The 142,790-nt window shown below is 51.9% G+C and overlaps 1 protein-coding gene across 1 annotated transcript; it reads right to left on the bottom strand.

The window, feature by feature from the left end:
* Window positions 1-48,932: 48,932 nt before the first annotated feature.
* LOC138528251 (collagen alpha-2(IV) chain-like) lies at window positions 48,933-95,615 on the bottom strand. Its single transcript, XM_069639703.1, has 2 exons — window positions 95,013-95,615; window positions 48,933-49,562 (listed from the first exon to the last, which is right to left on the bottom strand). The coding sequence occupies exons 1-2, from the start codon at window positions 95,613-95,615 to the stop codon at window positions 48,933-48,935; spliced, it is 1,233 nt and encodes a 410-aa protein (XP_069495804.1).
* Between the last annotated feature and the right edge of the window lie 47,175 nt (window positions 95,616-142,790).

The raw sequence follows: 142,790 nt of genomic DNA on the forward strand, positions 1-142,790 counted from the left end.
TGGTAGTCAGCGATAGGGCATTGCTAGCCATCCCAAGATGGATATCCGGACTAGCAACCATGATACATACATGATAGTCAGGTGAAGGGCATTGCTAGCCATCTCAAACTGGATATAAAGAACAGCAGCCATGATAAATATGTGATAGCCAGGTGAGGGACATTGCTAGCCATCTCAAGCTGGATATCAAGAACTGTAACCATGATAAATATGTGGTAGTCAGGTGTAGGGCATTGATAGCCATCTCAAGCTGGATATAGTGACTAGCAACCATGAAAAATACATGATAGTCAGTAAATGGCATTGCTAGCCATCTCAAGCTGGATATGCAGACTAGCAACCATGATAAATACATGATAGTCAGGTGAAGGGCATTGACAAGCATACTATGCCACCATAACAACATCAACCCCAAACAAACTAATACACTCAGTATGGCAACCAATTTACCAGACTATCGTTCCATACCCCTGACCCGCTTTCTGCCGCCCTCCTTACATTTGACCATCTCATATGACCTCCTGTCTCCCAGAGACCACAAGCACAAGCCTGGCCAACTCAAGACACAGACCCTCATGAGTACCCACATTAGAGACCACCCCTATTAGCCATTATCAGCCATATCCACAGCCAAACATGATCCCACGCTGCACCTAGCTACGGCCACACCACCATCTCAAACCACAACACCCTCAACTATATGGAGAAACACACACCTCAACTCAAGAGCACCCCATCCTATCCCCAAAAGATTCCTCTCTCCACATCACATAGATACCAAGCCCAATACAATGCCTTCCACCTGGGAAGCTTTATCCATCACATCCAATCAGCCAGACCCTTGTAGTCACACTCCCATCATCAATAGCACCCATGCAGTGGCCACCTCCACATCTCCCCACCCCCACCGGGGCTTTCAACCACAACTTGCATGCCAACACCTGTTGTTTCCAATGGCCCAGAAGCCCCAACGCTCAAAGGCACTCTCATAAAAGCAAGATCTCTCCAAGCTCGCACGTGAGACATCGCTGACCTCATCACGACTAATAATTTGCACTTGTTAGTCATCATTGAAACTTGGCTTCACACTGCAGCTGGACCCTCACTGGCCATCCCCGATAACTACACTATCTTCAGAGCAGATAGACAGGGCGCCAAAGGTGGAGGAGTGGATTTCATTGCCAAAAACCATCTCTTAATTAGAGAAATTCCCAACCAATAATTTCATTCAGGAGACATACTCTCCATCAAATTGTCACTAACCCACTCCAGCACTGTGACCATCCACCTAATCTACAGACCACCTGGAGCAGCCCTAACATTTGAAGAAGGTGTTGTTCAACTCCTATTAGCGAACACCAAGCCATCCCCACAAATAATTCTGCTGGGTGATCTAAACTTGGGCCTCTGTCATCCTAATGATGACAACGCCTCCACCATCGTCAACACCATTGGCTTCACTCACGCATTTCGGGCCCTACTCATATTAAAGGTCTAACACTCGACTGCTGGCTGACTACAACTGCCAGACCAAGATCCTCTCCAACGCCCCATGCCGATGGTCTGATCACCACATCAGATCTTTCAACATTCCCAAAAACAAGTCCCAAGACACACCACCACTGCAAGCCCCAGCAGCCCCATCGAGAAACTCTCGCAACATAATGCTAGAAAAACTATTACCACTTCTGACTGAAATAACAGACTCCCAAAAATACATCTGCAACATCACATCCGCTATGATAGAAGTTTTTAACCAAACCCTCTTAGTGGCCATTGATTAGGTAGCACACCTAGGTCTGTGAAAAGCTAAACCCCAAGTGCACTTCAATGCCTGGTACACACCCGAAGTGCAACTGAAAAAAATCACCCACTGACCTTAACAAATATATTTTCACTAGCTCTTCTAAAAATTATAAAAAGCTATCCTCCTAACCAAAAGCTCCACCTACAATGATAGAATCACCAAAGCCAAATCAGACACCATGGAATTATTTACAATACTACGCAAGCTTGAGTCTCCAGTACCTCCACAAGACGTATGCCATAAAGACACGGCCTGGTGCATAGACGTACAAAAAGCTTTTCTCTGCAAAATTGCCACACTCCAGTCCAAAACTGAAATAAAAAAGTTAAACCTCATGCACAACCAACCAGCTCAGATCCATATCCAAAACCAAACTCATAACATCCGAAGTTACGAATATCATCACAAGCCTTAAACCCTCTAAATGTAAAGGCGACATATGCCCAGCTTCTCTTATCAAAGAATGCACATCCAAACAAGCCCTTTTCATCACATCACTAATAAACACCTCCTTTGATATCAACCCTGTCCCCTCTAAACTCAAAGACGCATGGGTCCTTCCACTACTAAAGAAACCCATACTTGACCCCAACATCCCTACTATTTACCGCCCCATAGCAACGGTCCCTTTCCTCCTCAAACTACTGGATCAAGCAGCATACCTACAAATCCAAAAACATCTAGAATCCAACAACCTCCTATGTTTCCGCCAATCAGGCTTCCGGCCAGGACATGGTACCAAAACAGCCTTGCTTCACTTAAAAATTCAAATGGAAGAATTCAAAGATAACGGCAAGCTAGCACTCCTCCTACTCGGCTTATCAGCGGCCTTCGAATTAGTAGATGACAACATACTCTGCAATCACCTAGCCTCAGCTGCCCTCTTCTCCACCGATGCCATACACTGCACTCAATCCTTCCTCACCAACAGAAATATGAAAGTCTTCTCTCCCTCGTCATCAGCACCCCCAGCCCCAGTCTCATGCAGTGTGCAGCTAGGATCATGCATCTCGCCCACGCTATACGATATATTCACTAAACCAGTAGTTGACCTCCTCAACATTTTGGGAGTCACCTACACCAACTATGTGGATGACACCCAAATCCTCATACCCCTGACAGGCTCCTGCGACCATGACTCAAAATCTCTGAAACAAATTTACCAAACAATCCAGGCGTGGATGGTCCAACATGGCCTCTGCCAAAATGACGAAAAGACAGAGCTCCTCCATCAGATCTCAACATCAATTAAAAAACGTGATGATTCCTGCAACTCCTATACGAGAGACGGGATGAACACCAAAGTTTCAAAGAAAGTAAAAAACATTAGCCATCTATCTTGCGAGGCACTCAACTCTTGCTCTAACGAGACAAGTCAATGCCACAGCAACTGCAGCGGCCTACATTTCCAAGCTCATCAACGCTTGCAGATCCTTCCTGTTCCCAGTCATCTGCACCACCCTAGCTAGAGCTCTCATCCTATCTAGATTGGATTACTGCAATGCCCTCTACACAGGGACTGAGAAACACAACATAACACTAATACAGTGAACATCCCCAAAAAGAATCATATCAGTGAGACAAGATGCTCTGCCCACTGACTGCCAGTACAAGACTGCATCCTCTTCAAAACTCTCTCCCTGACACATAAATACATCTCACAATATGCCCCCAAATACCTCTCAAATAAATCTGCACTGAAAAAACCCAACCGACCTACGCGCAGCGCATACTCATTACAACTTACTGTTCCCAAATACAAACTTCAGAAAGCTTCCCAGTGCTAGCTACTAAACACTCGAATGCTCTTCCAACAGCTGTAAAATCTGAATCCTCCTTGTGGAACTTCCGTAAAAAGCTGAAAACCTGACTAGTCAGTTTAGAGCAAGAAATCTAATCTAGCCACTGTCCACACACAGCCCCCCCTACCTACACTCACCCACTGCACCACATAACGAAATGAACCAAGAAAACTAAACATTATGCCCGTATAAGTTGAGCTTGTTACCCCAGCCCACGTTCACGCTCTGTATAACCCACAAAAGCTGAACTTGCATGCTACCCCATCCGTTATTCACTCTGCGCATAGCTTTCCACATCCATGTTTAGCACAAAGGTTAATGCAACCAACTGCTCTGATAACATGTATGCAAAACAATATTATAATGTCTGCACTACCTATAAATGTATGGATATGTATTTTACCTTTACCAATGCAGCCAACCTCTATTGACAACATTTATGTAACAGAACGGCAATATCATGTATGTATTCACTTTCTAAAAACGTCAGCACCCAGTGTAAATCCAGTTATATGCTGGCCTGTTATGAGTGATCATAAATATCATTTCAGATCTACATTCCCAGATATAAGAACATCAGCGCCCGGTGTAAATCTAGATTATATGATGGCCTGTTATGAGTGATCATAAATATCATCTCAGATCCACATTCCCAGATATAAGAACATCAGCACAGGGTGTAAATCCAGATTATATACTGGCCTGTTATGAGTGATCATAAATATCATCTCAGATCCACGTTCCCAGATATAAGAACATCAGAGCCTGGTGTTATTCCAGATTATATGCTGGCCTGTTATGAGTGATCATAAATATCATCTCAGATCCACATTCCCAGATATAAGAACATCAGCGCCCGGTGTAAATGCAGATTATATGCTGGCCTTTTATGAGTGATCATAAATATTATCTCAGATCCACATTCCCAGATATAAGAACATCGGCACCCGGTGTAAATACAGATTATATGCTGGCCTGTTATGAGTGATCATAAATATCATCTCAGATCCACATTCCCAGATATAAGAACATCAGCGCCCGGTGTAAATCTAGATTATATGATGGCCTGTTATGATTGATCATAAATATCATCTCAGATCCACATTCCCAGATATAAGAACATCAGCGCCCGGTGTAAATCCAGATTATATCATGGCCTGTTATGAGTGATCATGAATATCATCTCAGATCCACATTCCTAGATATAAGAACATCAGCGCCCAGTGTAATTCCAGATTATATGCTGGCCTGTTATGAGTGATCATAAATATCATCTCAGATCCACATTCCCAGATATAAGAACATCAGCGCCCGGTGTAAATCTAGATTATATGATGGCCTGTTATGAGTGATCATAAATATCATCTCAGATCCACATTCCCAGATATAAGAACATCAGCATCCGGTGTAAATCCAGATTATATGCTGGCCTGTTATGAGTCATCATTAATATCATCTCAGATCCACATTCCCAGATATAAGAACATCAGCGCCCGGTGTAAATCCAGATTATATGCTGGCCTGTTATGAGTGATCATAAATATCATCTCAGATCCACATTCCCAGATATAAGAACATCAGCGCCCGGTGTAAATCCAGATTATATGCTGGCCTGTTATGAGTGATCATAAATATCATCTCAGATCCACATTCCCAGATATAAGAACATCAGCGCCCAGTGTAAATCTAGATTATATGATGGCCTGTTATGATTGATCATAAATATCATCTCAGATCCACATTCCCAGATATAAGAACATCAGCGCCCGGTGTAAATCCAGATTATATCATGGCCTGTTATGAGTGATCATGAATATCATCTCAGATTCACATTCCTAGATATAAGAACATCAGCGCCAAGTGTAATTCCAGATTATATGCTGGCCTGTTATGAGTGATCATAAATATCATCTCAGATCCACATTCCCAGATATAAGAACATCAGAGCCTGGTGTAAATCCAGATTATATGCTGGCCTGTTATGAGTCATCATTAATATCATCTCAGATCCACATTCCCAGATATAAGAACATCAGCGCCTAGTGTAAATCCAGATTATATGCTGGCCTGTTATGACTGATCATAAATATCATCTCAGATCCACATTCCCAGATATAAGAACATCAGCGCCCGGTGTAAATCCAGATTATATGCTGGCCTAATATGACCGATCATAAATATCATTTCAGATCCACATTCCCAGATATAAGAACATCGGCGCCCGGTGTAAATCCAGATTATATGCTGGCCTGTTATGAGCGATCATAAATATCATTTCAGATCAACATTCCCAGATATAAGAACATCAGAGCCTGGTGTAAATCCTGAGTATATGCTCGCCTAATATGAGCAATCATAAATATCATCTCAGATCCACATTCCCAGATATAAGAACATCAGCGCCCGGTGTAAATCCAGATTATATCATGACCTGTTATGAGTGATCATGAATATCATCTCAGATCCACATTCCTAGATATAAGAACATCAGCGCCCAGTGTAATTCCAGATTATATGCTGGCCTGTTATGAGTGATCATAAATATCATCTCAGATCCACATTCCCAGATATAAGAACATCAGCGCCCGGTGTAAATCTAGATTATATGATGGCCTGTTATGAGTGATCATAAATATCATCTCAGATCCACATTCCCAGATATAAGAACATCAGCATCCGGTGTAAATCCAGATTATATGCTGGCCTATTATGAGTGATCATAAATATCATCTCAGATCCACATTCCCAGATATAAGAACATCAGCGCCCGGTGTAAATCCAGATTATATGGTGGCCTGTTATGAGTCATCATAAATATCATTTCAGATCCACATTCCCAGATATAAGAACATCAGCGCCGGTGTAAATCCAGATGATATGCTGGCCTGTTATGAGTGATCAGAAATATAATCTCAGATCCACATTCCCAGATATAAGAACATCAGCGCCTAGTGTAATTCCAGATTATATGATGGCCTGTTATGAGTGATCATAAATATCATCTCAGATCCACATTCCCAGATATAAGAACATCAGTGCCTAGTGTAATTCCAGATTATATGCTGGCCTGTTATGAGTGATCATAAATATCATCTCAGATCCACATTCCCAGATATAAGAACATCAGCGCCTAGTGTAAATCCAGATTATATGCTGGCCTGTTATGAGTGATCATAAATATCATCTCAGATCCACATTCCCAGATATAAGAACATCAGCGCCCGGTGTAAATCCAGATTATATGCTGGCCTGTTTTGAGTGATCATAAATATCATCTCAGATCCACATTCCCAGATATAAGAACATCAGCGCCCGGTGTAAATCCAGATTATATGCTGGCCTGTTATGAGCGATCATAAATATCATCTCAGATCCACATTCCCAGATATAAGAACATCAGCGCCCGGTGTAAATCCAGATTATAATATGCTGGCCTTTTATGAGTGATCATAAATATCATCTCAGATCCACATTCCCAGATATAAGAACATCAGCGCCCGGTGTAAATCCAGATTATAATATGCTGGCCTTTTATGAGTGATCATAAATATCATCTCAGATCCACATTCCCAGATATAAGAACATCAACGCCCGGTGTAAATGCAGATTATAATATGCTGGCCTTTTATGAGTGATCATAAATATCATCTCAGATCCACATTCCCAGATATAAGAACATCAGCGCCTAGTGTAAATCCAGATTATATGCTGGCCTGTTATGAGTGATCATAAATATCATCTCAGATCCACATTCCCAGATATAAGAACATCAGCGCCCGGTGTAAATCCAGATTATATGCTGGCCTGTTATGAGTGATCATAAATATCATCTCAGATCCACATTCCCAGATATAAGAACATCGGCGCCCGGTGTAAATCCAGATTATATGCTGGCCTGTTATGAGTGATCATAAATATCATCTCAGATCCACATTCCCAGATATAAGAACATCAGCGCCCGGTGTAAATCTAGATTATATGATGGCCTGTTATGAGTGATCATAAATATCATCTCAGATCCACATTCCCAGATATAAGAACATCAGCATCCGGTGTAAATCCAGATTATATGCTGGCCTATTATGAGTGATCATAAATATCATCTCAGATCCACATTCCCAGATATAAGAACATCAGCGCCCGGTGTAAATCCAGATTATATGCTGGCCTGTTATGAGCGATCATAAATATCATCTCAGATCCACATTCCCAGATATAAGAACATCAGCGCCCGGTGTAAATCCAGATTATAATATGCTGGCCTTTTATGAGTGATCATAAATATCATCTCAGATCCACATTCCCAGATATAAGAACATCAGCGCCCGGTGTAAATCCAGATTATAATATGCTGGCCTTTTATGAGTGATCATAAATATCATCTCAGATCCACATTCCCAGATATAAGAACATCAACGCCCGGTGTAAATGCAGATTATAATATGCTGGCCTTTTATGAGTGATCATAAATATCATCTCAGATCCACATTCCCAGATATAAGAACATCAGCGCCTAGTGTAAATCCAGATTATATGCTGGCCTGTTATGAGTGATCATAAATATCATCTCAGATCCACATTCCCAGATATAAGAACATCAGCGCCCGGTGTAAATCCAGATTATATGCTGGCCTGTTATGAGTGATCATAAATATCATCTCAGATCCACATTCCCAGATATAAGAACATCGGCGCCCGGTGTAAATCCAGATTATATGCTGGCCTGTTATGAGTGATCATAAATATCATCTCAGATCCACATTCCCAGATATAAGAACATCAGCGCCCGGTGTAAATCTAGATTATATGATGGCCTGTTATGAGTGATCATAAATATCATCTCAGATCCACATTCCCAGATATAAGAACATCAGCATCCGGTGTAAATCCAGATTATATGCTGGCCTATTATGAGTGATCATAAATATCATCTCAGATCCACATTCCCAGATATAAGAACATCAGCGCCCGGTGTAAATCCAGATTATATGCTGACCTGTTATGAGTCATCATAAATATCATTTCAGATCCACATTCCCAGATATAAGAACATCAGCGCCGGTGTAAATCCAGATGATATGCTGGCCTGTTATGAGTGATCAGAAATATAATCTCAGATCCACATTCCCAGATATAAGAACATCAGCGCCTAGTGTAATTCCAGATTATATGCTGGCCTGTTATGAGTGATCATAAATATCATCTCAGATCCACATTCCCAGATATAAGAACATCAGCGCCTAGTGTAATTCCAGATTATATGATGGCCTGTTATGAGTGATCATAAATATCATCTCAGATCCACATTCCCAGATATAAGAACATCAGTGCCTAGTGTAATTCCAGATTATATGCTGGCCTGTTATGAGTGATCAGAAATATCATCTCAGATCCACATTCCCAGATATAAGAACATCAGCGCCTAGTGTAAATCCAGATTATATGCTGGCCTGTTATGAGTGATCATAAATATCATCTCAGATCCACATTCCCAGATATAAGAACATCAGCGCCCGGTGTAAATCCAGATTATATGCTGGCCTAATATGACCGATCATAAATATCATCTCAGATCCACATTCCCAGATATAAGAACATCGGCGCCCGGTGTAAATCCAGATTATATGCTGGCCTGTTATGAGCGATCATAAATATCATCTCAGATCCACATTCCCAGATATAAGAACATCAGCGCCCGGTGTAAATCCAGATTATAATATGCTGGCCTTTTATGAGTGATCATAAATATCATCTCAGATCCACATTCCCAGATATAAGAACATCAACGCCCGGTGTAAATGCAGATTATAATATGCTGGCCTTTTATGAGTGATCATAAATATCATCTCAGATCCACATTCCCAGATATAAGAACATCAGCGCCTAGTGTAAATCCAGATTATATGCTGGCCTGTTATGAGTGATCATAAATATCATCTCAGATCCACATTCCCAGATATAAGAACATCAGCGCCCGGTGTAAATCCAGATTATATGCTGGCCTGTTATGAGTGATCATAAATATCATCTCAGATCCACATTCCCAGATATAAGAACATCAGAGCCTGGTGTTATTCCAGATTATATGCTGGCCTGTTATGAGTGATCATAAATATCATCTCAGATCCACATTCCCAGATATAAGAACATCGGCGCCCGGTGTAAATCCAGATTATATGCTGGCCTGTTATGAGTGATCATAAATATAATCTCAGATCCACATTCCCAGATATAAGAACATCAGAGCCTGGTGTAAATCCAGATTATATGCTGGCCTGTTATGAGTGATCATAAATATCATCTCAGATCCACATTCCCAGATATAAGAACATCAGAGCCTGGTGTAAATGCAGATTATATGCTGGTCTGTTATGAGTGATCATAAATATCATCTCAGATCCACATTCCCAGATATAAGAACATCAGCGCCCGGTGTAAATGCAGATTATATGCTGGCCTGTTATGAGTGATCATAAATACCATTTCAGATCCACATTCCCAGATATATCCACATGTTGCCGCATTAAAGACACTTTTTGTGTGCATTTTGCTAGAGAAATAGGCCCTGTCATATGAAGGGTTTTGCTTTGACATGATGTTGCCATGTTTTCTGAGAGACACGCATGTGCATGCATTAGAATTTACATTGATCCACTTTGTGTAGTGCTTAGATTGAAGAGACATGCTTCGAGCTAGGCACTAGAATGCTTGAAACTGCTGCTCTGAGCCAATCTCAGCCACACTGAAAGCTCTTTGTTCCGCTGAGAGTTTTTTATGGTACACTGAGTTCTTGGGTTTGTGTCGAGACAGCAGGAAGGTGGGAGGCATATGAATGAGTGAGTGCTTGCACAGCTTTTCGGTAGGAGGCCTTTAGATTAGACAGAGGAGTGGTGTTATTATTTTGCAATAGATGCCATGCAATGAACAGAGAATGACACGATGTGCAGTTCTGAAATGCAGTTCCATCTTGTTCTTTGAAATGTCACAGTGACAGGGAACATCCGCACACATGTAGGCAAACTCCATGGTGTTTGCTTGCTTTTAGAGAATGCCAGCTAAGTACTTTCACATGTAGTCTTAGCAGTGGTTTACGTCACAGAATACTATATCCATGAGTGAGATTTTCTAGTCATTAGAGCAGACCCATTGAGCACCACATGAGAGAGCAGTAGATGACTCAGCAGACCAGCCTGATAGATGCAGATCCAGTTCCAGAGGGAGGCAGTTCGAGATCAGCTTGGCAGAGGCTTGATTCAGGGGGAGAGCAGATCGGTGAGGGCCAAGGGGGGAGGCCCTGGCTGAGGGAGAGAGAGGCCCGGTTGGAGATGGGATCAGGGAGAGGCCCGGCTCGCACAGACTTTGACACATCCAGAGGGGAGTATTGTTGAAAGAGGCCTATTGATCAGAAAGCTGTTTTGTTAACACAGTTGCAGGGGTTTTGGGCAGATAGAAGGGGAGATCAGGCAGGGATTGTCTCATTGGAGAGTGCCAATGTGTACGGGGAGAGAGAGGGAAATGCTGATGATTTAGGAGCTTTCCACGTGTGGCTTTTAAGCTGCATTGTTGTTAGCATTGTTACTAGGCACATTGTTGTTATTCAGCTGTATTGCATTTAGACTCAGCAGGACTGGGTAATTAGGCTGCTTGCATAGAGGCCAGAAGGGCTGGAAAAATTGCTTACATTGTAGATTGCATTGAAGATTGCACCCATGCAAAACGGGTTGCAAATTCGTTTGCTAATTGCAGTTTTAATATGCAGTGCTATGCATGAATAAAGTGTTTTTATTGTTGAATCGATTCATGTGTTTTCTTTTGTGTATATGTTATCTCATTTTCGGGTCATTTCTAGTGTTTGGTTTGTCGTGTGTGTTCCATAGCATAGCACATTTGCATTAACACAGTGCACCGCCCCCCCCCTGAGATATATTTACAGACTCACACCGGATGCCCCAGGGTTAGGTGCGCTTGACAAATGCCCAAATAAATAAATAAATAGCCATCTCAGCTGGATATAAAGACTAGCAACCATGATGAATACATGATAGATGTGTGAAGGGCATTGCTTGCCATCTCAAGCTGGATAGAAAGACTGGCAGCCATGATGAATACATGATAGATGTGTGAAGGGCATTGCTAGCCATCTCAAGCTGGATATAAAGACTAGCAACCATGATGAATACATGATAGATGTGTGAAGGGCATTGCTAGCCATCTCAAGCTGGATAGAAAGACTGCCAGCCATGATGAATACATGATAGATGTGTGAAGGGCATTGCTAGCCATCTCAAGCTGGATATAAAGATTAGCAACCATGATGATTACATTATAGTCAGCTTTAGGGCATTGCTAGTTAACTGAAGGCCCTGTCACACTGTTGCATTTTTCTCTTCCTTTATATGGTAAACAATGTTATGTTATTTTACGTTATCCATTTCGTACCGAGGTACAGTGCAACTATCAACAAAGGGCACCCTGGTACTCCACGACCGTGGAGGTACCGAAGGCCACACACAGGAAATCAAAACAGCCAAGTTTTCAAAGCACATCTGAGTTGCAGGTGGGTCACCATGGAGCACAGTGCTGTGGGCAGAGCATTCCACAACTTGGCAGCCCTTACAGAGAATGAACGGCCACCAATACAGGTGAACCAGAATCTAGGCAGAGAAATGAGAAACCTGTCCCCAGAGCGCAGAGGGTGGCCCGGAACATCCAGCCTGAACTCATGCTGCAGGTAATCAGGCCCACAGCATGGAATGCCCTGTGTATAAGACACAGAGATTTGACAAGCACACGCTTGGCCACATGAAGCCAATGGAGAGCAGGCAGAATAGGGGAGATGTGATCCCTGAAAGGGGTGCCAGTGGATAGCTGGGTTGCAGAATTCTGTAGGATTACAGTAGAAGTACAGGAAATTGCAGTAGTCAATGTGACTAAGAACTAAAGCTGCAACCACAGGGGCACGAAGACAACAGGGAATAAACTGCAACACTTTTCTCAGAATCTTCAGCTGGAAATGGCTCGCCCGGCCCACTGAGCTGATCTGGAACGACATGGAGAGAAAGGAAGAAAATGTAACACCGAGATTTTTAACAATCACAGCAAGAACAGGGATAGAACCAATAGATAAAGGCCAAAAGAGGGTATCCAGAACCTTGGATTTGCCCCCATTCAATTTGAGCCAGATGTTGCTCATCCAGCACCCAATGGCCTGCAGGCAATCTCCCAGCTGAGTGGCATCGGATGGGTCGAGAACAATGGGTGGAAGAACAATGTATTTTCTTGTTGCACAGATGTCATTTTATATGTCACATACTGTGACGTTGACCCCTGATCCGGCAAGCCGGATCGCGTTTTAGGCCTTTAACACCCCGGGTTACCAACGCGTTAACCCGGGGTGGTAAAAAAAAGGATTTTCCTCCCTACAACGGTATACGCGCGGCATCCCATTGTTGAAAGGAAAATCCTTTACCAACATGGATGCAATGGAAAGGGAAGACAGGGCTCCGTATGGATCCCTACTTCCCTTTCCATTGCAGCCTTTCTATACATAGAGGAAGGTGCAGCTGCAGCGCTGAGTGCGGCAGCAGCCGTGAAAAGGTGATCGTCAGGTGGTTTGGAACACAGGTTTACACCAGCAGTTTAAGCCTGCATTTCAAGCCACCTGACTGGCTGGCTCCCCCATGACGGGTGCTAATGTATGTAAAATACATCAATATTGTTAACAAAAAGATTTGCCCAAAACTGTCTACTATCTTGAGTCTAGGGTTCACACCATAAATGACAGCCTATTTACATTTTTTGGGGTTCAGCATTCACGACTCCTTAGTTGTGATCAATACACTCTTCTATATGAATATCGTGTTTTAGGGGGTCAATAACTGTGCCCCCTTAGTCTAATCTACACTAAATATTTCAAACAAATTGATTGTGTGACACAATGTTATTTTTTGCTCATTTGGTGTTAATTGACAAAGGGGTATTATAGGAGAATAACAAAAGTGCACTGTTACCTGAAACAGGGCCTTTTTCAGCATTTGTTGAGCAGAAATGACCTGACATGATTTGACTACATTTGCCTGGTGGTTTGTGATCTTCTCCACTAAATGGCTATTCAAGGCCATTGATTTTTGGTTTCCCCTAAAAAATAAAATGTTGCTTTCATGCGCTTATGCATCGTTTTTGTGTAGACTAAATATTTCAGCATTCTATGTTCATATATGTAAAAATCAACTAAATATTCTCTGCTATGAGTGTTTTCAGAACAACTGTTGGTTTGTGTTTCTGAGAGACCAATCCATGAACCTGTAGGGTTTCCAGCAAGTAAGGCAAAGCTTACTCACTGGTAGCGGGACTGAGCACCAAGGCTTTGACTAAGGCATGGCGGGATCTGTTGTTAAGTACAGATACACAGTGGCTCTCAAGCATTGATCGACCACGCAGGAATCAAATACACACTTACATTTTGTAGCAAGAAATGTGCATTATTATTTTTACTATTATTAATATTATTTAATTCTAATAACGCGCTGCGTGCCCACGGGTCTCGTCACACACATAACAAATAGAACAAACAATACACATTTCACAGCAGGAAGAATGAAAGCAATGATGTCAACTCTACTCATCCCAGCTTCAAATTGAGTAGGTGCACCTTAATCAACTTATTAAACACAGACAAAGGAGGGCATCCTCAAGGAGAGAGGAAGAGTCTTCCATTCCTAAGGGGCTTGCAACATCGAAGCTCGTCCCACCAAATTTCACAAGTTCAATGTGTGGTTGTACGAGCTTGTGAGTGATTATTACTGTAACGCAGGAGCTTGTGAGTGATTATTACTGGAATACAGGAGCTTGTAAAATCATTATTACTGGAATGCAGGAGCTTGTGAGTGATTATTACTGAAACGCAGGAGCTTGTGAGTGATTATTACTGGAACGCAGGAGCTTGTGAGTGATTATTAGTGGAACGCAGGAGTTTTTGAGTGATTATTACTGGAGCGCAGGAGCTTGTGAGTGATTAGTACTGGAACGCAGGAGCTTGTTAGTGATTGTTACTGGAACACAGGAGCTTGTGAGTGATTATTACTAGAATGCAGGAACTTGTGAGTGATTATTACTGGAACGCAGGAGCTTGTGAGTGATTATTAGTGGAACACAGGAGTTTGTGAGTGATTATTACTGGAGCACAGGAGCTTGTGAGTGATTAGTACTGGAACGCAGGAGCTTGTGAGTCACTATTACTGGAACGCAGGAGCTTGTAAAATGATTATTACTGGAAGGCAGGAGCTTGTGAGTGATTATTACTAGAACGCAGGAGCTTGTGAGTGATTATTACTGGAACTCAGATTCTGCTTGGGCTGATCAGATACTAGGTGACTCGTTAAATATTGAGGGGCCAGTGTGAGTGGTCAGAGACGAGAGGCGGACACAGAGTGGTAGTGTTTTCAATATCAAACATCTTCATTAAAAGAAAAGGGTAAGATACAAGCCTTTCTTTCCCTTTCCCTAAAAAGAGTTTCCCTACCTAGGAAACTAAAACTCAAGATCAGTCGGTGTCTCATCATCAACATTAAATAATCTGTCCTTGTGTCCAAAACATATCTACCCTCACACTAGAAATGAACAACTAATGTAAAGCAAATAGATAAAGCCAACAAAAATGGTTTCTTGCAAGAAGACATCCTTGGATCCAGAGAGAAGGTCCCTTCACCTGGATTATTTCAGGCAGGATGGAGAAAGGGTCTTTTTCCAAACAATATTTCCTTAATGAAGGCAAGAATGTCTCTTCCTTAAAGTGAAGTTTCAAGGCTGGCAAACGTGTCTCTTTTACACAACTGTTTTTTCAAGGATTGCAAAGGTGTCTCTTTTACACAACTGCTTCAAAGAGGACTTCCTGGTAAAGTCCACTGCCAGGAATTATTCAGTAAATTTTTTAGATCCCCTGCTGTACTCCGCTGCCAGGAATTATTCAGTAAATTCTTTAGATCCCCTGGTATACTCCACTGCCAGGAATCCTTCAGTGGATTCTTTAGATCCCCTGGTATACTCCACTGCTAGGAATCCTTCAGTGGATTCTATAGATCCCCTGGTACACTCCACTGCCAGGAATTCTTCAGCAGATTCTTTAGATCCCCTGGTATACTCCTCTGCAAGGAATCCTTCAGTGGATTTATTAGATCCCCTGCTGTACCCTGCTGTCAGGAATTCTTCAGCAGATTCTTTAGATCCCCTGGTATACATTCCTGCCAGGAATTCTTCAGTAGATTCTTTAGATCCCCTGGTATACTCCGCTGCCAGGAATTCTTCAGTAGATTCTTTAGATTCCCTGGTATACTCCACTGCCAGGAATTCTTCAGCAGATTCTTTAGATCCCTGGTATACATTCCTGCCAGGAATTCTTCAGTAGATTCTTTAGATCCCCTGGTATACTCCACTGCCTGGAATTCTTCAGTAGAGTTTTTAGATCCCCTGGTATACTCCATTGCAATGAATCCTTCAGTGGATTCTTTAGATCCCCTGGTATATTCCACTGCCATGCATTCTTCAGTACATTCTTTAGATCCCCTGGTATACATTCCTGCCAGGAATTCTTCAGTAGATTCTTTAGATCCCCTGGTATACTCCGTTGCCAGGAATTCCTCAGTAGATTCTTTAGATCCCCTGGTATACTCCACTGCCATGAATTCTTCAGTACATTCTTTAGATCCCCTGGTATACATTCCTGCCAGGAATTCTTCAGTAGATTCTTTAGATCCCCTGGTATACTCCACTGCCTGGAATTCTTCAGTAGAGTTTTTAGATCCCCTGGTATACTCCATTGCCATGAATCCTTCAGTGGATTCTTTAGATCACCTGGTGTGCTCCACTGCCGGGAATTCTTCAGTCGATTCTTTAGATCCCCTGGTATAATCCACTGTGTGGAATTCTTCAGTAGATTCCTTAGATCCCCTGGTATACTCCGCTGCCCAGAATTCTTCAGTAGATTCTTTAGATCTCCTGTTATACTCTACTGCCAGGACTTTTTCACTAGATTCCTTAGATCCCCTGGCATACATTCCTGTCAGGAATGCTTCAGTAGATTATTTAGATACCCTGGTAAACATTCCTGCCAGAAATGTTTCTGTAGATTATTTAGATCCCTTGGAATATATTTCTGCCAGGTAACATTTGAGAATGGGGGTCATTACGACCCAGGGTTAACCATGGCGCTATTAGCGCCTTGGTTGATGCAGGTATTTTACCAACTCCGCCATGGTGAATGGCGGAATTACCGCCCCATTCCCCTGTGCTTGTAGCGCTTCAGGACACAGCCAGGATTCCTGTTCAAGACTTCCTAAAAGGTACACTGAACAACCCAGAGGTGGCGAATCCAAAATGACCACGCCATGACTAGGGAAGGCATTCACTACAGGGTAAGGATTCCCTCCAGGAAAGGCAGTCACTCCAGGGAAGGGAGTCACTCCAGGGAAGGCAGTCACTCCAGGGAAGTTGTTAACTCCAGGGAAGGCAGTCACTACAGGGAAAGCAGTCACTCGAGGGAAGGTGTTCATTCCAAGGAAGGCAGTCACTGCAGGGAAGGCAGCCACTCCAGGGAAGGTGTTCACTCCAGGGTACGGGTTCCCTCCAGGGAAGGCGGTCACTCCGGGGAAAGCAGTGACTGCAGGGGAGGCAATCACTCCAGGGAACGCAGTCACTCCAGTAAAGGCAGTCACTTCAGGAAAGGCAGTCACTCCAGGTAAGGCATTCACCCCAGAGAAGGCAGTCACTCCAGGGAAGGCATTCACTCCAGGGAAGGCAGTCACTCCAAAGAAGGCGTTCATTCTAGGGAAGGTGGTCACTGCAGGGAAGGCAGCCACTCCAGGGAAGGCAGTCACTCCAGGGAAGGTGTTCACTCCAGGGAAGGCAGTCACTCCAGGGAAGGCAGTCACTCCAAGGAAAGGCAGTCACTCCAGGGAAGGTGTTCATGCCAGGGAAGGCGGTCACTCCAGGGAAGGCATTCACTCCAGGGAAGGCAGTCACTGCAGGGAAGGCAGCCACTCCAGGGAAGGTGTTCACTCCAGGGTATGGGTTCCCTCCAGGAAAGGCGGTCACTCCAGGGAAAGCAGTGACTGCAGGGAAGGCACCACTCCAGGGAAGGCAGCCACTCTAGGCTAGGCGGTTACTCCAGTGAAGGCAGTAACTCCAGGGAAAGCAGTCACTCCAGGAGAGTCAGTCACTCCAGGAGAGGCAGTCACTCCAGTAAAGGCAGTCACTCCAGGAAAGGCAGTCACTCCAGGGAAGGCGTTCACTCCAGGGAAGGTGTTCACTCCAGGGAAGGCGGCCACTCCGGGGAAGGCATTCACTCCAGGGAAGGCAGTCACAGTTTGTTTCACTATGTGAGAGAGGGTATGCCCAGACCAGGGTCCCTTGCTCGCTGCGCTATTGGGAACCAAGCTACACCTCATTGAGGAGGCCCATCAAGGCCAAAACATGTCTGGGGTTGCTTGTGTTTCCGTGCAGAGGGGACCTGGTCTAGCAGTTCGGGCTGAGCTGCTACCATTGGTGGCAGTACCTGACTGATTTGCATATGGCTGGACCCCTTTTGGAATGGCGCAGACGGGCTAAAATACAGTGGTGTGGAAGGTTGCCCAGAGCATTGCCAGTGGTACAGATTCGTTCAAAACCTTAAACCCATCACTTTTGTGGTCACAGTTTGTCTCACTATGTGAGAGAGGGTATGCCCAGACATGGGTCCCTTGCTCGCTGCGCTATTGGGAACCAAGCTACACCTCAACAAGGAGGCCCAACAAGGCCGAAACATGTCTGGGGTTGCTTGTGTTTCCATGCAGAGGGGACCTGGCCTAGCAGTTCGGGCTGGGCTGCTACCATTGGTGGCAGTACCTGACTGATTTTAATGGCTGGACCCCTTTTGCAATGGCGCAGACGGGCTAAAAAACGGTGGTGTGGAAGGTTGCCCAGAGTATTGCCAGTGGTACAGATTCATTCAAAACCTTCCACCCAACACTTTTGTGGTCACATTCACTCCAGGGAAGGCAGTCACTACAGGGGAGGCGCTCACTCCAGGGAAGGCGTTCACTGCAGGGAAGGCAGCCACTCCAGGGAAGGCAGTCACTCCAGGAAGGTGTTCACTCCAGGGAAGGCGGTCACTCTAGGGAAGGTGTTCACTCCAGGGAAGGGAGCCTCTCCAGGGAAGGCAGCAACTTCAGGGAAGGCATTCACTCCAGGGAAGGCAGCCAGTCCAGGGATGGGAGTCACTCGGGGGAAGGCAGTCACTCCAGGGAAGGCAGCCACTCTAGGGAAGGCAGCCACTTCAGGGAAGGCATTCACTGAAGGGAAGGCGTTCACTCCAGGGAAGGCATTCACTCCAGAGAAAGGCAGTCGCTCCAGGGAAGGCAGCCACTCCAGGGAAGGGGGAAAATCAAGGGAAAGTGTTCACTCCAGGGAAGGCAGTCACACCAGGGAAGGCAGACACTCCAGGGAAGGCGTTCACTCCAGGGAAGGCAGCCACTCAAGGGAAGGCATTCACTCCAGGGAAGGCAGTCACTGCAGGGAAGGCAGCCACTACACGGAAGACAGTCACTGCAGGGAAGGCAGCCACTCCAGAGAAGGCGGTCAATCCAGGGAAGGTGTTCACTCCAGGGTACGGGTTCCCTCCAGGAAAGGTGGTCACTCCAAGGAAGGCATTCACTCCAGGGATGGCAGTCACTTCAGGGAAGGCGTACACTCCAGGGAAGGTGGTCACTCCAGGGAAGGCATTCACATTCAAGGAAGGAAATGACTGCAGGGAAGGCACCCACTCCAGGGAAAGCAGTCAATCAATGGAAGGTGTTCACTCCATGGAAGGCAGTCACACCAGGGAAGGCAGCCACTCCAGGGATGGCGGTCAATCATAGGAAGGTGTTCACTCCAGGGAAGGCAGTCATTGCAGGGAAGGCAGTCACTCCAAGGAAGGCGTTCACTCCAGGGAAGGTAGCCACTCCAGGGAAGGGATTCACTCCAGGGAAGGCAGTCACTAAAGGGAAGGCAGCCACTCCAGGGAAGGCAGCCACTCCAGGAATGGCGGTCAATCATGGGAAGGTGTTCACTCCAGGGAAGGCAGTCACACCAGGGAGGGCAGTCACTCCAGGGAAGGCGTTCACTCCAGGGAAGGCAGACACTCCAGGGAAGGCATTGACTCCAGGGAAGGCAGTAACTGCAGGGAAGTCATTCACTCCAGGAGAGTCAGTCACTCCAGGGAAGGCAGTCACTCCAGGAAAGGCAGTCACTCCAGGGAAGGCGTTCACTACAGGAAATGCGTTCACTCCAGGGAAGGCAGTCACTCAAGGGAAAGCAGTCACTCCAGGGAAGGCGTTCACCCCAGGGAAGGTAGTCACTGCAGGGAAGGCAGCCCATCCTGGGAGGATAGTCACTCCAGGGAAGGTGTTCACTCCAGGGAAGGCAGTCACTCCAGGGAAGGTGTTCACTCCAGGGAAGGGAGCCTCTCCAGGGAAGGCAGCAACTTCAGGGAAGGCTATCACTCCAGGGAAGGCATTCAGTCCAGGGAAGGGGTTCACTCCAGGGAAGGCAGTCACTCCAGGGAAGGTAGCCACTCCAGGGAAGGCAGTCACTCCAGGGAAGGTGTTCACTCCAGGGTATGGGTTCCCTCCAGAAAAGGTGGTCACTCCAGGGAAGTCAGTCACCCCAGGGAAGGCATTCACTGAAGGGAAGGTGGTCAATCCAGGGAAGGTGTTCACTCCAGGGAAGGCAGTCATACCAGGGAAGGCAGTCACTCCAGGGAAGGCAGCCACTCCAGGGAAGGTGGTCAATCCAGGGAAGGCAGTCACTCCAGGGAAGGCATTCACTCCAGTGAAGGCAGCCACTCCAGGGAAGGCATTCAGTCCAGGGAAGACATTCACTCCAGGGAAGGCAGTCACTCCAGGGAAGGCGTTCACTCCAGGGAATGTAGTCACTGCAGGGAAGGCAGCCACTCCAGGAAGGCGTTCACTCCAGGGAAGGCGGTCACTCCAGGGAAGGTGTTCACTCCAGGGAAGGGAGCCTCTCCAGGGAAGGAAGCGGCTCCAGGGAAGGCATTCACTCCAGGGAAGGCATTAATCTCCAGGGGAGGAAATCACTCCAGGGAAGGTGTTCACTCCAGGGGTGGCAGTCACTCCAGGGAAGGTGTTAACTCCAGGGAAGGCAGCCACTCCAGGAAAGGTGGTCAATCCAGGGAAGGCGTTCTCTCCAGTATACGGGTTCCCTCCAGAAAAGGTGGTCACTCCAGGGAAGGCATTAACTCCAGGGAAGGCGGTCACTCCAGGGAAGGCAGTAACTCCAGGGAAGGTTTTCACTCCAGGGAAGGCAATGACTGCAGGGAAGGCAATCACTCCAGGGAAGGCAGCCACTCCAGGGAAGGTGTTACACTCCAGGGAAGGCAGTCACTCCAGGGAAGGTGTTCACTAAAGGGAAGGTGGTCACACCAGGGAAGGCATTCACTCCAGAGAAGGCAGTCACTGCAGGGAAGGCAGCCACTCCGGGGAAGGCAGCCACTCCGGGGAAGGCAGTCACTGCAGGGAAGGCAGTCACTCCAGAGAAGGCAACCACTACAGGGAAGGCAATCAATCTAGGGAAGGCAGTCTCTCCAGTTAAGGCAGTCACTCCAGAAAAGGCAGTTACTCCATGGAAGGCGTTCAATCCAGTGAATGCGGTCACTCGAGGGAAAGCATTCACTCCAGGAGAGGCAGTCACTCCAGGGAAGGCAGTAACTCCAGTAAAGGCAGTCACTCCAGGAAAGGCAGTCACTCCAGGAAAGGCGTTCACTCCAGGAAAGGCATTCACTCCAGGGAAGACATTCACTCCAGGGAAGGCAGTCACTCCAGGGAAGGTGTTCACTCCGGGGAAGGTAGTCACTGCAGGGAAGGCAGCCACTCCAGGGAAGGCGGTCACTCCAGGGAAGGTGTTCAGTCCAGGGAAGGGAGCATCTCCAAGGAAGGCAGCGGCTTCAGGGAAGGCTATCACTCCAGGGAATGCAGTCAATCCAGGGAAGAGGGTCACTCCAGGGAAGGCAGTCACTCCAGGAAAGGCAGCCACTCCAGCGAAGATAGCCACTCCAGGGAAGGCAGTCACTCCAGGGAAGGTGTTTACTCCAGGGCATGGGTTCCCTCCAGAAAAGGTGGTCACTCCAGGGAAGGCTAGTCATCCGCGGGAAGGCATTCACTGAAGGAAAGGCGTTCACTGAAGGAAAGGCAATTACTCCAGGGAAGACAGTCACTGCAGGGAAGGCAGCCATTCCATGGAAGGCGGTCAATCCAGGGAAGGTATTCACTCCAGGGAAGGCAGTCACACCAGGGAAGGCAGTCACTCCAGGGAAGGCGTTCAGTCCTGGGAAGGAAGCCACTCCAGGGAAGGCATTCACTCCAGGGAAGCCAGTCACTGCAGGGAAGGATTCCACTCCAGGGAAGTCAGTCACTGCAGGGAAGGTAGTCACTCCAGGGAAGGCAGTCACTCCAGGGAAGGTATTCACTCCAGGGAAGGCAGTCACACCAGGGAAGGCAGTCACTCCAGGGAAGGTATTCACTCAAGGGAAGGCGGTCACTTCAGGGAAGGTGTACACTCCAGGGAAGGTTGTCACTCCAAGGAAGGCATCCACTCCAGGGGAGGCAATGACTGCAGGGAAGGCAGCGACTCCAGGGAAGACAGCCACTCCAGGGAAGGCGTTACACTCAAGGGGAGGCAGTCACTCCAGGGAAGGCGTTCACTACAGGGAAGGTGGTCACTCCAGGGAAGGCATTCACTCCGGAGAAGGGGGTCACTGCAGGGAAGGCAGCCACTCCAGGGAAGGCAGCCGCTCCATGGAAGACAGTCACTGCAGGGAAGTCAGTCACTCCAGGGAAGGCAGCCACTCGAGGGATGGCAGTCAATCCAGGGAAGGCGGTCACACCAGGGAAGGCAGTTACTCCAGGGAAGACAGTTACTCCATGGAAGGTGTTCACTCCAGTGAAGGCGGTCACTCCAGGGAAGTTATTCACTCCAGGGAAGGCAGTCACTGCAGGGAAGGCAGCCACTCCAGGGAAGGGGTGTACTCCAGGGAAGACAGTCACTGCAGGGAAGGCAGTCACTCCAGGGAAGGCAGCCACTCCAGGGAAGGCAGTCAATCCAGGGAAGGCGGTCACTCCAGGGAAGGCAGTCAATCCAGGGAAGGCAGTCAATGCAGGGAAGGGTTTCACTCCAGGGAAGGCAGCCACTCCAGGGAAGGCAATCACTCCAGAATAGACAGCCACTCCAGGGAAGGCAATCAATCTAGGGAAGGCAGTCACTCCAGGGAAGGCGCTCACTACAGGGAAGGCATTCACTCCAATGAAGGCAGTCACTGCAGGGAAGGCAGCCACTCCAGGGAAGGCAGTCACTCCAAGGAAGGCATTCACTCCAGGGAAGGCGGTCACTCCAGGGAAGGCATTCGCTCCAGGAAAGGCAGTCATTGCAGGGAAGGCAGCCACTCCAGGGAAGACTGTCAGTCCAGGGAAGGCAGCCGATCCAGGGAAGGAAGCCACTCTAGGGAAGGCGGTCAATCCAGGGAAGGTGTTCACTCCAGGGTAAGGGTTCCCTCCAGGAATGGCAGTCGCTCCAGGGAAGGCAATCACTCCAGGGAAGACGTTCACTCCAGGGAAGCGGTAAATCCAGGGAAGGCATTCACTCCAGGGAAGGCAGTCACTCCAGGGAAGGCATTCACTCCAGGGAAGGCAGTCACTCCAGGGAAGGCATTCACTCCAGGGAAGACAATCAATCCAGGGAAGGCAGTCACTCCAGGGAAGGCGTTCACTCCAGGGAAGGCATTCACTCCAGGGAAGGCATTCACTCCAGGGAAGGCAGTCACTGCAGGGAAGACAGCCTCTCCACGGAAGGCAGTCATTCTAGGGAAGACATTCACTCCAGGGAAGGCGGTCACTCCAGGGAAGGCATCCACTCCAGGGAATTCAGTCATTGCAAGGAAAGCAGCCACTCCAGGGAAGTCTGTCAGTCCAGGGAAGGCAGCCACTCCAGGGAAGGCAGCCACTCCAGGGAAGGCGGTCAATCCAGGGAAGGTGTTCACTCCAAGGTAAGGGTTCCCTCCAGGAAAGGCAGTCGCTCTAGGGAAGGCAGTGACTCCAGGGAAGGCGTTCACTCCAGGGAAGGCATTCACTCCAGGGAAGGCAGTCGCTCCAGGGAAGGCATTCACTCCAGGGAAGGCAGTCACCCCAGGGAAGGCTGTCACTCCAGGGAAGGCATTCACTCCAGGGAAGGCGGTCACTCCAGGGAAGGCATTCACTCCAAGGAAGGCAGTCATTTCAGGGAAGGCAGCCACTCCAGCGAAGGCAGCCGATCCAGGGAAGGTAGCCACTCCAGGGAAGGCGGTCAATCCAGGGAAGGTGTTCACTCCAGGGTAAGGGTTCCCTCCAGGAATGGCAGTGGCTGCAGGGAAGGCAGTCACTCCAGGGAAGATGTTCACTCCAGGGAAGCGGTCATTCCAGGGAAGGCATTCACTCCAGGGAAGGCAGTCACTCCAGGGAAGGCATTCACTCCAGGGAAGGCAGTCACTCCATGGAAGGCATTCACTCCAGGGAAGACTATCAATCCAGGGAAGGCAGTCACTCCAGGGAAGGTGTTCACTCCAGGGAAGGCAGTGACTGCAGGGAAGGCAGCCTCTCCAGGGAAGGCAGTCACTCTAGGGAAGGCATTCACTCCAGGGAAGGCGGTCACTCCAGGGAAGGCATTCACTCCAGGGAAGGGGTCACTCCAGGGAAGGCATTCACTCCAGGGAATTCAGTCATTGCAGGGAAAGCAGCCTCTCCAGAGAAGTCTGTCAGTCCAGGGAGGCAGCCACTCCAGGGAAGGCAGCCACTCCAGGGAAGGCGGTCAGTCCAGGGAAGGTGTTCACTCCAAGGTAAGGGTTCCCTACAGGAAAGGCAGTGACTCCAGGGAAGGCGTTCACTCCAGGGAAGGCATTCACTCCAGGGAAGGCAGTCGCTCCAGGGAAGGCATTCACTCCAGGGAAGGCAGTCACCCCAGGGAAGGCTGTCACTCCAGGGAAGGCATTCACTCCAGGGAAGGCGGTCACTCCAGGGAAGGCATTCACTCCAAGGAAGGCAGTCATTGCAGGGAAGGCAGCCACTCCAGCGAAGGCAGCCGATCCAGGGAAGGTAGCCACTCCAGGGAAGGCGGTCAATCCAGGGAAGGTGTTCACTCCAGGGTAAGGGTTCCCTCCAGGAATGGCAGTGGCTCCAGGGAAGGCAGTCACTCCAGGGAAGATGTTCACTCCAGGGAAGCGGTCATTCCAGGGAAGGCATTCACTCCAGGGAAGGCAGTCACTCCAGGGAAGGCATTCACTCCAGGGAAGGCAGTCACTCCATGGAAGGCATTCACTCCAGGGAAGACAATCAATCCAGGGAAGGCAGTCACTCCAGGGAAGGTGTTCACTCCAGGGAAGGCAGTGACTGCAGGGAAGGCAGCCTCTCCAGGGAAGGCAGTCACTCTAGGGAAGGCATTCACTCCAGGGAAGGCGGTCACTCCAGGGAAGGCATTCACTCCAGGGAAGGGGTCACTCCAGGGAAGGCATTCACTCCAGGGAATTCAGTCATTGCAGGGAAAGCAGCCTCTCCAGAGAAGTCTGTCAGTCCAGGGAGGCAGCCACTCCAGGGAAGGCAGCCACTCCAGGGAAGGCAGTCACTCCAGGGAAGGCATTCACTCCAGGAAAGGCATTCACTCCAGGGAAGACATTCACTCCAGGGAAAGCAGTCACTCCAGGGAAGGTGTTCACTCCAGGGAAGGTAGTCACTGCAGGGAAGGCAGCCACTCCAGGGAAGGCGTTGACTCCAGGGAAGGCGGTCACTCCAGGGAAGGTGTTCAGTCCAGGGAAGGGAGCATCTCCAGGGAAGGCAGCGGCTTCAGGGAAGGCTATCACTCCAGGGAAGGCAGTCAATCCAGGGAAGAGGGTCACTCCAGGGAAGGCAGTCACTCCAGGGAAGGCAGCCACTCCAGTGAAGATAGCCACTCCAGGGAAGGCAGTCACTCCAGGGAAGGTGTTCACTCCAGGGCATGGGTTCCCTCCAGAAAAGGTGGTCACTCCAGGGAAGGCTAGTCATCCGCGGGAAGGCATTCACTGAAGGAAAGGCGTTCACTGAAGGAAAGGCAATTACTCCAGGGAAGACAGTCACTGCAGGGAAGGCAGCCACTCCATGGAAGGCGGTCAATCCAGGGAAGGTATTCACTCCAGGGAAGGCAGTCACACCAGGGAAGGCAGTCACTCCAGGGAAGGTGTTCAGTCCTGGGAAGGAAGCCACTCCAGGGAAGGCATTCACTCCAGGGAAGCCAGTCACTGCAGGGAAGGATTCCACTCCAGGGAAGTCAGTCACTGCAGGGAAGGTAGTCACTCCAGGGAAGGCAGTCACTCCAGGGAAGGTATTCACTCCAGGGAAGGCAGTCACACCAGGGAAGGCAGTCACTCCAGGGAAGGTATTCACTCAAGGGAAGGCGGTCACTTCAGGGAAGGTGAACACTCCAGGGAAGGTTGTCACTCCAAGGAAGGCATCCACTCCAGGGGAGGCAATGACTGCAGGGAAGGCAGCCACTCCAGGGAAGGCAGCCACTCGAGGGATGGCAGTCAATCCAGGGAAGGCGGTCACACCAGGGAAGGCAGTTACTCCAGGGAAGACAGTTACTCCATGGAAGGTGTTCACTCCAGTGAAGGCGGTCACTCCAGGGAAGTTATTCACTCCAGGGAAGGCAGTCACTGCAGGGAAGGCAGCCACTCCAGGGAAGGGGTTTACTCCAGGGAAGACAGTCACTGCAGGGAAGGCAGCCACTCCAGGGAAGGCAGCCACTCCAGGGAAGGCAGTCAATCCAGGGAAGGCGGTCACTCCAGGGAAGGCAGTCAATCCAGGGAAGGCAGTCACTGCAGGGAAGGGTTTCACTCCAGGGAAGGCAGCCACTCCAGGGAAGACAATCACTCCAGAATAGACAGCCACTCCAGGGAAGGCAGTCAATCTAGGGAAGGCAGTCACTCCAGGGAAGGCGGTCACTACAGGGAAGGCATTCACTCCAATGAAGGCAGTCACTGCAGGGAAGGCAGCCACTCCAGGGAAGGCAGTCACTCCAGGGAAGGCATTCACTCCAGGGATGGCGGTCACTCCAGGGAAGGCATTCACTCCAGGAAAAGCAGTCATTGCAGGGAAGGCAGCCACTCCAGGGAAGACTGTCAGTCCAGGGAAGGCAGCCGATCCAGGGAAGGCAGCCACTCCAGGGAAGGCGGTCAATCCAGGGAAGGTGTTCACTCCAGGGTAAGGGTTCCCTCCAGGAATGGCAGTCGCTCCAGGGAAGGCAATCACTCCAGGGAAGACGTTCTCTCCAGGGAAGCGGTAAATCCAGGGAAGGCATTCACTCCAGGGAAGGCAGTCACTCCAGGGAAGGCATTCACTCCAGGGAAGACAATCAATCCAGGGAAGGCAGTCACTCCAGGGAAGGCGTTCACTCCAGGGAAGGCATTCACTCCAGGGAAGGCAGTCACTGCAGGGAAGACAGCCTCTCCACGGAAGGCAGTCATTCTAGGGAAGGCATTCACTCCAGGGAAGGCGGTCACTCCAGGGAAGGCATTCACTCCAGGGAATTCAGTCATTGCAAGGAAAGCAGCCACTCCAGGGAAGTCTGTCAGTCCAGGGAAGGCAGCCACTCCAGGGTAGGCAGCCACTCCAGGGAAGGCGGTCAATCCAGGGAAGGTGTTCACTCCAAGGTAAGGGTTCCCTCCAGGAAAGGCAGTCGCTCTAGGGAAGGCAGTGACTCCAGGGAAGGCGTTCACTCCAGGGAAGGCATTCACTCCAGGGAAGGCAATCGCTCCAGGGAAGGCATTCACTCCAGGGAAGGCAGTCACCCCAGGGAAGGCTGTCACTCCAGGGAAGGCATTCACTCCAGGGAAGGCGGTCACTCCAGGGAAGGCATTCACTCCAAGGAAGGCAGTCATTGCAGGGAAGGCAGCCACTCCAGCGAAGGCAGCCGATCCAGGGAAGGTAGCCACTCCAGGGAAGGTGGTCAATCCAGGGAAGGTGTTCACTCCAGGGTAAGGGTTCCCTCCAGGAATGGCAGTGGCTCCAGGGAAGGCAGTCACTCCAGGGAAGATGTTCACTCCAGGGAAGCAGTCATTCCAGGGAAGGCATTCACTCCAGGGAAGGCAGTGACTGCAGGGAAGGCAGCCTCTCCAGGGAAGGCAGTCACTCTAGGGAAGGCATTCACTCCAGGGAAGGCGGTCACTCCAGGGAAGGCATTCACTCCAGGGAAGGCAGTCACTCCATGGAAGGCATTCACTCCAGGGAAGACAATCAATCCAGGGAAGGCAGTCACTCCAGGGAAGGTGTTCACTCCAGGGAAGGCAGTGACTGCAGGGAAGGCAGCCTCTCCAGGGAAGGCAGTCACTCTAGGGAAGGCATTCACTCCAGGGAAGGCGGTCACTCCAGGGAAGGCATTCACTCCAGGGAAGGGGTCACTCCAGGGAAGGCATTCACTCCAGGGAATTCAGTCATTGCAGGGAAAGCAGCCTCTCCAGAGAACTCTGTCAGTCCAGGGAGGCAGCCACTCCAGGGAAGGCAGCCACTCCAGGGAAGGCGGTCAGTCCAGGGAAGGTGTTCACTCCAAGGTAAGGGTTCCCTACAGGAAAGGCAGTGACTCCAGGGAAGGCGTTCACTCCAGGGAAGGCATTCACTCCAGGGAAGGCAGTCGCTCCAGGGAAGGCATTCACTCCAGGGAAGGCAGTCACCCCAGGGAAGGCTGTCACTCCAGGGAAGGCATTCACTCCAGGGAAGGCGGTCACTCCAGGGAAGGCATTCACTCCAAGGAAGGCAGTCATTGCAGGGAAGGCAGCCACTCCAGCGAAGGCAGCCGATCCACGGAAGGTAGCCACTCCAGGGAAGGCGGTCAATCCAGGGAATGTGTTCACTCCAGGGTAAGGGTTCCCTCCAGGAATGGCAGTGGCTCCAGGGAAGGCAGTCACTCCAGGGAAGATGTTCACTCCAGGGAAGCGGTCATTCCAGGGAAGGCATTCACTCCAGGGAAGGCAGTCACTCCAGGGAAGGCATTCACTCCAGGGAAGGCAGTCACTCCATGGAAGGCATTCACTCCAGGGAAGACAATCAATCCAGGGAAGGCAGTCACTCCAGGGAAGGTGTTCACTCCAGGGAAGGCAGTGACTGCAGGGAAGGCAGCCTCTCCAGGGAAGGCAGTCACTCTAGGGAAGGCATTCACTCCAGGGAAGGCGGTCACTCCAGGGAAGGCATTCACTCCAGGGAAGGGGTCACTCCAGGGAAGGCATTCACTCCAGGGAATTCAGTCATTGCAGGGAAAGCAGCCTCTCCAGAGAAGTCTGTCAGTCCAGGGAGGCAGCCACTCCAGGGAAGGCAGCCACTCCAGGGAAGGCGGTCAGTCCAGGGAAGGTGTTCACTCCAAGGTAAGGGTTCCCTACAGGAAAGGCAGTCACTCCAGGGAAGGCGTTCACTCCAGGAAAGGCATTCACTCCAGGGAAGACATTCACTCCAGGGAAGGCAGTCACTCCAGGGAAGGTGTTCACTCCAGGGAAGGTAGTCACTGCAGGGAAGGCAGCCACTCCAGGGAAGGCGTTCACTCCAGGGAAGGCGGTCACTCCAGGGAAGGTGTTCAGTCCAGGGAAGGGAGCATCTCCAGGGAAGGCAGCGGCTTCAGGGAAGGCTATCACTCCAGGGAAGGCAGTCAATCCAGGGAAGAGGGTCACTCCAGGGAAGGCAGTCACTCCAGGGAAGGCAGCCACTCCAGTGAAGATAGCCACTCCAGGGAAGGCAGTCACTCCAGGGAAGGTGTTCACTCCAGGGCATGGGTTCCCTCCAGAAAAGGTGGTCACTCCAGGGAAGGCTAGTCATCCGCGGGAAGGCATTCACTCCAGGGAAGGGTTTCACTCCAGGTAAGGCAGTCAATCCAGGGAAGGCAGTCACTCCAGGGAAGGGTTTCACTCCAGGGAAGGCAGCAACTCCAGGGAAGGCAATCACTCCAGAGTAGACAGTCACTCCAGGGAAGGCAGCCACTCCAGCGAAGATAGCCACTCCAGGGAAGGCAGTCACTCCAGGGAAGGTGTTCACTCCAGGGCATGGGTTCCCTCCAGAAAAGGTGGTCACTCCAGGGAAGGCTAGTCATCCGCGGGAAGGCATTCACTGAAGGAAAGGCGTTCACTGAAGGAAAGGCAATTACCCCAGGGAAGACAGTCACTGCAGGGAAGGCAGCCATTCCATGGAAGGCGGTCAATCCAGGGAAGGTATTCACTCCAGGGAAGGCAGTCACACCAGGGAAGGCAGTCACTCCAGGGAAGGCGTTCACTCCAGGGAAGCCAGCCACTGCAGGGAAGGATTCCACTCGAGGGAAGTCAGTCACTGCAGGGAAGGTAGTCACTCCAGGGAAGGCAGTCACTCCAGGGAAGGTATTCACTCCAGGGAAGGCAGTCACACCAGGGAAGGCAGTCACCTCAGGGAAGGTATTCACTCAAGGGAAGGCGGTCACTTCAGGGAAGGTGTACACTCCAGGGAAGGTTGTCACTCCAAAGAAGGCATCCACTCCAGGGGAGGCAATGACTGCAGGGAAGGCAGCCACTCCAGGGAAGACAGCCACTCCAGGGAAGGCGTTACACTCAAGGGGAGGCAGTCACTCCAGGGAAGGCGTTCACTACAGGGAAGGTGGTCACTCCAGGGAAGGCATTCACTCCGAAGAAGGCGGTCACTGCAGGGAAGGCAGCCACTCCAGGGAAGGCAGCCGCTCCATGGAAGACAGTCACTGCAGGGAAGTCAGTCACTCCAGGGAAGGCAGCCACTCGAGGGATGGCAGTGAATCCAGGGAAGGCGGTCACACCAGGGAAGGCAGTTACTCCAGGGAAGACAGTTACTCCATGGAAGGTGTTCACTCCAGTGAAGGCGGTCACTTCAGGGAAGTTATTCACTCCAGGGAAGGCAGTCACTGCAGGGAAGGCAGCCACTCCAGGGAAGGGGTTTACTCCAGGGAAGACAGTCACTCCAGGGAAGGCAGCCACTCCAGGGAAGGCAGTCAATCCAGGGAAGGCGGTCACTCCAGGGAAGGCAGTCAATGCAGGGAAAGGTTTCACTCCAGGGAAGGCAGCCACTCCAGGGAAGGCAATCACTCCAGAATAGACAGCCACTCCAGGGAAGGCAGTCAATCTAGGGAAGGCAGTCACTCCAGGGAAGGCGGTCACTACAGGGAAGACATTCACTCCAATGAAGGCAGTCACTGCAGGGAAGGCAGCCACTCCAGGGAAGGAAGTCACTCCAAGGAAGGCATTCACTCCAGGGAAGGCGGTCAATCCAGGGAATGCATTCACTCCAGGAAAGGCAGTCATTGCAGGGAAGGCAGCCACTCCAGGGAAGACTGTCAGTCCAGGGAAGGCAGCCGATCCAGGGAAGGCAGCCACTCCAGGGAAGGCGGTCAATCCAGGGAAGGTGTTCACTCCAGGGTAAGGGTTCCCTCCAGGAATGGCAGTCGCTCCAGGGAAGGCAATCACTCCAGGGAAGACGTTCACTCCAGGGAAGCGGTAAATCCAGGGAAGGCATTCACTCCAGGGAAGGCAGTCACTCCAGGGAAGGCATTCACTCCAGGGAAGGCAGTCACTCCAGGGAAGGCATTCACTCCAGGGAAGACAATCAATCCAGGGAGGGCAGACACTCCAGGGAAGGCGTTCACTCCAGGGAAGGCAGACACTCCAGGGAAGGCATTGACTCCAGGGAAGGCAGTAACTGCAGGGAAGTCATTCACTCCAGGAGAGTCAGTCACTCCAGGGAAGGCAGTCACTCCAGTAAAGGCAGTCACTCCAGGAAAGGCAGTCACTCCAGGGAAGGCGTTCACTACAGGAAATGTGTTCACTCCAGGGAAGGCAGTCACTCAAGGGAAAGCAGTCACTCCAGGGAAGGCGTTCACCCCAGGGAAGGTAGTCACTGCAGGGAAGGCAGCACATCCTGGGAGGATAGTCACTCCAGGGAAGGTGTTCACTCCAGGGAAGGCAGTCACTCCAGGGAAGGTTTTCACTCCAGGGAAGGGAGCCTCTCCAGGGAAGGCAGCAACTTCAGGGAAGGCTATCACTCCAGGGAAGGCATTCAGTCCAGGGAAGGGGTTCACTCCAGGGAAGGCAGTCACTCCAGGGAATCTAGCCACTCCAGGGAAGGCAGTCACTCCAGGGAAGGTGTTCACTCCAGGGTATGGGTTCCCTCCAGAAAAGGTGGTCACTAGAGGGAAGTCAGTCACCCCAGGGAAGGCATTCACTGAAGGGAAGGTGGTCAATCCAGGGAAGGTGTTCACTCCAGGGAAGGCAGTCATACCAGGGAAGGCAGTCACTCCAGGGAAGGCAGCCACTCCAGGGAAGGTGGTCAATCCAGGGAAGGTGTTCACTCCAGGGTAGGCAATCATACCAGGGAAGGCAGTCACTCCAGGGAAGGCATTCACTCCAGTGAAGGCAGCCACTCCAGGGAAGGCATTCAGTCCAGGGAAGCTATTCACTCCAGGGAAGGCAGTCACTCCAGGGAAGGCGTTCACTCCGGAGAAGGTAGTCACTGCAGGGAAGGCAGCCACTCCAGGGAAGGCGTTCACTCCAGGGAAGGCGGTCACTCCAGGGAAGGTGTTCACTCCAGGGAAGGGAGCCTCTTCAGGGAAGGCAGCGGCTCCAGGGAAGGCATTCACTCCAGGGAAGGCATTAATCTCCAGGCGAGGAAATCACTCCAGGGAAGGTGTTCACTCCAGGGGTGGCAGTCACTCCAGGGAAGGTGTTAACTCCAGGGAAGGCAGCCACTCCAGGAAAGGTGGTCAATCCAGGGAAGGTGTTCCCTCCAGTATACGGGTTCCCTCCAGAAAAGGTGGTCACTCCAGGGAAGGCATTAACTCCAGGGAAGGTGGTCACTCCAGGGAAGGCAGTAACTCCAGGGAAGGCTTTCACTCCAGGGAAGGCAATGACTGCAGGGAAGGCAACCACTCCAGGGAAGGCAGCCACTCCAGGGAAGGTGTTACACTCCAGGGAAGGCAGTCACTCCAGGGAAGGTGTTCACTAAAGGGAAGGTGGTCACACCAGGGAAGGCATTCACTCCAGAGAAGGCAGTCACTGCAGGGAAGGCAGCCACTCCAGGGAAGGCAGCCACTCGGGGAAGGCAGTCACTGCAGGGAAGGCAGTCACTCCAGGGAAGGCAACCACTCCAGGGAAGGCAATCAATCTAGGGAAGGCAGTCTCTCCAGTTAAGGCAGTCACTCCAGAAAAGGCCGTTACTCCAGGGAAGGCCTTCAATCCAGTGAATGCGGTCACTCGAGGGAAAGCATTCACTCCAGGAGAGGCAGTCACTCCAGGGAAGGCAGTAACTCCAGTAAAGGCAGTCAATCCAAGAAAGGCAGTCACTCCAGGGAAGGCGTTCACTCCAGGAAAGGCATTCACTCCAGGGAAGACATTCACTCCAGGGACGGCAGTCACTCCAGGGAAGGTGTTCACTCTAGGGAAGGTAGTCACTGCAGGGAAGGCAGCCACTCCAGGGAAGGCGTTCACTCCAGGGAAGGCGGTCACTCCAGGGAAGGTGTTCAGTCCAGGGAAGGGAGCATCTCCAGGGAAGGCAGCGGCTTCAGGGAAGGCTATCACTCCAGGGAAGGCAGTCAATCCAGGGAAGAGGGTCACTCCAGGGAAGGCAGTCACTCCAGGGAAGGCAGCCACTCCAGCGAAGATAGCCACTCCAGGGAAGGCAGTCACTCCAGGGAAGGTGTTCACTCCAGGGCATGGGTTCCCTCCAGAAAAGGTGGTCACTCCAGGGAAGGCTAGTCATCCGCGGGAAGGCATTCACTGAAGGAAAGGCGTTCACTGAAGGAAAGGCAATTACTCCAGGGAAGACAGTCACTGCAGGGAAGGCAGCCACTCCATGGAAGGCGGTCAATCCAGGGAAGGTATTCACTCCAGGGAAGGCAGTCACACCAGGGAAGGCAGTCACTCCAGGGAAGGCGTTCAGTCCTGGGAAGGAAGCCACTCCAGGGAAGGCATTCACTCCAGGGAAGCCAGTCACTGCAGGGAAGGATTCCACTCCAAGGAAGTCAGTCACTGCAGGGAAGGTAGTCACTCCAGGGAAGGCAGTCACTCCAGGGAAGGTATTCACTCCAGGAAAGGCAGTCACACCAGGGAAGGCAGTCACTCCAGGGAAGGTATTCACTCAAGGGAAGGCGGTCACTTCAGGGAAGGTGTACACTCCAGGGAAGGTTGTCACTCCAAGGAAGGCATCCACTCCAGGGGAGGCAATGACTGCAGGGAAGGCAGCCACTACAGGGAAGACAGCCACTCCATGGAAGGCGTTACACTCCAGGGGAGGCAGTCACTCCAGGGAAGGCGTTCACTACAGGGAAGGTGGTCACTCCAGGGAAGGCATTCACTCCGGAGAAGGCGGTCACTGCAGGGAAGGCAGCCACTCCAGGGAAGGCAGCCGTTCCATGGAAGACAGTCACTGCAGGGAAGTCAGTCACTCCAGGGAAGGCAGCCACTCGAGGGATGGCAGTCAATCCATGGAAGGCGGTCACACCAGGGAAGGCAGTTACTCCATGGAAGGTGTTCACTCCAGTGAAGGCGGTCACTCCAGGGAAGTTATTCACTCCAGGGAAGGCAGTCACTGCAGGGAAAGCAGCCACTCCAGGGAAGGGGTTTACTCCAGGGAAGACAGTCACTGCAGGGAAGGAAGTCACTCCAGGGAAGGCAGCCACTCCAGGGAAGGCAGTCAATCCAGGGAAGGCGGTCACTCCAGGGAAGGCAGTCAATCCAGGGAAGGCAGTCACTGCAGGGAAGGGTTTCACTCCAGGGAAGGCAGCCACTCCAGCGATGGCAGCCACTCCAGGGAAGGCGGTCAATCCAGGGAAGGTGTTCACTCCAAGGTAAGGGTTCCCTCCAGGAAAGGCAGTCGCTCTAGGGAAGGCAGTGACTCCAGGGAAGGCGTTCACTCCAGGGAAGGCATTCACTCCAGGGAAGGCAGTCGCTCCAGGGAAGGCATTCACTCCAGGGAAGGCAGTCACCCCAGGGAAGGCTGTCACTCCAGGGAAGGCATTCACTCCAGGGAAGGCGGTCACTCCAGGGAAGGCATTCACTCCAAGGAAGGCAGTCAATGCAAGGAAAGCAGCCACTCCAGGGAAGTCTGTCAGTCCAGGGAAGGCAGCCACTCCAGGGAAGGCAGCCACTCCAGGGAAGGCGGTCAATCCAGGGAAGGTGTTCACTCCAAGGTAAGGGTTCCCTCCAGGAAAGGCAGTCGCTCTAGGGAAGGCAGTGACTCCAGGGAAGGCGTTCACTCCAGGGAAGGCATTCACTCCAGGGAAGGCAGTCGCTCCAGGGAAGGGATTCACTCCAGGGAAGGCAGTCACCCCAGGGAAGGCTGTCACTCCAGGGAAGGCATTCACTCCAGGGAAGGCGGTCACTCCAGGGAAGGCATTCACTCCAAGGAAGGCAGTCATTGCAGGGAAGGCAGCCACTCCAGCGAAGGCAGCCGATCCAGGGAAGGTAGCCACTCCAGGGAAGGCGGTTAATCCAGGGAAGGTGTTCACTCCAGGGTAAGGGTTTCCTCCAGGGAAGGCAGTCACTCCATGGAAGGCATTCACTCCAGGGAAGACAATCAATCCAGGGAAGGCAGTCACTCCAGGGAAGGTGTTCACTCCAGGGAAGGCAGTGAATGCAGGGAAGGCAGCCTCTCCAGGGAAGGCAGTCACTCTAGGGAAGGCATTCACTCCAGGGAAGGCGGTCACTCCAGGGAAGGCATTCACTTCTGGGAAGGGGTCACTCCAGGGAAGGCATTCACTCCAGGGAATTCAGTCATTGCAGGGAAAGCAGCCTCTCCAGGGAAGTCTGTCAGTCCAGGGAGGCAGCCACTCCAGGTAAGGCAGCCACTCCAGGGAAGGCGGTCAGTCCAAGGAAGGTGTTCACTCCAAGGTAAGGGTTCCCTACAGGAAAGGCAGTCACTCCAGGGAAGGCGTTCACTCCAGGAAAGGCATTCACTCCTGGGAAGACATTCACTCCAGGGAAGGCAGTCACTCCAGGGAAGGTGTTCACTCCAGGGAAGGTAGTCACTGCAGCGAAGGCAGCCACTCCAGGGAAGGCGTTCACTCCAGGGAAGGCGGTCACTCCAGGGAAGGTGTTCAGTCCAGGGAAGGGAGCATCTCCAGGGAAGGCAGCGGCTTCAGGGAAGGCTATCACTCCAGGGAAGGCAGTCAATCCAGGGAAGAGGGTCACTCCAGGGAAGGCAGTCACTCCAGGGAAGGCAGCCACTCCAGTGAAGATAGCCACTCCAGGGAAGGCAGTCACTCCACGGAAGGTGTTCACTCCAGGGCATGGGTTCCCTCCAGAAAAGGTGGTCACTCCAGGGAAGGCTAGTCATCCGCGGGAAGGCATTCACTGAAGGAAAGGCGTTCACTGAAGGAAAGGCAATTACTCCAGGGAAGATAGTCACTGCAGGGAAGGCAGCCACTCCATGGAAGGCGGTCAATCCAGGGAAGGTATTCACTCCAGGGAAGGCAGTCAAACCAGGGAAGGCAGTCACTCCAGGGAAGGCGTTCAGTCCTGTGAAGGAAGCCACTCCAGGGAAGGCATTCACTCCAGGGAAGCCAGTCACTGCAGGGAAGGATTCCACTCCAGGGAAGTCAGTCACTGCAGGGAAGGTAGTCACTCCAGGGAAGGCAGTCACTCCAGGGAAGGTATTCACTCCAGGGAAGGCAGTCACACCAGGGAAGGCAGTCACTCCAGGGAAGGTATTCACTCAAGGGAAGGCGGTCACTTCAGAGAAGGTGTACACTCCAGGGAAGGTTGTCACTCCAAGGAAGGCATCCACTCCAGGGGAGGCAATGACTGCAGGGAAGGCAGCCACTCCAGGGAAGACAGCCACTCCAATGAAGGCGTTACACTCCAGGGGAGGCAGTCACTCCAGGGAAGTCGTTCACTACAGGGAAGGTGGTCACTCCAGGGAAGGCATTCACTCCTGAGAAGGCGGTCTCTGCAGGGAAGGCAGCCACTCCAGGGAAGGCAGCCGCTCCATGGAAGACAGTCACTGCAGGGAAGGCAGTCACTCCAGGGAAGGCAGCCACTCGAGGGATGGCAGTCAATCCAGGGAAGGCGGTCACACCAGGGAAGGCAGTTACTCCAGGGAAGACAGTTAATCCATGGAAGGTGTTCACTCCAGTGAAGGCGGTGACTCCAGGGAAGTTATTCACTCCAGGGAAGGCAGTGACTGCAGGGAAGGCAGCCACTCCAGGGAAGGGGTTTAATCCAGGGAAGACAGTCACTGCAGGGAAGGCAGTCACTCCAGGGAAGGCAGACACTCCAGGGAAGGCAGTCAATCCAGGGAAGGCAGTCACTCCAGGGAAGGGTTTCACTCCAGGGAAGGCAGCCACTCCAGGGAAGGCAATCACTCCAGAGTAGACAGCCACTCCAGGGAAGGCAGTCAATCTAGGGAAGGCAGTCACTCCAGGGAAGGCGGTCACTACAGGGAAGGCATTCACTCCAATGAAGGCAGTCACTGCAGGGAAGGCAGCCACTCCTGAAAAGGCAGTCACTCCAGGGAAGGCATTCACTCCAGGGAAGGCGGTCACTCCAGGAAAGGCATTCACTCCAGGGAAGGCAGTCATTGCAGGGAAGGCAGCCACTCCAGGGAAGACTGTCAGTCCACGGAAGGCAGCCGATCCAGGGAAGGCAGCCACTCCAGGGAAGGCGGTCAATCCAGGGAAGGTGTTCACTCCCGGGTAAGGGTTCCCTCCAGGAATGGCCGTCGCTTCAGGGAAGGCAGTCACTCCAGGGAAGACGTTCACTCCAGGGAAGCGGTAAATCCAGGGAAGGCATTCACTCCAGGGAAGGCAGTCACTCCAGGGAAGGCATTCACTCCAGGGAAGACAATCAATCCAGGGAAGGCAGTCACTCCAGGGAAGGCATTCACTCCAGGGAAGGCATTCACTCCAGGGAAGGCAGTCACAGCAGGGAAGGCAGCCTCTCCACGGAAGGAAGTCATTCTAGGGAAGGCATTCACTCCAGGGAAGGCGGTCACTCCAGGGAAGGCATTCACTCCAGGGAATTCAGTCATTGCAAGGAAAGCAGCCACTCCAGGGAAGTCTGTCAGTCCAGGGAAGGCAGCCACTCCAGGGAAGGCGGTCAATCCAGGGAAGGTGTTCACTCCAAGGTAAGGGTTCCCTCCAGGAAAGGCAGTCGTTCTAGGGAAGGCAGTCACTCCAGGGAAGGCGTTCACTCCAGGGAAGGCATTCACTCCAGGGAAGGCAGTTGCTCCAGGGAAGGCATTCACTCCAGGGAAGGCAGTCACCCCAGGGAAGGCTGTCACTCCAGGGAAGGCATTCACTCCAGGGAAGGCGGTCACTCCAGGGAAGGCATTCACTCCAGGGAAGGCAGTCATTGCAGGGAAGGCAGCCACTCCAGCGAAGGCAGACGATCCAGGGAAGGTAGCCACTCCAGGGAAGGCGGTCAATCCAGGGAAGGTGTTCACTCCAGGGTAAGGGTTCCCTCCAGGAATGGCAGTGGCTCCAGGGAAGGCAGTCATTCCAGGGAAGATGTTCACTCCAGGGAAGCGGTCATTCCAGGGAAGGCATTCACTCCAGGGAAGGCAGTCACTCCATGGAAGGCTTTCACTCCAGGGAAGACAATCAATCCAGGGAAGGCAGTCACTCCAGGGAAGGTGTTCACTCCAGGGAAGGCATTCACTCCAGGGAAGGCAGTCACTCTAGGGAAGGCAGTGACTGCAGGGAAGGCAGCTTCTCCAGGGAAGGCAGTCACTCTAGGGAAGGCATTCACTCCAGGGAAGGCGGTCACTCCAGGGAAGGCATTCACTCCAGGGAATTCAGTCATTGCAGGGAAAGCAGCCTCTCCAGGGAAGTCTGTCAGTCCAGGGAGGCAGCCACTCCAGGGAAGGCAGCCACTCCAGAGAAGGCGGTCAGTCCAGGGAAGGTGTTCACTCCAAGGTAAGGGTTCCCTACAGGAAAGGCAGTCGCTCCAGGGAAGGCAGTCACTCCAGGGAAGGCAGTTACTCCAGGGAAGGCAGTCCTTCCAGTGAAGACATTCACTCCAGGGAAGGCAGTCACTGCAGGAAAGGCAGCCACTCCAGGGAAGGCAGTCACTGCAGGGAAGGCAGCCACTCCAGGGATGGGGTTCACTCCAGGGAAGACCGTCACTGCAGGGAAGTCTGTCAGTCCAGGGAGGCAGTCAATCCGGGGAAGGCAGTCACTGCAGGGAAGGCGGTCAGTCCAGGGAAGGTGTTCACTCCAAGGTAAGGGTTCCCTACAGGAAAGGCAGTCACTCCAGGGAAGGCGTTCACTCCAGGAAAGGCATTCACTCCAGGGAAGACATTCACTCCAGGGAAGGCAGTCACTCCAGGGAAGGTGTTCACTCCAGGGAAGGTAGTCACTGCAGGGAAGGCAGCCACTCCAGGGAAGGCGTTCACTCCAGGGAAGGCGGTCACTCCAGGGAAGGTGTTCAGTCCAGGGAAGGGAGCATCTCCAGGGAAGGCAGCGGCTTCAGGGAAGGCTATCACTCCAGGGAAGGCAGTAAATCCAGGGAAGAGGGTCACTCCAGGGAAGCCAGTCACTCCAGGGAAGGCAGCCACTCCAGTGAAGAAAGCCACTCCAGGGAAGGCAGTCACTCCAGGGAAGGTGTTCACTCCAGGGCATGGGTTCCCTCCAGAAAAGGTGGTCACTCCAGGGAAGGCTAGTCATCCGGGGGAAGGCATTCACTGAAGGAAAGGCGTTCACTGAAGGAAAGGCAATTACTCCAGGGAAGACAGTCACTGCAGGGAAGGCAGCCGCTCCATGGAAGGCGGTCAATCCGGGGAAGGTATTCACTCCAGGGAAGGCAGTCACACCAGGGAAGGCAGTCACTCCAGGGAAGGCATTCACTCCAGGGAGCCAGTCACTGCAGGGAAGGATTCCACTCCAGGGAAGTCAGTCACTGCAGGGAAGGTAGTCACTCCAGGGAAGGCAGACACTCCAGGGAAGGTATTCACTCCAGGGAAGGCAGTCACACCAGGGAAGGCAGTCACTCCAGGGAAGGTATTCACTCAAGGGAAGGCGGTCACTTCAGAGAAGGTGTACACTCCAGGGAAGGTTGTCACTCCAAGGAAGGCATCCACTCCAGGGGAGGCAATGACTGCAGGGAAGGCAGCCACTCCAGGGAAGACAGCCACTCCAGGGAAGGCGTTACACTCCAGGGGAGGCAGTCACTCCAGGGAAGGCGTTCACTACAGGGAAGGTGGTCACTCCAGGGAAGGCATTCACTCCGGAGAAGGCGGTCTCTGCAGGGAAGGCAGCCACTCCAGGGAAGGCAGCCGCTCCATGGAAGACAGTCACTGCAGGAAAGGCAGTCACTCCAGGGAAGGCAGCCACTCGAGGGATGGCAGTCAATCCAGGGAAGGCGGTCACACCAGGGAAGGCAGTTACTCCAGGGAAGACAGTTACTCCATGGAAGATGTTCACTCCAGTGAAGGCGGTGACTCCAGGGAAGTTATTCACTCCAGGGAAGGCAGTCACTGCAGGGAAGGCAGCCACTCCAGGGAAGGGGTTTACTCCAGGGAAGACAGTCACTGCAGGGAAGGCAGTCACTCCAGGGAAGGCAGACACTCCAGGGAAGGCAGTCAATCCAGGGAAGGCAGTCACTCCAGGGAAGGGTTTCACTCCAGGGAAGGCAGCCACTCCAGGGAAGGCAATCACTCCAGAGTAAACAGTCACTCCAGGGAAGGCAGTCAATCTAGGGAAGGCAGTCACTCCAGGGAAGGCGGTCACTACAGGGAAGGCATTCACTCCTGTTAGGCAGAAACCTGTGCAGTTCCCTTGGGGAACACTGCAAAAGATTTAAGACTACAGGTAGAGCAGTAAACCCCTTTGGTAGCAGTCTGTACCACCCAGATTTACCTGGTAGCTGTGGCTGAGCAGTCAGACTTCTCTCAAGAAGAGTTAGGCAGTATGCAAAGTATACACAATATGTACCAAAACACAATAGCACAAGCAAACACTGACCAGAGCTTGGTTTCAAAAGTATATAGTTATTTATTTAAAATACACATAAGTTAAAAACACTCTAGCAAAATATAGTAAACACTTCAAACACAGTTATATCTAAAGTAGATTCAATCCTTTCTCCTATCTAGACAACTCTAGGTTAACACCACTTAATTAAAACAGAGGTGAGTGCGTAACGTTAGATGACACTCTAGTAGTTTCCAAGAAAGGGAGAGAAAAAGCAGAAATGGGTTAAACACACCACTCTAAGGTCCAGAACACTTGCAATAGGCTCAAAGAAGCACAAAAGTCACAGGTGAGCAAAAGTCACTGGGCAGGGCCCACTCTTAGAGTAGCCGGAGCGAAAATGTGCCCAAGATCACACTGTTATTAGGGATTCAAAGTCTTGCAAAGAGTTAGAAAGAGTTTAGAGTGGCTTAGAAAGTTTAGCCAGGGTGTCCCAGGCACTCCCAGGTTCGAAAGCCGGGGGCTAAATCTACCCCGTACAGTCGGTGGCAAGGGAAGCCAGGCGGAACACGGTACCTTAAGTGGAAAGGATCCTCCAGCGGTGGCAGTTGTTCCAGGCAGTGGCAGCAAGGCTCGACGTCGGTCAGGGGAGAAGAAGTTCTCGCTGAAGAGCAGAAGAAGAAGGTCGTTGCACTGCCCGGGAAGAAACCAGCCGCGGAGTCCTCCGGTAAAAGGGTTGTACCGACTTTCGTGGTTGGGGTAAAAGTGGTGGGGTTCCGGTTGCCGGGGTGCTTGGCACTGGCAAGGCGGCCACGAGATACCTCGAGAAGCGAAAAGAAGGCGAAAACTGGTTGTCCCCACCAGTCAAGGGAAGGAGCCACTCGGTTAGGAGTTCTCCTCGGTCGTCGGAAAAAGTGGTGAGACGATTCAGCAGGGCTCCACCGGGTGGTGTCGTCGAAGCAGGTCGGCTCAGCTCTTCCCTCGTCGGATTCTTGGTCCTGTGGCGACTTCTGAAGTCCCAGTCCCCAAAGCCCTGCTTTTATGCAGCAAACCCCCATTCACCCAGCCTAGCTGTCACTCAAACATGCTAAGTGGTGAGCCGGGCGGCTCACTACTTGGGCCAATCAGGACGGAGTGCGACTTGAGTTACCAAGGTAACTCAGTCCAGGGTGCCTAAATCCCCCTCCACCCCTCCTAAGTACCCCAGACAGAGTGGCACCACTTTGGAGGGCTTCTGTGGAGAAGCCCGCCAAAAGTGGAACAAAGGGCTCCACTTTGGGTCAGAGTTACAGAGGCGAACACCAACGCCATTTTTGAATCAAGTTTTGGCAAAAAGTCCCAACCGGAGTTATAAAAATAAATATATAAACCGGCGGTATGTTTAAGGCTACCGTAAATAAATAATTAAATGTGTTAGCCTAAAACAATGGGAAATCCCATAGGAAAATATTCGCGGTCGAATATAAAACGTAGTTTCCACTGCCACCAGCCAAAACTCGATCAGGGGGGACGGAGACGTGCCCCCTCGACTAACAGACCCTGGGGCAATCGAATTGCCCCAGCCAGTACGTCCACAATATGATGGTTTGTACTGGTTCTGTTCAGGATTCAAGACTAGCAAAGTCTTTGGTGACTTTACATGCCCTGGGAGACAGTAGTCAGTCCCAGGGTATGGAGTCTATGTTGGGGAGTCCCTAGGACACCCCTGGGTCACGGCACAGAGGGTGCTGTGTAACCCACATCACAAAAATACATGAGGCCCTATGGAGTAAAAGACCCCATAGCCCATTCAACACAAGGTTTGTCCAAGATAACACAGTTCAACATGTCCAAGAGTGAGGGTAAAAGAGTCTCACTCTTGGCAGGAGAAAAAAAATAAACCCCAGAAATCCAGCAAAGCTGCTGGGGGACTCACTAGGTAGGGAAATTCAGCCTAAACAGAGAATTCTCCCTAACACTCGCCCCCCCCAGACTAAGGGACAGGAGGATTTAATCCACTCCTGGATGAACCTCATACCTCTAGTCGATGATATACATCCTAGAGAGTCCATCAGCATTTTGATGGTGACACCTTGACCTATGCTTAAGGGAGAACTCAAAGGTTTTCTTTTGCAAGCTAAAGGACCTACAAACCCTTTGAGGAACATCAGTCTTTTTGTTATAGGGGATCTGGTTGACCAGTCCCTCAGAAGTTGGTACAACTTCTGAACCTATGTTAGGCTTTTTGAAGGGGTCCTTATAAAGGATTCCCTTAGATCTAGAGGGGCCTCCAAGGTTCCTCACCACCTCTCTTGTGGGAGCAGGTTGGGTCTTAGGCCTCTTGGTTGGAGGGGTTGGGGTTAGGCAATGTACCTGCTTCCCCTTCCTCTTAGATCTACCCTTACCTATTTTAGGAGTTTCCCCCCTAATATTAGGATTTGAGTTGGGGTCTTCAGTAGAAGGTCCAACAGTCTGAAGGTTTCTGGCCTTAGACTTTTCTTTTCTGGTTTTCCACCAGCACTGAGAATTACCAGTTCTCTCAGGTTCAGATAGGGGCCTAGTTGGTCTATCCACCTCTTCCTCAGAAGCAGGGGGGGTCAGAGACTCTGAAACTAGGGGAACAAGGGTGGAGCTTGGTTGGGGCTCCCATGTTCCTAGCATACTATCCTGAACTGTGCCTGGGTTAGAGGTCAACTTACTAAAACCAGGGCTTGTAGTGGGGTTCTCAGTAGAGGGTCCCACAGGCTTAGAAGGGTCCTTCAAGGTAGCCTTTCTAGCCAATTTGGTTAAGTTCTGCTTCTCCATACTGGGAGGCCTGGGGGTATGTGACACTACTCCTAGAGTTCTTAGGTCATTCCCCAACAGGACCTTCCCAGGTACCTCAGTCTGAACACTGACAGGGATCCTCACTGTCATGTTGTTACACTGAATGAGGGCTGGTAGAATAGGAACCATTTGGACAGGGCCTCCAGACATTTTAGTGGGACCTTTGGGTGCTTTGGCCACATCCTCAGGTTGAAAGAAGCTTTCATCCACTACTGTTCTGCTGGCCCCAGTGTCTCTCCTGGCAGGAGTATCCTGGCCATTGACAAGAACACTGTCCACATAATACACCTTAGAGTTAACAGGTAGGGAGTTATACACAACCCTATTCTGGGGACTAACCAGACCCATAGGCTCTAAGTTTACAGTTGCTTGAAGACCCAAGGGTTCTTCAGCAAAGAGTTCAAAGTGGGCACTAGCCATCTGTACTTCATCCTCAGGAGTGAAGGCTAAGGAGACTGTGCTGATCCCTGCAGGTTTACCCTTGCACTTGGGATCTCCTTTGATATGGTCAGTACCCTGACAGACATAGCATTGTCCAAATGCTCTCTGGAAGGGTGGCTTGTTCTGACCTCCTTCTGGCTTGTGGCCAGAAGGTACAGTAGCCTGACTAGGTTTCCCATGTGGCTTACCCTGGTTATTTTGTGGTTTGGGGCCCTCTTTGGGATAGGAATTATTAGAATTCTCTTTGGAGTCTTTTTTAGGCTGTTTCTCCCCATCCTTCTTCTGAGTTACCCCAGAATCCTTGTGAGTGGCCCTGTTGGCAACCCACAAGTCAGCAGCCTTAGCTAGTTTCCGGGAATCCAATTCCCTGGAATCAGCCAAGTGTTGTCTGAGCTCAGGAGAGCAGGCATCATAAATAGTCTCCAACATAAACAAATTCTTCATACCTTCATAAGTGTTCACCTTGTAACCCTTAATCCATCCCTCTAAGTTTTTCAAACATTCACTCACCCAGGTAGCCCAAGGGGTACCATCATGCTTTTTGAGGTTCCTAAACCTCTTAAGATACTGGGAAGGGGTCTTCCCAAACCTAGCTATCAAAGCTAGTTTCACACATTCATAGTCCTTCCTATCCTCCTCCCCCAACTCCATTACCACATCAGTTGCAACAGGGGGGAGCCTAGAGAACAACCAGGTGAGTAAGTCATTTCCTGTGATGTTCTGGAGCCCATGATTATATTCAAACAGAGACAACCAATCCAACACATCCAACTTAGGCTCATACATACCAATCAATTCTTTAGGCATCCGGGGTCTTTTAGGACTGGAACTTCTAGAGGAGCCAGAGAGAGAAACATTCTCAACAGATAATTTCTTCATTTCTAAGTCATACTTGAGCTCCATTTCCCTTAGCCTTAGTTCTTTGTCAGTTTGAGCATTAAGTTTCTTATACTCCAATTCTAGCTTCATTTTCTCCAGTTCAAAGTACTGAGGACTAAATGTGGGACCTGGTAAAGGTCCAGTAGGCACAGCAGGTAGAGCAGGCAGAGGCCTAGGGGGGACAGTTACAACAGCCTCACCCTCCTCTTCTGACTCTTCCTCAGAATCATCAACATTTTGCTCCATGTTAACTTCAACACTGTCATCTACAGTTGCTGGAGTGGTAGGTTCCTCTGAACCATCACCCAGACTTTGGTTAGCTAACAATCTTTCAATCAGCTCCATTTTCTTGCCCTTAGTCAGGAGATCCTTATGTTTACAGAGCACTCTTAAACAATCAGCAGTTTTGGCTGCAAGGGACTCTTGACTATAGCTTTCTATAACTGACATGTTAGAGGTTTTACTTTTACAGTGCTAAGCTTTGTGGTTAGTTGCACTAAGGTATCTAAAGCACAATAAAATGTATACTCAATACAAATCCCACCGCTGTACACCAGTGTTAGGCAGAAACCTGTGCAGTTCCCTTGGGGAACACTGCAAAAGATTTAAGACTACAGGTAGAGCAGTAAACCCCTTTGGTAGCAGTCTGTACCACCCAGATTTACCTGGTAGCTGTGGCTGAGCAGTCAGACTTCTCTCAAGAAGAGTTAGGCAGTATGCAAAGTATACACAATATGTACCAAAACACAATAGCACAAGCAAACACTGACCAGAGCTTGGTTTCAAAAGTATATAGTTATTTATTTAAAATACACATAAGTTAAAAACACTCTAGCAAAATATAGTAAACACTTCAAACACAGTTATATCTAAAGTAGATTCAATCCTTTCTCCTATCTAGACAACTCTAGGTTAACACCACTTAATTAAAACAGAGGTGAGTGCGTAACGTTAGATGACACTCTAGTAGTTTCCAAGAAAGGGAGAGAAAAAGCAGAAATGGGTTAAACACACCACTCTAAGGTCCAGAACACTTGCAATAGGCTCAAAGAAGCACAAAAGTCACAGGTGAGCAAAAGTCACTGGGCAGGGCCCACTCTTAGAGTAGCCGGAGCGAAAATGTGCCCAAGATCACACTGTTATTAGGGATTCAAAGTCTTGCAAAGAGTTAGAAAGAGTTTAGAGTGGCTTAGAAAGTTTAGCCAGGGTGTCCCAGGCACTCCCAGGTTCGAAAGCCGGGGGCTAAATCTACCCCGTACAGTCGGTGGCAAGGGAAGCCAGGCGGAACACGGTACCTTAAGTGGAAAGGATCCTCCAGCGGTGGCAGTTGTTCCAGGCAGTGGCAGCAAGGCTCGACGTCGGTCAGGGGAGAAGAAGTTCTCGCTGAAGAGCAGAAGAAGAAGGTCGTTGCACTGCCCGGGAAGAAACCAGCCGCGGAGTCCTCCGGTAAAAGGGTTGTACCGACTTTCGTGGTTGGGGTAAAAGTGGTGGGGTTCCGGTTGCCGGGGTGCTTGGCACTGGCAAGGCGGCCACGAGATACCTCGAGAAGCGAAAAGAAGGCGAAAACTGGTTGTCCCCACCAGTCAAGGGAAGGAGCCACTCGGTTAGGAGTTCTCCTCGGTCGTCGGAAAAAGTGGTGAGACGATTCAGCAGGGCTCCACCGGGTGGTGTCGTCGAAGCAGGTCGGCTCAGCTCTTCCCTCGTCGGATTCTTGGTCCTGTGGCGACTTCTGAAGTCCCAGTCCCCAAAGCCCTGCTTTTATGCAGCAAACCCCCATTCACCCAGCCTAGCTGTCACTCAAACATGCTAAGTGGTGAGCCGGGCGGCTCACTACTTGGGCCAATCAGGACGGAGTGCGACTTGAGTTACCAAGGTAACTCAGTCCAGGGTGCCTAAATCCCCCTCCACCCCTCCTAAGTACCCCAGACAGAGTGGCACCACTTTGGAGGGCTTCTGTGGAGAAGCCCGCCAAAAGTGGAACAAAGGGCTCCACTTTGGGTCAGAGTTACAGAGGCGAACACCAACGCCATTTTTGAATCAAGTTTTGGCAAAAAGTCCCAACCGGAGTTATAAAAATAAATATATAAACCGGCGGTATGTTTAAGGCTACCGTAAATAAATAATTAAATGTGTTAGCCTAAAACAATGGGAAATCCCATAGGAAAATATTCGCGGTCGAATATAAAACGTAGTTTCCACTGCCACCAGCCAAAACTCGATCAGGGGGGACGGAGACGTGCCCCCTCGACTAACAGACCCTGGGGCAATCGAATTGCCCCAGCCAGTACGTCCACAATATGATGGTTTGTACTGGTTCTGTTCAGGATTCAAGACTAGCAAAGTCTTTGGTGACTTTACATGCCCTGGGAGACAGTAGTCAGTCCCAGGGTATGGAGTCTATGTTGGGGAGTCCCTAGGACACCCCTGGGTCACGGCACAGAGGGTGCTGTGTAACCCACATCACAAAAATACATGAGGCCCTATGGAGTAAAAGACCCCATAGCCCATTCAACACAAGGTTTGTCCAAGATAACACAGTTCAACATGTCCAAGAGTGAGGGTAAAAGAGTCTCACTCTTGGCAGGAGAAAAAAAATAAACCCCAGAAATCCAGCAAAGCTGCTGGGGGACTCACTAGGTAGGGAAATTCAGCCTAAACAGAGAATTCTCCCTAACAACTCCAATGAAGGCAGTCACTGCAGGGAAGGCAGCCACTCCAGAAAAGGCAGTCACTCCACTGAAGGCATTCAGTCCAGGGAAGGCGGTCACTCCAGGAAAGGCATTCACTCCAGGGAAGGCAGTCATTGCAGGGAAGGCAGCCACTCCAGGGAAGACTGTCAGTCCACGGAAGGCAGCCGATCCAGGGAAGGCAGCCACTCCAGGGAAGGCGGTCAATCCAGGGAAGGTGTTCACTCCAGGGTAAGGGTTCCCTCCAGGAATGGCCGTCGCTCCAGGGAAGGCAGTCACTCCAGGGAAGACGTTCACTCCAGGGAAGCGGTAAATCCAGGGAAGGCATTCACTCCAGGGAAGGCATTCACTCCAGGGAAGACAATCAATCCAGGGAAGGCAGTCACTCCAGGGAAGGCATTCACTCCAGGGAAGGCATTCACTCCAGGGAAGGCAGTCACTGCAGGGAAGGCAGCCTCTCCATGGAAGGCAGTCATTCTAGGGAAGGCATTCACTCCAGGGAAGGCGGTCACTCCAGGGAAGGCATTCACTCCAGGGAATTCAGTCATTGCAAGGATAGCAGCCACTCCATGGAAGTCTGTCAGTCCAGGGAAGGCAGCCACTCCAGGGAAGGCAGCCACTCCAGGGAAGGCGGTCAATCCAGGGAAGGTGTTCACTCCAAGGTAAGGGTTCCCTCCAGGAAAGGCAGTCGCTCTAGGGAAGGCAGTCACTCCAGGGAAGGCGTTCACTGCAGGGAAGGCATTCACTCCAGGGAAGGCAGTCGCTCCAGGGAAGGCATTCACTCCAGGGAAGGCAGTCACCCCAGGGAAGGCTGTCACTCCAGGGAAGGCGGTCAATCCAGGGAAGGTGTTCACTCCAGGGTAAGGGTTCCCACCAGGAATGGCAGTGGCTCCAGGGAAGGCAGTCATTCCAGGGAAGATGTTCACTCCAGGGAAGCGGTCATTCCAGGGAAGGCATTCACTCCAGGGAAGGCAGTCACTCCAGGGAAGGCATTCACTCCAGGGAAGGCAGTCACTCCATGGAAGGCTTTCACTCCAGGGAAGACAATCAATCCAGGGAAGCCAGTCACTCCAGAGAAGGTGTTCACTCTAGGGAAGGCATTCACTCCAGGGAAGGCGGTCACTCTAGGGAAGGCAGTGACTGCAGGGAAGGCAGCCTCTCCAGGGAAGGCAGTCACTCTAGGGAAGGCATTCACTCCAGGGAAGGCGGTCACTCCAGGGAAGGCATTCACTCCAGGGAATTCAGTCATTGCAGGGAAAGCAGCCTCTCCAGGGAAGTCTGTCAGTCCAGTGAGGCAGCCACTCCAGGGAAGGCAGTCAGTCCAGGGAAGGTGTTCACTCCAAGGTAAGGGTTCCCTACAGGAAAGGCAGTCGCTCCAGGGAAGGCAGTCACTCCAGGGAAGGCAGTTACTCCAGGGAAGGTGTTCACTCCAGTGAAGGCAGTCACTCCAGGGAAGGCAGTCCTTCCAGTGAAGACATTCACTCCAGGGAAGGCAGTCAGTGCAGGAAAGGCAGCCACTCCAGGGAAGGCAGTCACTGCAGGGAAGGCAGCCACTCAAGGGATGGGGTTCACTCCAGGGAAGACCGTCACTGCAGGGAAGGCAGTCACTCCAGGGAAGGCAGTCAATCCGGGGAAGGCAGTCACTGCAGGGAAGGGTTTCACTCCAGGGAAGGCAGCCACTCCAGGGAAGGCCGTCACTCCAGAGTAGGCAGCCACTCCAGGGAAGGCAGTCAATCCAGGGAAGGTAGTCACTCCAGGGAAGGCGGTCACTACAGGAAAGGCATTCACTCCATGGAAGGCAGTCACTGCAGGGAAGGCAGCCAGTCCAGGGAAGGTATTCACTCCAGGGAAGGCAGTCACTGCAGGGAAGGTTTCCACTCCAGAGAAGGCAGTCACTGCAGGGAAGGTAGCCACTCCGGGGAAGGCTGTCACTGCAGGAATGGTAGCCACTCCAGGGAAGGCAGTCACTCCAGAAAAGGTGTTCACTCCAGGGTACGGGTTCCCTCCAGGAAAGGTGGTCACTCCAGGGAAGGTATTCACCCTAGGGAAGGCAGTCACTTCAGGGAAGGCGTACACTCCAGGGAAGGTGGTCACTCCAGGGAAGGCATTCACTCCAGGGAAGTCAATGACTGCAGGGAAGGCATCCACTCCAGGGAAGGCAGCCACTCCAGTGAAGGTTTTAATCTCCAGGGGAGGCAGTCACTCCAGGGAAGGTGTTCATTCTAGGGGAGGCAGTCACTCCAGGGAAGGTGTTCACTCCAGGGAAGGCGTACACTCCAGGGAAGGTGGTCACTCCAGGGAAGGCATTCACTCCAGGGAAGGCAATGACTGCAGGGAAGACTGCCACTCCAGGGAAGGCAGCCACTCCAGGGAAGGCGTTGCATCCAGTCGAGGCAGTCACTCCAGGGAAGGCGTTCACTACAGGGAAGGCGAACACTTCAAGGAAGGCATTCACTCTGGAGAACGCGGTCACTGCAGGGAAGACAGCCACTCCAGGGAAGGCAGCCACTCCATGGAAGACAGTCACTGCAGGGAAATCAGTCACTCCAGGGAAGGGAGCCACTCCAGGGCAGGTAGTGAATCCAGGGAAGGCGGTCACTCCTGGGAAGGCAGTCACTCCAGGGAAGGGAGTTACTCCAGGGAAGGTGTTCACTCCAGTGAAGGCAGTCACTCCAGGGAAGTTATTCACTCCAGGGAAGGCAGTCACTGCAGGGAAGGCAGCCACTCCAGGAAAGGGATTCACTCCAGGGAAGACCGTCACTGCAGGGAAGGCAGTCACTCCAGGGAAGGCAGTCAATCCAGGGAAGGCAGTCACTGCAGGGAAGGGTTTCACTCCAGGGAAGGCAGCCACTCCAGGGAAGGCAGTCACTCCAGAGTACGCAGCCACTCCAGGGAAGGCAGTCAATCCAGGGAAGGCAGTCACTCCATGGAAGGAAGTCACTGCAGGGAAGGCAGCCAGTCCAGGGAAGGCATTCACTCCAGGGAAGGCAGTCACTGCAGGGAAGGTCTCCACTCCAGGGAAGGCAGTCACTGCAGGGAAGGTAGCCACTCTAGGGAAGGCAGTCACTGCAGGAAAGGTAGCCACTCCAGGGTACAGGTTCCCTCCAGGAAAGGTGGTCACTCCAGGGAAGGTATTCACTCCAGGGAAGGCAGTCACTGCAGGGACGGGTTTCACTCCAGGGAAGGCAGCCACTCCAGGGAAGGCCGTCTCTCCAGAGTAGGCAGCCACTCCAGGGAAGGCAGTCAATCCAGGGAAGGCAGTCACTCCAGGGAAGGCGGTCACTACAGGAAAGACATTCACTCCATGGAAGGCAGTCACTGCAGGGAAGGCAGCCAGTCCAGGGAAGGCATTCACTCCAGGGAAGGCAGTCACTGCAGGGAAGGTTTCCACTCCAGAGAAGGCAGTCACTGCAGGGAAGGTAGCCACTCCGGGGAAGGCTGTCACTGCAGGAATGGTAGCCACTCCAGGGAAGGCAGTCACTCCAGAAAAGGTGTTCACTCCAGGGTACGGGTTCCCTCCAGGAAAGGTGGTCACTACAGGGAAGGTATTCACCCTAGGGAAGGCAGTCACTTCAGGGAAGGCGTACACTCCAGGGAAGGTGGTCACTCCAGGGAAGGCATTCACTGCAGGGAAGACAATGACTGCAGGGAAGGCAGCCACTCCAGGGAAGGCAGCCACTCCAGTGAAGGTTTTAATCTCCAGGGGAGGCAGTCACCCCAGGGAAGGTGTTCATTCTAGGGGAGGCAGTCACTCCAGTTAAGGTGTTCACTCCAGGGAAGACGTACACTCCAGGGAAGGTGGTCACTCCAGGGAAGGCAGCCACTCCAGGGAAGGCGTTGCATCCAGTCGAGGCAGTCACTCCAGGGAAGGCGTTCACTACAGGGAAGGCGAACACTTCAAGGAAGGCATTCACTCCGGAGAACGCGGTCACTGCAGGGAAGGCAGCCACTCCAGGGAAGGCAGCCACTCCATGGAAGACAGTCACTGCAGGGAAATCAGTCACTCCAGGGAAGGCAGTCACTCCAGGGAAGGGAGTTACTCCAGGGAAGGTGTTCACTCCAGTGAAGGCAGTCACTCCAGGGAAGTTATTCACTCCAGGGAAGGCAGTCACTGCAGGGAAGGCAGCCACTCCAGGGAAGGGGTTCACTCCAGGGAAGACCGTCACTGCAGGGAAGGCAGTCACTCCAGGGAAGGCAGTCAATCCAGGGAAGGCAGTCACTGCAGGGAAGGGTTTCACTCCAGGGAAGGCAGCCACTCCAGGGAAGGCAGTCATTCCAGAGTAGGCAGCCACTCCAGGGAAGGCAGTCAATCCAGGGAAGGCAGTCACTCCATGGAAGGAAGTCACTGCAGGGAAGGCAGCCAGTGCAGGGAAGGCATTCACTCCAGGGAAGGCAGTCACTGCAGGGAAGGTTTCCACTACAGGGAAGGCAGTCACTGCAGGGAAGGTAGCCACTCCAGGGAAGGCAGTCACTGCAGGAAAGGTAGCCACTCCAGGGTACAGGTTCCCTCCAGGAAAGGTGGTCACTCCAGGGAAGGTATTCACTCCAGGGAAGGCAGTCACTTCAGGGAAGGTGTACACTCCAGGGAAGGTGGTCACTCCAGGGAAGGCATTCACTCCAAGGAAGGCAATGACTGCAGGGAAGGCAGTCACTCCAGGGAAGGCAGCCACTCCAGTGAAGGTTTTAATCTCCAGGGGAGGCAGTCACTCCAGGGAAGGTGTTCACTCCAGGGGAGGCAGTCACTCCAGGAAACATGTTCACTCCAGGGAAGGCAGCCACTCCAGGAAAGGTGGTCAATCCAGGGAAGGTGTTCTCTCCAGTGTACGGGTTCCCTCCAGGAAAGGTGGTCACTCCAGGGAAGGCATTAACTCCAGGGAAGGCGGTCACTCCAGGGAAGGCAGTCACTCCAGGAAAGTTCTTCACTCCAGGGTACGGGTTCCCTCCAGGAAAGGTGGTCACTCCAGGGAAGGTATTCACTCCAGGGAAGGCATTCACTCCAGGGAAGGCAATGACTGCAGGGAAGGCAGCCACTCCAGGGAAGGCAGCAACTCCAGGGAAGGAGTTACACTCCAGGGGAGGCAGTTACTCCATGGAAGGCGTTCACTCCAGTAAAGGCGGTCACTCCAGGGAAGGCATTCACTCTGGAGAAGGCAGTCACTGCAGGGAAGGCAGTCACTGCAGGGAAGGCAGCCACTCCAGGGAAGGCAGTCACTGCAGGGAAGGCAGTCACTCCAGGGAAGGCGGTCAATCCAGGGAAGATGTTCACTCCAGTGTACGGGTTCCCTCCAGGAAAGGTGGTCACTCCAGGTTAGGCATTAACTCCAGGTAAGGCGGTCACTCCAGGGAAGGCAGTCACTCCAGGGAAGGCTTTCACTCTAGGGAAGGCAATGACTGGAGGGATGGCAACCACTCCAGCGAAGGCAGCCACTCCAGGGAAGGTGTTACACTCCAGGGAAGGCATTCACTCTGGGGAAGGCAGTCACTGCAGGGAAGGCAGCCACTCCAGGGAAGGCAGCCACTCCTGGGAAGGCAATCACTCCAGGGAAGGCAGCCACTCCATGGAAGGCAGTCTATCCAGGGAAGGCGGTCAATCCAGGTAAGGCAGTCACTCCAGGGAAGGCAGTTACTCCAGGGAGGGCGTTCACTCCAGTGAAGGCCGTCACTCCACAGAAGGCATTCACTCCTGGAAGGACAGTCACTCCAGGGAAGGCAGTCACTCCAGTAAAGGCGTCACTCCAGGAAAGGCAGTCACTCCAGGGAAGGCGTTCACTCCAGGAAAGGTGTTCACTCCAGGGAAGGCAGTCACTCCAGGGAAGGCATTCACTCCAGGGAAGAGAGTCAATCCACGGAAGGCAGGCACTCCAGGGAAGGCATTCACTCCAGGGAAGCGGTCAGTCCAGGGAAGGCATTCACTCCAGGGAAGGCAGTCACTCCAGGGAAGGCATTTGCTCCAGGAAAGACTGTCAATCAGGGAAGGCAGTCACTGTAGGGAAAGCAGCCACTCCAGGGAAGATTGTCGGTAAAGGGAAGGCTGCCTCTCCATGTAAGGCAGCCACTCCAGGGAGGGCCGTCAATCCACGGAATTTGTTCACTCCAGGGTAAGGGTTCCCTCCAGGAAAGGCAGTCCCTCCAGGAAAGGCAGTCATTTGAGGGAAGGTGTTCACTCCAGGGAAGGCATTCACTCCAGCGAAGGCAGTCCCTCTAGTGAAGGCATTCACTCCAGGGAAGGCACTCACTGCAGGAAAGGCAGCCACTCCAGGGAAGGAAGTCACTGCAGGAAAGGCAGCCGCTCCAGGGAAGGCAGTCACTCCAGGGAAGGCATTTACTCCAGGGAAGGCAGTCACTGCATCGAAGGCAGCCAATCCATGGAAGGCAGTCACTGCAGGGAAGGCAGCCACTCCAAGGAAGGCAATCACTCCAGGGAAGGCGTTGACTCCAGGGAAAGAGTTCACTCCAGGGAAGGCAGTCAGTCCAGGGAAGGAGGTCACCCCATCAAAAGCAGTCACTCAAGGGAAGGCAGTCAGTCCAGGGAAGGGGGTCTCTCCAGGGAAGGCAGTCACTCCAGGGAAGGCATTCACTCCAGGGAAGATGCTCACTCCAGGGAAGGCAGTCACTGCAGGGAAGGCAGCCTCTACAGGGAAGGCAGTCACTCTAGGGAAGGCATTCACTCCAGGGAAGGCGGTCACTCCAGGGAAGGCATTCCCCCAGGGAAGGCAGTCACTGCAGGGAAAGCAGCCACTACAGGGAAGACTGTCAGTCCAGGGAAGGCAGCCTATCCAGGGAAGGCAGCCACTTCAGGGAAGGGGGTCAATCCAGGGAAGGTGTTCACCCCAGGGTAAGGGTTCCCTAAAGGAAAGGCAGTCACTCAAGGGAAGACAGTCACTCCAGGGAAGGTGTTCGCTCCAGGGATGGCAGTCATTACAGGGAAGACATTCACTCCAGGGAAGGCAGTCCCTCCAGTGAAGGCATTCACTCCAGGGAAGGGAGTCACTGCAGCAAAGGCAGCCACTCCAGGGAAGGCAGTCACTGCAGGGAAGGCAGCCACTCCAGGGAAGGCATTTAATCCAGTGAAGGCAGTCACTGCAGCGAAGGCAGCCACTACAGGGAAGGCAGTCAGTGCAGGGAAGCCAGCCACTCCAGGGAAGGCAATCACTCCAAGGAAGGCGTTCACTCCAGTGAAATAGTTCACTCCAGGGAAGACAGTCACTGAAGGGAAGGCAGTCACTCCAGGGAAGGTGTTCACTCCAGGGAAAGCAGTCACTCCAGGGAAGGCATTCACTCCAGGGAAGACTCTCACTCCAGGGAAGGCCGTCACTACAGGGAAGGCAGTCACTCTAGGGAAGGCATTCACTTCAGGGAAGGAGGTCACTCCAGGGAAGGCATTCCCTCCAGGGAAGGCTGTCACTGCAGGGAAAGCAGCCACACCAGGTAAGGCAGTCAGTCCAGGGAAGGGGGTCACTCCAGGGAAGGCAGTCACTTCCAGGGACGGCAGTCACTCCAGGGAAGGAGGTCACTCGAGGGAAGGCAATCCCTCCAGGGAAGGCGTTCACTCCAGGGTAGGAGTTCACTCCAGGGAAGGCAGTCACTGCAGGGAAGGCAGTCACTCCATGGAAGGTGTTGACTCCAGGGAAGGCAGTCAGTCCAGGGAAGGAGGTCACCCCAGGGAGGACATTCAATACAGGGAAGGGGTCACTCCAGCAAAGGCATTTACTCCAGGGAAGGCAGTCAGTCCAGGGAAGGGGGTCACCCCAGGGAAGACAGTCAGTCCAGGGAAGGGGGTCACTCCAGCGAAGGCAGTCACTACAGGGAAGGCAGTCACTCCGGGGAAGGTGGTCACTGCAGGGAAGGCGATCACTCCAGGGAAGGTGGTCACTCCAGGGAAGGCAGTCAATCCAGGGAAGGCGGTCAATCCAGAAAAGGCGGTCACTCCGGTGAAGGTTGTCACTGCAGGGAAGGCAGTCACTCCATGGAAGGTGGTCAATCCAGGGAAGGCATTCACTTCAGTGAAGGTGTTCACTCTAGGGAAGACCGTCACTGCAGGGAAGGGGTTCACTCCAGGCAAGGCAGTCTGTCCAGGGAAGGGGGTCACTCCAGGCAAGGCAGTCACTACCTGGGAAGGCAGTCCCTCCAGGTAAGGAGGTCACTCCATGGAAGGCAATCATTCCAGGGAAGGCGTTTGTGATGCCGGAAATGCATCTGAGGGACAGGGCCTCTGAATCCTTGTCCTTTTTCTGTTTTTACCGTGTGTTCTGTCATGTTTTCTGCCCAGGAGTCCATGAGGGACTCCTGGCAGTGCCGCTCTCTTTTGGTTTGGTGAACAGACCCATGGGATACCCTTATGGCACCCATGGGTAGGGGTACAACCCTGTGCCCCTAGTGTATGTTTTTGGGCACCTGTGGGTGGCCCACAGAGCAGGGTATGGGCTGGTGGCAGCTCCATGCTGAATTTGACAGGTGCTCTGGGTGTCCTCCATTTTGGGATACCCAGGCCCTGCCATTGGAATCAGTTGATTCCTGATAGGAAACAAGATGGCCCCTGTGGCCTCTTGCTTTCTATTGCCTGTTATCTTGTTTTTCCCAAAGTCCTGGGAAGCCCTGACTGTGTCCCTTCCCCCTGACTGGCTGTTGGGTGGAAGTTCCATATATGGTGTTGTTGTGAAGGCCCAGCTAGACTGACTGGAGCCTTCCCAGTGACTGTATGTTGTGGGTACCTCCTGTGGGTGGGACCTGGGTGAATGGAGTGTGTGACCAATATACACTCCTTGTTGTGGTTGTCTGGTTTCTGGCATGAGAGACAAAGACTGAGACAGCCCTGCCCGAAACTGGCCTGAATGCAGTGTGTAGTGTTGAATGGCTGGGTACTTGTCCCAATCCACATTCCTTGTTGTGAGTGTCTGAAAGGGAGGAGTGTGGCCTGAATGCACTGTGTGCCTGATTGGCTGACTGACTGCATGAATGCCCTTCTGTGTGATTGGCTGCTGTGTGTGTGCCAGCAGTGTGGATGAGAGACAGAATAGTATATCTGGGGACCTCTCACCACTGGAAATTGTTCAGAAGCATTCAGAAGCTGAGTCTCCACTCAAGAGTAACTGGATTTGCTGATCCTCGACGTCCAGCTGGAAGAAGAAGACTTGCTGTGGCATTTGCTTCGACGGAACTGAAGGTTGTCGAAATCGTCGAGGACTGACCCGAGAGAGGACCTGGTAAGGCGCCCTCTTCCCGTGCTCCGAGGGACCATCGAGCACCGCTGAATCTTCGCCGAAGCTCCCTGGACGCCAGACCATCGAAAGGCTGCCGACCGGAGAAGGGGACTGCCGAGGAGACCGAAGTAAAGCACCCGGACATCGACGCTGTCGAAGTCCATTGCCGTCGACCAGGGTTCGCAGGTCTGTGCAACCGCTGGAGGCCCGTCGAAGTTGTGTTGCCCAGCCGTGGGAACCACTTGACGCCGTGCCGCCGACGACCGGAGCCGTCCGCTCCTTGCCTAAGAACATTTGACTCGAAGGACTCCCTCGTCCGCACCGTCGACCGCTTTTGCCCTGCCGGAGAAAGTCGAGGACGACCAACGCGCCGAGGAGAATCCGCCGGTGGGTTTCCCGCCACCTCACGATCCCAAAGACTCGAGCGACTCGACGCCCTTGCTGGGCTCCCGTCTCTACAATCTTTGCGGTCCAGAACTATTGTCATCGAGGTGCCCCGCACACCTCCGCCTTGCAGGACGCCGACGCCCCGACGCCGACGAGCACCGCTCGGACGAAGCTGCCGCCTCTTCGACATCGTTCTACCTCGTTTGTCGACGGACGTTCGACGCCCCGTGCCTCCCGCTTGAAAGGGAAGGCATTCAAGAAGGGCCGTCGATTCCCCGTCGCCGAACCCCGAGGTCTTCCACGTTTCTCGACGCCTCTCGACGATCCGTGACTCCTGCTTAAAAGGGGGTCATTCAAGAAGGATCTGTCGACGCCTCTTCGAAGAACTCGACTCCACCAGGTACATTGGGGGGGTAAAAACATTGTAGGAGAGAATAAGACTGTTGAACAATATATGGACTGGGCTTGTGTCATATCCCTTTATTTTACAGGTTGCCCAGGTGGGGGGATCTCCACACAGAACTGTGTCCAGTAGCTAGGGCCAGTATTCTGCCTATTGTTTCAACCATCTTTTATCTCTCCTCTCTCTATTGCTGGTTTCCTTCTTATTGATCTGTGTGCCATTTTTACAGTATTGTGAATGCACTTTAATGAGGTCTAATATTAGTGGTACCACTTTAGAATTGTAGATATTTATCATTATTGGTTTTCCTGAGCACAAAGTGCGTTGTTGTGATAAGTGTACATAACCCTTGAATATTAATTATATAAAGACTATGTTTTCAGTAATACAGTGTGTGGACATTCCTTTGTGGGGGGCTTGGGGGATACACTGTACTTAAGAACCAGCCTGCATCACCTCCTGAGAAGCTAGGCCTTGATTGCTCGTCCATCGCTACCATAATAGAGAATCTTGGCTGGGGTCCTCTGTGCCTCTCCTCTACCATATAGAGAGCGGAAGTACAGACCCCCCCACCGGTCTTGACAAGCTGGTGGCAGCGGTGGGATGCTTATGGTTTTAAGACTCAGTGTATAACCGTGCCACTTACAAAATATCCGCACTTTATTAGATTAAGGTTTGGGTGTGTACCAAATAACTGCATTACAGGCAATGGAGCCCATTGCAAATGGTAAATTGACTCGGATGAGCTTAGAGGCTCTCCAGAGTGCTTGTGAAGCCAGGGAGTTGGACTTTGTGGATAAGTCTAGGGCTGAGCTGATAGCTGCCCTGGTGGACTACCAGACTGATGGTGAAACCCTTGATGAAGGGGGGGATGCAACCAGTGAGGACTCTGCCCCTGGGGTTGTCGCTGAATCTGTTTCTGGGAATGCCACCATTCCTGCTGCCTCTGTTCCAAACCCCAGCAATTCCATGGAACTTGAGTTATTAAGGATGAAATTGGCCTTTGAATATCGCAAGTTGGAAATAGAAGCTGAGCTTAAGAAAGAGGAGCTGGCACAGCAAGTGGAACTCAAGAATAGGGATCTTGCGCTCAAAGACAAGGACACTGAATGTCAGAGAATCCAGCTAGAGAGAGCTAGAGTGGAGACTTCAGCTAGACCAATTGAGAGTGGCAGGTCCCCAGCCACCAAGTTTATGAAAGATTTGGTTGGTGTGTTTGTGGAGGGTTCAGATATCCTCCAATGGATTGAAGCGTTTGAAATGGCTTGTGCAATTCATGATGTAGATAAAAGAGATTGGGCTAAGTGTTTGTTAAGCAGAGTGCCTCAAACTGGATATGACTGTATTCTGAAGCTGAGTGTGGAGGAAAGGGGTCAGTATGAGTGTATGAAGTCTGCTTTGATTGCCAAGTTTGGCAAGACACCTACCCAATACCTTAAAAGGTTCAGGGATTTTAAGAAAAGAGAGAATGTGTCTTGGGTTGACTGGGTGAGTACTGCGCACATGAACATGATGGGGCGGATTGACGGTTACAAGGTGAAAACTTTTGTTGAGTTGTCCCACCTCTTGTTTTTTGAGCATTTTTCTGAAGCCTGTTCACCAGAGCTGCGTCAGTATGTGGCTGACCAGAACATTTTGGACCCCTTTAAGCTGGCTAGGTTGGCTGACAAGTGGGTCTCCCACCGGGTGTCCCCTAAGGACTCCAGTGGGAAGGACAAGGACAAAGAAAAGGGGACCTCTCAGAAAGCTGAGGAGTCCCAAAAGCAATCACAGTCGGGTAAACCAAAACCTTCCTCTCCTAAGACCCAAAAATCTGGTGGGGATAAGTCCTCTGTGGGTGGGAATAAGAGTAGTGGTCCACCTGCTGCAAAGCAGGTTCCCAGTGGTTCCAGTACCGTACCCCGCACTCCTGGCACTTGTTGGGATTGTGGGGCTCTGGATCACAAAAGGGGTGACCCCAAGTGTAAAGGTAAGGCACTTGGAGTACAGGCTGTCAGCCTGACCTACCCTTACCCCGTGGCTGAGGTGGAGGCCACTGTCCTCCCCTCCTCTACAGGAATCACATTTGGTGCTCCGGTAGAGATTTCCTTAGTGTCCCTTGGGGCCTGGGACCAGTACGCAGAAGTACTGGCAACTATCCCGCAGAACACCCGTAGGTTTTTGAGAAGTGTCCTCTTGAATGGCCAGCCTTCTACTGGTTTGAGAGACACTGGGGCAAGCATGACAGTGGTGGACAGGACCCTGCTCAAGCCAGAGGACTATGTAGGTGCTCCTCTGAGAACCACCAGGTTAGCTGGTGGGCCTCCCAAATTATCGCCTGTAGCCCTAGTCACACTCATGATTGGAGACAAGACAGCAAAGCTTCCTGTCCTGGTTCAGGACAATGTCCCTGCTAACATTCTGTTAGGAAATGATCTAGTAGAGTTGGGTTTGATCTCGGATGGTCTTCCCATGACTGCTGCTGCAGTCACTAGGTCACAGGTGACACCGGGTCTGGCTGTGAGTCAGGTACCCGAGCCAAAGGCGAGGCCTAAGGCAAGAAGAAGGAAGACCAAGAAGGCCACCTCTGTGGAGGGAACACCTTCTCTTCCTGCTGTTCCGACAGCACCCATTGGGATCCATGCTCCGGACGGGCTGGGTCCAGCGGAAAACCCAAACTCAACTCCTGTGGGAGAAGAGACAGAAGACTCTCCTGTGGGAGAGGTTCTCAACCCGGAGGATCATCCCGACCTTCAATGCTTGTTAGCTGAAGGGGGACCCTCCCGGGCAGACTTCTGTAAGGGACAGAGAGAGTGCCACTCTCTCGAGGGCCTGAGGAAACAGGCCCTGTCCCAGGCACAAGGTGAAGTGCCTAGGACATTCAAGATTTATTGGGAGGGTGAGCTCCTTGTTAGTGAGCCCACTAAGCCCGAACCTGGTGCCCGCAAGAGGTTGGTGGTACCCCAGGTTTACAGGCCCTTCCTACTGCAGTTGGCGCATGAGGTGCCCTTGGCTGGTCATCTTGGGACCAAGAAGACTAAGCAGAGGCTCTCTGCCCATTTCTACTGGCCACGGATGGGAGTAGAAGTGGAGTCCCACTGCAGGACCTGCCCAACTTGTCAGTTGTCTGGCAAGACTGGAGGCAGGGTCATTGCCCCACTGCAGCCATTACCAGTGGTTGGCACACCATTTGAGAGGGTGGGCATCGACATCGTCGGTCCCCTTGACCCTCCCACTTCAGGTGGACATCGGTTCATCCTGGTCTTGGTAGATCATGCCACCAGGTACCCTGAGGCAATACCCCTTCGGACTGTTACTGCCAAGGTGGTTGCCAGGGCTCTCCTGGGCATTTTCACCCGTGTTGGATTCCCCAAGGAGGTTGTCTCTGACCGAGGATCCAACTTCATGTCTAGTTACATGAAAACCATGTGGAAAGAGTGCGGGGTAACCTACAAGTTCTCCACCTCTTACCACCCCCAGACCAATGGTCTGGTTGAGAGATTTAACAAAACTCTCAAGGGCATGCTAGGTGCTTTGGAAGAGCCCCTAAGGAGGAAATGGGATCTCCTCCTGCCATGCCTGCTGTTTGCTTACAGAGAGGTACCTCAAGAGGGTGTTGGTTTCAGCCCCTTTGAGTTACTCTTTGGACATCCCGTGAGGGGGCCCCTCGCCTTGATCCGAGAAGGCTTGGAAGCCACCCCTCCAGGTCCCGCCAAGCAAGTGGGGGACTATGTGTTAGGCCTCAGGCGGAGGATGACACAAATGATGGGTCAGGCAACAGCAAATCTCAAGGCCAGCCAGGAATTGAATAAGTACTGGCATGACCTGAAAGCTTCGCAAGTGGATTGGACTCCGGGACAGGAAATCCTTGTGATGGAGCCTACCAAGCCTAGAGCTTTGGCAGACAAGTGGACTGGACCCTTCAGGATCATCTCCAAGATGGGCGAAGTCAATTATCTGGTGGACATGGGAGCCTCTGGGGTAGCCCCCCAGGTATTCCATGTCAACAGGCTCAAGCCTTTCCACAGGCGAGCAGAGGTCTCATGTCTCTTGCTAGCTTCAGGGCAAGAAGAGGATGAGAGTGAGCCCCTTCCTGATTTGCTGCATAGCAACCCTCAGGATGGCTCAGTGGAGGGAGTACAACTCTCTCCCGATTTGACAACAGAGCAGCAGAGGGCCTGCCGGGCTTTGCTCCAGCAGTATGCTCCTCTGTTTTCACTGACACCGGGCCTTACACCGTGGTGTAAGCACGAAATTGACACTGGTGACAGTGTGCCTGTCAAAAGCAGGAGCTATCGTATGTCAGATACCGTCAAAAACCACATCCAGGCTGAGGTCGCCAAGATGTTGGATCTGGGTGTTATTGAACCCTCCACCAGTCCCTGGTCCAGTCCAGTGGTCCTTGTCCTCAAGGCAAGTTCCCCGGCGGGTACCAAGGATTGGAGGTTCTGTGTGGACTACCGAGGAGTCAATGCCGTCACCAAAACTGACGCGCACCCATTGCCCAGGGCTGATGAGCTCGTGGACACTATAGGTGCTGCCAAATTTGTGAGCACCTTTGACCTTACCTCAGGCTATTGGCAAATAGCTCTGACGGACCATGCCAAGGAAAAGACGGCATTCTCCACACCTGAGGGACTCTACCAGTTTAGGGTCATGCCCTTTGGGTTGAAGAATGCCCCTGCCACCTTCCAGAGATTGGTCAACCATGCGCTCAGTGGGCTGGAAGCCTTTTGTGTGGCTTACTTAGACGACATTGCCGTCTACAGTTCCACCTGGGAAGAGCATTTGACACATCTGGATAAGGTGTTGCAGGCCTTGAAAAGGGCTAACCTCACTATCAAGGCCACCAAGTGCCAGATAGCTCAGGGGAAAGTTACCTATCTTGGTCATTAGGTAGGAGGGGGTCAAATCCAACCTCTCTCCAGTAAAGTACAGGACGTACAGAACTGGGAGACTCCCACTACTCAAACCCAGGTGAGAGCCTTTTTGGGCCTCACTGGGTACTATCGCAATTTCATGGCAGACTATGGAACCATAGCTGCACCCCTGACAGCTCTAACTTCACCCAAACAGCCTAGGAAGGTTAATTGGACTGAAGACTGTCAGAGGGCCTTTGATGGCTTGAAAGAAAGTCTGTGTAGGGCACCTGTGTTGAGTGCGCCTGACTACAGCCGACCCTTTATCGTCCAGACGGATGCCTGCGACACCGGAATTGGAGCTGTCTTGTCCCAGTTAGATGACAAAGGGAGAGAACATCCTATCATATTCATCAGTAGACAACTCAAGGGTAGAGAACTTAGGTGGGCTACTGTTGAAAAGGAATGTTTTAGTATAGTTTGGAGCCTTAGGCGTTTTAGGCCCTACCTTACGGGGTCCACCTTCAAGGTCCAAACAGATCATAAGCCCCTGAAGTGGCTTATGCAGATGAAGGGTGAGAATCCGAAATTGCTCAGGTGGTCGATTAGCCTACAAGGGCTAGACTTCACCATAGAGCACAGACCAGGGAAGAGTCACGATAATGCAGATGGCCTTTCCAGAAGGTATGTTGACCGTCTGGATGAGGGTGTCTATCCCGTGGGAGATTAGGCACCCTCCACCTCAGTCTGGGGGGGGCGACTGTGATGCCGGAAATGCATCTGAGGGACAGGGCCTCTGAATCCTTGTCCTTTTTCTGTTTTTACCGTGTGTTCTGTCATGTTTTCTGCCCAGGAGTCCATGAGGGACTCCTGGCAGTGCCGCTCTCTTTTGGTTTGGTGAACAGACCCATGGGATACCCTTATGGCACCCATGGGTAGGGGTACAACCCTGTGCCCCTAGTGTATGTTTTTGGGCACCTGTGGGTGGCCCACAGAGCAGGGTATGGGCTGGTGGCAGCTCCATGCTGAATTTGACAGGTGCTCTGGGTGTCCTCCATTTTGGGATACCCAGGCCCTGCCATTGGAATCAGTTGATTCCTGATAGGAAACAAGATGGCCCCTGTGGCCTCTTGCTTTCTATTGCCTGTTATCTTGTTTTTCCCAAAGTCCTGGGAAGCCCTGACTCTGTCCCTTCCCCCTGACTGGCTGTTGGGTGGAAGTTCCATATATGGTGTTGTTGTGAAGGCCCAGCTAGACTGACTGGAGCCTTCCCAGTGACTGTATGTTGTGGGTACCTCCTGTGGGTGGGACCTGGGTGAATGGAGTGTGTGACCAATATACACTCCTTGTTGTGGTTGTCTGGTTTCTGGCATGAGAGACAAAGACTGAGACAGCCCTGCCCGAAACTGGCCTGAATGCAGTGTGTAGTGTTGAATGGCTGGGTACTTGTCCCAATCCACATTCCTTGTTGTGAGTGTCTGAAAGGGAGGAGTGTGGCCTGAATGCACTGTGTGCCTGATTGGCTGACTGACTGCATGAATGCCCTTCTGTGTGATTGGCTGCTGTGTGTGTGCCAGCAGTGTGGATGAGAGACAGAATAGTATATCTGGGGACCTCTCACCACTGGAAATTGTTCAGAAGCATTCAGAAGCTGAGTCTCCACTCAAGAGTAACTGGATTTGCTGATCCTCGACGTCCAGCTGGAAGAAGAAGACTTGCTGTGGCATTTGCTTCGACGGAACTGAAGGTTGTCGAAATCGTCGAGGACTGACCCGAGAGAGGACCTGGTAAGGCGCCCTCTTCCCGTGCTCCGAGGGACCATCGAGCACCGCTGAATCTTCGCCGAAGCTCCCTGGACGCCAGACCATCGAAAGGCTGCCGACCGGAGAAGGGGACTGCCGAGGAGACCGAAGTAAAGCACCCGGACATCGACGCTGTCGAAGTCCATTGCCGTCGACCAGGGTTCGCAGGTCTGTGCAACCGCTGGAGGCCCGTCGAAGTTGTGTTGCCCAGCCGTGGGAACCACTTGACGCCGTGCCGCCGACGACCGGAGCCGTCCGCTCCTTGCCTAAGAACATTTGACTCGAAGGACTCCCTCGTCCGCACCGTCGACCGCTTTTGCCCTGCCGGAGAAAGTCGAGGACGACCAACGCGCCGAGGAGAATCCGCCGGTGGGTTTCCCGCCACCTCACGATCCCAAAGACTCGAGCGACTCGACGCCCTTGCTGGGCTCCCGTCTCTACAATCTTTGCGGTCCAGAACTATTGTCATCGAGGTGCCCCGCACACCTCCGCCTTGCAGGACGCCGACGCCCCGACGCCGACGAGCACCGCTCGGACGAAGCTGCCGCCTCTTCGACATCGTTCTACCTCGTTTGTCGACGGACGTTCGACGCCCCGTGCCTCCCGCTTGAAAGGGAAGGCATTCAAGAAGGGCCGTCGATTCCCCGTCGCCGAACCCCGAGGTCTTCGACGTTTCTCGACGCCTCTCGACGATCCGTGACTCCTGCTTAAAAGGGGGTCATTCAAGAAGGATCTGTCGACGCCTCTTCGAAGAACTCGACTCCACCAGGTACATTGGGGGGGTAAAAACATTGTAGGAGAGAATAAGACTGTTGAACAATATATGGACTGGGCTTGTGTCATATCCCTTTATTTTACAGGTTGCCCAGGTGGGGGGATCTCCACACAGAACTGTGTCCAGTAGCTAGGGCCAGTATTCTGCCTATTGTTTCAACCATCTTTTATCTCTCCTCTCTCTATTGCTGGTTTCCTTCTTATTGATCTGTGTGCCATTTTTACAGTATTGTGAATGCACTTTAATGAGGTCTAATATTAGTGGTACCACTTTAGAATTGTAGATATTTATCATTATTGGTTTTCCTGAGCACAAAGTGCGTTGTTGTGATAAGTGTACATAACCCTTGAATATTAATTATATAAAGACTATGTTTTCAGTAATACAGTGTGTGGACATTCCTTTGTGGGGGGCTTGGGGGATACACTGTACTTAAGAACCAGCCTGCATCACCTCCTGAGAAGCTAGGCCTTGATTGCTCGTCCATCGCTACCATAATAGAGAATCTTGGCTGGGGTCCTCTGTGCCTCTCCTCTACCATATAGAGAGCGGAAGTACAGACCCCCCCACCGGTCTTGACAAGCTGGTGGCAGCGGTGGGATGCTTATGGTTTTAAGACTCAGTGTATAACCGTGCCACTTACAAAATATCCGCACTTTATTAGATTAAGGTTTGGGTGTGTACCAAATAACTGCATTACAGGCAATGGAGCCCATTGCAAATGGTAAATTGACTCGGATGAGCTTAGAGGCTCTCCAGAGTGCTTGTGAAGCCAGGGAGTTGGACTTTGTGGATAAGTCTAGGGCTGAGCTGATAGCTGCCCTGGTGGACTACCAGACTGATGGTGAAACCCTTGATGAAGGGGGGGATGCAACCAGTGAGGACTCTGCCCCTGGGGTTGTCGCTGAATCTGTTTCTGGGAATGCCACCATTCCTGCTGCCTCTGTTCCAAACCCCAGCAATTCCATGGAACTTGAGTTATTAAGGATGAAATTGGCCTTTGAATATCGCAAGTTGGAAATAGAAGCTGAGCTTAAGAAAGAGGAGCTGGCACAGCAAGTGGAACTCAAGAATAGGGATCTTGCGCTCAAAGACAAGGACACTGAATGTCAGAGAATCCAGCTAGAGAGAGCTAGAGTGGAGACTTCAGCTAGACCAATTGAGAGTGGCAGGTCCCCAGCCACCAAGTTTATGAAAGATTTGGTTGGTGTGTTTGTGGAGGGTTCAGATATCCTCCAATGGATTGAAGCGTTTGAAATGGCTTGTGCAATTCATGATGTAGATAAAAGAGATTGGGCTAAGTGTTTGTTAAGCAGAGTGCCTCAAACTGGATATGACTGTATTCTGAAGCTGAGTGTGGAGGAAAGGGGTCAGTATGAGTGTATGAAGTCTGCTTTGATTGCCAAGTTTGGCAAGACACCTACCCAATACCTTAAAAGGTTCAGGGATTTTAAGAAAAGAGAGAATGTGTCTTGGGTTGACTGGGTGAGTACTGCGCACATGAACATGATGGGGTGGATTGACGGTTACAAGGTGAAAACTTTTGTTGAGTTGTCCCACCTCTTGTTTTTTGAGCATTTTTCTGAAGCCTGTTCACCAGAGCTGCGTCAGTATGTGGCTGACCAGAACATTTTGGACCCCTTTAAGCTGGCTAGGTTGGCTGACAAGTGGGTCTCCCACCGGGTGTCCCCTAAGGACTCCAGTGGGAAGGACAAGGACAAAGAAAAGGGGACCTCTCAGAAAGCTGAGGAGTCCCAAAAGCAATCACAGTCGGGTAAACCAAAACCTTCCTCTCCTAAGACCCAAAAATCTGGTGGGGATAAGTCCTCTGTGGGTGGGAATAAGAGTAGTGGTCCACCTGCTGCAAAGCAGGTTCCCAGTGGTTCCAGTACCGTACCCCGCACTCCTGGCACTTGTTGGGATTGTGGGGCTCTGGATCACAAAAGGGGTGACCCCAAGTGTAAAGGTAAGGCACTTGGAGTACAGGCTGTCAGCCTGACCTACCCTTACCCCGTGGCTGAGGTGGAGGCCACTGTCCTCCCCTCCTCTACAGGAATCACATTTGGTGCTCCGGTAGAGATTTCCTTAGTGTCCCTTGGGGCCTGGGACCAGTACGCAGAAGTACTGGCAACTATCCCGCAGAACACCCGTAGGTTTTTGAGAAGTGTCCTCTTGAATGGCCAGCCTTCTACTGGTTTGAGAGACACTGGGGCAAGCATGACAGTGGTGGACAGGACCCTGCTCAAGCCAGAGGACTATGTAGGTGCTCCTCTGAGAACCACCAGGTTAGCTGGTGGGCCTCCCAAATTATCGCCTGTAGCCCTAGTCACACTCATGATTGGAGACAAGACAGCAAAGCTTCCTGTCCTGGTTCAGGACAATGTCCCTGCTAACATTCTGTTAGGAAATGATCTAGTAGAGTTGGGGTTGATCTCGGATGGTCTTCCCATGACTGCTGCTGCAGTCACTAGGTCACAGGTGACACCGGGTCTGGCTGTGAGTCAGGTACCCGAGCCAAAGGCGAGGCCTAAGGCAAGAAGAAGGAAGACCAAGAAGGCCACCTCTGTGGAGGGAACACCTTCTCTTCCTGCTGTTCCGACAGCACCCATTGGGATCCATGCTCCGGACGGGCTGGGTCCAGCGGAAAACCCAAACTCAACTCCTGTGGGAGAAGAGACAGAAGACTCTCCTGTGGGAGAGGTTCTCAACCCGGAGGATCATCCCGACCTTCAATGCTTGTTAGCTGAAGGGGGACCCTCCCGGGCAGACTTCTGTAAGGGACAGAGAGAGTGCCACTCTCTCGAGGGCCTGAGGAAACAGGCCCTGTCCCAGGCACAAGGTGAAGTGCCTAGGACATTCAAGATTTATTGGGAGGGTGAGCTCCTTGTTAGTGAGCCCACTAAGCCCGAACCTGGTGCCCGCAAGAGGTTGGTGGTACCCCAGGTTTACAGGCCCTTCCTACTGCAGTTGGCGCATGAGGTGCCCTTGGCTGGTCATCTTGGGACCAAGAAGACTAAGCAGAGGCTCTCTGCCCATTTCTACTGGCCACGGATGGGAGTAGAAGTGGAGTCCCACTGCAGGACCTGCCCAACTTGTCAGTTGTCTGGCAAGACTGGAGGCAGGGTCATTGCCCCACTGCAGCCATTACCAGTGGTTGGCACACCATTTGAGAGGGTGGGCATCGACATCGTCGGTCCCCTTGACCCTCCCACTTCAGGTGGACATCGGTTCATCCTGGTCTTGGTAGATCATGCCACCAGGTACCCTGAGGCAATACCCCTTCGGACTGTTACTGCCAAGGTGGTTGCCAGGGCTCTCCTGGGCATTTTCACCCGTGTTGGATTCCCCAAGGAGGTTGTCTCTGACCGAGGATCCAACTTCATGTCTAGTTACATGAAAACCATGTGGAAAGAGTGCGGGGTAACCTACAAGTTCTCCACCTCTTACCACCCCCAGACCAATGGTCTGGTTGAGAGATTTAACAAAACTCTCAAGGGCATGCTAGGTGCTTTGGAAGAGCCCCTAAGGAGGAAATGGGATCTCCTCCTGCCATGCCTGCTGTTTGCTTACAGAGAGGTACCTCAAGAGGGTGTTGGTTTCAGCCCCTTTGAGTTACTCTTTGGACATCCCGTGAGGGGGCCCCTCGCCTTGATCCGAGAAGGCTTGGAAGCCACCCCTCCAGGTCCCGCCAAGCAAGTGGGGGACTATGTGTTAGGCCTCAGGCGGAGGATGACACAAATGATGGGTCAGGCAACAGCAAATCTCAAGGCCAGCCAGGAATTGAATAAGTACTGGCATGACCTGAAAGCTTCGCAAGTGGATTGGACTCCGGGACAGGAAATCCTTGTGATGGAGCCTACCAAGCCTAGAGCTTTGGCAGACAAGTGGACTGGACCCTTCAGGATCATCTCCAAGATGGGCGAAGTCAATTATCTGGTGGACATGGGAGCCTCTGGGGTAGCCCCCCAGGTATTCCATGTCAACAGGCTCAAGCCTTTCCACAGGCGAGCAGAGGTCTCATGTCTCTTGCTAGCTTCAGGGCAAGAAGAGGATGAGAGTGAGCCCCTTCCTGATTTGCTGCATAGCAACCCTCAGGATGGCTCAGTGGAGGGAGTACAACTCTCTCCCGATTTGACAACAGAGCAGCAGAGGGCCTGCCGGGCTTTGCTCCAGCAGTATGCTCCTCTGTTTTCACTGACACCGGGCCTTACACCGTGGTGTAAGCACGAAATTGACACTGGTGACAGTGTGCCTGTCAAAAGCAGGAGCTATCGTATGTCAGATACCGTCAAAAACCACATCCAGGCTGAGGTCGCCAAGATGTTGGATCTGGGTGTTATTGAACCCTCCACCAGTCCCTGGTCCAGTCCAGTGGTCCTTGTCCTCAAGGCAAGTTCCCCGGCGGGTACCAAGGATTGGAGGTTCTGTGTGGACTACCGAGGAGTCAATGCCGTCACCAAAACTGACGCGCACCCATTGCCCAGGGCTGATGAGCTCGTGGACACTATAGGTGCTGCCAAATTTGTGAGCACCTTTGACCTTACCTCAGGCTATTGGCAAATAGCTCTGACGGACCATGCCAAGGAAAAGACGGCATTCTCCACACCTGAGGGACTCTACCAGTTTAGGGTCATGCCCTTTGGGTTGAAGAATGCCCCTGCCACCTTCCAGAGATTGGTCAACCATGCGCTCAGTGGGCTGGAAGCCTTTTGTGTGGCTTACTTAGACGACATTGCCGTCTACAGTTCCACCTGGGAAGAGCATTTGACACATCTGGATAAGGTGTTGCAGGCCTTGAAAAGGGCTAACCTCACTATCAAGGCCACCAAGTGCCAGATAGCTCAGGGGAAAGTTACCTATCTTGGTCATTAGGTAGGAGGGGGTCAAATCCAACCTCTCTCCAGTAAAGTACAGGACGTACAGAACTGGGAGACTCCCACTACTCAAACCCAGGTGAGAGCCTTTTTGGGCCTCACTGGGTACTATCGCAATTTCATGGCAGACTATGGAACCATAGCTGCACCCCTGACAGCTCTAACTTCACCCAAACAGCCTAGGAAGGTTAATTGGACTGAAGACTGTCAGAGGGCCTTTGATGGCTTGAAAGAAAGTCTGTGTAGGGCACCTGTGTTGAGTGCGCCTGACTACAGCCGACCCTTTATCGTCCAGACGGATGCCTGCGACACCGGAATTGGAGCTGTCTTGTCCCAGTTAGATGACAAAGGGAGAGAACATCCTATCATATTCATCAGTAGACAACTCAAGGGTAGAGAACTTAGGTGGGCTACTGTTGAAAAGGAATGTTTTAGTATAGTTTGGAGCCTTAGGCGTTTTAGGCCCTACCTTACGGGGTCCACCTTCAAGGTCCAAACAGATCATAAGCCCCTGAAGTGGCTTATGCAGATGAAGGGTGAGAATCCGAAATTGCTCAGGTGGTCGATTAGCCTACAAGGGCTAGACTTCACCATAGAGCACAGACCAGGGAAGAGTCACGATAATGCAGATGGCCTTTCCAGAAGGTATGTTGACCGTCTGGATGAGGGTGTCTATCCCGTGGGAGATTAGGCACCCTCCACCTCAGTCTGGGGGGGGCGACTGTGATGCCGGAAATGCATCTGAGGGACAGGGCCTCTGAATCCTTGTCCTTTTTCTGTTTTTACCGTGTGTTCTGTCATGTTTTCTGCCCAGGAGTCCATGAGGGACTCCTGGCAGTGCCGCTCTCTTTTGGTTTGGTGAACAGACCCATGGGATACCCTTATGGCACCCATTGGTAGGGGTACAACCCTGTGCCCCTAGTGTATGTTTTTGGGCACCTGTGGGTGGCCCACAGAGCAGGGTATGGGCTGGTGGCAGCTCCATGCTGAATTTGACAGGTGCTCTGGGTGTCCTCCATTTTGGGATACCCAGGCCCTGCCATTGGAATCAGTTGATTCCTGATAGGAAACAAGATGGCCCCTGTGGCCTCTTGCTTTCTATTGCCTGTTATCTTGTTTTTCCCAAAGTCCTGGGAAGCCCTGACTCTGTCCCTTCCCCCTGACTGGCTGTTGGGTGGAAGTTCCATATATGGTGTTGTTGTGAAGGCCCAGCTAGACTGACTGGAGCCTTCCCAGTGACTGTATGTTGTGGGTACCTCCTGTGGGTGGGACCTGGGTGAATGGAGTGTGTGACCAATATACACTCCTTGTTGTGGTTGTCTGGTTTCTGGCATGAGAGACAAAGACTGAGACAGCCCTGCCCGAAACTGGCCTGAATGCAGTGTGTAGTGTTGAATGGCTGGGTACTTGTCCCAATCCACATTCCTTGTTGTGAGTGTCTGAAAGGGAGGAGTGTGGCCTGAATGCACTGTGTGCCTGATTGGCTGACTGACTGCATGAATGCCCTTCTGTGTGATTGGCTGCTGTGTGTGTGCCAGCAGTGTGGATGAGAGACAGAATAGTATATCTGGGGACCTCTCACCACTGGAAATTGTTCAGAAGCATTCAGAAGCTGAGTCTCCACTCAAGAGTAACTGGATTTGCTGATCCTCGACGTCCAGCTGGAAGAAGAAGACTTGCTGTGGCATTTGCTTCGACGGAACTGAAGGTTGTCGAAATCGTCGAGGACTGACCCGAGAGAGGACCTGGTAAGGCGCCCTCTTCCCGTGCTCCGAGGGACCATCGAGCACCGCTGAATCTTCGCCGAAGCTCCCTGGACGCCAGACCATCGAAAGGCTGCCGACCGGAGAAGGGGACTGCCGAGGAGACCGAAGTAAAGCACCCGGACATCGACGCTGTCGAAGTCCATTGCCGTCGACCAGGGTTCGCAGGTCTGTGCAACCGCTGGAGGCCCGTCGAAGTTGTGTTGCCCAGCCGTGGGAACCACTTGACGCCGTGCCGCCGACGACCGGAGCCGTCCGCTCCTTGCCTAAGAACATTTGACTCGAAGGACTCCCTCGTCCGCACCGTCGACCGCTTTTGCCCTGCCGGAGAAAGTCGAGGACGACCAACGCGCCGAGGAGAATCCGCCGGTGGGTTTCCCGCCACCTCACGATCCCAAAGACTCGAGCGACTCGACGCCCTTGCTGGGCTCCCGTCTCTACAATCTTTGCGGTCCAGAACTATTGTCATCGAGGTGCCCCGCACACCTCCGCCTTGCAGGACGCCGACGCCCCGACGCCGACGAGCACCGCTCGGACGAAGCTGCCGCCTCTTCGACATCGTTCTACCTCGTTTGTCGACGGACGTTCGACGCCCCGTGCCTCCCGCTTGAAAGGGAAGGCATTCAAGAAGGGCCGTCGATTCCCCGTCGCCGAACCCCGAGGTCTTCGACGTTTCTCGACGCCTCTCGACGATCCGTGACTCCTGCTTAAAAGGGGGTCATTCAAGAAGGATCTGTCGACGCCTCTTCGAAGAACTCGACTCCACCAGGTACATTGGGGGGGTAAAAACATTGTAGGAGAGAATAAGACTGTTGAACAATATATGGACTGGGCTTGTGTCATATCCCTTTATTTTACAGGTTGCCCAGGTGGGGGGATCTCCACACAGAACTGTGTCCAGTAGCTAGGGCCAGTATTCTGCCTATTGTTTCAACCATCTTTTATCTCTCCTCTCTCTATTGCTGGTTTCCTTCTTATTGATCTGTGTGCCATTTTTACAGTATTGTGAATGCACTTTAATGAGGTCTAATATTAGTGGTACCACTTTAGAATTGTAGATATTTATCATTATTGGTTTTCCTGAGCACAAAGTGCGTTGTTGTGATAAGTGTACATAACCCTTGAATATTAATTATATAAAGACTGTGTTTTCAGTAATACAGTGTGTGGACATTCCTTTGTGGGGGGCTTGGGGGATACACTGTACTTAAGAACCAGCCTGCATCACCTCCTGAGAAGCTAGGCCTTGATTGCTCGTCCATCGCTACCATAATAGAGAATCTTGGCTGGGGTCCTCTGTGCCTCTCCTCTACCATATAGAGAGCGGAAGTACAGACCCCCCCACCGGTCTTGACAAGCTGGTGGCAGCGGTGGGATGCTTATGGTTTTAAGACTCAGTGTATAACCGTGCCACTTACAAAATATCCGCACTTTATTAGATTAAGGTTTGGGTGTGTACCAAATAACTGCATTACAGGCAATGGAGCCCATTGCAAATGGTAAATTGACTCGGATGAGCTTAGAGGCTCTCCAGAGTGCTTGTGAAGCCAGGGAGTTGGACTTTGTGGATAAGTCTAGGGCTGAGCTGATAGCTGCCCTGGTGGACTACCAGACTGATGGTGAAACCCTTGATGAAGGGGGGGATGCAACCAGTGAGGACTCTGCCCCTGGGGTTGTCGCTGAATCTGTTTCTGGGAATGCCACCATTCCTGCTGCCTCTGTTCCAAACCCCAGCAATTCCATGGAACTTGAGTTATTAAGGATGAAATTGGCCTTTGAATATCGCAAGTTGGAAATAGAAGCTGAGCTTAAGAAAGAGGAGCTGGCACAGCAAGTGGAACTCAAGAATAGGGATCTTGCGCTCAAAGACAAGGACACTGAATGTCAGAGAATCCAGCTAGAGAGAGCTAGAGTGGAGACTTCAGCTAGACCAATTGAGAGTGGCAGGTCCCCAGCCACCAAGTTTATGAAAGATTTGGTTGGTGTGTTTGTGGAGGGTTCAGATATCCTCCAATGGATTGAAGCGTTTGAAATGGCTTGTGCAATTCATGATGTAGATAAAAGAGATTGGGCTAAGTGTTTGTTAAGCAGAGTGCCTCAAACTGGATATGACTGTATTCTGAAGCTGAGTGTGGAGGAAAGGGGTCAGTATGAGTGTATGAAGTCTGCTTTGATTGCCAAGTTTGGCAAGACACCTACCCAATACCTTAAAAGGTTCAGGGATTTTAAGAAAAGAGAGAATGTGTCTTGGGTTGACTGGGTGAGTACTGCGCACATGAACATGATGGGGTGGATTGACGGTTACAAGGTGAAAACTTTTGTTGAGTTGTCCCACCTCTTGTTTTTTGAGCATTTTTCTGAAGCCTGTTCACCAGAGCTGCGTCAGTATGTGGCTGACCAGAACATTTTGGACCCCTTTAAGCTGGCTAGGTTGGCTGACAAGTGGGTCTCCCACCGGGTGTCCCCTAAGGACTCCAGTGGGAAGGACAAGGACAAAGAAAAGGGGACCTCTCAGAAAGCTGAGGAGTCCCAAAAGCAATCACAGTCGGGTAAACCAAAACCTTCCTCTCCTAAGACCCAAAAATCTGGTGGGGATAAGTCCTCTGTGGGTGGGAATAAGAGTAGTGGTCCACCTGCTGCAAAGCAGGTTCCCAGTGGTTCCAGTACCGTACCCCGCACTCCTGGCACTTGTTGGGATTGTGGGGCTCTGGATCACAAAAGGGGTGACCCCAAGTGTAAAGGTAAGGCACTTGGAGTACAGGCTGTCAGCCTGACCTACCCTTACCCCGTGGCTGAGGTGGAGGCCACTGTCCTCCCCTCCTCTACAGGAATCACATTTGGTGCTCCGGTAGAGATTTCCTTAGTGTCCCTTGGGGCCTGGGACCAGTACGCAGAAGTACTGGCAACTATCCCGCAGAACACCCGTAGGTTTTTGAGAAGTGTCCTCTTGAATGGCCAGCCTTCTACTGGTTTGAGAGACACTGGGGCAAGCATGACAGTGGTGGACAGGACCCTGCTCAAGCCAGAGGACTATGTAGGTGCTCCTCTGAGAACCACCAGGTTAGCTGGTGGGCCTCCCAAATTATCGCCTGTAGCCCTAGTCACACTCATGATTGGAGACAAGACAGCAAAGCTTCCTGTCCTGGTTCAGGACAATGTCCCTGCTAACATTCTGTTAGGAAATGATCTAGTAGAGTTGGGGTTGATCTCGGATGGTCTTCCCATGACTGCTGCTGCAGTCACTAGGTCACAGGTGACACCGGGTCTGGCTGTGAGTCAGGTACCCGAGCCAAAGGCGAGGCCTAAGGCAAGAAGAAGGAAGACCAAGAAGGCCACCTCTGTGGAGGGAACACCTTCTCTTCCTGCTGTTCCGACAGCACCCATTGGGATCCATGCTCCGGACGGGCTGGGTCCAGCGGAAAACCCAAACTCAACTCCTGTGGGAGAAGAGACAGAAGACTCTCCTGTGGGAGAGGTTCTCAACCCGGAGGATCATCCCGACCTTCAATGCTTGTTAGCTGAAGGGGGACCCTCCCGGGCAGACTTCTGTAAGGGACAGAGAGAGTGCCACTCTCTCGAGGGCCTGAGGAAACAGGCCCTGTCCCAGGCACAAGGTGAAGTGCCTAGGACATTCAAGATTTATTGGGAGGGTGAGCTCCTTGTTAGTGAGCCCACTAAGCCCGAACCTGGTGCCCGCAAGAGGTTGGTGGTACCCCAGGTTTACAGGCCCTTCCTACTGCAGTTGGCGCATGAGGTGCCCTTGGCTGGTCATCTTGGGACCAAGAAGACTAAGCAGAGGCTCTCTGCCCATTTCTACTGGCCACGGATGGGAGTAGAAGTGGAGTCCCACTGCAGGACCTGCCCAACTTGTCAGTTGTCTGGCAAGACTGGAGGCAGGGTCATTGCCCCACTGCAGCCATTACCAGTGGTTGGCACACCATTTGAGAGGGTGGGCATCGACATCGTCGGTCCCCTTGACCCTCCCACTTCAGGTGGACATCGGTTCATCCTGGTCTTGGTAGATCATGCCACCAGGTACCCTGAGGCAATACCCCTTCGGACTGTTACTGCCAAGGTGGTTGCCAGGGCTCTCCTGGGCATTTTCACCCGTGTTGGATTCCCCAAGGAGGTTGTCTCTGACCGAGGATCCAACTTCATGTCTAGTTACATGAAAACCATGTGGAAAGAGTGCGGGGTAACCTACAAGTTCTCCACCTCTTACCACCCCCAGACCAATGGTCTGGTTGAGAGATTTAACAAAACTCTCAAGGGCATGCTAGGTGCTTTGGAAGAGCCCCTAAGGAGGAAATGGGATCTCCTCCTGCCATGCCTGCTGTTTGCTTACAGAGAGGTACCTCAAGAGGGTGTTGGTTTCAGCCCCTTTGAGTTACTCTTTGGACATCCCGTGAGGGGGCCCCTCGCCTTGATCCGAGAAGGCTTGGAAGCCACCCCTCCAGGTCCCGCCAAGCAAGTGGGGGACTATGTGTTAGGCCTCAGGCGGAGGATGACACAAATGATGGGTCAGGCAACAGCAAATCTCAAGGCCAGCCAGGAATTGAATAAGTACTGGCATGACCTGAAAGCTTCGCAAGTGGATTGGACTCCGGGACAGGAAATCCTTGTGATGGAGCCTACCAAGCCTAGAGCTTTGGCAGACAAGTGGACTGGACCCTTCAGGATCATCTCCAAGATGGGCGAAGTCAATTATCTGGTGGACATGGGAGCCTCTGGGGTAGCCCCCCAGGTATTCCATGTCAACAGGCTCAAGCCTTTCCACAGGCGAGCAGAGGTCTCATGTCTCTTGCTAGCTTCAGGGCAAGAAGAGGATGAGAGTGAGCCCCTTCCTGATTTGCTGCATAGCAACCCTCAGGATGGCTCAGTGGAGGGAGTACAACTCTCTCCCGATTTGACAACAGAGCAGCAGAGGGCCTGCCGGGCTTTGCTCCAGCAGTATGCTCCTCTGTTTTCACTGACACCGGGCCTTACACCGTGGTGTAAGCACGAAATTGACACTGGTGACAGTGTGCCTGTCAAAAGCAGGAGCTATCGTATGTCAGATACCGTCAAAAACCACATCCAGGCTGAGGTCGCCAAGATGTTGGATCTGGGTGTTATTGAACCCTCCACCAGTCCCTGGTCCAGTCCAGTGGTCCTTGTCCTCAAGGCAAGTTCCCCGGCGGGTACCAAGGATTGGAGGTTCTGTGTGGACTACCGAGGAGTCAATGCCGTCACCAAAACTGACGCGCACCCATTGCCCAGGGCTGATGAGCTCGTGGACACTATAGGTGCTGCCAAATTTGTGAGCACCTTTGACCTTACCTCAGGCTATTGGCAAATAGCTCTGACGGACCATGCCAAGGAAAAGACGGCATTCTCCACACCTGAGGGACTCTACCAGTTTAGGGTCATGCCCTTTGGGTTGAAGAATGCCCCTGCCACCTTCCAGAGATTGGTCAACCATGCGCTCAGTGGGCTGGAAGCCTTTTGTGTGGCTTACTTAGACGACATTGCCGTCTACAGTTCCACCTGGGAAGAGCATTTGACACATCTGGATAAGGTGTTGCAGGCCTTGAAAAGGGCTAACCTCACTATCAAGGCCACCAAGTGCCAGATAGCTCAGGGGAAAGTTACCTATCTTGGTCATTAGGTAGGAGGGGGTCAAATCCAACCTCTCTCCAGTAAAGTACAGGACGTACAGAACTGGGAGACTCCCACTACTCAAACCCAGGTGAGAGCCTTTTTGGGCCTCACTGGGTACTATCGCAATTTCATGGCAGACTATGGAACCATAGCTGCACCCCTGACAGCTCTAACTTCACCCAAACAGCCTAGGAAGGTTAATTGGACTGAAGACTGTCAGAGGGCCTTTGATGGCTTGAAAGAAAGTCTGTGTAGGGCACCTGTGTTGAGTGCGCCTGACTACAGCCGACCCTTTATCGTCCAGACGGATGCCTGCGACACCGGAATTGGAGCTGTCTTGTCCCAGTTAGATGACAAAGGGAGAGAACATCCTATCATATTCATCAGTAGACAACTCAAGGGTAGAGAACTTAGGTGGGCTACTGTTGAAAAGGAATGTTTTAGTATAGTTTGGAGCCTTAGGCGTTTTAGGCCCTACCTTACGGGGTCCACCTTCAAGGTCCAAACAGATCATAAGCCCCTGAAGTGGCTTATGCAGATGAAGGGTGAGAATCCGAAATTGCTCAGGTGGTCGATTAGCCTACAAGGGCTAGACTTCACCATAGAGCACAGACCAGGGAAGAGTCACGATAATGCAGATGGCCTTTCCAGAAGGTATGTTGACCGTCTGGATGAGGGTGTCTATCCCGTGGGAGATTAGGCACCCTCCACCTCAGTCTGGGGGGGGCGACTGTGATGCCGGAAATGCATCTGAGGGACAGGGCCTCTGAATCCTTGTCCTTTTTCTGTTTTTACCGTGTGTTCTGTCATGTTTTCTGCCCAGGAGTCCATGAGGGACTCCTGGCAGTGCCGCTCTCTTTTGGTTTGGTGAACAGACCCATGGGATACCCTTATGGCACCCATGGGTAGGGGTACAACCCTGTGCCCCTAGTGTATGTTTTTGGGCACCTGTGGGTGGCCCACAGAGCAGGGTATGGGCTGGTGGCAGCTCCATGCTGAATTTGACAGGTGCTCTGGGTGTCCTCCATTTTGGGATACCCAGGCCCTGCCATTGGAATCAGTTGATTCCTGATAGGAAACAAGATGGCCCCTGTGGCCTCTTGCTTTCTATTGCCTGTTATCTTGTTTTTCCCAAAGTCCTGGGAAGCCCTGACTCTGTCCCTTCCCCCTGACTGGCTGTTGGGTGGAAGTTCCATATATGGTGTTGTTGTGAAGGCCCAGCTAGACTGACTGGAGCCTTCCCAGTGACTGTATGTTGTGGGTACCTCCTGTGGGTGGGACCTGGGTGAATGGAGTGTGTGACCAATATACACTCCTTGTTGTGGTTGTCTGGTTTCTGGCATGAGAGACAAAGACTGAGACAGCCCTGCCCGAAACTGGCCTGAATGCAGTGTGTAGTGTTGAATGGCTGGGTACTTGTCCCAATCCACATTCCTTGTTGTGAGTGTCTGAAAGGGAGGAGTGTGGCCTGAATGCACTGTGTGCCTGATTGGCTGACTGACTGCATGAATGCCCTTCTGTGTGATTGGCTGCTGTGTGTGTGCCAGCAGTGTGGATGAGAGACAGAATAGTATATCTGGGGACCTCTCACCACTGGAAATTGTTCAGAAGCATTCAGAAGCTGAGTCTCCACTCAAGAGTAACTGGATTTGCTGATCCTCGACGTCCAGCTGGAAGAAGAAGACTTGCTGTGGCATTTGCTTCGACGGAACTGAAGGTTGTCGAAATCGTCGAGGACTGACCCGAGAGAGGACCTGGTAAGGCGCCCTCTTCCCGTGCTCCGAGGGACCATCGAGCACCGCTGAATCTTCGCCGAAGCTCCCTGGACGCCAGACCATCGAAAGGCTGCCGACCGGAGAAGGGGACTGCCGAGGAGACCGAAGTAAAGCACCCGGACATCGACGCTGTCGAAGTCCATTGCCGTCGACCAGGGTTCGCAGGTCTGTGCAACCGCTGGAGGCCCGTCGAAGTTGTGTTGCCCAGCCGTGGGAACCACTTGACGCCGTGCCGCCGACGACCGGAGCCGTCCGCTCCTTGCCTAAGAACATTTGACTCGAAGGACTCCCTCGTCCGCACCGTCGACCGCTTTTGCCCTGCCGGAGAAAGTCGAGGACGACCAACGCGCCGAGGAGAATCCGCCGGTGGGTTTCCCGCCACCTCACGATCCCAAAGACTCGAGCGACTCGACGCCCTTGCTGGGCTCCCGTCTCTACAATCTTTGCGGTCCAGAACTATTGTCATCGAGGTGCCCCGCACACCTCCGCCTTGCAGGACGCCGACGCCCCGACGCCGACGAGCACCGCTCGGACGAAGCTGCCGCCTCTTCGACATCGTTCTACCTCGTTTGTCGACGGACGTTCGACGCCCCGTGCCTCCCGCTTGAAAGGGAAGGCATTCAAGAAGGGCCGTCGATTCCCCGTCGCCGAACCCCGAGGTCTTCGACGTTTCTCGACGCCTCTCGACGATCCGTGACTCCTGCTTAAAAGGGGGTCATTCAAGAAGGATCTGTCGACGCCTCTTCGAAGAACTCGACTCCACCAGGTACATTGGGGGGGTAAAAACATTGTAGGAGAGAATAAGACTGTTGAACAATATATGGACTGGGCTTGTGTCATATCCCTTTATTTTACAGGTTGCCCAGGTGGGGGGATCTCCACACAGAACTGTGTCCAGTAGCTAGGGCCAGTATTCTGCCTATTGTTTCAACCATCTTTTATCTCTCCTCTCTCTATTGCTGGTTTCCTTCTTATTGATCTGTGTGCCATTTTTACAGTATTGTGAATGCACTTTAATGAGGTCTAATATTAGTGGTACCACTTTAGAATTGTAGATATTTATCATTATTGGTTTTCCTGAGCACAAAGTGCGTTGTTGTGATAAGTGTACATAACCCTTGAATATTAATTATATAAAGACTGTGTTTTCAGTAATACAGTGTGTGGACATTCCTTTGTGGGGGGCTTGGGGGATACACTGTACTTAAGAACCAGCCTGCATCACCTCCTGAGAAGCTAGGCCTTGATTGCTCGTCCATCGCTACCATAATAGAGAATCTTGGCTGGGGTCCTCTGTGCCTCTCCTCTACCATATAGAGAGCGGAAGTACAGACCCCCCCACCGGTCTTGACAAGCTGGTGGCAGCGGTGGGATGCTTATGGTTTTAAGACTCAGTGTATAACCGTGCCACTTACAAAATATCCGCACTTTATTAGATTAAGGTTTGGGTGTGTACCAAATAACTGCATTACAGGCAATGGAGCCCATTGCAAATGGTAAATTGACTCGGATGAGCTTAGAGGCTCTCCAGAGTGCTTGTGAAGCCAGGGAGTTGGACTTTGTGGATAAGTCTAGGGCTGAGCTGATAGCTGCCCTGGTGGACTACCAGACTGATGGTGAAACCCTTGATGAAGGGGGGGATGCAACCAGTGAGGACTCTGCCCCTGGGGTTGTCGCTGAATCTGTTTCTGGGAATGCCACCATTCCTGCTGCCTCTGTTCCAAACCCCAGCAATTCCATGGAACTTGAGTTATTAAGGATGAAATTGGCCTTTGAATATCGCAAGTTGGAAATAGAAGCTGAGCTTAAGAAAGAGGAGCTGGCACAGCAAGTGGAACTCAAGAATAGGGATCTTGCGCTCAAAGACAAGGACACTGAATGTCAGAGAATCCAGCTAGAGAGAGCTAGAGTGGAGACTTCAGCTAGACCAATTGAGAGTGGCAGGTCCCCAGCCACCAAGTTTATGAAAGATTTGGTTGGTGTGTTTGTGGAGGGTTCAGATATCCTCCAATGGATTGAAGCGTTTGAAATGGCTTGTGCAATTCATGATGTAGATAAAAGAGATTGGGCTAAGTGTTTGTTAAGCAGAGTGCCTCAAACTGGATATGACTGTATTCTGAAGCTGAGTGTGGAGGAAAGGGGTCAGTATGAGTGTATGAAGTCTGCTTTGATTGCCAAGTTTGGCAAGACACCTACCCAATACCTTAAAAGGTTCAGGGATTTTAAGAAAAGAGAGAATGTGTCTTGGGTTGACTGGGTGAGTACTGCGCACATGAACATGATGGGGTGGATTGACGGTTACAAGGTGAAAACTTTTGTTGAGTTGTCCCACCTCTTGTTTTTTGAGCATTTTTCTGAAGCCTGTTCACCAGAGCTGCGTCAGTATGTGGCTGACCAGAACATTTTGGACCCCTTTAAGCTGGCTAGGTTGGCTGACAAGTGGGTCTCCCACCGGGTGTCCCCTAAGGACTCCAGTGGGAAGGACAAGGACAAAGAAAAGGGGACCTCTCAGAAAGCTGAGGAGTCCCAAAAGCAATCACAGTCGGGTAAACCAAAACCTTCCTCTCCTAAGACCCAAAAATCTGGTGGGGATAAGTCCTCTGTGGGTGGGAATAAGAGTAGTGGTCCACCTGCTGCAAAGCAGGTTCCCAGTGGTTCCAGTACCGTACCCCGCACTCCTGGCACTTGTTGGGATTGTGGGGCTCTGGATCACAAAAGGGGTGACCCCAAGTGTAAAGGTAAGGCACTTGGAGTACAGGCTGTCAGCCTGACCTACCCTTACCCCGTGGCTGAGGTGGAGGCCACTGTCCTCCCCTCCTCTACAGGAATCACATTTGGTGCTCCGGTAGAGATTTCCTTAGTGTCCCTTGGGGCCTGGGACCAGTACGCAGAAGTACTGGCAACTATCCCGCAGAACACCCGTAGGTTTTTGAGAAGTGTCCTCTTGAATGGCCAGCCTTCTACTGGTTTGAGAGACACTGGGGCAAGCATGACAGTGGTGGACAGGACCCTGCTCAAGCCAGAGGACTATGTAGGTGCTCCTCTGAGAACCACCAGGTTAGCTGGTGGGCCTCCCAAATTATCGCCTGTAGCCCTAGTCACACTCATGATTGGAGACAAGACAGCAAAGCTTCCTGTCCTGGTTCAGGACAATGTCCCTGCTAACATTCTGTTAGGAAATGATCTAGTAGAGTTGGGGTTGATCTCGGATGGTCTTCCCATGACTGCTGCTGCAGTCACTAGGTCACAGGTGACACCGGGTCTGGCTGTGAGTCAGGTACCCGAGCCAAAGGCGAGGCCTAAGGCAAGAAGAAGGAAGACCAAGAAGGCCACCTCTGTGGAGGGAACACCTTCTCTTCCTGCTGTTCCGACAGCACCCATTGGGATCCATGCTCCGGACGGGCTGGGTCCAGCGGAAAACCCAAACTCAACTCCTGTGGGAGAAGAGACAGAAGACTCTCCTGTGGGAGAGGTTCTCAACCCGGAGGATCATCCCGACCTTCAATGCTTGTTAGCTGAAGGGGGACCCTCCCGGGCAGACTTCTGTAAGGGACAGAGAGAGTGCCACTCTCTCGAGGGCCTGAGGAAACAGGCCCTGTCCCAGGCACAAGGTGAAGTGCCTAGGACATTCAAGATTTATTGGGAGGGTGAGCTCCTTGTTAGTGAGCCCACTAAGCCCGAACCTGGTGCCCGCAAGAGGTTGGTGGTACCCCAGGTTTACAGGCCCTTCCTACTGCAGTTGGCGCATGAGGTGCCCTTGGCTGGTCATCTTGGGACCAAGAAGACTAAGCAGAGGCTCTCTGCCCATTTCTACTGGCCACGGATGGGAGTAGAAGTGGAGTCCCACTGCAGGACCTGCCCAACTTGTCAGTTGTCTGGCAAGACTGGAGGCAGGGTCATTGCCCCACTGCAGCCATTACCAGTGGTTGGCACACCATTTGAGAGGGTGGGCATCGACATCGTCGGTCCCCTTGACCCTCCCACTTCAGGTGGACATCGGTTCATCCTGGTCTTGGTAGATCATGCCACCAGGTACCCTGAGGCAATACCCCTTCGGACTGTTACTGCCAAGGTGGTTGCCAGGGCTCTCCTGGGCATTTTCACCCGTGTTGGATTCCCCAAGGAGGTTGTCTCTGACCGAGGATCCAACTTCATGTCTAGTTACATGAAAACCATGTGGAAAGAGTGCGGGGTAACCTACAAGTTCTCCACCTCTTACCACCCCCAGACCAATGGTCTGGTTGAGAGATTTAACAAAACTCTCAAGGGCATGCTAGGTGCTTTGGAAGAGCCCCTAAGGAGGAAATGGGATCTCCTCCTGCCATGCCTGCTGTTTGCTTACAGAGAGGTACCTCAAGAGGGTGTTGGTTTCAGCCCCTTTGAGTTACTCTTTGGACATCCCGTGAGGGGGCCCCTCGCCTTGATCCGAGAAGGCTTGGAAGCCACCCCTCCAGGTCCCGCCAAGCAAGTGGGGGACTATGTGTTAGGCCTCAGGCGGAGGATGACACAAATGATGGGTCAGGCAACAGCAAATCTCAAGGCCAGCCAGGAATTGAATAAGTACTGGCATGACCTGAAAGCTTCGCAAGTGGATTGGACTCCGGGACAGGAAATCCTTGTGATGGAGCCTACCAAGCCTAGAGCTTTGGCAGACAAGTGGACTGGACCCTTCAGGATCATCTCCAAGATGGGCGAAGTCAATTATCTGGTGGACATGGGAGCCTCTGGGGTAGCCCCCCAGGTATTCCATGTCAACAGGCTCAAGCCTTTCCACAGGCGAGCAGAGGTCTCATGTCTCTTGCTAGCTTCAGGGCAAGAAGAGGATGAGAGTGAGCCCCTTCCTGATTTGCTGCATAGCAACCCTCAGGATGGCTCAGTGGAGGGAGTACAACTCTCTCCCGATTTGACAACAGAGCAGCAGAGGGCCTGCCGGGCTTTGCTCCAGCAGTATGCTCCTCTGTTTTCACTGACACCGAGCCTTACACCGTGGTGTAAGCACGAAATTGACACTGGTGACAGTGTGCCTGTCAAAAGCAGGAGCTATCGTATGTCAGATACCGTCAAAAACCACATCCAGGCTGAGGTCGCCAAGATGTTGGATCTGGGTGTTATTGAACCCTCCACCAGTCCCTGGTCCAGTCCAGTGGTCCTTGTCCTCAAGGCAAGTTCCCCGGCGGGTACCAAGGATTGGAGGTTCTGTGTGGACTACCGAGGAGTCAATGCCGTCACCAAAACTGACGCGCACCCATTGCCCAGGGCTGATGAGCTCGTGGACACTATAGGTGCTGCCAAATTTGTGAGCACCTTTGACCTTACCTCAGGCTATTGGCAAATAGCTCTGACGGACCATGCCAAGGAAAAGACGGCATTCTCCACACCTGAGGGACTCTACCAGTTTAGGGTCATGCCCTTTGGGTTGAAGAATGCCCCTGCCACCTTCCAGAGATTGGTCAACCATGCGCTCAGTGGGCTGGAAGCCTTTTGTGTGGCTTACTTAGACGACATTGCCGTCTACAGTTCCACCTGGGAAGAGCATTTGACACATCTGGATAAGGTGTTGCAGGCCTTGAAAAGGGCTAACCTCACTATCAAGGCCACCAAGTGCCAGATAGCTCAGGGGAAAGTTACCTATCTTGGTCATTAGGTAGGAGGGGGTCAAATCCAACCTCTCTCCAGTAAAGTACAGGACGTACAGAACTGGGAGACTCCCACTACTCAAACCCAGGTGAGAGCCTTTTTGGGCCTCACTGGGTACTATCGCAATTTCATGGCAGACTATGGAACCATAGCTGCACCCCTGACAGCTCTAACTTCACCCAAACAGCCTAGGAAGGTTAATTGGACTGAAGACTGTCAGAGGGCCTTTGATGGCTTGAAAGAAAGTCTGTGTAGGGCACCTGTGTTGAGTGCGCCTGACTACAGCCGACCCTTTATCGTCCAGACGGATGCCTGCGACACCGGAATTGGAGCTGTCTTGTCCCAGTTAGATGACAAAGGGAGAGAACATCCTATCATATTCATCAGTAGACAACTCAAGGGTAGAGAACTTAGGTGGGCTACTGTTGAAAAGGAATGTTTTAGTATAGTTTGGAGCCTTAGGCGTTTTAGGCCCTACCTTACGGGGTCCACCTTCAAGGTCCAAACAGATCATAAGCCCCTGAAGTGGCTTATGCAGATGAAGGGTGAGAATCCGAAATTGCTCAGGTGGTCGATTAGCCTACAAGGGCTAGACTTCACCATAGAGCACAGACCAGGGAAGAGTCACGATAATGCAGATGGCCTTTCCAGAAGGTATGTTGACCGTCTGGATGAGGGTGTCTATCCCGTGGGAGATTAGGCACCCTCCACCTCAGTCTGGGGGGGGGCGACTGTGATGCCGGAAATGCATCTGAGGGACAGGGCCTCTGAATCCTTGTCCTTTTTCTGTTTTTACCGTGTGTTCTGTCATGTTTTCTGCCCAGGAGTCCATGAGGGACTCCTGGCAGTGCCGCTCTCTTTTGGTTTGGTGAACAGACCCATGGGATACCCTTATGGCACCCATGGGTAGGGGTACAACCCTGTGCCCCTAGTGTATGTTTTTGGGCACCTGTGGGTGGCCCACAGAGCAGGGTATGGGCTGGTGGCAGCTCCATGCTGAATTTGACAGGTGCTCTGGGTGTCCTCCATTTTGGGATACCCAGGCCCTGCCATTGGAATCAGTTGATTCCTGATAGGAAACAAGATGGCCCCTGTGGCCTCTTGCTTTCTATTGCCTGTTATCTTGTTTTTCCCAAAGTCCTGGGAAGCCCTGACTCTGTCCCTTCCCCCTGACTGGCTGTTGGGTGGAAGTTCCATATATGGTGTTGTTGTGAAGGCCCAGCTAGACTGACTGGAGCCTTCCCAGTGACTGTATGTTGTGGGTACCTCCTGTGGGTGGGACCTGGGTGAATGGAGTGTGTGACCAATATACACTCCTTGTTGTGGTTGTCTGGTTTCTGGCATGAGAGACAAAGACTGAGACAGCCCTGCCCGAAACTGGCCTGAATGCAGTGTGTAGTGTTGAATGGCTGGGTACTTGTCCCAATCCACATTCCTTGTTGTGAGTGTCTGAAAGGGAGGAGTGTGGCCTGAATGCACTGTGTGCCTGATTGGCTGACTGACTGCATGAATGCCCTTCTGTGTGATTGGCTGCTGTGTGTGTGCCAGCAGTGTGGATGAGAGACAGAATAGTATATCTGGGGACCTCTCACCACTGGAAATTGTTCAGAAGCATTCAGAAGCTGAGTCTCCACTCAAGAGTAACTGGATTTGCTGATCCTCGACGTCCAGCTGGAAGAAGAAGACTTGCTGTGGCATTTGCTTCGACGGAACTGAAGGTTGTCGAAATCGTCGAGGACTGACCCGAGAGAGGACCTGGTAAGGCGCCCTCTTCCCGTGCTCCGAGGGACCATCGAGCACCGCTGAATCTTCGCCGAAGCTCCCTGGACGCCAGACCATCGAAAGGCTGCCGACCGGAGAAGGGGACTGCCGAGGAGACCGAAGTAAAGCACCCGGACATCGACGCTGTCGAAGTCCATTGCCGTCGACCAGGGTTCGCAGGTCTGTGCAACCGCTGGAGGCCCGTCGAAGTTGTGTTGCCCAGCCGTGGGAACCACTTGACGCCGTGCCGCCGACGACCGGAGCCGTCCGCTCCTTGCCTAAGAACATTTGACTCGAAGGACTCCCTCGTCCGCACCGTCGACCGCTTTTGCCCTGCCGGAGAAAGTCGAGGACGACCAACGCGCCGAGGAGAATCCGCCGGTGGGTTTCCCGCCACCTCACGATCCCAAAGACTCGAGCGACTCGACGCCCTTGCTGGGCTCCCGTCTCTACAATCTTTGCGGTCCAGAACTATTGTCATCGAGGTGCCCCGCACACCTCCGCCTTGCAGGACGCCGACGCCCCGACGCCGACGAGCACCGCTCGGACGAAGCTGCCGCCTCTTCGACATCGTTCTACCTCGTTTGTCGACGGACGTTCGACGCCCCGTGCCTCCCGCTTGAAAGGGAAGGCATTCAAGAAGGGCCGTCGATTCCCCGTCGCCGAACCCCGAGGTCTTCGACGTTTCTCGACGCCTCTCGACGATCCGTGACTCCTGCTTAAAAGGGGGTCATTCAAGAAGGATCTGTCGACGCCTCTTCGAAGAACTCGACTCCACCAGGTACATTGGGGGGGTAAAAACATTGTAGGAGAGAATAAGACTGTTGAACAATATATGGACTGGGCTTGTGTCATATCCCTTTATTTTACAGGTTGCCCAGGTGGGGGGATCTCCACACAGAACTGTGTCCAGTAGCTAGGGCCAGTATTCTGCCTATTGTTTCAACCATCTTTTATCTCTCCTCTCTCTATTGCTGGTTTCCTTCTTATTGATCTGTGTGCCATTTTTACAGTATTGTGAATGCACTTTAATGAGGTCTAATATTAGTGGTACCACTTTAGAATTGTAGATATTTATCATTATTGGTTTTCCTGAGCACAAAGTGCGTTGTTGTGATAAGTGTACATAACCCTTGAATATTAATTATATAAAGACTGTGTTTTCAGTAATACAGTGTGTGGACATTCCTTTGTGGGGGGCTTGGGGGATACACTGTACTTAAGAACCAGCCTGCATCACCTCCTGAGAAGCTAGGCCTTGATTGCTCGTCCATCGCTACCATAATAGAGAATCTTGGCTGGGGTCCTCTGTGCCTCTCCTCTACCATATAGAGAGCGGAAGTACAGACCCCCCCACCGGTCTTGACAAGCTGGTGGCAGCGGTGGGATGCTTATGGTTTTAAGACTCAGTGTATAACCGTGCCACTTACAAAATATCCGCACTTTATTAGATTAAGGTTTGGGTGTGTACCAAATAACTGCATTACAGGCAATGGAGCCCATTGCAAATGGTAAATTGACTCGGATGAGCTTAGAGGCTCTCCAGAGTGCTTGTGAAGCCAGGGAGTTGGACTTTGTGGATAAGTCTAGGGCTGAGCTGATAGCTGCCCTGGTGGACTACCAGACTGATGGTGAAACCCTTGATGAAGGGGGGGATGCAACCAGTGAGGACTCTGCCCCTGGGGTTGTCGCTGAATCTGTTTCTGGGAATGCCACCATTCCTGCTGCCTCTGTTCCAAACCCCAGCAATTCCATGGAACTTGAGTTATTAAGGATGAAATTGGCCTTTGAATATCGCAAGTTGGAAATAGAAGCTGAGCTTAAGAAAGAGGAGCTGGCACAGCAAGTGGAACTCAAGAATAGGGATCTTGCGCTCAAAGACAAGGACACTGAATGTCAGAGAATCCAGCTAGAGAGAGCTAGAGTGGAGACTTCAGCTAGACCAATTGAGAGTGGCAGGTCCCCAGCCACCAAGTTTATGAAAGATTTGGTTGGTGTGTTTGTGGAGGGTTCAGATATCCTCCAATGGATTAAAGCGTTTGAAATGGCTTGTGCAATTCATGATGTAGATAAAAGAGATTGGGCTAAGTGTTTGTTAAGCAGAGTGCCTCAAACTGGATATGACTGTATTCTGAAGCTGAGTGTGGAGGAAAGGGGTCAGTATGAGTGTATGAAGTCTGCTTTGATTGCCAAGTTTGGCAAGACACCTACCCAATACCTTAAAAGGTTCAGGGATTTTAAGAAAAGAGAGAATGTGTCTTGGGTTGACTGGGTGAGTACTGCGCACATGAACATGATGGGGTGGATTGACGGTTACAAGGTGAAAACTTTTGTTGAGTTGTCCCACCTCTTGTTTTTTGAGCATTTTTCTGAAGCCTGTTCACCAGAGCTGCGTCAGTATGTGGCTGACCAGAACATTTTGGACCCCTTTAAGCTGGCTAGGTTGGCTGACAAGTGGGTCTCCCACCGGGTGTCCCCTAAGGACTCCAGTGGGAAGGACAAGGACAAAGAAAAGGGGACCTCTCAGAAAGCTGAGGAGTCCCAAAAGCAATCACAGTCGGGTAAACCAAAACCTTCCTCTCCTAAGACCCAAAAATCTGGTGGGGATAAGTCCTCTGTGGGTGGGAATAAGAGTAGTGGTCCACCTGCTGCAAAGCAGGTTCCCAGTGGTTCCAGTACCGTACCCCGCACTCCTGGCACTTGTTGGGATTGTGGGGCTCTGGATCACAAAAGGGGTGACCCCAAGTGTAAAGGTAAGGCACTTGGAGTACAGGCTGTCAGCCTGACCTACCCTTACCCCGTGGCTGAGGTGGAGGCCACTGTCCTCCCCTCCTCTACAGGAATCACATTTGGTGCTCCGGTAGAGATTTCCTTAGTGTCCCTTGGGGCCTGGGACCAGTACGCAGAAGTACTGGCAACTATCCCGCAGAACACCCGTAGGTTTTTGAGAAGTGTCCTCTTGAATGGCCAGCCTTCTACTGGTTTGAGAGACACTGGGGCAAGCATGACAGTGGTGGACAGGACCCTGCTCAAGCCAGAGGACTATGTAGGTGCTCCTCTGAGAACCACCAGGTTAGCTGGTGGGCCTCCCAAATTATCGCCTGTAGCCCTAGTCACACTCATGATTGGAGACAAGACAGCAAAGCTTCCTGTCCTGGTTCAGGACAATGTCCCTGCTAACATTCTGTTAGGAAATGATCTAGTAGAGTTGGGGTTGATCTCGGATGGTCTTCCCATGACTGCTGCTGCAGTCACTAGGTCACAGGTGACACCGGGTCTGGCTGTGAGTCAGGTACCCGAGCCAAAGGCGAGGCCTAAGGCAAGAAGAAGGAAGACCAAGAAGGCCACCTCTGTGGAGGGAACACCTTCTCTTCCTGCTGTTCCGACAGCACCCATTGGGATCCATGCTCCGGACGGGCTGGGTCCAGCGGAAAACCCAAACTCAACTCCTGTGGGAGAAGAGACAGAAGACTCTCCTGTGGGAGAGGTTCTCAACCCGGAGGATCATCCCGACCTTCAATGCTTGTTAGCTGAAGGGGGACCCTCCCGGGCAGACTTCTGTAAGGGACAGAGAGAGTGGCACTCTCTCGAGGGCCTGAGGAAACAGGCCCTGTCCCAGGCACAAGGTGAAGTGCCTAGGACATTCAAGATTTATTGGGAGGGTGAGCTCCTTGTTAGTGAGCCCACTAAGCCCGAACCTGGTGCCCGCAAGAGGTTGGTGGTACCCCAGGTTTACAGGCCCTTCCTACTGCAGTTGGCGCATGAGGTGCCCTTGGCTGGTCATCTTGGGACCAAGAAGACTAAGCAGAGGCTCTCTGCCCATTTCTACTGGCCACGGATGGGAGTAGAAGTGGAGTCCCACTGCAGGACCTGCCCAACTTGTCAGTTGTCTGGCAAGACTGGAGGCAGGGTCATTGCCCCACTGCAGCCATTACCAGTGGTTGGCACACCATTTGAGAGGGTGGGCATCGACATCGTCGGTCCCCTTGACCCTCCCACTTCAGGTGGACATCGGTTCATCCTGGTCTTGGTAGATCATGCCACCAGGTACCCTGAGGCAATACCCCTTCGGACTGTTACTGCCAAGGTGGTTGCCAGGGCTCTCCTGGGCATTTTCACCCGTGTTGGATTCCCCAAGGAGGTTGTCTCTGACCGAGGATCCAACTTCATGTCTAGTTACATGAAAACCATGTGGAAAGAGTGCGGGGTAACCTACAAGTTCTCCACCTCTTACCACCCCCAGACCAATGGTCTGGTTGAGAGATTTAACAAAACTCTCAAGGGCATGCTAGGTGCTTTGGAAGAGCCCCTAAGGAGGAAATGGGATCTCCTCCTGCCATGCCTGCTGTTTGCTTACAGAGAGGTACCTCAAGAGGGTGTTGGTTTCAGCCCCTTTGAGTTACTCTTTGGACATCCCGTGAGGGGGCCCCTCGCCTTGATCCGAGAAGGCTTGGAAGCCACCCCTCCAGGTCCCGCCAAGCAAGTGGGGGACTATGTGTTAGGCCTCAGGCGGAGGATGACACAAATGATGGGTCAGGCAACAGCAAATCTCAAGGCCAGCCAGGAATTGAATAAGTACTGGCATGACCTGAAAGCTTCGCAAGTGGATTGGACTCCGGGACAGGAAATCCTTGTGATGGAGCCTACCAAGCCTAGAGCTTTGGCAGACAAGTGGACTGGACCCTTCAGGATCATCTCCAAGATGGGCGAAGTCAATTATCTGGTGGACATGGGAGCCTCTGGGGTAGCCCCCCAGGTATTCCATGTCAACAGGCTCAAGCCTTTCCACAGGCGAGCAGAGGTCTCATGTCTCTTGCTAGCTTCAGGGCAAGAAGAGGATGAGAGTGAGCCCCTTCCTGATTTGCTGCATAGCAACCCTCAGGATGGCTCAGTGGAGGGAGTACAACTCTCTCCCGATTTGACAACAGAGCAGCAGAGGGCCTGCCGGGCTTTGCTCCAGCAGTATGCTCCTCTGTTTTCACTGACACCGGGCCTTACACCGTGGTGTAAGCACGAAATTGACACTGGTGACAGTGTGCCTGTCAAAAGCAGGAGCTATCGTATGTCAGATACCGTCAAAAACCACATCCAGGCTGAGGTCGCCAAGATGTTGGATCTGGGTGTTATTGAACCCTCCACCAGTCCCTGGTCCAGTCCAGTGGTCCTTGTCCTCAAGGCAAGTTCCCCGGCGGGTACCAAGGATTGGAGGTTCTGTGTGGACTACCGAGGAGTCAATGCCGTCACCAAAACTGACGCGCACCCATTGCCCAGGGCTGATGAGCTCGTGGACACTATAGGTGCTGCCAAATTTGTGAGCACCTTTGACCTTACCTCAGGCTATTGGCAAATAGCTCTGACGGACCATGCCAAGGAAAAGACGGCATTCTCCACACCTGAGGGACTCTACCAGTTTAGGGTCATGCCCTTTGGGTTGAAGAATGCCCCTGCCACCTTCCAGAGATTGGTCAACCATGCGCTCAGTGGGCTGGAAGCCTTTTGTGTGGCTTACTTAGACGACATTGCCGTCTACAGTTCCACCTGGGAAGAGCATTTGACACATCTGGATAAGGTGTTGCAGGCCTTGAAAAGGGCTAACCTCACTATCAAGGCCACCAAGTGCCAGATAGCTCAGGGGAAAGTTACCTATCTTGGTCATTAGGTAGGAGGGGGTCAAATCCAACCTCTCTCCAGTAAAGTACAGGACGTACAGAACTGGGAGACTCCCACTACTCAAACCCAGGTGAGAGCCTTTTTGGGCCTCACTGGGTACTATCGCAATTTCATGGCAGACTATGGAACCATAGCTGCACCCCTGACAGCTCTAACTTCACCCAAACAGCCTAGGAAGGTTAATTGGACTGAAGACTGTCAGAGGGCCTTTGATGGCTTGAAAGAAAGTCTGTGTAGGGCACCTGTGTTGAGTGCGCCTGACTACAGCCGACCCTTTATCGTCCAGACGGATGCCTGCGACACCGGAATTGGAGCTGTCTTGTCCCAGTTAGATGACAAAGGGAGAGAACATCCTATCATATTCATCAGTAGACAACTCAAGGGTAGAGAACTTAGGTGGGCTACTGTTGAAAAGGAATGTTTTAGTATAGTTTGGAGCCTTAGGCGTTTTAGGCCCTACCTTACGGGGTCCACCTTCAAGGTCCAAACAGATCATAAGCCCCTGAAGTGGCTTATGCAGATGAAGGGTGAGAATCCGAAATTGCTCAGGTGGTCGATTAGCCTACAAGGGCTAGACTTCACCATAGAGCACAGACCAGGGAAGAGTCACGATAATGCAGATGGCCTTTCCAGAAGGTATGTTGACCGTCTGGATGAGGGTGTCTATCCCGTGGGAGATTAGGCACCCTCCACCTCAGTCTGGGGGGGGCGACTGTGATGCCGGAAATGCATCTGAGGGACAGGGCCTCTGAATCCTTGTCCTTTTTCTGTTTTTACCGTGTGTTCTGTCATGTTTTCTGCCCAGGAGTCCATGAGGGACTCCTGGCAGTGCCGCTCTCTTTTGGTTTGGTGAACAGACCCATGGGATACCCTTATGGCACCCATAGGTAGGGGTACAACCCTGTGCCCCTAGTGTATGTTTTTGGGCACCTGTGGGTGGCCCACAGAGCAGGGTATGGGCTGGTGGCAGCTCCATGCTGAATTTGACAGGTGCTCTGGGTGTCCTCCATTTTGGGATACCCAGGCCCTGCCATTGGAATCAGTTGATTCCTGATAGGAAACAAGATGGCCCCTGTGGCCTCTTGCTTTCTATTGCCTGTTATCTTGTTTTTCCCAAAGTCCTGGGAAGCCCTGACTCTGTCCCTTCCCCCTGACTGGCTGTTGGGTGGAAGTTCCATATATGGTGTTGTTGTGAAGGCCCAGCTAGACTGACTGGAGCCTTCCCAGTGACTGTATGTTGTGTTTACCTCCTGTGGGTGGGACCTGGGTGAATGGAGTGTGTGACCAATATACACTCCTTGTTGTGGTTGTCTGGTTTCTGGCATGAGAGACAAAGACTGAGACAGCCCTGCCCGAAACTGGCCTGAATGCAGTGTGTAGTGTTGAATGGCTGGGTACTTGTCCCAATCCACATTCCTTGTTGTGAGTGTCTGAAAGGGAGGAGTGTGGCCTGAATGCACTGTGTGCCTGATTGGCTGACTGACTGCATGAATGCCCTTCTGTGTGATTGGCTGCTGTGTGTGTGCCAGCAGTGTGGATGAGAGACAGAATAGTATATCTGGGGACCTCTCACCACTGGAAATTGTTCAGAAGCATTCAGAAGCTGAGTCTCCACTCAAGAGTAACTGGATTTGCTGATCCTCGACGTCCAGCTGGAAGAAGAAGACTTGCTGTGGCATTTGCTTCGACGGAACTGAAGGTTGTCGAAATCGTCGAGGACTGACCCGAGAGAGGACCTGGTAAGGCGCCCTCTTCCCGTGCTCCGAGGGACCATCGAGCACCGCTGAATCTTCGCCGAAGCTCCCTGGACGCAAGACCATCGAAAGGCTGCCGACCGGAGAAGGGGACTGCCGAGGAGACCGAAGTAAAGCACCCGGACATCGACGCTGTCGAAGTCCATTGCCGTCGACCAGGGTTCGCAGGTCTGTGCAACTGCTGGAGGCCCGTCGAAGTTGTGTTGCCCAGCCGTGGGAACCACTTGACGCCGTGCCGCCGACGACCGGAGCCGTCCGCTCCTTGCCTAAGAACATTTGACTCGAAGGACTCCCTCGTCCGCACCGTCGACCGCTTTTGCCCTGCCGGAGAAAGTCGAGGACGACCAACGCGCCGAGGAGAATCCGCCGGTGGGTTTCCCGCCACCTCACGATCCCAAAGACTCGAGCGACTCGACGCCCTTGCTGGGCTCCCGTCTCTACAATCTTTGCGGTCCAGAACTATTGTCATCGAGGTGCCCCGCACACCTCCGCCTTGCAGGACGCCGACGCCCCGACGCCGACGAGCACCGCTCGGACGAAGCTGCCGCCTCTTCGACATCGTTCTACCTCGTTTGTCGACGGACGTTCGACGCCCCGTGCCTCCCGCTTGAAAGGGAAGGCATTCAAGAAGGGCCGTCGATTCCCCGTCGCCGAACCCCGAGGTCTTCGACGTTTCTCGACGCCTCTCGACGATCCGTGACTCCTGCTTAAAAGGGGGTCATTCAAGAAGGATCTGTCGACGCCTCTTCGAAGAACTCGACTCCACCAGGTACATTGGGGGGGTAAAAACATTGTAGGAGAGAATAAGACTGTTGAACAATATATGGACTGGGCTTGTGTCATATCCCTTTATTTTACAGGTTGCCCAGGTGGGGGGATCTCCACACAGAACTGTGTCCAGTAGCTAGGGCCAGTATTCTGCCTATTGTTTCAACCATCTTTTATCTCTCCTCTCTCTATTGCTGGTTTCCTTCTTATTGATCTGTGTGCCATTTTTACAGTATTGTGAATGCACTTTAATGAGGTCTAATATTAGTGGTACCACTTTAGAATTGTAGATATTTATCATTATTGGTTTTCCTGAGCACAAAGTGCGTTGTTGTGATAAGTGTACATAACCCTTGAATATTAATTATATAAAGACTGTGTTTTCAGTAATACAGTGTGTGGACATTCCTTTGTGGGGGGCTTGGGGGATACACTGTACTTAAGAACCAGCCTGCATCACCTCCTGAGAAGCTAGGCCTTGATTGCTCGTCCATCGCTACCGTATTAGAGAATCTTGGCTGGGGTCCTCTGTGCCTCTCCTCTACCATATAGAGAGCGGAAGTACAGACCCCCCCACCGGTCTTTACAGCGTTCACTCCAGGGGAAGAGTTCACTCCAGGGAAGGCAGTCAGTCCAGGGAAGGGGGTCACCACAGGGAAGACATTCAGTCCAGGGAAGAGGGTCACTCCAGTGAAGGCAGTCACTCCAGGGAAGGCAGCCACCCCAGGGAAGGCAACCACTCCAGGGAAGGTGGTCAATTCAGAGAAGGCAGTCACTCCAGGGAAGGCAGTCACCCCAGGGAAGGCAGTCACTCTGGGGAAGATGGTCAGCGCAGGGAAGGCTATCACTCCAGGGAAGGTGGTGACTCCAGGGAAGGTGATCACTCCAGGAATGGCGGTCACTCCAGGGAAGGCAGTCGCCCCAGGGAAGGCAGTCACTCTGGGGAAGGTGGTCACTCTAGGGAAGGCATTCACTCCAGGGAAGGCAGTCACTGCAGGGAAAGCAGCCACTCCAGGGAAGACTGTCAGTCCAGGGAAGGCTGCCTCTCCAGGGAAGGCATCCACTCCAGGGAGGGCCATCAATCCAGGGAAGGCAGTCACTTCAGGGTAAGGGTTCCCTCCAGGAAAGGCAGTCACTCCAGGGAAGGCAGTCATTCCAGGGAAGGCGTTCACTCCAGGGAAGGTGGTCATTCCAGGGAAGGCATTCACTCCAGGGAAGGCAGTCCCTCCAGTGAAGGCATTCACTCCAGGGAAGGCACTCACTGCAGGAAAGGCAGCCACTTAAGGGAAGGCAGTCACTGCATGGAAGGCAGCCACTCCAGGGAAGGCAGTCACTCCAGGGAAGGCATTTACTCAACAGAAGGCAGTCACTGCAGTGAAGGCAGCCGATCCAGGGAAGACTGTCAGTCCAGGGAAGGCTGCCTCTCCAGGGAAGGCATCCACTCCAGGGAGGGCCATCAATCCAGGGAAGGCAGTCACTTCAGGGTAAGGGTTCCCTCCAGGAAAGGCAGTCACTCCAGGGAAGGCAGTCATTCCAGGGAAGGCGTTCACTCCAGGGAAGGCGGTCATTCCAGGGAAGGCATTCACTCCAGGGAAGGCAGTCCCTCCAGTGAATGCATTCACTCCAGGGAAGGCATTCAATGCAGGAAAGGCAGCAACTCCAGGAAAGGCAGTCACTGCAGGGAAGGCAGCCACTCCAGGGAAGGCAGTCACTCCAGGAAAGGAATTTACTCCAGGGAAGGCAGTCACTGCAGCGAAGGCAGCCATTCCAGGGAAGGCAGTCCCTGCAGGGAAGGCAGCCACTCCGGGGAAGGCAATCTCTCCAGGGAAGGCGTTCACTCCAGTGAAAGAGTTCACGCCAGGGAAGACAGTCACTGAAGGGAAGGAAGTCACTCCAGGGAAGGTGTTCACTCCAGGGTAGGCAGTCAGTCCAGGGAAGGATATCACTCCAGCGAAAGCAGTCACCCCAGGGAAGGCAGTCTCTCGTGGGAAGGTAGTCAGTCCAGGGAAGGGGGTCACCCCAGGGAAGGCAGTCGCTCCAGGGAAGGCAGCCACTAAAGGGAAGGCAACCACTCAAGGGAAGGCGGTCAATCCAGGGAAGGCATTCACTCTGGGGAAGGTGGTAACAGCATGGAAGCTGTTCACTCCAGGGAAGGTGGTGACTCCAGGGAAGGTGGTCAATCCAGGGAATGTCTTCACTCCAGGGTAAGGCAAGGCGTCCACTCCAGGGAAAGAGTTCACTCCTGGGAATGCAGTCACTGCAGGGAAGGCAGTCACTCCAGGGAAGATGTTCACTCCAGGGAAGGCAGTCAGTCCAGGGAAGGAAGTCAGTCCAGGGAAGGGGTTCATTCCAGGGAAGGCAGTCACTCCAGGGAAGGCCGTCACTGCAGGGAATGGATTCACTCCAGCTAAGCCAGTCAGGCCAGGGAAGGGGGTCAATCCAGGGAAGGCAGTCACTCCATGGATGGCAGCCATTCCAGGGAAGGCAGCCACTAGAGGGAAGTGGGTCAATGCAGGGAAGGCATTCACTCCACGGAAGGTCGTCACTCCAGCAAAGGTGTTCAATCCAGGGAAGGGGTTTCCTCCAGGAAAGGTGGTCACCCCAGGGAAGCTGTTCACTCCAGTGAAGGTGTTCACTCTAGAGAAGGCCATCACTGCAGGGAAGGGCTTCCCTCCAGTGAAGGCAGTCAGTCCAGGGAAGGGGCTCACTCCAGGGAAGGCAGTCACTACCAGGTAAAGCAGTCACTCCAGGGAAGGAGGTCACTCCAGGGAAGGAGTTCGCTCCAGGGAAGGAAGTCACTGCAGGGAAGGCAGTCACTCCAGGGAAGGCAGTCAGTCCAGGGAAGGAGGTCACCCCAGGGAAGACAGTCAGTCCAGGGAAGGGGGTCACTCCAGCAAAGGCATTCACTCCAGGGAAGGCAGTCAGTCCAGGGAAGGGGGTCACCCCAGGGAAGGCTGTCGCTCCAGGGAAGGCAGCCACTCCAGGGAACGTGGTCACCCCAGGGAAGGCAGTCACTCCTGGGAAGGTGGTCACTGCAGGGAAGGCGATCACTCCAGAAAAGGTGGTCACTCCAGGGAAGGTCGTCAATCCAAGGAAGGCAGTCACTCCAGAAAAGGCGGTCAATCCAGGGAAGGTGGTCACTGCAGGGAAGGCAGTCACTCCATGGAAGGTGGTCAATCCAGGGACAGAATTCACTCCAGTGAAGGTGTTCACTCTAGAGAAGGCTGTTATTGCAGGGAAGGGGTTCACTCCAGGGAAGGCAGTCAGCCCAGGGAAGGTGGTCACTCCAGGAAAGGCTGTCACTCCAGGGAAGGCAGCCACTCGAGGGAAGGCAGCCACTCTGGCGAAGGCGGTCACTCCATGGAAGATTGTCACCCAAGGAAGGCATTCACTCCATGGAAGGCAGTCAATTCATGGAAGGGGGTCACTCCATGGAAGGCAGTCACACCAGGGAAGGCCGTCACTGCAGGGAATGGGTTCACTCCAGGGAAGCTAGTCAGTTCATGGAAGGGGGTCAAACCACGGAAGGCAGTCAATCCAGGGATGACAGCCATTCCAGGGAAGGCAGCTACTCCAGGGAAGTGGGTCAATGCAGGGAAGGCATTTACTCCACAGAAGGTGGTCACTCCAGCGAAGGTGTTCACTCCAGGGTAGTGGTTTCCTCCAGGAAAGGTGGTCACCCCAGGGAAGCTGTTCACTCCAGTGAAGGTGTTCACTCTAAGAAAGGCTGTCACTGCAGGGAAGGGGTTCCCTCCAGGGAAGTCCAGGGAAGGGGGTCACTCCAGGGAAGGCAGTCACTCCAGGGAAGGCAGTCACTCCAGGGAAGAAGGTCACTCCAGGGAAGGCAATCCCTCCAGGGAAGGCGTTCACTCCAGGGAAGGCAGTCAATTCATGGAAGGGGGTCACTCCATGGAAGGCAGTCACACCAGGGAAGGCCGTCACTGCAGGGAATGGGTTCACTCCAGGGAAGCTAGTCAGTTCATGGAAGGGGGTCAAACCACGGAAGGCAGTCAATCCAGGGATGACAGCCATTCCAGGGAAGGCAGCTACTCCAGGGAAGTGGGTCAATGCAGGGAAGGCATTTACTCCACAGAAGGTGGTCACTCCAGCGAAGGTGTTCACTCCAGGGTAGTGGTTTCCTCCAGGAAAGGTGGTCACCCCAGGGAAGCTGTTCACTCCAGTGAAGGTGTTCACTCTAAGAAAGGCTGTCACTGCAGGGAAGGGGTTCCCTCCAGGGAAGTCCAGGGAAGGGGGTCACTCCAGGGAAGGCAGTCACTCCAGGGAAGGCAGTCACTCCAGGGAAGAAGGTCACTCCAGGGAAGGCAATCCCTCCAGGGAAGGCGTTCACTCCAGGGTAGGAGTTCACTCCAGGGAAGGCAGTCACTGCAGGGAAGGCAGTCACTCCACGGAAGGTGTTCACTCCAGGGAAGGCAGTCAGTGCAGGGAAGTAGGTCACCCCAGGGAGGACAGTCAGTCCAGTTAAGGGGGTCACTCCAGCAAAGGCATTTACTCCAGGGAAGACAGTCAGTCCAGGGAAATGGGTCACCTCATAGAAGACAGTCAGACAGTCAGTCCAGGGAAGGGGGTCAGTCCAGTGAAGGCAGTCACTACAGGGAAGGCAGTCAGTCCAGGGAAGGGGGTCACCCCAGGGAAGGCAGTCGCTCCAGGGAAGGCAGACAATGCAGGGAAGGCGGTCACCCCAGGGAAGGCAGTCACTCCGGGGAAGGTGGTCACTGCAGGGAAGGCGATCACTCCACGGAAGGTGGTCTCTCCAGGGAAGGCTGTCAATCCAGGGAAGTTGATCAATCCAGAAAATGCAGTCACTCCAGGGAAGGCGGTCAATCCAGAAAAGGCGGTCACTCCAGGGAAGGTGGTCACTGAAGGAAAGGCAGTCACTCCAGTGAAGGTGTTCACTCTAGGGAAGGCCGTCACTGCAGGGAAGGGGTTCACTCCAGGGAAGACAGTCAGTCCAGGGAAGGAGGTCACCCCAGGGAAGACAGTCAGTCCAAGGAAGGGGGTCTCTCCAGTGAAGGCAATCACTCCAGGGAAGGCAACCACTCCAGGGAAGGCAACCACTCCAGGGAAGGCGGTCAATTCAGGGAAGGCGGTCACTCCAGGGAAGACAATCAGCCCAGGGAAGGCAGTCATTCTGGGGAAGGTGGTCACTGCAGGGAAGGCTATCACTCCAGAGAAGGTGGTGACTCCAGGGAAGGTGGTCAATCCAGGGACGGCGGTCACCCCAGGGAAGGCAGTCACTCCGAGGAAAGTGGTCACTGCAGGAAGGCTATCACTCCAGGGAAGGCGGTCACTCCAGGGAAGGCGGTCACCTCAGGGTAGGTTTTCATTCCAGGGAAGGCAGCCACTCCAGGAAAGGCAGTCACTCCAGGGAAGGCAGTCACTCCAGGGAAGGCGTTCACTCCAGGGAAGCGGTCATTCCAGTGAAGGCATTCACTCCAGGGAAGGCATTCACTCCATGGAAGGCAGTCACTCCCTGGAAGGGGGTCACTCCAGTGAAGGCAGTCACTACAGGGAAGGCAGTCAGTCCAGGGAATGGGGTCACCCCAGGGAAGGAAGTCGCTCCAGGGAAGGCAGCCACTCCAGGGAAGGCGGTTAACTCAGGGAAGGCAGTTACTCCGGGGAAGGTGGTCACTGCAGGGAAGGTGATCACTCCAGGGAAGGTGGTCACTCCAGGGAAGGCAGTCAATCCAGGGAAGGCGGTCAATCCAGAAAAGGTGGTCACTCCAGTGAAGGCAGTCACTACAGGGAAGGCAGTCAGTCCAGGGAAGGAGGTCACCCCAGGGAAGACAGTCAGTCCAGGGAAGGGGGTCTCTCCAGTGAAGGCAGTCACTACCTGGGAAGGCATTCCCTCCAGGTAAGGAGGTCACTCCATGGAAGGCAATAATTCCAGGGAAGGCGTTCACTCCAGGGAAAGAGTTCACTCCAGGGAAGGCAGTCAGTCCAGGGAATGAGGTCACCCCACGGAAGACAGTCAGTCCAGGGAAGGAGGTCACCCCAGGGAAGACAGTCAGTCCAGGGAAGGGGGTCACTCCAGTAAAGGCAGTCACTCCAGGGAAGGCAGTCAGTCCAGTTAAGGGGGTCACTCCAGCAAAGGCATTTACTCCAGGGAAGACAGTCAGTCCAGGGAAATGGGTCACCTCATAGAAGACAGTCAGACAGTCAGTCCAGGGAAGGGGGTCAGTCCAGTGAAGGCAGTCACTACAGGGAAGGCAGTCAGTCCAGGGAAGGGGGTCACCCCAGGGAAGGCAGTCGCTCCAGGGAAGGCAGACAATGCAGGGAAGGCGGTCACCCCAGGGAAGGCAGTCACTCCGGGGAAGGTGGTCACTGCAGGGAAGGCGATCACTCCACGGAAGGTGGTCTCTCCAGGGAAGGCTGTCAATCCAGGGAAGTTGATCAATCCAGAAAATGCAGTCACTCCAGGGAAGGCGGTCAATCCAGAAAAGGCGGTCACTCCAGGGAAGGTGGTCACTGAAGGAAAGGCAGTCACTCCAGTGAAGGTGTTCACTCTAGGGAAGGCCGTCACTGCAGGGAAGGGGTTCACTCCAGGGAAGACAGTCAGTCCAGGGAAGGAGGTCACCCCAGGGAAGACAGTCAGTCCAAGGAAGGGGGTCTCTCCAGTGAAGGCAATCACTCCAGGGAAGGCAACCACTCCAGGGAAGGCAACCACTCCAGGGAAGGCGGTCAATTCAGGGAAGGCGGTCACTCCAGGGAAGACAATCAGCCCAGGGAAGGCAGTCATTCTGGGGAAGGTGGTCACTGCAGGGAAGGCTATCACTCCAGAGAAGGTGGTGACTCCAGGGAAGGTGGTCAATCCAGGGACGGCGGTCACCCCAGGGAAGGCAGTCACTCCGAGGAAAGTGGTCACTGCAGGAAGGCTATCACTCCAGGGAAGGCGGTCACTCCAGGGAAGGCGGTCACCTCAGGGTAGGTTTTCATTCCAGGGAAGGCAGCCACTCCAGGAAAGGCAGTCACTCCAGGGAAGGCAGTCACTCCAGGGAAGGCGTTCACTCCAGGGAAGCGGTCATTCCAGTGAAGGCATTCACTCCAGGGAAGGCATTCACTCCATGGAAGGCAGTCACTCCCTGGAAGGGGGTCACTCCAGTGAAGGCAGTCACTACAGGGAAGGCAGTCAGTCCAGGGAATGGGGTCACCCCAGGGAAGGAAGTCGCTCCAGGGAAGGCAGCCACTCCAGGGAAGGCGGTTAACTCAGGGAAGGCAGTTACTCCGGGGAAGGTGGTCACTGCAGGGAAGGTGATCACTCCAGGGAAGGTGGTCACTCCAGGGAAGGCAGTCAATCCAGGGAAGGCGGTCAATCCAGAAAAGGTGGTCACTCCAGTGAAGGCAGTCACTACAGGGAAGGCAGTCAGTCCAGGGAAGGAGGTCACCCCAGGGAAGACAGTCAGTCCAGGGAAGGGGGTCTCTCCAGTGAAGGCAGTCACTACCTGGGAAGGCATTCCCTCCAGGTAAGGAGGTCACTCCATGGAAGGCAATAATTCCAGGGAAGGCGTTCACTCCAGGGAAAGAGTTCACTCCAGGGAAGGCAGTCAGTCCAGGGAATGAGGTCACCCCACGGAAGACAGTCAGTCCAGGGAAGGAGGTCACCCCAGGGAAGACAGTCAGTCCAGGGAAGGGGGTCACTCCAGTAAAGGCAGTCACTCCAGGGAAGGCAGTCAGTCCAGGGAAGTGGGTCACTCCAGTGAAGGCAGTCACTAAAGGGAAGGCAGTCAGTCCAGGGAAGGGGGTCACCCCAGGGAAGGCAGTCACTCCAGGGAAGGCAGCCACTCCAGGGAAGGTGGTCACCCCAGGGAAGGCCGTCAATCCAGGGAAGGTGTTCACTCCAGGGTAAGGGTTCCCTCCAGGAAAGGCAGTCAATCCAGGGAAGGCAGTCACTCCGGGGAAGGTGGTCACTGCAGGGAAGGCTATCACTCCAGGGAAGTTGGTCACTCCACAAAAGGCAGTCACTCCATGGAAGATGGCCACTGAAGGGAAGGGGTTCACCCCAGGGAAGGAAGTCACTCCAGGGAAAGGCGGTCACTAGAGGGAAAATGGTCACTCCAGGGAAGGCAGTCACTCCAGGGAAAGCAGTCAGTCAAGGGAAGGGGGACACTCCATGGAAGACAATCATTCCATGGAAGGCGTTCACTCCAGGCAAAGAGTTCACTCCAGGGAAGACAGTCAGTCCAGGGAAGGGGGTCTCTCCAGTGAAGGCAATCACTCCAGGGAAGGCAGCCACTCCAGGGAAGGCAACCACTCCAGGGAAGGCGGTCAATTCAGGGAAGGCGGTCACTCCAGGGAAGACAATCACCCCAGGGAAGGCAGTAATTCTGGGGAACGCAGTCAGTCCAGGGAAGGGGGTCACCCAAGGGAAGGAAGTCGCTCCAGGGAAGGCAGCCACTCCAGGGAAGACGGTCAACCCAGGGAAGGCAGTCACTCCGGGGAAGGTGGTCACTGCAGGGAAGGCGATCACTCCAGCGAAGGAGTTCGCTCCAGGGAATGCGGTCACTCCAGAAAAGGCCTTCACTCCAGGGAAGGTGGTCACTGCTGGGAAGGCAGTCACTCGTTGGAAGGTAGTCAATCCAGGGAAGGCGTTCACTCCAGTGAAGGTGTTCACTCTAGGGAAGGCCGTCACTGCAGGGAAGGGGTTCACTCCAGGGAAGGCAGTCAGTCCAGGGAAGGGGGTCACTCCATGGAAGGCAATCATTCCAGGGAAGGCAATCACTCCAGGCAAAGAGTTCACTCCAGGGAAGACAGTCAGTCCAGGGAAGGAGGTCAACCCAGGGAAGACAGTCAGTCCAGGGAAGGGGGTCTCTCCAGTGAAGGCAATCACTCCAGGGAAGGCAGCCACTCCAGGGAAGGCAACCACTCCAGGGAAGGCAGTCAATTCAGGGAAGGCGGTCACTCCAGGGAAGACAATCACCCCAGGGAAGGCAGTCATTCTGGGGAAGGCAGTCAGTCCAGGGAAGGGGGTCACCCCAGGGAAGGAAGTCGCTCCAGGGAAGGCAGCCACTCCAGTGAAGGCGGTCACCCCATGGAAGGCAGTCACTCCGGGGAAGGTGGTCACTGCAGGGAAGGCAATCACTCCAGGGAAGGTGGTCACTCCAGGGAAGGTGGTCACTGCAGGGAAGGCAGTCACTCCATGGAAGGTAGTCAATCCAGGGAAGGCGTTCACTCCAGTGAAGGTGTTCACTCTAGGGAAGGCCGTCACTGCAGGGAAGGGGTTCACTCCAGGGAAGGCAGTCAGTCCAGGGAAGGGGGTCACTCCAGGGAAGGCAGTCACTACCTGGGAAGGGCTTCCCTCCAGGTAAGGAGGTCACTCCATGGAAGGCAATCATTCCAGGGAAGGCGTTCACTCCAGGGAAAGAGTTCACTCCAGGGAAGGCAGTCAGACCAGGGAAAGTAGTCACCCCAGGGAAGACAGTCAGTCCAGGGAAGGAGGTCACCCCAGGGAAGACAGACAGTCCAGGGAAGGGGGTCCCTCCAGTGAAGGCAGTCACTCCAGGGAAGGCAGCCACTCCAGGGAAGGCAACCACTCCAGGGAAGGCGGTCAATTCAGGGAAGGCGGTCACTCCAGGGAAGGCAATCACCCCAGGGAAGGCAGTCACTCTGGGGAAGGTGGTCACTGCAGGGAAGGCTATCACTCCAGGGAAGGTGGTGACTCCAGGGAAGGTGGTCAATCCAGGTAAAGCGGTCACTCCAGGGAAGGCAGTCAACCCAGGGAAGGCAATCACTCCGGGGAAGGTGGTCACTGCAGGGAAGGCTTTCACTCCAGGGAAGGTGGTCACTCCACAAAAGGCGGTCACTCCATGGAAGATGAACACTGAAGGGAAGGGGTTCACCCCAGGGAAGGAAGTCACTCCAGGGAAAGGAGGTCACTAGAGGGAAGATGGTCACTCCAGGGAAGGTGGTCACTCCAGGGAAGGCGGTCACCTCAGGGTAGGTGTTTATTCCAGGGAAGGCAGCCACTCCAGGAAAGGCAGTCACTCCAGGGAAGGCAGTCACTCCAGGGAAGGCGTTAACTCCAGGGAAGTGGTCATTCCAGTGAAGGCATTCACTCCAGGGAAGGCATTCACTCCAGGGAAGGCAGTCACTCCAGGGAAGGCATTCACTCCAGGGAAGACAGTCAATCCAGGGAAGGCAGTCACTCCAGGGAAGGCGTTCACTCAGGGAAGCAGTCATTCCAGGGAAGGCAGTCACTGCAGGAAAGGCTCTCCAGGGAAGGCATTCACTCCAGGGAAGACAGTCACTCCAGGGAAGGCAGTCACTGCAGGGAAGGCTCTCCAGGGAAGGCAGTCACTGCAGGGAAGGCATTCACTCTAGGGAAGGCAGTCACTCCAGGGATGGCATTCACTCCAGGGAAGGCAGTCATTGCAGGGAAAGCAGCTACTCCAGGGAAGACTGTCAGTCCAGGGAAGGCAGCCACTCCATGGAAGGCAGCCACGCCACGGAAGGTGGTCAATCCAGGGAAGGTGTTCACTCCAGGGTAAGAGTCCCCTCCTGGAAAGGCAGTCAATCCAGGGAAGGCAGTTACTCCGGGGAAGGTGGTCACTGCAGGGAAGGCTATCACTCCAGGGAAGCTGGTCACTCCACAAAAGGCGGTCACTCCATGGAAGATGGTCACTGAAGGATAGGGGTTCACCCCAGGGAAGGAAGTCACTCCAGGGAAGGCTGTCACTTCAGGGTAGGTGTTCATTCCTGGGAAGGCAGCCACTCCAGGAAAGGCAATCCCTCCAGTGAAGGCATTCACTCCAGGAAAGGCAGTCACTGCAGGAAAGGCAGCCACTCCAGGGAAGGCAGTCACTGCAGGGAAAGTAGCCACTCCAGGGAAGACAGTCACTCAAGGGAAGGTGTTTACTCCAGGGAAGGCAGTCTCTGCAGCGAAGGCAGCCACTCCAGGGAAAGCAGTCACTGCAGGGAAGGCAGCCACTACAGGGAAGGCAATCACTCCAGGGAAGGCTTTCACTTCTGGGAAAGCGTTCACTCCAGGGAAGCTAGTCACTGAATGGAAGGCAGTTACTCCAGGGAAGGTGTTCACTCCAGAGAAGGCAGTCAGTCCAGGGAACGAGGTTATCCCTGCAAAAGCAGTCATTCCAGGGAAGGCAGTGTGTCCAGGGAAGGGGGTCACCCCAGGGAACACAGTCGCTCCAGGGAAGGCAGCCACTAAAGGGAAGGCAACAATTCCAGGGAAGGCGGTCAATCCAGGGAAGGTGTTCACCCCAGGGAAAGCAGTCACTCTAGCGAAGGCAGTCAGTCCAGGGAAGGGGGTCACTCCAGTGAAGGCAGTCACAACCAGGGAAGGCGTTCACTCCAGGGAAGGCGTTCACTCCATGGAAGGGGGTCACTCCAGGGAAGGTAGTCACTTCAGGGAAGGCAGCCAATCCAAGGAAGGTGTTCACTCCATGGAAGGTGGTCACTCCAGGGAAGGCAGTCACAGCAGGGAAGGCAGCACTCCAGGGAAGCCAGTCAGGCCAGGGAAGGGGGTCTATCCAGGGAAGTCAGTCACTCCATGGATGGCAGCCATTCCAGGGAAGTCAGCCACTCTAGAGAAGTGGGTCAATGCAGGGAAGGCATTCACTCCACGGAAGGTCGTCACTCCAGCAAAGGTGTTCACTCCAGGGTAGGGGTTTCCTCCAGGAAAGGTGGTCCCCCCAGGGAAGCTGTTCACTCCATTGAAGGTGTTCACTCTAGGGAAGGCCGTCACTGCAGGGAAGGACTTCCCTCCAGGGAAGGCAGTCAGTCCAGGGAAGGGGGTCACTCCAGGGAAGGCAGTCACTACCAGGGAAGGCAGTCACTGCAGGGAAGGAGGTAACTCCAGGGAAGGCGTTAACTCCAGGGAAGGACTTCGCTCCAGGGAAGGCAGTCACTGCAGGGAAGGCAGTCACTCCAGGGAAGGTGTTCAATCCAGGGAAGGCAGTCTGTCCAGGGAAGGAGGTCACCCCAGGGAAGACAGTCAGTCCAGGGAAGGGGGTCACTCCAGCAAAGTCATTCACTCCAAGGAAGGCAGTCATTCCAGGGAAGGGGGTCACCCCAGGGAAGACAGTCAGTCCAGGCATGGGGGTCACTCCAGCGAAGGCAGCCACTACAGAGAAGGCAGTCAGTCCAGCGAAGGGGGTCACCCAGGGAAGGCAGTCGCTCCAGGGAAGGCAGCCACTCCAGGGAAGGTGGTCACCCCAGGGAAGGCAGTCACTCCTTATAAGGTGGTCACTGCAGGGAAGGCGATCACTCCAGGGAAGGTGGTCAATCCAGGGAAGGCAGTCACTCCAGAAAAGGCGGTCAATCCAGGGAAGGTGGTCACTGAAAGGAAGGCAGTCACTCCATGGAAGGTGGTCAATCCAGGGACAGAATTAACTCTAGTGAAGGTATTCACTCCAGGGAAGGCAGTCAGTTCAGGGAAGGAGGTCACACCAGGGAAGACAGTCAGTCCAGGGAAGGGGGTCCCTCCAGTGAAGGCAGTCACTCCAGGGAAGACAGCCACTCCAGGGAAGGCAACCACTCCAGGGAAGGCGGTCGATCTAGGGAAGGCGTTCACTCCAGGGAAGGCAGCCACTCCAGGAAAGCCGTTCACTCCAGGGAAGGTGGTCAATCCAGGGAAGGTGTTCACTCCAGGGAAGGTGGTCACTCCAGGGAAGGCAGTCACTGCAGGGAAGCCAGCCACTCCAGGGAAGCCAGTCAGGCCAGGGAAGGGGGTCAATCCAGGGAAGGCAGTCACTCCATGGATGGCAGCCATTCCAGGGAAGGCAGCCACTCCAGGTAAGTGGGTCAATGCAGGGAAGGCTTTCACTCCATGGAAGGTGGTCACTCCAGCAAAGGTGTTCACTCCAGGGAAGGGGTTCCCTCCAGGAAAGGTGGTCACCCCAGGGAAGCTGTTCACTCCAGTGAAGGTGTTTACTATTGGGAAGGCCGTCACTGCAGGGAAGGTCTTCCCTCCAGGGAAGGCAGTCAGTCCAGGGAAGGGGGTCACTCCAGGGAAGGCAGTCACTCCAGGGAAGGCGTTCACTCCAGGGAAGGAGTTCGCTCCAGGGAAGGCAGTCACTGCAGGAAAGGCAGTCACTCCAGGGAAGGTGTTCAATCCAGGGAAGGCAGTCAGTCCAGGGAAGGAGGTCAACCCAGGGAAGACAGTTAGTCCAGGGAAGGGGGTCACTCCAGCAAAGGAAGTCACTCCAGGGAAGGCAGTCAGTCCAGGGAAGGGGGTCACTCCAGCGAAGGCAGCAACTACAGGGAAGTCAGTCAGTCCAGGGAAGGGGGTCACCCCAGGGAAGGCAGTTACTCCAGGGAAGGCAGCCACTGCACGGAAGGTGGTCACCCCAGGGAAGGCAGTCACTCCTGGGAAGGTGGTCACTGCAGGGAAGACGATCACTCCAAGGAAGGTGGTCACTTCAGGGAAGGTGGTCAATCCAGGGAAGGCGGTCACTCCAGAAAAGGCGATCAATCCAGGGAAGGTGGTCACTGCAGAGAAGGCAGTCACTACATGGAAGGTGGTCAATTCAGGGAATGAATTCACTCCAGTGAAGGTGTTCACTCTAGGGAAGGCCATCATTGCAGGGAAGGGGTTCACTCCAGGGAAGGCAGTCAGTCCAGGAAAGGGGGTCACTCCAGGGAAGGCAGTCACTACCTGGGAAGGCAGTCCCTCCAGGGAAGGAGGTCACTCCAGGGAAGGCAATCACTCCAGGGAAGGCATGGCGTTCACTCCAGGGAAATAATTCACTCCTGGGAAGGCAGTCACTGCAGGGAAGGCAGTCACTCCAGGGAAGGAGGTCACCCCAGGGAAGACAGTCAGTCCAGGGAAGGGGGTTACTCCAGTGAAGGTGGTCACTGCAAGGAAGGCATTCACTCCAGGGAAGGAAGTCAATCCAGGGAAGGGGGTCATTCCAGGGAAGGCGGTCACTCCAGGGAAGGCCGTCACTGCAGGGAATGGGTTCACTCCAGGAAAGCCAGTCAGGCCAGGGAAGGGGGTCAATCCAGGGAAGGCAGTCACTCCATGGATGGAGCCATTCCAGGGAAGACAGCCACTCCAGGGAAGTTGGTCAATGCAGGGAAGGCATTCACTCCACGGAAGGTGGTCACTCCAGCAAAGGTGTTCACTCCAGGGAAGGGGTTTCCTCCAGGGAAGGAGGTCACCCCAGGGAAGACAGTTAGTCCAGGGAAGGGGATCACTCCAGTGAAGGTGGTCACCGCAAGGAAGGCATTCACTCCAGGGAAGGAAGTCAGTCCAGGGAAGGGGGTCATTCCAGGGAAGGCAGTCACTCCATGGAAGGCCGTCACTGCAGGGAATGGGTTCACTCCAGGGAAGCCAGTCAGGCCAGGGAAGGGGGTCAATCCAGGGAAGGCAGTCACTCCATGGATGGAGCCATTCCAGGGAAGACAGCCACTTCAGGGAAGTTGGTCAATGCAGGGAAGGCATTCACTCCACGGAAGGTGGTCACTCCAGCAAAGGTGTTCACTCCAGGGAAGGGGTTTCCTCCAGGGAAGGAGGTCACCCCAGGGAAGATAGTTAGTCCAGGGAAGGGGATCACTCCAGTGAAGGTGGTCACCGCAAGGAAGGCATTCACTCCAGGGAAGGAAGTCAGTCCAGGGAAGGGGGTCATTCCAGGGAAGGCAGTCACTCCATGGAAGGCCGTCACTGCAGGGAATGGGTTCATTCCAGGGAAGCCAGTCAGGCCAGGGAAGGGGGTCAATCCAGGGAAGGCAGTCACTCCATGGATGGCTGCCATTCCAGGGAAGGCCGCCACTCCAGGGAAGTGGGTCAATGCAGAGAAGGAATTCACTCCACGGAAGGTGGTCACTCCAGAAAAGGTGTTCACTCCAGGGAAGGGGTTTCCTCCAGGGAAGGAGGTCACCCCAGGTAAGACAGTCAGTCCAGGGAAGGGGGTCACTCCAGTGAAGGTGGTCACCGCAAAGAAGGCATTCACTCCAGGGAAGGAAGTCAGTCCAGGGAAGGGGGTCACTCCAGGGAAGGCCGTCACTGCAGGGAATGGGTTCACTCCAGGGAAGCCAGTCAGGCCAGGGAAGGGGGTCAATCCAGGGAAGGCAGTCACTCCATGGATGGAGCCATTCCAGGGAAGACAGCCACTCCAGGGAAGTTGGTCAATGCAGGGAAGGCATTCACTCCATGGAAGGTGGTCACTCCAGCAAAGGTGTTCACTCCAGGGAAGGGGTTTCCTCCAGGGAAGGAGGTCACCCCAGGGAAGACAGTTAGTCCAGGGAAGGGGATCACTCCAGTGAAGGTGGTCACCGCAAGGAAGGCATTCACTCCAGGGAAGGAAGTCAGTCCAGGGAAGGGGGTCATTCCAGGGAAGGCAGTCACTCCATGGAAGGCCGTCACTGCAGGGAATGGGTTCACTCCAGGGAAGCCAGTCAGGCCAGGGAAGGGGGTCAATCCAGGGAAGGCAGTCACTCCATGGATGGCTGCCATTCCAGGGAAGGCCGCCACTCCAGGGAAGTGGGTCAATGCAGAGAAGGCATTCACTCCACGGAAGGTGGTCACTCCAGCAAAGGTGTTCACTCCAGGGAAGGGGTTTCCTCCAGGGAAGGAGGTCACCCCAGGTAAGACAGTCAGTCCAGGGAAGGGGGTCACTCCAGTGAAGGTGGTCACCGCAAAGAAGGCATTCACTTCAGGGAAGGAAGTCAGTCCAGGGAAGGGGGTCAGTCCAGGGAAGGGGGTCACTCCAGGGAAGGCAGTCACTACCAGCGAAGGCAGTCACTCCAGGGAAGGAGGTCACTCCAGGGAAGGCGTTCACTCCAGGGAAGGAGTTCGCTCCAGGGAAGGCAGTAACTGCAGGGAAGCCAGTCACTCCAGGGAAGGTGTTTACTCCAGGAAAGGCAGTCAGTCCATTGAAGGAGGTCACCCCAGGGAATACAGTCAGTCCAGGGAAAGGGGTCACTCCAGCAAAGGCATTCACTCCAGGGAAGGCAGTCAGTCCAGGGAAGGGGGTCACCCCAGGGAAGACAGTCAGTCCAGGGAAGGGGGTTACTCCAGCAAAGGCAGTCACTACAGGGAAGGCAGTCAGTCCAGGGAAGGGGGTCACCCAGGGAAGGCAGCCACTCCAGGGAAGGTGGTCACCCCAGGGAAGGCGGTCACTCCTTAGAAGGTGGTCACTGTAGGGAAGGCGATCACTCCAAGGAAGTAGTAATTGTAGTCCTTTGTGTAATTACTACTACTGCTAATTTGCTCTTGAGATAAGTCTGGCTGCTCAGCCATCGCTACCACTTTACTGTGTAGTACAGGCTTGTACCAAAGGTGAATTTGTAAAGTCACTTGTAGTCTTAATTGTGTGTGGTGTTCCCAAAGGGTACTACATATAATTTTGCCTAACACTGGTGTACAGCGGTGAGGATCAAGTATAGTAATTACACTTAGAGTGCTGCTATTACCTTGGATCAAATAACCACAAGGCTAACTTCAGTAAAAAGCAGCATTAATCATGTTTGATATGGAAATCTACAGTCAGGAGACCCTCCTTAGTTACAATGTGGATTATTTAAAAAAAAATCTGTTCAGAGAAAGGAATCCCTCTGCCAAAGGCAAAAAGTCTGAATTGATTGAAAGGTTGTTAAGGAACCAAAGTCTGGGGAGTGGGTCTGCAATGCCTGCCTCGCCAGCAAATGTGGAAAATAATGGGGATGATAATGTGTCTATTATTGATGAGTCAGGGGAAGTAAATAGATCCACTAAAGTAAGCCTCGCTGCTCTCTTATCTGCTCAGAAACCTCAACCTGTGTCCACTGGGACCCCATAAAGTCCTACACTCAGTCCTGAATTCATTGCTCTAGAAAGGATGAGGCTTTAATTGGAATTCAAACGTTTAAATGCTCAAACTGAACAACAACACCAAGAACTTAAACTCAGAGAAATGGAGTTGAATCATAAACTAGAAATGACAAGGTTATCTCTTGAAAATGCTTCTCTCCCAGAGTCTTCTAGGTCTTCCAGTCCTGAAGAATTCCTAAAGAAATTGTGGTTATGTATGAGGTTAAGCTTGATATTTTGGATTGGTTGGCAATGTTTGAATATTACCATGAGATTCAATGTCTTACAGGGAATCATTTGCTTCCCTGGCTCTTCTCTAGGCTACCCACTGTTGCATCTGATGTTGTGATGGAGTTGGATAGGATGGATTATCAGTGGGTGAAGATAGCTTTAATTGCTGAATTCGGGAAGACCCCTTCCCAGTACCGTAAGAGGTTTAGGACCCTCAAAAAGCATGATGGTACCGCTAGGGCTACCTGAGTTTATACATGTTTGAAAAAAATATATATGGCTGGGTTAAGGGTTACAGAGTGAACACTTATGCAGGCATGATCAATCTTGTTATGTTGGAGTCAATTTATGATGCCTGCTCTCCTGAGCTCAGACAGCACTTGGATGATTCTAAGGAGATAGATCCAAAGAAGTTAGCTAAGGCTGCTGACTTTTGGGTTGCCAACAGGGCTACTCACAAGGATTCTGGGGCAACTCAGAAGAGGGATGAGGGAAAACAGCCAAAGAAAGATAACAAGGAGAATTTGAATACCTCCAATCCAAAAGAGGGCCATAAACAGCAACATAAGGGTAAACCACAGGAAACCCGAATCAGGCAAGTGCACCATCTGGACCCAAACCAGATGGCGGTCAGAACAAACCCCTGTTCATCAAGGGAAATGTATGTTTGTGGGTCAACTGAGCATTTGAAAAGGGATCCCAGATGTAAGGGTAAACCTTCAGGGATCCACACTGTCTCCTTAGCCCTCTCCCAGGGGGATGAAGTACCTATAGCCAGTGGAAACTTTCAACTACTGTCTGATGAACCCATGAGAGACTCAGCTGGTGTTTCTTTAGTGTCCCCGTTCTTGTGGGAACAACAGAATTTAGATATCTATAATTCCATCCCAGATAATACTAAAGAGTATTATAAAGATAGTATACTTGTGAATAGCCAGTAGACTCCTGCCATCAGAGACACTGGACCCAGCATAACTGTGGTGGATGAATCATTTTCCAAGGGGGAGGATGTTGCTAAGTCACCCAAATGCCTCACCAAGTTAGCTGGAGACCCTGTGCAAATGCTTCTCCGGTTACCAGCTCTCATCCAGCGTAATGATATGACTGTCAAAATACCTGTTATTGTGCAGAGTGAAGTGCCTGGAAAAGATCAGTTGGGTAATGACCTAAACACTCTTGGAGTTGTGTCATGTACCCCCAGGCCTCCCAGTAAAAGGAGACAGGAGCTCTCTAGGTCTACAAGGGAGAGGACCTTAAGAGGCTCTCAAGAGTAGTGATAGAGGAATCTATCACTCCCACGCCACAGGAGTTGCTCACTGCTATTTCTAGAAAGAATGAGGCAAAGGGGAAACCCAAGACCTCAAGGAAAAAGTCAGACAGCACCTCTGTGCTACCAACAAGGGCATCCCCAAGATTTTCCAAGGTCACACCTGTGACTCCTCCACCTGCTGAGTCAGAATGTGAGGTGCAAACTTGTGTGGTTGAGCCAGTTTCTGAAGAATCAGATCTGGAAGAAGACACAGTTTTAGTTGGAGATCTTGACCCTGTTGATCATCCTGAGCTGCATTCTTTACTGGCAGAAGGTGGGCCCAACAGGGCAGACATCAGCAGAGGACGAAGATAGTGTCCTACTCTCGAGGGTCTTCGACAACAGGCTACTAAACAACTTGATTGGCAAGAAGTTGGAAAGCATAAATTAAGCTAGGCAGATGACCTCTTCTACAGTGAACCAATTGAGTCTATCCATGGGGACTGCAAAGAATTGTAGTGCCCCTTGCCAACAGACTCCAGTTCCTACAGTAGGCCCATGAGATACCTTTGGCTGGTCATTTGAAGTTTCAAAAAGACCAAGAAAAGGCTCTCCTTATACTTCTACGGGCCTAAGATGGGTTCAAAAGTTAACAAGTTCTGTAGGAGCTGCCACACTTGCCAAGCCTCTGGCAATAGTGGAATCAAGAATGTGGCACCCCTGGTACCACTCCCAATGCTGTGAGTTCCTTTGGAGAGGATGGGCCTTGGGGCCAGCATGATATTCTCACTGGTGACTGTCTACCTGTAAAAAGCAGAGATTACAGAATATCAGAACATGTGAGATCCCACATCAAAGGAGAGGTTAACAAGATGACATTGTTGGACCCCTGGACACTCACACATCTTCAGGGAGCAGGTTTATCCTGGTTGTAGTGGACCATGCTACAATATACCCAGAAGCCATACCTATGAGAACTGTCATGGCTCAAGCTGTGGCTAAGGCTCTACTTGGTATTTTTACCAGAGTAGAGTTTCCTAACAAAGTGATATCCGACAGGGGATCCAATTATATGTCCCACTACATGAAAGCCATGTGGAAAAACTGTGGTGTCTACAAGTTCTCTACAGCCTACCATCCCCAGACCAATGGACTGGTAGAGAGGTTTAATCGTACCTTGAAGAGCATGATAGGTGCTTTAGAAGAACCCCTTAGGAGAAAGTGGGACCTTCTACTGCCATGTCTTCTCTTTTCTTATAGAGGAGTCCCTCAGGAGGGAGTTACATACACTTCCTTTGAACTTCTCTATGGCCATCCAGTCAGAGGTCCATTGGCTCTGATTAAGGAGGGGTTGGAGAGTGGACCTTCCCCCAAGCCAGCCAGAGTAACTGACTATGTGATAGGTCTCTGAAGGAGAATGTCACACATGATGACAGAAGCTAGTGATAACTTAAAAGCAGGTCAGGCTCTGGTCAATCATTGGCATGACCTGTAGGCCAGCATGGTTGAGTTCATTCAAGACCAGCTTGTACTAGTTATGGTGCCAACAAGGCAGAGGGCCTTGCAGGGCAAATGGATAGGACCCTTCAAGGTTGTGGGCAAACCTGGATAGGTGAACTATCTGGTGGACTTAGTCAGACCTAAGGCGGCTCCCAGAGTATTTCAACCAACCGTCTGCATATGTCTCGAGACCAGCAGTGGGAGCTTTGCTTCTAGCTTCAGCTCAAGAGGAAGAGGTTAGTGAACCTCTACCTGACCTCCTCAGAGGCCAACCTTTGGATGAGAAAATAGAAGGAGTCAATCTCTCTTCTCAGCTGACATCTGAACAACAGGAGTAGTGCAAAGTTTGGTTAAATCAGTTTGCCTCCATGTTTTCACTTTCACCAGGCTTGACACATTGGGGCCAGCATGATATTCTCACTGGTGACTGTCTACCTGTAAAAAGCAGAGATTACAGAATGTCAGAACATGTGAGATCCCACATCAAAGGAGAGGTCAACAAGATGCTTGATCTCGGGGTTATAGAGCCCTCTACAAGTCCATGGTCTAGTCCAGTTGTTCTAGTACCAAAGGCAGGATCCAAGGAATTGAGATTCTGTGTGGACTATAGAGCTCTAAATGCAGTCACTAAGACTGATGCCCATCCTTTGCGAAGGACACATGAACTGGTGGATAGACTTGGTTCAGCCAAGTACCTCGGTACATTTGATCTGACGTCAGGCTATTGGCAAATAGCCCTGACAGACGATGCCAAGGAGAAAACTGCATTCTCAACCCCAGCAGGCCTCTACCAGTTTAAGGTAATGCCTTTTGGACTAAAGAATGGACCTGCTCCATTCCAAAGGATGCCGATGCATTTGCCCTAAAAAGTACTATCTCCCAAATACATAGAAATAACAAGAATGATGAACAAAGTGCTTAAATAATATGAGTTAAAACTGTTGTAAGACCTCTATAGTACGACTATAGTGTCTATTTTTTAGGACAGTGTTTTAGTTATAACCTCAAGCGAAAGCGAATACACTGCCTTTTTTTACCATATTAAATGTGTATTTCTTAAATTTAATTACTAATAAAACTTTTGATGATGTATACACCGCACAAAGGGTCAGTATCCCAGCTTTGCCTAATTTGCACTTGGGAACCTAAATCCTAGCTTAAGCCTGGAGAACATCCAGGGAAGGGACACCTCTGGGCTGGGTTCAAGCCCCATCTCTGCCTAGCCCTTTCCATTGCTGGTAGCAGCAACAGACACCTGTCCACCATTGTACCCACCAGACTCAACAAGTTAATGACTAACATACTGTAAACATCTCCATCATTAATGCCTAAATTAGACTAAAGCAACTTGCTCTGAGTCCCACTCTTCCTCGTCACAGTCCTTATGACTTGTGGTGTACCCCACCTCCGTTACAGGAGCTCCTGTTTTTTAAAAACATTCAATCCTCTTCAGGGTCTGTGAAGACTGCACCCCCAGTTGAGATAAAATATGGCAGGTGCACCCAGTGTCCTTCTGAACATTATCTGTCCTTGTCCATTCTAGGTCACAGTGGCAGACCCTTAGAGAGAGTGAGCATGCCTGTGAGGACTGTGATGGTGGAACTAGGAGTAATGAAGGACTAGGAGTAATGAAGGTCTCCAGTGAGTAATCCAGGTGCACCCAGTGTCCTTCTGAACATGATCTAACCTTCTCCATTCTAGGCCACAGTGGCAGACCCTTAGAGAGAATGAGCATGCCTGTGAGGGCTGTGATGGTGGCACTAGGAGTAATGTAGGACTAGGAGTAATGAAGGTTTCCAGTGAGTAATCCAGGTGCACCCAGCATATTTCTGAACACGATCTAACCTTGTCCATTCTAGGCCACAGTGGCAGACCCTTAGGGAGATTGAGCATGCCTGTGAGGATTGTGATGGTGGCACTCGGAGTAATGTAGGAGTAATGAAGGTTTCCAGTGAGTAATCCAGGTGCACCCAGTGTCCTTCTGAACATGATCTAACCTTCTCCACTCTAGGCCACAGTGCAAGACAATTATAGAGAGTGAGCATGCCTGTGAGGACTGTGATGGTGAGACTAGGAGTAATGAAGGACTAGGAGTAATGTAGGACTAGGAGTAATGAAGGTTTCCAGTGAGTAATCCAGGTGCACCCAGTGTCCTTCTGAACATGATCTAACCTTCTCCATTCTAGGCCACGGTGGCAGACCCTTAGAGTGAGTGAGCATGCCTGTGAGGACTGTGATGGGGGACTAGGAGTAATGGAGGACTAGGAGTAATGAAGGTTTCCAGTGAGTAATCCATGTGCACCCAGCGCCCTTCTGAACATGATCTAACCTTGTCCATTCTAGGCCACAGTGGCAAACCCTTAGGGAGAGTGAGCATGCCTCTGAGGACTGTGATGGTGGCACTAGGAGTAATGAAGGAATAGGAGTAATGAAGGTTTCCAGTGAGTAATCCAGGTGCACCCAGTGACCTTCTGAACAGGATCTAACCTTGTCCATTCTAGGCCACAGTGGAAGACCCTTAGAGAGAGCGAATATGCCTGTGAGGACAGTGATGGTTGCACTAGGAGTAATGAAGGTTTCTAGTCAGCAATCCAGGTGCACCCAGCGTCCTTCTGAACATGATCTAACCTTGTCCATTCTAGGCCACAGTGCCAGACCCTTAGATAGAGTGAGCATGCCTGTGAGGACTGTGATGGTGGCACTAGGAGTAATGAAGGTTTCCAGTGAGTAATCCAGGTGCACCCAGTGACCTTCTGAAAATGATCTAACCTTGTCCATTCTAGGCCACAGTGGCAGACCCTTAGAGAGAGTGAGCATTCCTGTGAGGACTGTGATGGTAGCACTAGGAATAATGAAGGACTAGGAGTAATGAAGGACTAGGAGTAATGAAGGTTTCCAGTGAGTAATCCTGCTGCACCCAGTGTCCTTCTGAACATTATCTAACCTTGTCCATTCTAGGCCACAGTGGCAGACCCTTAGAGAGAGTGAACACGCCTGTGAGGACTGTGATGGTGGGACTAGGAGTAATGTAGGACTAGGAGTAATGAAGGACTAGGAGTAATGAAGGTTTCCAGTGAGTAATCCTGCTGCACCCAGTGTCCTTCTGAACATGATCTAACCTTCTCCATTCTAGGCCACAGTGGCAGACCCTTAGCGAGAGTGAGCATGCCTGTGAGGACTGTGGTGATGGGACTAGGAGTAATGAAGGATTCCAGTGAGTAATCCAGGTGCACCCAGTGACCTTCTGAACATGATCTAATCTTGTCCATTCTAGGCCACAGTGGCAGACCCTTAGAGAGAGTGAGCATGCCTGTGAGGTCAGTGATGGTGGGACTAGGAGTAATGAAGGACTAGGAGTAATGAAGGTTTCCAGTGAGTAGTCCAGGTGCACCCAGCCTCCTTCTGAACACGATCTAACCTTCTCCATTCTAGGCCACAGTGGCAGACCCATAGAGAGAGTGAGCGTGCCTGTGAGGACTGTGATGGTGGCACTAGGAGTAATGAAGGAGTAGGAGTAATGAAGGACTAGGAGTAATAAAAGTTTCCAGTGAGTAATCCAGGTGCACCCAGTGTCCTTCTGAACATGATCTAACCTTGTCCATTCTAGGCCACAGTGGCAGAACCTTAGAGAGTGTGTGCGTGCCTGTGAGGACTGTCATGGTGGGATTAGGAGTAATGAAGGACTAGGAGTAATGAAGGTTTCCAGTGAGTTATCCAGGTGCACCCAGCGTCCTTCTGAACATGATCTACCCTTGTCCATTCTAGGCCACAGTGGCAGACCCTTAGAGAGAGTGAGCATGCCTGTGAGGACTGTGATGGCGGCACTAGGATTAATGAAGGTTTCCAGTGAGTAATCCAGGTGCACCCAGTGTCCTTCTGAACATGATCTAACCTTGTCCATTCTAGGCCACAGTGTCAGATCCGTAGAGAGAGTGAGCGTGCCTGTGAGGATTGTGATGGTGGCACTAGGAGTAATGAAGGACTAGGAGTAATGAAGGACTAGGAGTAATGAAGATTTCCAGTGAGTAATCCAGGTGCACCCAGTGACCTTCTCAACATGATCTATCCTTGTCCATTCTAGGCCACAGTGGCAGAACCTTAGAGAGTGTGTGCGTGCCTGGGAGGATTGTGATGGTGGGATTAGGAGTAATGAAGGACTAGGAGTAATGAAGGTTTCCAGTGAGTAATCCAGGTGCACCCAGCGTCCTTCTGAACATGATCTACCCTTGTCCATTCTAGGCCACAGTGGCAGACCCTTAGAGAGAGTGAGCGTGCCTGTGAGGCTGTGATGGGGGACTAGGAGTAATGAAGGAGTAGGAGTAACAAAGGACTAGGAGTAATGAAGGTTTCCAGTGAGTAATCCAGGTGCACCCAGTGACCTTCTGAACATGATCTATCCTTGTCCATTCTAGGCCACAGTGGCAGACCCTTAGAGAGAGTGAGCGTGCCTGTGAGGATTGTGATGGTGGCACTAGGAGTAATGAAGGACTAGGAGTAATGAAGGTTTCCAGTGAGTAATCCAGGTGCACACAGTGACCTTCTGAACATGATCTATCCTTGTCCATTCTAGGCCACAGTGGCAGAACCTTAGAGAGAGTGAGCATGCCTGTGAGGACTGTGATGGTGGGACTAGGAGTAATGAAGGACTACGAGTAATGAAGGTTTCCAGTGAGTAATTCAGGTGCACCCAGTGACCTTCTGAACATGATCTATCCTTGTCCATTCTAGGCCACAGTGGCAGAACCTTAGAGAGAGTGAGCGTGCCTGTGAGGACTGTGATGGTGGGACTAGGAGTAATGAAGGACTAGGAGTAATGAAGGTTTCCAGTGAGTAATCCAGGTGCACCCAGATTCCTTTTGAACATGATCTACCCTTGTCCATTCTAGGCACAGTGGCAGACCCTTAGAGAGAGTGAGCGTGCCTGTGAGGCTGTGATGGGGGAACTAGGAGTAATGAAGGACTAGGAGTAACGAAGGACTAGGAGTAATGAAGGTTTCCAGTGAGTAATTCAGGTGCACCCAGTGACCTTCTGAAAATGATCTACTCTTGTCCATTCTAGGCCACAGTGGCAGACCCTTAGAGAGAGTGAGCGTGCCTGTGAGGATTGTGATGGTGGCACTAGGAGTAATGAAGGACTAGGAGTAATGAAGGTTTCCAGTGATTAATCCAGGTGCACCCAGTGACCTTCTGAACATGATCTATCCTTGTCCATTCTAGGCCACAGTGGCAGAACCTTAGAGAGAGTGAGCGTGCCTGTGAGGACTGTGATGGTGGGACTAGGTGTAATGAAGGACTAGGAGTTATGAAGGTTTCCAGTGAGTAATCAAGGTGCACCCAGCGTCCTTCTGAACATGATCTACCCTTGTCCATTCTAGGCCACAGTGGCAGACCCTTAGAGAGAGTGAGCGTGCCTGTGAGGACTGTGATGGGGGGACTAGGAATAATGAAGGACTAGGAATAATGAAAGAATAGGAGTAATGACGTTTTCCAGTGAGTAATCCAGGTGCACCCAGCGTCCTTCTGAACATGATCTAACCTCCTCCATTCTAGGCCACAGTGGCAGACCCTTAGAGAGAGTGAGCATGCCTGTCAGGACTGTGATGGTGGCACTAGGAGTAATGAAGGACTAGGAGTAATGAAGGTTTCCAGTGAGTAATCCAGGTGCACCCAGCATACTTCTGAACATGATCTAACCTTGTCCATTCTAGGCCACAGTGGCAGACCCTTAGAGAGAGTGAGCGTGCCTGTGAGGACTGTGATGGTGGGACTAGGAGTAATGTAGGACTAGGAGTAATGAAGGTTTCCAGTGAGTAATCCAGGTGCACGCAGTGTCCTTCTGAACATGATCTAACCTTGTCCATTCTAGGCCACAGTGGCAGACCCTTAGAGAGAGGGAGTGTGCCTGTGCGGACTGTGATGGTGGCACTAGGAGTAATGAAGGACTAGGAGTAATGAAGGACTAGGAGTAATATCGGTTTCCAGTGTGTAATCCTGGTGCACCCAGCGTCCTTCTGAAAATGATCTAACCTCCTCCATTCTAGGCCACACTGGCAGACCCTTAGAGAGAGTGAGCATGCCTGTGAGGACTGTGATGGTGGCACTAGGAGTAATGAAGGACTAGGAGTAATGAAGGTTTCCAGTGAGTAATCCAGGTGCACCCAGCATACTTCTGAACATGATCTAACCTTGTCCATTCTAGGCCACAGCGGCAGACCCTTAGAGAGAGGGAGCATGCCTGTGAGGACTGTGATGGTGGGACTAGGAGTAATGTAGGGCTAGGAGTAATGAAGGTTTCCAGTGAGTAATCCAGGCGCACGCAGCGTCCTTCTGAAACTGATCTAACCTTGTCCATTCTAGGCCACAGTGGCAGACCCTTAGAGAGAGTGAGCATGCCTGTGCGGACTGCGATGGTGGCACTAGGAGTAATGAAGGACTAGGAGTAATGTAGGACTAGGAGTAATGAAGGTTTCCAGTGAGTGATCCAGGTGCACCCAGTGTCCTTCTGAACATAATCTAACCTTGTCCATTCTAGGCCACAGTGGCAGACCCTTAGAGAGAGTGAGCATGCCTGTGAGGACTGTGATGGTGGCACTAGGAGTATTGAAGGACTAGGAGTAATGAAGGACTAGGAGTAATGAAGGTTTCCAGTGAGTAATCCAGGTGCACCCAGCCTCCTTCTGAACACGATCTAACCTTCTCCATTCTAGGCCACAGTGGCAGACCCATAGAGAGAGCGAGCGTGGCTGTGAGGACCCTGATGGTGGCACTAGGAGTAATGAAGGAGTAGGAGTAATGAAGGACTAGGAGTAATGAAGGTTTCCAGTGAGTAATCCAGGTGCACCCAGCGTCCTTCTGAACATGATCTAACCTTGTCCATTCTAGGCCACAGTGGCAGAACCTTAGAGAGTGTGTGCGTGCCTGTGAGGACTGTGATGGTGGGATTAGGAGTAATGAAGGACTAGGAGTAATGAAGGTTTCCAGTGAGTAATCCAGGTGCACCCAGCGTCCTTCTGAACATGATCTACCCTTGTCCATTCTAGGCCACAGTGGCAGACCCTTAGAGAGAGTGAGCATGCCTGTGAGGACTGTGATGGCGGCACTAGGATTAATGAAGGTTTCCAGTGAGTAATCCAGGTGCACCCAGTGTCCTTCTGAACATGATCTAACCTTGTCCATTCTAGGCCACAGTGTCGGATCCTTAGAGAGAGTGAGCGTGCCTGTGAGGATTGTGATGGTGGCACTAGGAGTAATTAAGGACTAGGAGTAATGAAGGACTAGGAGTAATGAAGATTTCCAGTGAGTAATCCAGGTGCACCCAGTGACCTTCTGAACATGATCTACCCTTGTCCATTCTAGGCCACAGTGGCAGACCCTTAGAGAGAGTGAGCATGCCTGTGAGGCTGTGATGGGGGGACTAGGAGTAATGAAGGAGTAGGAGTAACAAAGGACTAGGAGTAATGAAGGTTTCCAGTGAGTAATCCAGGTGCACCCAGTGAACTTCTGAACATGATCTATCCTTGTCCATTCAAGGCCACAGTGGCAGACCCTTAGAGAGAGTGAGCGTGCCTGTGAGGATTGTGATGGTGGCACTAGGAGTAATGAAGGACTAGGAGTAATGAAGGTTTCCAGTGAGTAATCCAGGTGCACCCAGTGACCTTCTGAACATGATCTATCCTTGTCCATTCTAGGCCACAGTGGCAGAACCTTAGAGAGAGTGAGCATGCCTGTGAGGACTGTGATGGTGGGACTAGGAGTAATGAAGGACTACGAGTAATGAAGGTTTCCAGTAAGTAATTCAGGTGCACCCAGTGACCTTCTGAACATGATCTATCCTTGTCCATTCTTAGCCACAGTGGCAGAACCTTAGAGAGAGTGAGCGTGCCTGTGAGGACTGTGATGGTGGGACTAGGAGTAATGAAGGACTAGGAGTAATGAAGGTTTCCAGTGAGTAATCCAGGTGCACCCAGTGACCTTCTGAAAATGATCTACTCTTGTCCATTCTAGGCCACAGTGGCAGACCCTTAGAGAGAGTGAGCGTGCCTGTGAGGATTGTGATGGTGGCACTAGGAGTAATGAAGGACTAGGAGTAATGAAGGTTTCCAGTGATTAATCCAGGTGCACCCAGTGACCTTCTGAACATGATCTATCCTTGTCCATTCTAGGCCACAGTGGCAGAACCTTAGAGAGAGTGAGCGTGCCTGTGAGGACTGTGATGGTGGGACTAGGTGTAATGAAGGACTAGGAGTTATGAAGGTTTCCAGTGAGTAATCAAGGTGCACCCAGCGTCCTTCTGAACATGATCTACCCTTGTCCATTCTAGGCCACAGTGGCAGACCCTTAGAGAGAGTGAGCGTGCCTGTGAGGACTGTGATGGGGGGACTAGGAATAATGAAGGACTAGGAGTAATGAAGGACTAGGAGTAATGAAGGTTTCCAGTGAGTAATCCAGGTGCACCCAGCCTCCTTCTGAACACGATCTAACCTTCTCCATTCTAGGCCACAGTGGCAGACCCATAGAGAGAGCGAGCGTGGCTGTGAGGACCCTGATGGTGGCACTAGGAGTAATGAAGGAGTAGGAGTAATGAAGGACTAGGAGTAATGAAGGTTTCCAGTGAGTAATCCAGGTGCACCCAGCGTCCTTCTGAACATGATCTAACCTTGTCCATTCTAGGCCACAGTGGCAGAACCTTAGAGAGTGTGTGCGTGCCTGTGAGGACTGTGATGGTGGGATTAGGAGTAATGAAGGACTAGGAGTAATGAAGGTTTCCAGTGAGTAATCCAGGTGCACCCAGCGTCCTTCTGAACATGATCTACCCTTGTCCATTCTAGGCCACAGTGGCAGACCCTTAGAGAGAGTGAGCATGCCTGTGAGGACTGTGATGGCGGCACTAGGATTAATGAAGGTTTCCAGTGAGTAATCCAGGTGCACCCAGTGTCCTTCTGAACATGATCTAACCTTGTCCATTCTAGGCCACAGTGTCGGATCCTTAGAGAGAGTGAGCGTGCCTGTGAGGATTGTGATGGTGGCACTAGGAGTAATTAAGGACTAGGAGTAATGAAGGACTAGGAGTAATGAAGATTTCCAGTGAGTAATCCAGGTGCACCCAGTGACCTTCTGAACATGATCTACCCTTGTCCATTCTAGGCCACAGTGGCAGACCCTTAGAGAGAGTGAGCATGCCTGTGAGGCTGTGATGGGGGGACTAGGAGTAATGAAGGAGTAGGAGTAACAAAGGACTAGGAGTAATGAAGGTTTCCAGTGAGTAATCCAGGTGCACCCAGTGAACTTCTGAACATGATCTATCCTTGTCCATTCAAGGCCACAGTGGCAGACCCTTAGAGAGAGTGAGCGTGCCTGTGAGGATTGTGATGGTGGCACTAGGAGTAATGAAGGACTAGGAGTAATGAAGGTTTCCAGTGAGTAATCCAGGTGCACCCAGTGACCTTCTGAACATGATCTATCCTTGTCCATTCTAGGCCACAGTGGCAGAACCTTAGAGAGAGTGAGCATGCCTGTGAGGACTGTGATGGTGGGACTAGGAGTAATGAAGGACTACGAGTAATGAAGGTTTCCAGTAAGTAATTCAGGTGCACCCAGTGACCTTCTGAACATGATCTATCCTTGTCCATTCTAGGCCACAGTGGCAGAACCTTAGAGAGAGTGAGCGTGCCTGTGAGGACTGTGATGGTGGGACTAGGAGTAATGAAGGACTAGGAGTAATGAAGGTTTCCAGTGAGTAATCCAGGTGCACCCAGTGACCTTCTGAAAATGATCTACTCTTGTCCATTCTAGGCCACAGTGGCAGACCCTTAGAGAGAGTGAGCGTGCCTGTGAGGATTGTGATGGTGGCACTAGGAGTAATGAAGGACTAGGAGTAATGAAGGTTTCCAGTGATTAATCCAGGTGCACCCAGTGACCTTCTGAACATGATCTATCCTTGTCCATTCTAGGCCACAGTGGCAGAACCTTAGAGAGAGTGAGCGTGCCTGTGAGGACTGTGATGGTGGGACTAGGTGTAATGAAGGACTAGGAGTTATGAAGGTTTCCAGTGAGTAATCAAGGTGCCCCCAGCGTCCTTCTGAACATGATCTATCCTTGTCCATTCTAGGCCACAGTGGCAGAACCTTAGAGAGAGTGAGCGTGCCTGTGAGGACTGTGATGGTGGGACTAGGTGTAATGAAGGACTAGGAGTAATGAAGGTTTCCAGTGAGTAATCCAGGTGCACCCAGCATACTTCTGAACATGATCTAACCTTGTCCATTCTAGGCCACAGCGGCAGACCCTTAGAGAGAGGGAGCATGCCTGTGAGGACTGTGATGGTGGGACTAGGAGTAATGTAGGGCTAGGAGTAATGAAGGTTTCCAGTGAGTAATCCAGGCGCACGCAGCGTCCTTCTGAAACTGATCTAACCTTGTCCATTCTAGGCCACAGTGGCAGACCCTTAGAGAGAGTGAGCATGCCTGTGCGGACTGCGATGGTGGCACTAGGAGTAATGAAGGACTAGGAGTAATGTAGGACTAGGAGTAATGAAGGTTTCCAGTGAGTGATCCAGGTGCACCCAGTGTCCTTCTGAACATAATCTAACCTTGTCCATTCTAGGCCACAGTGGCAGACCCTTAGAGAGAGTGAGCATGCCTGTGAGGACTGTGATGGTGGCACTAGGAGTATTGAAGGACTAGGAGTAATGAAGGACTAGGAGTAATGAAGGTTTCCAGTGAGTAATCCAGGTGCACCCAGCCTCCTTCTGAACACGATCTAACCTTCTCCATTCTAGGCCACAGTGGCAGACCCATAGAGAGAGCGAGCGTGGCTGTGAGGACCCTGATGGTGGCACTAGGAGTAATGAAGGAGTAGGAGTAATGAAGGACTAGGAGTAATGAAGGTTTCCAGTGAGTAATCCAGGTGCACCCAGCGTCCTTCTGAACATGATCTAACCTTGTCCATTCTAGGCCACAGTGGCAGAACCTTAGAGAGTGTGTGCGTGCCTGTGAGGACTGTGATGGTGGGATTAGGAGTAATGAAGGACTAGGAGTAATGAAGGTTTCCAGTGAGTAATCCAGGTGCACCCAGCGTCCTTCTGAACATGATCTACCCTTGTCCATTCTAGGCCACAGTGGCAGACCCTTAGAGAGAGTGAGCATGCCTGTGAGGACTGTGATGGCGGCACTAGGATTAATGAAGGTTTCCAGTGAGTAATCCAGGTGCACCCAGTGTCCTTCTGAACATGATCTAACCTTGTCCATTCTAGGCCACAGTGTCGGATCCTTAGAGAGAGTGAGCGTGCCTGTGAGGATTGTGATGGTGGCACTAGGAGTAATTAAGGACTAGGAGTAATGAAGGACTAGGAGTAATGAAGATTTCCAGTGAGTAATCCAGGTGCACCCAGTGACCTTCTGAACATGATCTACCCTTGTCCATTCTAGGCCACAGTGGCAGACCCTTAGAGAGAGTGAGCATGCCTGTGAGGCTGTGATGGGGGGACTAGGAGTAATGAAGGAGTAGGAGTAACAAAGGACTAGGAGTAATGAAGGTTTCCAGTGAGTAATCCAGGTGCACCCAGTGAACTTCTGAACATGATCTATCCTTGTCCATTCAAGGCCACAGTGGCAGACCCTTAGAGAGAGTGAGCGTGCCTGTGAGGATTGTGATGGTGGCACTAGGAGTAATGAAGGACTAGGAGTAATGAAGGTTTCCAGTGAGTAATCCAGGTGCACCCAGTGACCTTCTGAACATGATCTATCCTTGTCCATTCTAGGCCACAGTGGCAGAACCTTAGAGAGAGTGAGCATGCCTGTGAGGACTGTGATGGTGGGACTAGGAGTAATGAAGGACTACGAGTAATGAAGGTTTCCAGTAAGTAATTCAGGTGCACCCAGTGACCTTCTGAACATGATCTATCCTTGTCCATTCTTAGCCACAGTGGCAGAACCTTAGAGAGAGTGAGCGTGCCTGTGAGGACTGTGATGGTGGGACTAGGAGTAATGAAGGACTAGGAGTAATGAAGGTTTCCAGTGAGTAATCCAGGTGCACCCAGTGACCTTCTGAAAATGATCTACTCTTGTCCATTCTAGGCCACAGTGGCAGACCCTTAGAGAGAGTGAGCGTGCCTGTGAGGATTGTGATGGTGGCACTAGGAGTAATGAAGGACTAGGAGTAATGAAGGTTTCCAGTGATTAATCCAGGTGCACCCAGTGACCTTCTGAACATGATCTATCCTTGTCCATTCTAGGCCACAGTGGCAGAACCTTAGAGAGAGTGAGCGTGCCTGTGAGGACTGTGATGGTGGGACTAGGTGTAATGAAGGACTAGGAGTTATGAAGGTTTCCAGTGAGTAATCAAGGTGCACCCAGCGTCCTTCTGAACATGATCTACCCTTGTCCATTCTAGGCCACAGTGGCAGACCCTTAGAGAGAGTGAGCGTGCCTGTGAGGACTGTGATGGGGGGACTAGGAATAATGAAGGACTAGGAGTAATGAAGGACTAGGAGTAATGAAGGTTTCCAGTGAGTAATCCAGGTGCACCCAGCCTCCTTCTGAACACGATCTAACCTTCTCCATTCTAGGCCACAGTGGCAGACCCATAGAGAGAGCGAGCGTGGCTGTGAGGACCCTGATGGTGGCACTAGGAGTAATGAAGGAGTAGGAGTAATGAAGGACTAGGAGTAATGAAGGTTTCCAGTGAGTAATCCAGGTGCACCCAGCGTCCTTCTGAACATGATCTAACCTTGTCCATTCTAGGCCACAGTGGCAGAACCTTAGAGAGTGTGTGCGTGCCTGTGAGGACTGTGATGGTGGGATTAGGAGTAATGAAGGACTAGGAGTAATGAAGGTTTCCAGTGAGTAATCCAGGTGCACCCAGCGTCCTTCTGAACATGATCTACCCTTGTCCATTCTAGGCCACAGTGGCAGACCCTTAGAGAGAGTGAGCATGCCTGTGAGGACTGTGATGGCGGCACTAGGATTAATGAAGGTTTCCAGTGAGTAATCCAGGTGCACCCAGTGTCCTTCTGAACATGATCTAACCTTGTCCATTCTAGGCCACAGTGTCGGATCCTTAGAGAGAGTGAGCGTGCCTGTGAGGATTGTGATGGTGGCACTAGGAGTAATTAAGGACTAGGAGTAATGAAGGACTAGGAGTAATGAAGATTTCCAGTGAGTAATCCAGGTGCACCCAGTGACCTTCTGAACATGATCTACCCTTGTCCATTCTAGGCCACAGTGGCAGACCCTTAGAGAGAGTGAGCATGCCTGTGAGGCTGTGATGGGGGGACTAGGAGTAATGAAGGAGTAGGAGTAACAAAGGACTAGGAGTAATGAAGGTTTCCAGTGAGTAATCCAGGTGCACCCAGTGAACTTCTGAACATGATCTATCCTTGTCCATTCAAGGCCACAGTGGCAGACCCTTAGAGAGAGTGAGCGTGCCTGTGAGGATTGTGATGGTGGCACTAGGAGTAATGAAGGACTAGGAGTAATGAAGGTTTCCAGTGAGTAATCCAGGTGCACCCAGTGACCTTCTGAACATGATCTATCCTTGTCCATTCTAGGCCACAGTGGCAGAACCTTAGAGAGAGTGAGCATGCCTGTGAGGACTGTGATGGTGGGACTAGGAGTAATGAAGGACTACGAGTAATGAAGGTTTCCAGTAAGTAATTCAGGTGCACCCAGTGACCTTCTGAACATGATCTATCCTTGTCCATTCTAGGCCACAGTGGCAGAACCTTAGAGAGAGTGAGCGTGCCTGTGAGGACTGTGATGGTGGGACTAGGAGTAATGAAGGACTAGGAGTAATGAAGGTTTCCAGTGAGTAATCCAGGTGCACCCAGTGACCTTCTGAAAATGATCTACTCTTGTCCATTCTAGGCCACAGTGGCAGACCCTTAGAGAGAGTGAGCGTGCCTGTGAGGATTGTGATGGTGGCACTAGGAGTAATGAAGGACTAGGAGTAATGAAGGTTTCCAGTGATTAATCCAGGTGCACCCAGTGACCTTCTGAACATGATCTATCCTTGTCCATTCTAGGCCACAGTGGCAGAACCTTAGAGAGAGTGAGCGTGCCTGTGAGGACTGTGATGGTGGGACTAGGTGTAATGAAGGACTAGGAGTTATGAAGGTTTCCAGTGAGTAATCAAGGTGCCCCCAGCGTCCTTCTGAACATGATCTACCCTTGTCCATTCTAGGCCACAGTGGCAGACCCTTAGAGAGAGTGAGCGTGCCTGTGAGGACTGTGATGGGGGGACTAGGAATAATGAAGGACTAGGAGTAATGAAGGACTAGGAGTAATGAATGTTTCCAGTGAGTAATCCAGGTGCACCCAGCCTCCTTCTGAACACGATCTAACCTTCTCCATTCTAGGCCACAGTGGCAGACCCATAGAGAGAGCGAGCGTGGCTGTGAGGACCCTGATGGTGGCACTAGGAGTAATGAAGGAGTAGGAGTAATGAAGGACTAGGAGTAATGAAGGTTTCCAGTGAGTAATCCAGGTGCACCCAGCGTCCTTCTGAACATGATCTAACCTTGTCCATTCTAGGCCACAGTGGCAGAACCTTAGAGAGTGTGTGCGTGCCTGTGAGGACTGTGATGGTGGGATTAGGAGTAATGAAGGACTAGGAGTAATGAAGGTTTCCAGTGAGTAATCCAGGTGCACCCAGCGTCCTTCTGAACATGATCTACCCTTGTCCATTCTAGGCCACAGTGGCAGACCCTTAGAGAGAGTGAGCATGCCTGTGAGGACTGTGATGGCGGCACTAGGATTAATGAAGGTTTCCAGTGAGTAATCCAGGTGCACCCAGTGTCCTTCTGAACATGATCTAACCTTGTCCATTCTAGGCCACAGTGTCGGATCCTTAGAGAGAGTGAGCGTGCCTGTGAGGATTGTGATGGTGGCACTAGGAGTAATTAAGGACTAGGAGTAATGAAGGACTAGGAGTAATGAAGATTTCCAGTGAGTAATCCAGGTGCACCCAGTGACCTTCTGAACATGATCTACCCTTGTCCATTCTAGGCCACAGTGGCAGACCCTTAGAGAGAGTGAGCATGCCTGTGAGGCTGTGATGGGGGGACTAGGAGTAATGAAGGAGTAGGAGTAACAAAGGACTAGGAGTAATGAAGGTTTCCAGTGAGTAATCCAGGTGCACCCAGTGAACTTCTGAACATGATCTATCCTTGTCCATTCAAGGCCACAGTGGCAGACCCTTAGAGAGAGTGAGCGTGCCTGTGAGGATTGTGATGGTGGCACTAGGAGTAATGAAGGACTAGGAGTAATGAAGGTTTCCAGTGAGTAATCCAGGTGCACCCAGTGACCTTCTGAACATGATCTATCCTTGTCCATTCTAGGCCACAGTGGCAGAACCTTAGAGAGAGTGAGCATGCCTGTGAGGACTGTGATGGTGGGACTAGGAGTAATGAAGGACTACGAGTAATGAAGGTTTCCAGTAAGTAATTCAGGTGCACCCAGTGACCTTCTGAACATGATCTATCCTTGTCCATTCTAGGCCACAGTGGCAGAACCTTAGAGAGAGTGAGCGTGCCTGTGAGGACTGTGATGGTGGGACTAGGAGTAATGAAGGACTAGGAGTAATGAAGGTTTCCAGTGAGTAATCCAGGTGCACCCAGTGACCTTCTGAAAATGATCTACTCTTGTCCATTCTAGGCCACAGTGGCAGACCCTTAGAGAGAGTGAGCGTGCCTGTGAGGATTGTGATGGTGGCACTAGGAGTAATGAAGGACTAGGAGTAATGAAGGTTTCCAGTGATTAATCCAGGTGCACCCAGTGACCTTCTGAACATGATCTATCCTTGTCCATTCTAGGCCACAGTGGCAGAACCTTAGAGAGAGTGAGCGTGCCTGTGAGGACTGTGATGGTGGGACTAGGTGTAATGAAGGACTAGGAGTTATGAAGGTTTCCAGTGAGTAATCAAGGTGCACCCAGCGTCCTTCTGAACATGATCTACCCTTGTCCATTCTAGGCCACAGTGGCAGACCCTTAGAGAGAGTGAGCGTGCCTGTGAGGACTGTGATGGGGGGACTAGGAATAATGAAGGACTAGGAGTAATGAAAGAATAGGAGTAATGACGGTTTCCAGTGAGTAATCCAGGTGCACCCAGCGTCCTTCTGAACATGATCTAACCTCCTCCATTCTAGGCCACAGTGGCAGACCCTTAGAGAGAGTGAGCATGCCTGTCAGGACTGTGATGGTGGCACTAGGAGTAATGAAGGACTAGGAGTAATGAAGGTTTCCAGTGAGTAATCCAGGTGCACCCAGCATACTTCTGAACATGATCTAACCTTGTCCATTCTAGGCCACAGTGGCAGACCCTTAGAGAGAGTGAGCGTGCCTGTGAGGACTGTGATGGTGGGACTAGGAGTAATGTAGGACTAGGAGTAATGAAGGTTTCCAGTGAGTAATCCAGGTGCACGCAGTGTCCTTCTGAACATGATCTAACCTTGTCCATTCTAGGCCACAGTGGCAGACCCTTAGAGAGAGGGAGTGTGCCTGTGCGGACTGTGATGGTGGCACTAGGAGTAATGAAGGACTAGGAGTAATGAAGGACTAGGAGTAATATCGGTTTCCAGTGTGTAATCCTGGTGCACCCAGCGTCCTTCTGAAAATGATCTAACCTCCTCCATTCTAGGCCACACTGGCAGACCCTTAGAGAGAGTGAGCATGCCTGTGAGGACTGTGATGGTGGCACTAGGAGTAATGAAGGACTAGGAGTAAAGAAGGTTTCCAGTGAGTAATCCAGGTGCACCCAGCATACTTCTGAACATGATCTAACCTTGTCCATTCTAGGCCACAGTGGCAGACCCTTAGAGAGAGGGAGCATGCCTGTGAGGACTGTGATGGTGGGACTAGGAGTAATGTAGGGCTAGGAGTAATGAAGGTTTCCAGTGAGTAATCCAGGCGCACGCAGCGTCCTTCTGAAACTGATCTAACCTTGTCCATTCTAGGCCACAGTGGCAGACCCTTAGAGAGAGTGAGCATGCCTGTGCGGACTGCGATGGTGGCACTAGGAGTAATGAAGGACTAGGAGTAATGTAGGACTAGGAGTAATGAAGGTTTCCAGTGAGTGATCCAGGTGCACCCAGTGTCCTTCTGAACATGATCTAACCTTGTCCATTCTAGGCCACAGTGGCAGACGCTTAGAGAGAGTGAGCATGCCTGTGAGGACTGTGATGGTGGCACTAGGAGTATTGAAGGACTAGGAGTAATGAAGGACTAGGAGTAATGAAGGTTTCCAGGGAGTAATCCAGGTGCACCCAGCCTCCTTCTGAACACGATCTAACCTTCTCCATTCTAGGCCACAGTGGCAGACCCATAGAGAGAGCGAGCGTGGCTGTGAGGACCCTGATGGTGGCACTAGGAGTAATGAAGGAGTAGGAGTAATGAAGGACTAGGAGTAATGAAGGTTTCCAGTGAGTAATCCAGGTGCACCCAGCGTCCTTCTGAACATGATCTAACCTTGTCCATTCTAGGCCACAGTGGCAGAACCTTAGAGAGTGTGTGCGTGCCTGTGAGGACTGTGATGGTGGGATTAGGAGTAATGAAGGACTAGGAGTAATGAAGGTTTCCAGTGAGTAATCCAGGTGCACCCAGCGTCCTTCTGAACATGATCTACCCTTGTCCATTCTAGGCCACAGTGGCAGACCCTTAGAGAGAGTGAGCATGCCTGTGAGGACTGTGATGGCGGCACTAGGATTAATGAAGGTTTCCAGTGAGTAATCCAGGTGCACCCAGTGTCCTTCTGAACATGATCTAACCTTGTCCATTCTAGGCCACAGTGTCGGATCCTTAGAGAGAGTGAGCGTGCCTGTGAGGATTGTGATGGTGGCACTAGGAGTAATTAAGGACTAGGAGTAATGAAGGACTAGGAGTAATGAAGATTTCCAGTGAGTAATCCAGGTGCACCCAGTGACCTTCTGAACATGATCTACCCTTGTCCATTCTAGGCCACAGTGGCAGACCCTTAGAGAGAGTGAGCGTGCCTGTGAGGATTGTGATGGTGGCACTAGGAGTAATGAAGGACTAGGAGTAATGAAGGTTTCCAGTGAGTAATCCAGGTGCACCCAGTGAACTTCTGAACATGATCTATCCTTGTCCATTCTAGGCCACAGTGGCAGACCCTTAGAGAGAGTGAGCGTGCCTGTGAGGATTGTGATGGTGGCACTAGGAGTAATGAAGGACTAGGAGTAATGAAGGTTTCCAGTGAGTAATCCAGGTGCACCCAGTGACCTTCTGAACATGATCTATCCTTGTCCATTCTAGGCCACAGTGGCAGAACCTTAGAGAGAGTGAGCATGCCTGTGAGGACTGTGATGGTGGGACTAGGAGTAATGAAGGACTACGAGTAATGAAGGTTTCCAGTAAGTAATTCAGGTGCACCCAGTGACCTTCTGAACATGATCTATCCTTGTCCATTCTAGGCCACAGTGGCAGAACCTTAGAGAGAGTGAGCGTGCCTGTGAGGACTGTGATGGTGGGACTAGGAGTAATGAAGGACTAGGAGTAATGAAGGTTTCCAGTGAGTAATCCAGGTGCACCCAGCTTCCTTTTGAACATGATCTACCCTTGTCCATTCTAGGCCACAGTGGCAGACCCTTAGAGAGAGTGAGCGTGCCTGTGAGGACTGTGATGGGGGGACTAGGAATAATGAAGGACTAGGAGTAATGAAAGACTAGGAGTAATGACGGTTTCCAGTGAGTAATCCAGGTGCACCTAGCGTCCTTCTGAACATGATCTAACCTCCTCCATTCTAGGCCACAGTGGCAGACCCTTAGAGAGAGTGAGCGTGCCTGTGAGGATTGTGATGGTGCCACTAGGAGTAATGAAGGACTAGGAGTAATGAAGGTTTCCAGTGATTAATCCAGGTGCACCCAGTGACCTTTTGAACATGATCTATCCTTGTCCATTCTAGGCCACAGTGGCAGAACCTTAGAGAGAGTGAGCGTGCCTGTGAGGACTGTGATGGTGGGACTAGGAGTAATGAAGGACTAGGAGTTATGAAGGTTTCCAGTGAGTAATCAAGGTGCACCCAGCGTCCTTCTGAACATGATCTACCCTTGTCCATTCTAGGCCACAGTGGCAGACCCTTAGAGAGAGTGAGCGTGCCTGTGAGGACTGTGATGGGGGACTAGGAATAATGAAGGACTAGGAGTAATGAAAGACTAGGAGTAATGACGGTTTCCAGTGAGTAATCCAGGTGCACCTAGCGTCCTTCTGAACATGATCTAACCTCCTCCATTCTAGGCCACAGTGGCAGACCCTTAGAGAGAGTGAGTATGCCTGTGAGGACTGTGATGGTGGCACTAGGAGTAATGAAGGACTAGGAGTAATGAAGGTTTCCAGTGAGTAATCCAGGTGCACCCAGCATACTTCTGAACATGATCAAACCTTGTCCATTCTAGGCCACAGTGGCAGACCCTTAGAGTGAGTGAGCGTGCCTGTGAGGACTGTGATGGTGGGACTAGGAGTAATGTAGGACTAGGAGTAATGAAGTTTTCCAGTGAGTAATCCAGGTGCACGCAGTGTCCTTCTGAACATAATCTAACCTTGTCTATTCTAGGCCACAGTGGCAGACCCTTAGATAGAGGGAGTGTGCCTGTGCGGACTGTGATGGTGGCACTGGGAGTAATGAAGGACTAGGAGTAATGAAGGACTAGGAGTAATATCGGTTTCCAGTGTGTAATCCTGGTGCACCCAGTGACCTTCTGAACATGATCTATCCTTGTCCATTCTAGGCCACAGTGGCAGAACCTTAGAGAGAGTGAGCGTGCCTGTGAGGACTGTGATGGTGGGACTAGGAGTAATGAAGGACTAGGAGTAATGAAGGTTTCCAGTGAGTAATCCAGGTGCACCCAGCTTCCTTTTGAACATGATCTACCCTTGTCCATTCTAGGCCACAGTGGCAGACCCTTAGAGAGAGTGAGCGTGCCTGTGAGGCTGTGATGGGGGAACTAGGAGTAATGAAGGACTAGGAGTAACGAAGGACTAGGAGTAATGAAGGTTTCCAGTGAGTAATCCAGGTGCACCCAGTGACCTTCTGAAAATGATCTACTCTTGTCCATTCTAGGCCACAGTGGCAGACCCTTAGAGAGAGTGAGCGTGCCTGTGAGGATTGTGATGGTGGCACTAGGAGTAATGAAGGACTAGGAGTAATGAAGGTTTCCAGTGATTAATCCAGGTGCACCCAGTGACCTTCTGAACATGATCTATCCTTGTCCATTCTAGGCCACAGTGGCAGAACCTTAGAGAGAGTGAGCGTGCCTGTGAGGACTGTGATGGTGGGACTAGGAGTAATGAAGGACTAGGAGTTATGAAGGTTTCCAGTGAGTAATCAAGGTGCACCCAGCGTCCTTCTGAAGATGATCTACCCTTGTCCATTCTAGGCCACAGTGGCAGACCCTTAGAGAGAGTGAGCGTGCCTGTGAGGACTGTGATGGGGGGACTTGGAATAATGAAGGACTAGGAGTAATGAAAGACTAGGAGTAATGACGGTTTCCAGTGAGTAATCCAGGTGCACCTAGCGTCCTTCTGAACATGATCTAACCTCCTCCATTCTAGGCCACAGTGGCAGACCCTTGAAGAGAGTGAGTATGCCTGTGAGGACTGTGATGGTGGCACTAGGAGTAATGAAGGACTAGGAGTAATGAAGGTTTCCAGTGAGTAATCCAGGTGCACCCAGCATACTTCTGAACATGATCTAACCTTGTCCATTCTAGGCCACAGTGGCAGACCCTTAGAGTGAGTGAGCGTGCCTGTGAGGACTCTGATGGTGGGACTAGGATTAATGTAGGACTAGGAGTAATGAAGGTTTCCAGTGAGTAATCCAGGTGCACGCAGTGTCCTTCTGAACATGATCTAACCTTGTCTATTCTAGGCCACAGTGGCAGACCCTTAGAGAGAGGGAGTGTGCCTGTGCGGACTGTGATGGTGGCACTAGGAGTAATGAAGGACTAGGAGTAATGAAGGACTAGGAGTAATATCGGTTTCCAGTGTGTAATCCTGGTGCACCCAGCGTCCTTCTGAAAATGATCTAACCTCCTCCATTCTAGGCCACACTGGCAGACCCTTAGAGAGAGTGAGCATGCCTGTGAGGACTGTGATGGTGGCACTAGGAGTAATGAAGGACTAGGAGTAATGAAGGTTTCCAGTGAGTAATCCAGGTGCACCCAGCATACTTCTGAACATGATCTAACCTTGTCCATTCTAGGCCACAGTGGCAGACCCTTAGAGAGAGGGAGCATGCCTGTGAGGACTGTGATGGTGGGACTAGGAGTAATGTAGGGCTAGGAGTAATGAAGGTTTCCAGTGAGTAATCCAGGCGCACGCAGCGTCCTTCTGAAACTGATCTAACCTTGTCCATTCTAGGCCACAGTGGCAGACCCTTAGAGAGAGTGAGCATGCCTGTGCGGACTGTGATGGTGGCACTAGGAGTAATGAAGGACTAGGAGTAATGTAGGACTAGGAGTAATGAAGGTTTCCAGTGAGTGATCCAGGTGCACCCAGTGTCCTTCTGAACATGATCTAACCTTGTCCATTCTAGGCCACAGTGGCAGACCCTTAGAGAGAGTGAGCATGCCTGTGAGGACTGTGATGGTGGCACTAGGAGTATTGAAGGACTAGGAGTAATGAAGGACTAGGAGTAATGAAGGTTTCCAGTGAGTAATCCAGGTGCACTCAATGTCCTTCTGAACATGATCTAACCTTGTCCATTCTAGGCCACAGTGGCAGACCCTTAGAGAGAGTGAGCATGCCTGTGAGGACTGTGATGGTGGCACTAGGAGTAATGAAGGACTAGGAATAATGAAGGACGACTGGGAGTAATTAAGGTTTCCAGTGAGTAATCCAGGGGCACCCAGTGTCCTTCTGAACATGATCTAACCTTGTCCATTCTAGGCCACAGTGGCAGACCCTTAGAGAGAGTGAGCGTGCCTGTGAGGCTGTGATGGGGGAACTAGGAGTAATGAAGGACTAGGAGTAACGAAGGACTAGGAGTAATGAAGGTTTCCAGTGAGTAATCCAGGTGCACACAGCGTCCTTCTGAACATGATCTATACTTGTCCTTTCTAGGCCACAGTGGCAGACCCTTAGAGAGAGTGAGCGTGCCTGTGCGGACTGTGATGGTGGCACTAGGAGTAATGAAGGACGAGGAGTAATGTAGGACTAGTAGTAATGAAGGTTTCCAGTGAGTAATCCAGGGGCACCCAGTGTCCTTCTGAACATGATCTAACCTTGTCCATTCTAGGCCACAGTGGCAGACCCTTAGAGAGAGTGAGCGTGCCTGTGAGGCTGTGATGGGGGAACTAGGAGTAATGAAGGACTAGGAGTAACGAAGGACTAGGAGTAATGAAGGTTTCCAGTGAGTAATTCAGGTGCACCCAGTGACCTTCTGAAAATGATCTACTCTTGTCCATTCTAGGCCACAGTGGCAGACCCTTAGAGAGAGTGAGCGTGCCTGTGAGGATTGTGATGGTAGCACTAGGAGTAATGAAGGACTAGGAGTAATGAAGGTTTCCAGTGATTAATCCAGGTGCACCCAGTGACCTTCTGAACATGATCTATCCTTGTCCATTCTAGGCCACAGTGGCAGAACCTTAGAGAGAGTGAGCGTGCCTGTGAGGACTGTGATGGTGGGACTAGGTGTAATGAAGGACTAGGAGTTATGAAGGTTTCCAGTGAGTAATCAAGGTGCACCCAGCGTCCTTCTGAACATGATCTACCCTTGTCCATTCTAGGCCACAGTGGCAGACCCTTAGAGAGAGTGAGCGTGCCTGTGAGGACTGTGATGGGGGGACTAGGAATAATGAAGGACTAGGAGTAATGAAAGACTAGGAGTAATGACGGTTTCCAGTGAGTAATCCAGGTGCACCCAGCGTCCTTCTGAACATGATCTAACCTCCTCCATTCTAGGCCACAGTGGCAGACCCTTAGAGAGAGTGAGCATGCCTGTCAGGACTGTGATGGTGGCACTAGGGGTAATGAAGGACTACGAGTAATGAAGGTTTCCAGTGAGTAATCCAGGTGCACCCAGCATACTTCTGAACATGATCTAACCTTGTCCATTCCAGGCCACAGTGGCAGACCCTTAGAGTGAGTGAGCGTGCCTGTGAGGACTGTGATGGTGGGACTAGGAGTATTGTAGGACTAGGAGTAATGAAGGTTTCCAGAGAGTAATCCAGGTGCACACAGTGTCCTTCTGAACATGATCTAACCTTGTCCATTCTAGGCCACAGTGGCAGACCCTTAGAGAGAGGGAGTGTGCCTGTGCGGACTGTGATGGTGGCACTAGGAGTAATGAAGGACTAGGAGTAATGAAGGACTAGGAGTAATATCGGTTTCCAGTGTGTAATCCTGGTGCACCCAGCGTCCTTCTGAAAATGATCTAACCTCCTCCATTCTAGGCCACACTGACAGACCCTTAGAGAGAGTGAGCATGCCTGTGAGGACTGTGATGGTGGCACTAGGAGTAATGAAGGACTAGAAGTAATGAAGGTTTCCAGTGAGTAATCCAGGTGCACCCAGCATACTTCTGAACATGATCTAACCTTGTCCATTCTAGGCCACAGTGGCAGACCCTTAGAGAGAGGGAGCATGCCTGTGAGGACTGTGATGGTGGGACTAGGAGTAATGTAGGGCTAGGAGTAATGAAGGTTTCCAGTGAGTAATCCAGGCGCACGCAGCGTCCTTCTGAAACTGATCTAACCTTGTCCATTCTAGGCCACAGTGGCAGACCCTTAGAGAGAGTGAGCATGCCTGTGCGGACTGTGATGGTGGCACTAGGAGTAATGAAGGAGTAGGAGTAATGAAGGACTAGGAGTAATGAAGGTTTCCAGTGAGTAATCCGGGTGCACCCAGCGTCCTTCTGAACATGATCTAACCTTGTCCATTCTAGGCCACAGTGGCAGAACCTTAGAGAGTGTGTGCGTGCCTGTGAGGACTGTGATGGTGGGATTAGGAGTAATGAAGGACTAGGAGTAATGAAGGTTTCCAGTGAGTAATCCAGGTGCACCCAGCGTCCTTCTGAACATGATCTACCCTTGTCCATTCTAGGCCACAGTGGCAGACCCTTAGAGAGAGTGAGCATGCCTGTGAGGACTGTGATGGCGGCACTAGGATTAATGAAGGTTTCCAGTGAGTAATCCAGGTGCACCCAGTGTCCTTCTGAACATGATCTAACCTTGTCCATTCTAGGCCACAGTGTCAGATCCTTAGAGAGAGTGAGCGTGCCTGTGAGGATTGTGATGGTGGCACTAGGAGTAATTAAGGACTAGGAGTAATGAAGGACTAGGAGTAATGAAGATTTCCAGTGAGTAATCCAGGTGCACCCAGTGACCTTCTGAACATGATCTACCCTTGTCCATTCTAGGCCACAGTGGCAGACCCTTAGAGAGAGTGAGCGTGCCTGTGAGGCTGTGATGGGGGGACTAGGAGTAATGAAGGAGTAGGAGTAACAAAGGACTAGGAGTAATGAAGGTTTCCAGTGAGTAATCCAGGTGCACCCAGTGACCTTCTGAACATGATCTATCCTTGTCCATTCTAGGCCACAGTGGCAGACCCTTAGAGTGAGCGTGCCTGTGAGGATTGTGATGGTGGCACTAGGAGTAATGAAGGACTAGGAGTAATGAAGGTTTCCAGTGAGTAATCCAGGTGCACCCAGTGACCTTCTGAACATGATCTATCCTTGTCCATTCTAGGCCACAGTGGCAGAACCTTAGAGAGAGTGAGCATGCCTGTGAGGACTGTGATGGTGGGACTAGGAGTAATGAAGGACTACGAGTAATGAAGGTTTCCAGTGAGTAATTCAGGTGCACCCAGTGACCTTCTGAACATGATCTATCCTTGTCCATTCTAGGCCACAGTGGCAGAACCTTAGAGAGAGTGAGCGTGCCTGTGAGGACTGTGATGGTGGGACTAGGAGTAATGAAGGACTAGGAGTAATGAAGGTTTCCAGTGAGTAATCCAGGTGCACCCAGCTTCCTTTTGAACATGATCTACCCTTGTCCATTCTAGGCCACAGTGGCAGACCCTTAGAGAGAGTGAGCGTGCCTGTGAGGCTGTGATGGGGGAACGAGGAGTAATGAAGGACTAGGAGTAAAGAAGGACTAGGAGTAATGAAGGTTTCCAGTGAGTAATCCAGGTGCACCCAGTGACCTTCTGAAAATGATCTACTCTTGTCCATTCTAGGCCACAGTGGCAGACTCTTAGAGAGAGTGAGCGTGCCTGTGAGGATTGTGATGGTTACACTAGGAGTAATGAAGGACTAGGAGTAATGAAGGTTTCCAGTGATTAATCCAGGTGCACCCAGTGACCTTCTGAACATGATCTATCCTTGTCCATTCTAGGCCACAGTGGCAGAACCTTAGAGAGAGTGAGCGTGCCTGTGAGGACTGTGATGGTGGGACTAGGAGTAATGAAGGACTAGGAGTTATGAAGGTTTCCAGTGAGTAATCAAGGTGCACCCAGCGTCCTTCTGAACATGATCTACCCTTGTCCATTCTAGGCCACAGTGGCAGACCCTTAGAGAGAGTGAGCGTGCCTGTGAGGACTGTGATGGGGGGACTAGGAATAATGAAGGACTAGGAGTAATGAAAGACTAGGAGTAATGACGGTTTCCAGTGAGTAATCCAGGTGCACCTAGCGTTCTTCTGAACATGATCTAACTTCCTCCATTCTAGGACACAGTGGCAGACCCTTAGAGAGAGTGAGTATGCCTGTGAGGACTGTGATGGTGGCACTAGGAGTAATGAAGGACTAGGAGTAATGAAGGTTTCCAGTGAGTAATCCAGGTGCACCCAGCATACTTCTGAACATGATCTAACCTTGTCCATTCTAGGCCACAGTGGCAGACCCTTAGAGTGAGTGAGCGTGCCTGTGAGGACTGTGATGGTGGGACTAGGAGTAATGTAGGACTAGGAGTAATGAAGGTTTCCAGTGAGTAATCCAGGTGCACGCAGTGTCCTTCTGAACATGATCTAACCTTGTCTATTCTAGGCCACAGTGGCAGACCCTTAGAGAGAGGGAGTGTGCCTGTGCGGACTGTGATGGTGGCACTGGGAGTAATGAAGGACTAGGAGTAATGAAGGACTAGGAGTAATATCGGTTTCCAGTGTGTAATCCTGGTGCACCCAGTGACCTTCTGAACATGATCTATCCTTGTCCATTCTAGGCCACAGTGGCAGAACCTTAGAGAGAGTGAGCGTGCCTGTGAGGACTGTGATGGTGGGACTAGGAGTAATGAAGGACTAGGAGTAATGAAGGTTTCCAGTGAGTAATCCAGGTGCACCCAGCTTCCTTTTGAACATGATCTACCCTTGTCCATTCTAGGCCACAGTGGCAGACCCTTAGAGAGAGTGAGCCAGCCTGTGAGGCTGTGATGGGGGAACTAGGAGTAATGAAGGACTAGGAGTAACGAAGGACTAGGAGTAATGAAGGTTTCCAGTGAGTAATCAAGGTGCACCCAGCGTCCTTCTGAACATGATCTACCCTTGTCCACTCTAGGCCACAGTGGCAGACCCTTAGAGAGAGTGAGCGTGCCTGTGAGGACTGTGATGGTGGCACTAGGAGTAATGAAGGAATAGGAGTTATGAAGGACTATGAGTAATGCAGATTTCCAGTGGGTAATCCAGGTGCACCCAGCATCCTTCTGAACATGATCTATCCTTGTCCATTCTAGGCCACAGTGGCAGAACCTTAGAGAGAGTGAGCATGCCTGTGAGGACTGTGATGGTGGGACTAGGAGTAATGAAGGACTACGAGTAATGAAGGTTTCCAGTGAGTAATTCAGGTGCACCCAGTGACCTTCTGAACATGATCTATCCTTGTCCATTCTAGGCCACAGTGGCAGAACCTTAGAGAGAGTGAGCGTGCCTGTGAGGACTGTGATGGTGGGACTAGGAGTAATGAAGGACTAGGAGTAATGAAGGTTTCCAGTGAGTAATCCAGGTGCACCCAGCTTCCTTTTGAACATGATCTACCCTTGTCCATTCTAGGCCACAGTGGCAGACCCTTAGAGAGAGGGAGTGTGCCTGTGCGGACTGTGATGGTGGCACTAGGAGTAATGAAGGACTAGGAGTAATGAAGGACTAGGAGTAATATCGGTTTCCAGTGTGTAATCCTGGTGCACCCAGCGTCCTTCTGAAAATGATCTAACCTCCTCCATTCTAGGCCACACTGGCAGACCCTTAGAGAGAGTGAGCATGCCTGTGAGGACTGTGATGGTGGCACTAGGAGTAATGAAGGACTAGGAGTAATGAAGGTTTCCAGTGAGTAATCCAGGTGCACCCAGCATACTTCTGAACATGATCTAACCTTGTCCATTCTAGGCCACAGTGGCAGACCCTTAGAGAGAGGGAGTGTGCCTGTGCGGACTGTGATGGTGGCACTAGGAGTAATGAAGGACTAGGAGTAATGAAGGACTAGGAGTAATATCGGTTTCCAGTGTGTAATCCTGGTGCACCCAGCGTCCTTCTGAAAATGATCTAACCTCCTCCATTCTAGGCCACACTGGCAGACCCTTAGAGAGAGTGAGCATGCCTGTGAGGACTGTGATGGTGGCACTAGGAGTAATGAAGGACTAGGAGTAATGAAGGTTTCCAGTGAGTAATCCAGGTGCACCCAGCATACTTCTGAACATGATCTAACCTTGTCCATTCTAGGCCACAGTGGCAGACCCTTAGAGAGAGGGAGCATGCCTGTGAGGACTGTGATGGTGGGACTAGGAGTAATGTAGGGCTAGGAGTAATGAAGGTTTCCAGTGAGTAATCCAGGCGCACGCAGCGTCCTTCTGAAACTGATCTAACCTTGTCCATTCTAGGCCACAGTGGCAGACCCTTAGAGAGAGTGAGCATGCCTGTGCGGACTGTGATGGTGGCACTAGGAGTAATGAAGGACTAGGAGTAATGTAGGACTAGGAGTAATGAAGGTTTCCAGTGAGTGATCCAGGTGCACCCAGTGTCCTTCTGAACATGATCTAACCTTGTCCATTCTAGGCCACAGTGGCAGACCCTTAGAGAGAGTGAGCATGCCTGTGAGGACTGTGATGGTGGCACTAGGAGTATTGAAGGACTAGGAGTAATGAAGGACTAGGAGTAATGAAGGTTTCCAGTGAGTAATCCAGGTGCACTCAATGTCCTTCTGAACATGATCTAACCTTGTCCATTCTAGGCCACAGTGGCAGACCCTTAGAGAGAGTGAGCATGCCTGTGAGGACTGTGATGGTGGCACTAGGAGTAATGAAGGACTAGGAATAATGAAGGACGACTGGGAGTAATTAAGGTTTCCAGTGAGTAATCCAGGGGCACCCAGTGTCCTTCTGAACATGATCTAACCTTGTCCATTCTAGGCCACAGTGGCAGACCCTTAGAGAGAGTGAGCGTGTCTGTGAGGCTGTGATGGGGGAACTAGGAGTAATGAAGGACTAGGAGTAACGAAGGACTAGGAGTAATGAAGGTTTCCAGTGAGTAATCCAGGTGCACACAGCGTCCTTCTGAACATGATCTATACTTGTCCTTTCTAGGCCACAGTGGCAGACCCTTAGAGAGAGTGAGCGTGCCTGTGCGGACTGTGATGGTGGCACTAGGAGTAATGAAGGACGAGGAGTAATGTAGGACTAGTAGTAATGAAGGTTTCC

This window comes from Ambystoma mexicanum, chromosome 7q (assembly GCF_040938575.1).
Source record: "Ambystoma mexicanum isolate Mex_15411 chromosome 7q, UKY_AmexF1_1, whole genome shotgun sequence".
Taxonomy (NCBI): Eukaryota; Metazoa; Chordata; class Amphibia; order Caudata; family Ambystomatidae; genus Ambystoma; species Ambystoma mexicanum.

Bases quoted from the DNA above. Each gene is read 5' to 3' on its own strand.
- LOC138528251 (XM_069639703.1), bottom strand. From the start codon at position 95,615: ATGACCACCTTCCCTGGAGTGAACGCCTTCCCTGGAATGACTGCCTTC. The intron at 49,563-95,012 runs GTAAAGACCGGT...CCTCCCCTGGAG, and splicing joins CTTCCCCTGGAGTGAACGCT to ATTAAAACCTTCACTGGAGT.